The sequence below is a fragment of the Colletotrichum karsti genome (assembly GCF_011947395.1).
Source record: "Colletotrichum karsti strain CkLH20 chromosome Unknown Scaffold27, whole genome shotgun sequence".
Classification (NCBI taxonomy): Eukaryota; Fungi; Ascomycota; class Sordariomycetes; order Glomerellales; family Glomerellaceae; genus Colletotrichum; species Colletotrichum karsti.
Genome location: NW_024065927.1, coordinates 369925 through 504795, shown reverse-complemented (window position 1 = coordinate 504795; position 134871 = coordinate 369925). Strand labels below are relative to the sequence as shown.

Below are 134871 nucleotides of genomic sequence, written 5' to 3'. Positions count from 1 at the left end.
TTGACCCCAAGTGCTTCAACGTAGCATTAGGACGGCAGGGCATTGTCTCATGCTTGAACTTGAGCTTGTTCGGTGTTGCCACGGTCAACGTCGTCACCAAATAAGGTGTCTCTTCCACGACACCCATCTTTCCCTTGTAATTTTCCTTTGTTCAATGGTGTTGGGGAAACTGAAATTGTTCGAGGGGAAACACTACTACTCTCCCTGTTCTTCGTTCCGATACAAGCCGGCTCCTCTTGCGCCGATTAGCAGGACATTATTTTCACGGATACAAGACTTTTAATCATGTAATCATAATATCAATAACACCTTCACTTGTTCAACACATTTCAAGACTCTCTCGTGAAACGAACACTCATTCAAGCATAAGACAAAACTTGATAGACCGAATACTAAGACGACGATGACGACGACGGTGAGGATGACGACACTAACGCTACCAAAGACACCAGTAATACCAACAGTACCAGCAATACTATTGATACGGACGACACCATTATAAACAACGATGACACCGATCATACCAGCAGCACTGAGGGCAATGATTGATTCAGCCCGCCCTGAAAATAATTCCAAGCTTTCAACGAAAAGAAGGCTCTACCCTTTCGCCCTTCGCCTTGGTGTCAATTCCTTCCAGACGACATTGTCATCCCTGCACCACAAGCCGCTAGCTAGCCAAGTCCACGCTTGAAGCCAACGGCTAGCTCACTGTGGCTGCTTAGTCGACTGCCCCTTTCAGCAACATGCCGCGCGCCCCTGTCATCCTGCCATCCCACCCGCGCGCGACAAACTTTAGGTTTCAATGATGTTCGTCTGCAGGATGGCCGGGACGTTGCGCCGCCATGAAGACTTCAGATGAACGTGTAGGGCGGCTCAAATGATGAGATGAATGTTGGAAAGACTTTAGGCCTTTCTCCTCGATCGGAGTCTCACAAACGGGCACATAGAATAATACTTAAGCAATTAGTTGCCCTCAAGAGCTCATGTCCGAGCAAGCCGGCGAAGAAACAGGCAAAGGCGAAGGCCTGGCGCAAATCCGGGCTGGCTCCGCGGCGATGTTACCCCCAAAGCTACCGTTTCCAGGGCACCCTTGACCGCGCGAAAAGCAAGGCTCATTAATGAGGGGGAAGCTTGGCCGCCACGGGCAACGGCGCAGGGCTTCTGATTTGATTGTCAGAACGCTTGACAGAAGGAAATCCTCCTGAGCCGGATGCTTGGGGTTGATTGCGCCGCGCTGGCTTATCTTAAAGTTCGCGGCGCAGCTTTCTTCGGGGTGTTATTATGGCTGACGGCCGGACGGCTTAAGACAAATGTGCCCCTGATTAACGCATCTAGCGTGACGTCCAGATGTTTTCTCCTTTTTCTTCGCTTCAACATTGCGACTCGATGTGATGATTCCTCGTGAAGCCGATCTTTCTTTGCGACGATATTTGTCATCGGTCGCGTCCGCTCATTCATAGCTTGGCATACATGATATCTTCGTGCAAGTTTCGGTCTTCAATTCTTTCCGCTCGCCGCGAAGAGAGAGAGACCCGTCTGGACAGTGAGACACAGCGAACCATCGGCCTATTTTCGCCCGCTCGCCGTGCCTTACTCGAGAACACCTCGTCGCCATGATCTCGCTCGCGAATCAGCTGCAGCTCCGGCGCTCGCAAGACGACGCGGCCGAACCCGATCCCGAGACAAACCACCTCATTCCTGCTCCGCGGAAGCGCCAGCATCGTGTCCGAGTCCAAGGCCGATTGGCGGTCGTCCGCAGCGTTTCCACCGTGAATCTGCGGCCCGCCGCCTCGGTGCTGCCATCCCCGGTCCGCTCGAGCGGGACGACGACGACGACCCCGGCGACCCCAAGATTCGAGTCAGGCGTGGCAGGGAGCACGGTTCCGCCCGTGAGACGGAGGAGGAGTTTGGACGATGCGGATAGCGAAACCGAGGAGGAGCATGACGTGAAGGAGACGGCGGTGAGGGATCGTCAATTCAGGGGGTACGGGATCGGGGGCGCGGGGAACATCAGTAGGTTCATCTTAAATCCGACACGGCATCAAGGGCGCTGACGGTTACACTGCAGGACGGCCGACCGAAGTCTACGGCTCGACGAAATCGACATCTTCTTCCACATCATCGCGATTTTCGACGTTTCATTCAGGGCCGTCGGAGGGGTCCGACAGGAGAGCGTGGTTACGGGAACTCTTTGGACGGAGCGAAGCCCGAAAGGGCAAGGGAGTTGCGGCGTGACGGCGATCAACACGGCCACTGATGCACGTAAAATCTTGCTGTAACATCGGCCTTCCGGACATTAAGGACGGCCGGACTATCACGACCCAAAATCAACGACGCCGAGTTTTAAGGAGAGACACGACGTTTATCGCGCCTTCGCGGCTCAGCGAGACGCGAAAGAATGGCGCAACACGCAAGACATGCCAAGCTCAATTCATGACTGTGCACTCCACAGATTGATAAGCAGTGTTGTATCGTGAAGACGCTGCTGTCTCGGAGCAACCGCGCGGGAGCTTGTGAAATGCCCATGTGGAACGGTGCAACAGTACAGGTCGTTACGCTTGTCATACCCTACAGTCCTCTACAATTCAACAATCAACCGTCCTATCAGCTTTTGCGCGTCGTAATTGTCGCATATTCTGTCCGGTACTTGGATATGGGTCTCTCGATATTACATGGGTCTGGGCGGCTCTGCCCCCAGCTCTAGGTTAATGACAACTTTCTTCTGCCGCTGACAAGCGTCCAGTCATCATCTGCTTCTCTACGAATACACTACTTTTGTGCCTTCAAGGGGGCCAGTGAGATTCGGCCGTTTACGCGGTCGGAGAGATATCGTCAAGATACGGAGGATCATTTCAGCCGAAGAACTTTCACATGAGTACCCGCCAGCGCATGCCCACCTTGGTGTCAGCTTACGTGCATACAATCCACGCTCTTTAGGTTTGATTATTCGAGATGTCCAGCCAATTGGTTATGGCAAGAGGCGGCAGCCTTAGCCGGCTTCCCTTTCGCTGCTTTTTGCAGGGCTTCAAACATGCACATTGATAATACAACGGGTACACAACCCCCTAGGACAACCGCGCGGCATGTCTCTGACGAGAAGCTTGTCCAGACGTGGCCAGGTACCATTTCGACAAACCGGTAGACACGACTGCACAGGGATATTATCTGAGGTACAGCTAACGGCCTAGCGGATTCCACCTCGTCATTTTCCGAGCTACTCGCGCCAGGATACGGACTATCTCAGTAGCTCTTCCCGAGATTTGGGTCCTACTGTCGATCTTTTACCGCAGTCTCATCAGCGTACGTTGCAACCGAGCAGATCATCCGCAGCCCGGGATGTATTTGCCGTGAAACTAAGAAGGTAATCTCGCTGCCTTACATCCCCGAACATCGTGAGCACCTAGTGTACTAGCCCAATTTGCTATCAATCCAGAGCGGTTCGTTCTTTTGGGGCTCGCGCTTACGGGCTGAGGCTAACCTGGCAGGACCCTGATCCTGCGGTTCGTCGGCCTGGGTCGTCATCACCGGATTCAGACAGGACGGTTTCCAAGACCAATGAACATCCAAATCACTCACCGCGAAATAACAGAAACCTGTAAACAGCGAATCCTTCGACGTTCATGGTTTCTAGGGGGTGGAAAAGCAATTTGTATGGACGCCTTACAGTTCTCTGGGTGGGCAAAATACGGCAGGCCCTGCTTGAGGTTTAGCCGCGAGTGGTCCAAGTTCTCCAGTCAACAAGCTTACCATGGGCATTCTTTTTCTGCTTGGCTAGAATCTGCTGTCAGATTTCAAATGACAACGCGGCCCAGCTACAATGCCATGCGGTGCGTGACGCCGGTGGCTCTGGGTTCTGACGGCCCAGGTCCGGACAGATTCTCGCCGAGGAGCGGGACGTTTCTTTCTCGCACCAGAGCTCCACCAGGTCGGCCTTTACGATATAAAGGCTGGACATCTCCTCGAACGATATCTGCTTCGACCCAATTTTCACCCCTCATCCGGCTTCCATACTCCCTCTTTACATATCAGACTTATATCCTCTTCGACCATGACAATCTCAGGAGACTCCTTGGTCAACGCCATCCAAGACGTGGCCAACGATGGTGTTAGCGATGGCAACAAGAAGCGGCCCTACCTCCTCTTCGCCGCCGCTGCAGCGACTGGCCACACCTATCCCCTTCTCCTGATTGCAGCAGAGATGGTTCAGAGAGGCTTCGAAGCCACCTTCATCGCCGGAGAAGAGTTCCACGCCCAGGTCAAGCGGTTGGGTGCCGAACACGTCCCCACCCCTTCCATGATAAACGATGAGTTGATCGCGGTTCGCGATAAGATTCCAGTGGGAGTACCCCGTCTCATGTTCGATTTGAGCAACGTCTTCATCAAGCCAGTCCCCCGCTTGTTCGAGACGCTCATGGACACCCTCGAGAAGATCCGCGAGAGACGGCCGTCTCAGCAGATCATCATCGTCCACGAGACCATGTTCATGGGTCTCACTCCCATGATGTACGGAGCGCCCCTCCCGAAGGGCTTCACCACGAGGCCACCCGTCATCGACATCAACATCATTCCTGTGGTTGCCACCAGCATCGACACCGCGCCTTTCGGCCCCGGTCTTCCTCCGGACTCGACCTACTCCGGCCGCGCACGCAACAAGCTCCTCAACGAGATGTTCTTCAGCCCCATCGGGCCCTTTGGTCCGGCATCCCAAGAGTACAACGATGTGCTTCGATCCCTTGGAGCGACTAAGGAGGTCCCACCCACTTTGTTCGAGACATGGCAGACCAGCTACGACGTAACCCTGCAAATGTGTTCCCAGAGCCTCGAATACCCCAGGTCCGACCACCCTGAAATCATCAAGTACGCCGGCTGCCTGCCACCCAAGCCGGTCGACCCTAACTACAAGTACCCCGAATGGTGGGCAGATGTCACGGCCGGAAACAAGAAGGTCATCGGCGTCGCACAAGGAACCATCGCAACAGACTACAACGACCTTGTCATCCCCACCATCCAAGGCCTGGCAGACCGTGACGACGTTATTGTGGTCGCCATTCTCGGTGTCAAGGGCGCTACACTGCCCGAGGACGTCAAGATCCCCGCAAACACGAGGGTCGCCGACTTCCTTTCCTACGACGCCTTGTTGAAGCACGCCGACGTCTGGGTTATGAATGCCGGATACGGTGGCTTCCTGCACGGCATCGTGAACGGTGTGCCGATGGTTCTCGGTGGAGATACCGAAGACAAGCCTGAGATCGCGATGCGCGGCGAGTATGTGGGTGTGGCGTACAACCTCAAGACCGGAAAGCCAACGGCGGAGCAGGTCGCCGAGGGTGTTGCAGAGGTGTTGGCCAACGACAAGTACAAGAAGAGGGTGATGGAGATCAAGAAGGAGAACGAGGATTTGAAGTCGTTGGATACCATTGAGAAGTACATCTGGCAGTACGCGGAGTCTGCGTAGTCTGCGTAGGTAGAACAGTCAGATTTTGGGAGGATTTTGAATTTCATAGCGTTGCAATCCTACTCTACTTACGTTTATAATATCCTGGATTCCTGAACATTCACCGAGCCGATGTTGGGGATGTCTTGGGACATAATCTATGATCGCTTGCTTAGACTATTGCACTCCCGATCAAGTTCATTCTGGGCCACAATCAGCGTTGCCGTAAGTGCAATTAAGTCAATTTTGACCCCCAAAATTGCTATTAATAAGATTTTTCTTAGAGTTTTTAGTTATTTAGGTAACTTATAAATAGGTTAATTTAAGTTACTATATAAAAATATATAACCTATATAATAAAGCTATTTATAATATACCTAGTAATCTAAAGCTATTATTTAGTAGTATAACCCCCCTTTTTATCTAGTTTTTTAATAGCTAGAGCCTCTCTATAGTATCCAGCTTTATCCTCATCCTCTATAACGTAAGGGTTAACTTTATAGTACTAAAAGCCCTCTTGTAGTTGGCTGCTATTGCTAGTACGGCAAAGACGTCAATTGCAAGCTGGGAGAGCGCTGGGAAGGTCTCTAAATGGTCTAACTACTACTGGATGGGATTAGAGGTCTTCTCTAGAGGTTGATAGAGGTATAGATTGAGCTTATCCGTCTGGGGTGGGGTCTACTAGCGCTAGCTATTAACCTACTGCTAGAAGTGAGTATTATTATTATCCTGAGCCTTATGGTTAATAGCAGGGCTAGTGGGGCTAGGGATACCCTCTTCTACGCTATATTAATAATACTACTTATTAAAGTACTCTATAAGGGTGTTCTAAGCCTTCTCAACTTATCCCTCTTGGTGGTCACTACTCTATACGTCTTATAAATAGGAGATCCTAAATGTGGGATAGAGGATAATTACACTAGAAAGTAGTAGGGAGTCCCCTAACCTATTATAGTAGTAAAAGAGCTTTTATTATAACTACTTAATACTGCTATAGAGGAAGGTTTACTACTACTTATTGAGAGAGTTGAATTATAAGGCTGCCCAAGAGGCTAGAGATACTTAGTCTTTATGTATATAATTAGGGAGGGCTTATTAGTTATACTAACTACGTTAAGGTTATCCTAAATGGGTTTATAATAGCTATAACTCCTTAAAAGGATTGTTAGGAGAGATTGTGGAGTTATAGTAGGTCTTCTAGTTAATAAGGTATAAAAGGAGGTATTCTAAGCCTATTGTGACCTCCTAAAGTTAACTATACCCATTACCAACCCCCTAGCCCTCACACCTCTTCATCTAACAATAAAAAGGCTCCAGGATTATACCTATCTTGGTAAGAACCTTCTAGTTATCGGAAGATAGTAGATCCACTTCTGGGATATGCTTTTTAACGTTATTATTATTATTATTTAATAGTATAAAAGACTAGATCTTATTCTTCTTCTTTATAGCCCTCTTAATTATGAGGTATATACTATTCTAGTAAGTATTGTTGTTTAGGATAAGCTGGGCCTTATAAGACAACTTGGAGAAGATCTAGAAGTCGGTAGAGTTGCTATTAATCTTAGCTATAGCCTTCTAGTACTATTTAGTCCGTTATAGAGAGGCCTAGACGTACTTAATGATGTTCTAGAGCTAGCTAATAGGCCTAAGCCTCCGCTAGAGGTTAAGATTATTATTATAACGGTTAATAAGCTAGTAGTAGTTGGATTTAGCCTTAAGAGTCTCCTTATTAGCGCCAAATAAAAAGGCCTGGGCTGTAAGGTTGAGTATATAGCCGTAGCACCTCATACGCCGGGCCTCCACGTCCTCCTCCATTATTACGGGATATATATCCTAGTAGAAGACCTAGAGGTAGGTGTTGTTATTAGTTATATTATTAGAGATAGTTACTCTAATCTAGTCCTAGATCCTATATTGGTTAACAATATTGAGGAGGGTCTCTAAGAGGGTATTACTACTATAGTCTCTATAGTGTTAAGAGAAGCCTAGGAGGCGTGACTATAACGTGCTAGTAATATTAATAAAATGATATATAACCCCTATAAAGGTGTAAATATTAGGTGATAACTATAGATTAAATAAAAGGTATATTTTAGATGCTGCTAAGTAGAGCTCTAACTTTATAAGGGCCTCTCTATGCTGCTAGAAGTTGTGGAGATGGTCCCAAATAGACGTATAACTCTATGGGACCTCTCTAGCGACCTCTATACTATGGTATTATAGGATCTATTAGAGGAAGGTGTTCTTAAAGTGGGCAAAAGGGAGGTTAGTAGAGATAATGGAGGCGATGTAGAGATCCTATAGAGTTGCGATCTTACCCTTAGGGATATTGCTGTTATTAAGCTATACCCTCTTATATAGAGGAGGGTCTAATAGGGTTGTTAAGGAGTTAGCGTTAGAATCCTTATCTAAGAGGGTAGAGATCCTATAAACGTAATAGCTACTTTAGCCTTATTAGAGTGGACTTTATATTAGTAGGAAGCTTAGGATAATATACTGCGTTAAGTGCTCTAGGGCGGTAGAGGTAGTAGTAGCGCTAAATACCTTAGGGGTCCCTCTAGTATTACATTATTAGCAACTCTAATAGGAGGCTATAGCTTAGCCCTAAATAACCTTAATAAGGAAGTTGCTATACTCTTAAATCTAGCTAAATTAACTCTAGCCTCTCTACTATATTAAGTACTACTTAAGGATATACCTCTTACTATTAATAATAATAATAAGTAGGTTATTAATTATAGGATTTAGAGGGATAATAGTAGTAAGGGCTATCTCAATCTATATAGAGATCCACTAGCATAGGGCGCCTAAAATTATATATATATTAGTAGTAGAAGAGGAGGTAATAATAGTAGTAGATATTATAAAGTTTAGTAAGGTAATAGGGGTAAATAATAAGTAAGATATATAATAATATAAAACTTTTATAATTTATATTTAATTATAACGTTAAATATACTATTTAAATTGCTATAATTATATCTACCTATTACTAATGTTTTAGAAAAATAAGCCTTTATCTAGTATAGTGAGGGTGGTCTAAATAACCTCAATAGTATATATAATAATAGTGAGGTTAGTAATAGTAGTATATTTTAGTAGCTAGGTATACCTAAATAAATAGGGTAGGGGCTAATCTATAGCCTCCTATTAGCTAGATCTATATATATATAAGATATTAAAGTATTTAATAATTCTAAGGGAGGAGGGATTACTTAATTAGGAAGTAGTAATAGTATTACTTTAGTTAATTAACTTGTATTGTTTGTTGAATAGTTTGCACTTACGGCAATGCTGGCCACGATATCTGTGTTCTGGGTATCTGCCGGATGGAACAGTATTATGCGAGACTAGTAAGAGAAAGCAGAAGTTACGCGGAGTGACCTGATGTATAGATTTCATCTTGCCTTGGAGCAATCTGTCAGAAGCTCAGAAGTATACTGCCCATTCCCGAACTGAATACCTGCAGCTGTAGAACGTGTAAGTTACCTCTGGAAATGTCTCATCAACCTTGAGATTTACGTACATGGGTCTTTGATGAACTACATCGATACGAAGGTTGTAAACGATGTACGGTCGCCACCGGCTTTTAATCGGGAAAAGAGATAAGGTGTACTCATAACGCGCCGCATCAAGCCTCCGGGCGGGAAACTCAACATGTACTTATGCAGGGCGCACCTAGATAGCTACCTGGCGTTCATGTGAGCGGGGTCACATTCGGACGACTGTCGACCGATGTCTTGATGCACTCGGGCGGTGATGTCAACAACGGAACTTCTCCGTTCTGCATATCAAAAACCCTCGCCAGAAGTTTTCATCACATAATTCTAGATTCCAAGTCCAAGTTCACGATATTTTACAGAGTCTCCCTCGCCATGGCCACCGCAGAAATGCAGAACCCCTCATGGCTTCTTTACGGGCCGAAGTCAGCCAAGCTGCAAGATCGTCCCATTCCCACGATAAGCGATGATCACGAAGTGATCGTGCGAATCAAATACGTCGGTGTCTGCGGCAGTGATGTAGGCTTCCCCCTTCCGTATCAAGATATTGGCATTAGCTTACCAAGATTCAGGTCCACTTCTGGCAAGAAGGAGGCTTCATGCGCAAAGTCAGCGACGAAAAGCCCCTCGTAATGGGCCACGAGGCAGCAGGCATCATCGACTCGATCGGCACCGGCGTAACATCCGTCAAAGTCGGCGACAGGGTAGCCATCGAGCCCGGATTCCCCTGCCGCCGCTGCAAGAACTGCAAAGACGGCGTCTACAACCTGTGTCCCCGCATGCAGTTCGCCGCCGATCCGCCAGACAACCACGGCGCTCTTGCCAAGTACTTCGTCGTGCCGGAGGACTTTGTTTACAGAGTCCCTGATGAGGTCAGCCTCGAAGAAGCGGTGCTGGTCGAGCCGACCGCGGTGGCTGTCCACTCGGCCAGGCTGGCGGGCATCTCGTTCGGGCAGGATGTGGTCGTGACGGGGTCCGGGACGATCGGACTGCTTTCGGGCGCGGTCGCGAAGGCGTTTGGGGCGCGGAGAGTGATTCTCGTCGATATCCTGGAGAAGAAGTTGGAGTTTGCGAGGTCGTTCGTGGAGTGCGAGACGTTCCTTGCGGACACCAAGACGGATAGCGAAGACATCGCCGCCCAGATTCTGAAGAAATTCGGTCTGACAGAAGGGGTTGATGCCGTCATCGAGGCTTCCGGTGCTCAGTCGTCCATTCAGACAGGCATCTACCTCCTCAAGCGCGGCGGCAGCTATGTACAGGCAGGACTGGGGAAAGCAAGACCGGAAGTGCCCATGCTCGCGTTATCTGAAAAGGAGCTGAAAGTTCGAGGATGCTTTCGGTACGGGTCTGGAGACTACGAGTTGGCTCTTTCGCTCATTTCGCAGGGGCGCATCAACACGAAGGCTTTGCTGTCTAGCGTGACTTCTTTTGAGAATGCCACGGCAGCTTGGGACAAGACGGCAAATGGAGAAGGAATCAAGAATCTCATTGAGGGTGTCAAGGATTGAGTTGTGGAGGGATACTTTGTATTGCTTATTTTGAAAATTCTATCTGGAAGTCAATTCAAGACGGTGATACCGAATTCGGGGTGAACATCGCCCGAGGTCAACCCCTCACGACACATCATTGTGCCAAAGACCTGCATCGAACTGCACGGGGCTCTACCGGCCGACCAGCCAATCTTGTACTTCTGGTCCCAAGAGATCCAGAATGTTGAGGAGGGGTAGCATTTCCCGTCACAATCTGACCGATTCCCCGGCCTGATTGGCTTCTCCAACTCAAGCATGCACAAATGATCGACGGTGGCACCACACCAGCCAACCACGGCGGTCGTAGACCTTCGTATTGAAGGGCTGAAGTACAGAAACAGAAGTAGCAAGTCCACTTACTGCTTCATATATGTTTGCCCGAGCTCGGTAGTCGTACGGAGCAGCTTTAAAGGAGCAGAGAGCCTCTTCTCGATCTCGATCTCACCCGAATCAGACGAACAAGACCAGCAAAATGAACGACGCCAAACATACCATCCAGCTCCCCACGTTCCGTGAACCACCCTCACAGAGTCCAGAGGAAGCTCGCGCTATCGTGGCAGCATGGACAGACACATTCAACGAGGCATTGGCCAGCGGGAACATCGCCGGCTTCCCTGAGCTGTTCCGCAAAGACGCCTGGATCCGAGACTTCCTTACCTTATCCTGGGACTTCCGCACCATCCAGGGGTTTGAAAAGATGAACGAATACTTCCAGCAAAACCTGAAGGAAACAGGTCTCCGAAACGTCCGGCCAATCGAGAAAGGTACCTTCACGCCGGCATTCAGGACGGTCGCGCCCGGAGTTCACTGGGTCGACAGCATGCTCGACTTCGAGACCAATGTCGGCCGAGGCAAGGGCATGGTGAGGTTGACGTTGGAGGAGGATGATTCTTGGAAGGCCTACATGATCAACTTCCAGCTCCGGGACCTGAAGAATGTGCACGAGAGCCTGGGGATCAACAGGCCGATGGGTTACGTGGACCCCAAAGGAGGGAATTGGAAGGAGAGACGGGACAGGCAGAAGGAGTTTGTCGATGAGGATCCAGTTGCGCTGGTGATTGGGGCTGGTGAGTGAAGAGTCTCCGATGAGGCTTGTGCGTATACTAAGATGCTTCCTACAAGGCCATGCGGGAATCAACATCGGCGTTCGGCTGCGACATCTTGGTGTTCCGACTTTGATGATCGATCGCAACGAACGGGTGGGAGACAGCTGGCGTAAACGGTACCGGGTGAGCATCTTTTGACCAGCACCTTTTGCTCAAATCGAGCATACTTGACCTGATTTTCCACGCATCCATCCCTGGGAAAGTCGACACCTCGCGAGTATACAGCTGGATAGGGGCCGAATACTCCAAGAGTGACGACCGACAGCGACAGCGACAGCGACAGCGACAACGACGGCGACAGTGACACCAACAATGATAGCAATAACGACAACAACACCTCAACGATACTAATGACGTTATTGTCGACTTGCCTTGGGATGGGCGTGATTTAGTTCGCCCCTTTTCTAACCTTACTCTCATACAGACCCTTATGACCCACGATCCAATCCAATACTGCCACCTCCCCTTCATCCCCTTCCCCGCCGACTGGCCCATGTTCATGCCCAAAGACAAGCTGGCAGACTGGCTCGAATCCTACGCGACCATCATGGAACTCAACATCTGGACAAACACCACGATCGACGGGGCAGACTACGACGAAACCACAAAGACCTGGACCGCCACGATCCGCAGGGCAGACGGCAGCACCCGCGTCCTCCGCCCGCGCCACATCATCCTCGCGACAGGCCAGGCAGGCGACCCCATCGCCCCGACCTTCCCGGGCCAGGCGGACTTCAGGGGGACGGTATACCACGGGAGTCAGCACACGGATGCGTCCGAAATACCGAATGTTTCAAGCAAGAAGGTTCTCGTGATAGGCTCCGGCAACTCGAGCCACGACATCTGTCAGAACTTCTACGAAAACGGGGCCGAGAGGGTGACGATGGTGCAGCGCGGCGGGACGTACGTCATCACCGCCAATAAAGGGATCTTCGTGATGCACAAGGGGGGGTACGAAGAAGGCGGGCCGCCGACGGAGGACCTGGATATCGCGTCCCAGAGCATGCCGACGCCGGTCCAGTTCGCGTTGAATGTCCACGGGACGAAGGCGATTTCGGAGGCCGACCGCGAGATTCTGGACGGGCTGACCAAGGCGGGCTTCATGCTCGACTTCGGGGCCGATGGGAGCGGCATCTATCGCAAGTATATCAGTCGTGGCGGCGGATACTACATCGATATCGGGTGCAGTAAGCTCATCGCGGACGGCAAGGTCAAGGTACATCATAGTCCTGAAGGGATCGAGAAGTTCACTCCTACCGGACTAGCTTTGGCCGATGGCACGACGTTGGACGCGGATATCGTCGTTCTGGCTACCGGCTACGACGGGATGAAGTCGACGACGCGGCTCATCTTCGGCGACAAGGTTGCCGATCGTGTGAAGGAGGGATGGGGTTTGGACGAGCAGGGGGAGATCAACTCCGTGGGTTTCCCACCTTTCATGCCGAGATATTATTACTGACAAAGACAGATATGGAGAAACAGTGGCCATCCTGGTTTCTGGTTCATGGGCGGCAACCTCGCGCTGTGTCGGGTATACTCACGCATGCTCGCGTTGCAAATCAAGGCGCTGGAAGAAGGGCTCTATGCCCAGACGTAGGACGAGAAGGTTGCGAAGCATCACCAACAAGATGGAAGAAGACAATTAAGTGTTCATGATTATCCCCGTTGTTGGGGGCTGTCTGGTCCTATACCATATAGCAGTGCGAGCAGCCTACCCTGGCGCCCTATAACAGTACAACAAATGCGAAGACACAGCGTCTTCAACGTGCGCAATGACAGACCCAAGAGCAATGGTTTGCGAAAAGTCTGCAGAATGCGATGTTGGCCAGAGCAATGAAGCGCCAAAACTCGGGTTAAAACTTCAGACCACTTGCCTGCGGCAAGCTGAGGTCGAGAATCATCAAAGATTTCCTGCGAAACCCCCGTGAGCGGCAAAGCGCTGCTGGTAGTCACGAAGATGAGCCCAGTTTCGCATTTCCTCTTCCTCGTCCTGTGGTGTCATGTTCTCCCCAGCCATGTTGTTGCCGCTAGGCCCTGTGCCTTCCAGCTTGAGGAGGATGTCAATCAGACGCATCAGAGCTTCCTCGGACTTCATCGCTACTGGACCTTTACGCTCGGGGGCATCGTTGAGCAGTGTCGAAGCAACTTGCCGGACCTTGTTGATAAGGGAACCGCCATTCGGCTCGAGGTTACGCTGAGAGATGGAGCCAAGAACATGAAGCAGGTTCTGCACAATAAGCTCGCGCTCTGCTGTCATGAGCTCAAAAACTCGCGCTTCCTCTGAGTCTTCTGCCTCCTTTGCAGCCTTCTCCTCGGCGGACTCGCCTGCCGGGGCGTCCTTATTTGGGTCATTGAGGTGGACATCCCGTAGGTTGAAGTACAGCTCAACGTAGAATGATCTGGTGGCCAGTTGAGAAATGTAAATGTTGGCCTTCTGGATCTCATACTGGAGCTGGCGACGTCGCTGTGGCTGATTCTTAATGACGTTTCGAACATCGTTGGAGGGCTGGATGTTGGGGTGAGCCGGAGGCACGTATTGAAGGTCAGCATCGTCTAGCGCGCCAAAACCACTTGACTGCTCGTGGGATCCACTGAGCTGGAGTTCAGAAGGAAGGCGATCGATGATATCCTTGGCGGCAACCAGAGCGTCTCGCAACAGCGATCTCTGATCAGGCCATGGTAGTGTACTCATCCCATAAACAAGTTCCACACTGACAATGGCGTTCATGGTTGTGTAGATGTCAATCGCAAAGCGGTAGCCAGTGAGGAGGGTAACGGAGCTCTCTGAAGGGAATACAATCTCGTTGGCCATGATGTACAGATCGTCGACGTTCTCAGGCAGAGCAGGATACGGGAGGCCTGGTGTGGGCGGGGCAATGACCAAGTCCGCATGAGAGGCGCCCAGTTGCGAGAATGATCTAGCAAGGTCAGCAATAGAAGTTATCGGTGGTTTGTTCGCATCTTACCTGACGCCCAACAACAAGCACCAGAAGATTCGCTTGCCGATTTGGTCCTTGATGTGGTGGAACGGCAAAGGGTCTGGCGAGCAGTTGTCGTTTCCGAATGTGGGAAGCTCGTTGGGGTGCTTCGGCCGGTGGAAGCCGAGCTCTCGAATCAGGGCCAAGCACTCTGACGTGAAGTATCGGAAGCGATTAACCTCGAATGTGTAGCCGGCGGCCAACCCTAGAAAATAACTGGTGGCCGCGTCGTCCAAGGTCTTGGGCTGCTTGACAGACCACCGGGCGCCTCTTGTGTCCAGAGCAATATCTCGACACTTCTCAATCATGACTATCGCTCGGGGAAAGAGATGCGTGCTATGCTGTGTCTTGAGGTGTTGTCTGGCGCTTCTCGGGAAGGAGGCGACGAGAGCTCCAATCATGGAAGCCAACAGGCCGAGGAACTCTGGGTTCGAGCGATCTTCTCGGTTCGCGAAAGAGTGTCGGAAGGTCGGCTCGTGAGGAAAGGGCGCCAGCGGATGTATGTATGTGAAGAAGTCGTCGACCAGAAGCTCGAGGATGGGCATCGGCGCAATAGCTTCCGCGTCGAGGCGAGCTGGACCTTCTGCTATAGACACGAGGGCCTGCGCAGCATTATGAGGAGACGGTGTTGGAGTCGTAGGAGTGTAGGCGTGGAAGGAGATTCCGGGCTCTATTCTCTGTCTTCGGGCGGCTCTGGCAGCCTCGGCATGTTTATTCGGGGGTCCTCGTCGTTTGAGCTCGCGATTGAAGGTACAGTCGACGTTGAGCTCGCGGCATGGCCTACAAGGGGGGCCTGCCTCGTCGCACTTGACCTTGCGTTGCGAGCACATGTCGCAAGCTCGTCGGAGGCGCGTCAGCTTCGGGTTGACCGTGGGATCTCGAGATATAGGTGGTATCGAGCCGGGAAGAGGAGGCATCGAAGGGAATCCCGGAGGGAAGGCGCCGACCGGGGCATGTGGGACATGACCGAGAGAGCCATCGACGGCAACGGATACGGCTGGGGCCGGAGGAGGAGCCGGAGCCGAGGCTGGGATTGGAGCTGGAGCGGCGGAGGTCTGAGGAGGATGTGGTTGCGACGGCGTATGCGGTGGCTCTGGCTGTGGTTGCTGCTGCTGCTGATTCTGCGGAGGAGGAGGCGGAGACGGAAATGAATCATGCTGAGCTGGGTCCGAGGCATCGGGCATGGACAGCTGCTGGTCGATTGCTTGCTGTTCGTGTTGCTGAGCATCAGCCGCAACGGCAGAGGTCAGGTGTTGGACATTCTGGAGGGCGGCAGCCGCATCGGTGACGTCTTGGAGAGCTCGAAGGCCATTGCTGGCGTAGGCGTGAGCGGTCGCTTGTTGCGCGGCGGCGGCAGCAGAAGTTGGCGACACAGGCGGCTCGGCTTGAGGTTGTTGCGACGACAAATCGGTCTGTTGCTGGTCGGTCGACGACGACATGGCGAAGAGAAATGGAGGCCCACGATGGCCCTTTGATAGTTAGATACTGGCTGATTATCGGAGAAGCTCCGGCTGCTCGGAGCCTGGAGAGCGGAGCGGATATTTCGTGGATGGGCGGAGTCCGAGTCCAGCAACCAACCGAAGTGGCAGCCAAAAGTGGAAGCGAGGGATGAAGCCCGGACTTGAGCCGAGTTTTACAGGCGGTGAGCCAGCAGCTGCCGTCACGTGCAATCGTTTTTGCCGTCATGTGATCTGAGTAATCCACCTGCGACCTGGATGGTTATGCTACGTCGTGCATTATTGATACTTCTATTTATGCATATCCATTTATGAAATCTCTTCATGCTTCTCTGCCCTTATTTTTTCATCTTTCATCATTACCTCTATCATTGTCTTTCATTTGCAGTCACTTTCCGACCATTTGACCAGGAATAATAGTCCTGGAGTGGTGCATGCGTTTCATCCGTAACTCCAGGCTTATCGTGGAAGCCTATTTCTGAAGCAGCGTCTTGAATACTTCCGCCGTGTCCAACACCGACTTATCATACGGAACAAACTCCTGACCGACCGCGCGGAGTGCCTTGGACCCGTCGATGTCCCTCTCCCCAGGCGTCTTGAATCCTGGCAAATACCCCTCTCCCGGCCGGCCCTCCTGGATGGGCAAATCCGGATATGCTGGGCGAAGAATATCCGCAGCGGCCTGAGACGGGCCCCACGCCGTCGATGAGATGTATCTCTGTCCGTCTGCCTCATCGGCATGGTCCACGATGTAGGCGACCAACTTAGCGACGTCCCTGACATCCACAAACCATGCGAAGTTCACGACGCCCGATGGTCCGCTGAGTGCCCCGCCGGACATGATGCTCCAGATGTACTTGAGGGACCCCGGGATCTTATCCGCAGACTCCGGCGCCGTGAGAGGCGGCCCGCTCACCAAGCTACCCATCGGTCAAGTCAGTGGCTGTCATCGTATCAAAAGAACTTGCCGACTCACACAGGGTTGACGGCCGCCATTGCGAAAGAAGGCTTTTTCTCATCTCGGAACTTCCAGAACGCCCTCTCGCCAGCTGTCTTACTCGCCTGGTAAATGAGCAGCCCAGGTGCCTTCTCGCCCAGATGCGCCGCCGCCTCTATTGCCCCTTCGTTCCAATCTTCCTCGGTGAAGATGTATGGGCCCTCCTTCTGGGAGACCACAGCAACAATAGACGACAACAACACCACGCTCTTGATGGTTGACACCTTGCTTGCCGACTCCAGAATCCCTCTCGTAGCCCCTCTGACTAACTCCAGAACGGCGCCTGGATCGGGAAAGTTGAAAGTCACCGGCTGCGCCAAGTGAATGATGCCGCCAACACCCTCGACCGCCTTGTCGAACGCACCCGCAACGGCTATGTCAGGAACCTCGATGACCTCGAGGCGATCGCCATACTGGGCAAGTGCTTCGACGGTTGCTTGAGCCGATGCCTTAGATCGAACGGTGCCACGAACCGAGTGTCCGGCTTGCAGAAGGGCTTCGGTTGTCCGTCCAGCGATGAAACCATTCAGGCCGGTAATGAGAACCAACCCTCTGCCAGACATGACGATATCCAAATGTGTATGTGAAGAAGCTTTGGCTCCAATGCGGGAATACTTCGCCGCTCTTGTGTCTTCTATTCCTCGCTAGACGTTCGACGGTTGCTGAGCGGACCGTAGACACACGACTCTCGGCGTAGGTCCAAATAATCAACAGGCAGCAACACATTCAACGCGTCGTGTCCTCCGCAGTGATCTCCTTTCTTTCAGCTCGTGTGACTTGAGATCCATCTCCAAGGGCCCGCTGCAGGAACAGCACCAATCATGCCCTGTCTGATCCTCCGACCCGCATCGACGCTAGATAACGACCTCGGCTCATGTCTTGGCCGTGAAGCCCGGGGCAGAACATTTTCATTCAAAGTGATCTCCGCCCGGCCCCAACTCATCCCCGCCATCCACCGGGCCCGGGCCCGATTGACGGGGTCCGGAATCCTTACTCCCCGGGTCGGCCCCGGCGACATCATGCATCCATCGGTCACGGTAGGCAGGGACACGGCCTATCCCCTGACGCGCACCATTTTTGTCTAACTGGGTCACATCAGAAGGAGACGTTGTACGACAGCAATTCCGATTGAGGCAATTTCTACCGTCACATCCAGCGCCTACGAAAACAAATCACAGGTATCTCATGACCTGCGATTTTGGTCTCGCTTAGCAAGTAACTCTCGGCTATTATATTGTCGGCCCTCATCGCCGTGTCGCAAGGTCTCATTTTCGGCTCAATGCCGGATCGTGTTCTCATATACGGACGCCATCTTGATGAATCCCGATTGAGACGACCGACCTAACGAGTTAGACGCGTATTCGTCAAACTCTCCGAAGACTCTCATTGCAGCGCCTTATTAGGCTTCTCGAAATGATCAATTGAAATCGCGTCGATGGCTTCACGTGGATCTCGGAGTTGTTCTCGATGAGTTCGGTTCACCAGAATTCCGAACATGCCTTCCACTCGGTTCAGGAAGAGGATACGATAGACGGTATCTGACATTCCGGTAACAGCCCCAAAAGCCCATTTCACGTTGCAGTCGGGCATCCACCGACAACGTCTGCCGTCCATCCACGAGGAGCCATTCCGATACTGGCAAGTCGCAACCGGCTGTTCATTCCTCTCCTCACAGTTGGACGACCAGAGCGAAATCAATATCGGACTGCCAATGGGCAAGAGTGAGGTTGGATCAGGTTCATATATTCTCGAGCCGCCCCCGGTTACCCCACCTCGGCGGCGTCGACCTGACTGGTTCGCGTAGGCTTGCCTCTGGTCGAGCAAACGGCGTTGCCGGCCTTGTGTGGTGGAATCATTCCTGATCGGCCGAGACTAAATCAATTTGCCGGCCTCCTAGGGGAATTACCCCAGATCAGGGTACCATCCGCAACCACACCTAATAACGGCGTGAGCCACATGACAGCATTCCTGCCGCTCGGCTCTCCGACGCAGGCGATTCCAGTCTCAACCGAGTGAGAGCCTTGACTGAAGGCGAAGAAGACTGCGAAAGCTCGAGACCAGAGGAAATCGCCATCATGCAGGTACGATCTATCACGCCTTTGGGCTGGTGAAGTTACGCGATGGGGTTTCAAAGATCTAGAGTCAAGATCTTAGAGACGTATCCGGAAGAGATACGGTTGCCAACCAAAAACTTTGGGAGACGTTCTGTGCAATATTGAAGGTAGTATGGTGATCCAGCCTTGCACCGAGCATAATATCAAGCGATTCAATATCACCCCTGAACACTCTTCGCAAGGGTCCCTCCGAGATTCCCAGAACGATTCGGGCATTTCTTGGTCTCATTCTTGGTCGACCCTTACCAAGCCAACGTGGACAGCTCTAGCCCCAGCTCTACGTGGATGAGCGAACGTACATGCCCAGGCCCTTGGCAGCCGATGCTTGTTCGACATTGGCATCAAATTCTCCATTACTATCAAAGCTTGGCTCTTGAGGCTCTCCGAAGTGATGTTCGAGTGGAATAACATTGATCTTTAACTTCAGTCGTGAAGTCTTCGAGCGAACGATTCCTTTTTCTACGGAACCCATACAACATGTCTAGGAAACGGCACGTTGAAACGAATGAACTCAGTAATGACCCAAGTTTCAAGCTATGTGAGCGAACAGAAATGGCTAGGCTCCTGGCCGTGATGGAGGGCGCACCAGCTCTGACGGCCTATGATTCCGTCCAATCCCTCATCGTCAGTCAATACCACATCGTCCCTCACGGGTCTCGAGGCACACTTTGCCTCCCCCGCACCTGTTAGACTGCGCGAGCCAAATGATATTAGATTGTCAATATTGGATTGACGAGTCGCCTTTCGTTCCTCGACCGACCATCCCGGGTTTCGGACCCTCGGTGCCTGACTCCTTTCCCCTTGGGAACTAAGTTACATCAATGTTGTGTCTACTTGTCGGATCTGAACTGATTCTATCCGACGGATGTAGCCCTCCGAGCGACTGCTCTGAATTCTCCATGCCTCGTGATACCCTCACTTCCACGAAGAAGATCTGTCAGTGGCCCGTGAAGATCATCCATCTTCGGAATCTAGGCCTCCTTGGCTCACAATGTGCCAAGATCTACCTCGGAAAGCAAGGTATATAAGGAACAAAAGACGGCTGCCATCATGAAGCATCCCCCTCGACCTTGTTCCTCAGCCAGACATCCAAGCACAACACCTCAAGATGCGTTCTCTCTCCGTTCTCCTCGCGGCCATCACCGCCGTCACCGCCCAGCAGGCCGGCACCCAGCAGACCGAAACCCACCCCAAGCTGACATGGCAGAAGTGCACGGCCTCCAGCTGCTCCAACGTCAACGGTGAGGTCGTCGTCGACGCCAACTGGCGCTGGCTCCACGACAGCTCCGGCGCCAACTGCTACGACGGCAACAAGTGGACCGACAAGTGCAGCACCGCCACCGACTGCGCGACCAAGTGCGCCGTCGAGGGTGCCGACTACTCCGGCACCTACGGCGCCACCACCTCGGGCAACGCCCTCAGCCTCAAGTTCGTCACGCAGCACGCGTACGGCAAGAACATCGGCTCGCGTCTGTACCTCATGAACAGCGCCACCAAGTACGAGATGTTCACCCTCACTGGCAACGAGTTGGCCTTCGATGTCGACCTCGCCCAGCTCGAGTGTGGCCTGAACGGTAGGATCCCAAGGGTTCATGTGCAAGACCTCATCTAACACGCGAGTCTAGGTGCCCTCTACTTCGTCCAGATGGACGAGGACGGTGGCATGGCTAAGTACCCCTCCAACAAGGCCGGTGCCAAGTACGGTACTGGATACTGCGACGCGCAGTGCGCTCGCGACCTCAAGTTCGTCGGCGGCAAGGCCAACATCGAGGGTTGGGTCCCTTCCTCCAACGATGCCAACGCTGGTGTCGGTCCGTACGGTGCCTGCTGCGCCGAGATGGACGTCTGGGGTATGTTCCCTGCATGCTTGACTGCCAGTACTTTGATGTTAACCAAGCACAGAGTCTAACTCTCACTCTTTCGCCGTCACTCCCCACGCATGCAAGACCAACGCCTACCACGTCTGCGAGAAGTCCGGCTGCGGCGGTACCTACTCCGAGGACCGCTTCGCCGGCGACTGCGACGCCAACGGATGCGACTTCAACCCGTACCGCATGGGCCAGACCGGCTTCTACGGCAAGGGCAAGACCGTCAACACCTCGTCCAAGTTCACGTGAGTGCCTCTCCCAGCTCGTGCGTTGACGAACACCTCATAACCGTGGCCCAGCGTCGTCACCCAGTTCTCCGCCAACAAGGTGGCGCAGTACTTCGTCCAGAACGGCAAGAAGATCGAGATGCCGCAGTCCGCCATCAGCGGCGTCACCGGCAACGCCGTGACCCCGGCCTTCTGCTCGGCCCAGGTCAAGGCCTTCGGCGACCGCGACCGCTTCACCGAGGTCGGCGGCTTCAACCAGCTCAACTCCGCCCTCAGCGGCAAGTGGGTGCTCGTCATGTCCATCTGGGACGACCACTACGCCAATATGCTCTGGCTTGACAGCACGTACCCCCCTGAGAAGGCCGGCCAGCCCGGTGCGGCGCGCGGCGACTGCCCCGCGAGCTCCGGTGTGCCCTCCGAGGTCGAGTCCCAGTACGGCAGTGTAAGTTGCCCTCCGCTTTGCAGCAGTCCTGATAAGGAATTTGACCGAATTGATGCTAATAACACGTATGGTTAGGCCACCGTCACTTACTCCAACATCCGCTTCGGACCCATCGGCTCGACGGTCAAGTTGTAAATGTGAACAAGTCTCTGTTCGCGCGAGATCCTTAGGGGCTGCGATTGGGGAAAAGAATACAATTGATGCCACAGCTGATGACCAGCTTGTCTGTCATGAGAGGGGGGTTCTATTCGAGAGTTGCGTATATTTTGCTAAATTGATGTACATAAATCATAAACACTCGTTTTCTGAGGAACATTTTGACAACCGCACACGTTGCTGCAGAGTACGAACTGTTGGTGCAGGTATTTTTGGGCGATGCATTAAGCCACAGTACTTACTCCTAGCAAGTGTTTCTGCCCATGAGAAAGTATCTTCTGATAGAGACAGCAAATGTAAGATGAATAGAGCACTGATATCGCGGCACTTGTAGGGCTACATACAGAATAGCTGGCTTCTGGTCATGTACTTCTGGTGTTCAGAAAATGTTCAGCCAGCGCACTACTGAGGCCCCTAGGCCCCAATTCTGAGCAGCTAGCGACTTGCAAATAGCAATGAAGAAGACGGTTCGACTTGGGCGTCGGATGGTACATGCATTATCAATGCCTTGGGTCTTTATGACGATTCATTTGTACGTCTATCCATCATCCGCAGATCAAGCCCACTCGAGTCCGAACAACTTGACCCCCATTTGATCTACAGAGAAAACACTCATTCCCTTCATTACTGGCAATTATGTGGATTAAGGGAGAACGACTTGGTGATCCAATGAGAGTGGCAGCGCTACTTTTCCCGCCGACCACTTAGTCCCCTGACATAGTTAACTCAGGGCAAACATCAGACGCGCCAATGAGCTTCAGCGCTCACACCGGAGCCCCTCCGGTGACGTACTTCAGTTGTCAGAGACGGATGGAAATAGGAAAAGCCATCCCCCCAAACCGGGCTCTTCTGCTGTTGACGTAGGGGGCGATACCATCTTTGACGGAACGCATGTAGCCGATACCAGGAACAATTGCGCAACTGCTGGCCGTGAGACGTGTTCGGTGCAGCGGAGGTACGGCAGGGCAGGTTCTGAGATGCTTGGGTCTCTGGCGGTACTTGGGGAGCAGTTGGCAGGTCATACATCTTCCAGTCAAGATTGAAGGAAATCCAATCTGCCAGAACAACTAAAACCATCAAAGACCCAATAATACAGAGCGTCAGAGAAGGATCTGATGCCGGTCTGTCACACGTGTGCAACCAGCTGATCGGGGGGCCCAGAGCTGTCCAGAACCAGGGTCCAGGGCCAATGCTATGATGGATGCCCTTCCATTTTGCGCTACTCCGTCGAATAGAACGCCGGCCTTGTGTGTGACCCAAGAGTTACTTTGAGCCACACCATCTGGGGGTACTTTTCAAGGGTAAAAGGCAAAGGCCATCACCAATGGCGCCCAATCACCGCTGCTGAGACTGATGGAAGCCTCCGTTAATGAACGACGGAGTCCGTTCCGGAGGACTGCGTGTGAACATCCCGTAGGATGGAGGCGCGGATTGGGCTTGACATCATTCTCTTTGGTCATTGTATGCGTTTGAGGGCCGTTCAGCTCCCAGATTTTGAGGGGCTCCGATGTTGACAATCTATCCGGACGAGACAGCCCACTGCAGCGGCCTGGGGTCACTCTGCAGACCACGCCATTCTCTGCGGTCTGAGCAGAAAGATGCCCAACATGTTGTCGAATCCGGGCAGCAGGTCGTTGCCAAACCGTTACCGCATGTCATTGTCCCCGGGTCTTTGCTTCCCTACTTCCGTCAGCCTATCCGTATCGTGCGTTGGCTTCCCGTCGAGGATTGCCGCCGATACATGTATCCCCGAGGGACGGAATGGGGGTGATTTAGGATGAGCTAAATTCAAGACGTTTCCGAGGCAGCCTCACCCCAAAGTTTTCCAGCCAACAGGTGCCAACCGCTGTCCACATTGCCTTTTTAATAATTCAGTTGACCGAACCTCAACTCCATCTCGACCAGAACAACTGCCCACGACGGACGGCCTTCAGAACCCCCGTCGAGGGCTCTAGGTAATCCACGTCACAGAATTCCTGGGATGGACTCGATACCCGGCCCCGTGCACCCCGATGCAGAGGGTCAGGCCAATGCCCAATCGACGGCGGCGGGCTTGAGACGATTGTTACCGGCAGTCAGCTCCAGTTCTAGCGGAGAACAAACCAACGCGTACTCCGGGTTGGCGAGACAAACTCGCCATCAAGTCACAGCCGCATGTTTGCAGTGCCGGAAGCGAAAAGTCAAGGTAGTTCTTATCCAGCTGTTGTAAATATCAATAAGGCGTCCTCGTGGTCACATCAGCCGAGGAGATAATTCCTCGCGGGTGGGGAAAACAACACGACACATCTTCCTTTGCATCGACATTTATCTCCCTTCTAAGAAAAATAGAAAAATGCCGGATTCGACTTTGATTTTTTTTTTCCACGACGCCATCACCACGAAGCTGACCGAACGTGACGACAAAATAGTGTTCCGGAAACCGTCCATCATGTCACCGCTGTTCGCAGACCGATATCGAGTGCGAATGGGATTCCGAGCCCGACACATCGCGCATCGTCCAGATACGCAAACGCAAGGAGGAACTCGAACGCGAGAATGAAGACTTGCACGAGCTACTGCAGTTCCTGCAGACGCGGCCGGAAGAAGAAGCCGTCGAGATCCTCAAGCGTCTACGCGCGTCCGACGACGCGCTCCAGGTGCTTGACTTTGTGCGCACCGCCGACCTGCTGCTGCAGAGACGACAAACGGGTTTAGGTGCCAGCCCACGCGACCCCAACCCCTCCAATTCCGAAGTTGACGATATGCCTGCAAGCTTTCTCAAAGTACCTGCACGGCCGTGGACCGCTCTGGCGAACGATGGCGTCGTTTCCGAGTTGATCACTGGCTTCTTCCTGTGGGACGCGTCCTTCTTCCTCGCGTTCGTGGACCGCAAGGCTTTCCTCGACGACATGCGCGACCGCATGCCGAGCACGGCGAGATACTGCTCTCCCGTGCTCGTAAACGCGATTTGTGCGCTGAGATGCGTATGTTGCAAGCGTTGCGGATGATTCCTGCTGCCAGAAAACCCCCTTTTCGTGGATTGTAGTCTTTAGCTAACGGTTTCTCCTGCTTCCCAGCACACGTCGAGACGAGCAAAAGCCTTTGGACACGTAAACGGATGCGATATGCGATCTCTGTTCTTCGAGGAAGCAAAGCGACTGTTAGATTTTGAAAGCGGACGCCCATCGCTGACGACCGCGCAAGCGTTGTTTATCATGCATCTTTCGGCGGCAGCCACGGGGATGGATCGTGCTGCGAGAATGTATCAACTTGCGGCCATCGATATGCTGCAAGAGATACAAATTCTCGAAAATCCAATGGCGGACGGCGAGGACAAGCGACATGATCGGGTCATATCGAGGGCGATGTGGGGGCTGTACTGCTTCGAGAGGTTGGCAATGACGACTACGTCGCGAGACACCGCACCGTTTTTCATCGACTGACGAATTCGACGCCGCAGCATCTTTGCATTTTCCTACCTTCGACCGTCCTTAATACCGACACCCCTGATTCCACGAAGTTTCATCGATCAAGTCCCCCAAGACTCGTTAGACACGTTACAAGACGATCGCCGGGGGCTTCTGCTGTTGAACACCACATGCGATTTGTCAATCATATCCAACAAGGCGATGGAGTACAATGCCGGCTTGAAGACGGGTGGTCTTGACGACGAGCAGGACATACGGCGACGGATAGACCTCTTCGCAGAGTTACGAACATGGCGCGACACAATACCACACGGATTCGAAGAGGCAGAGGTGTTCTCCCCTTCAGCATATTACCTGAGGTTAGAAACCATCCTGGCCACGTTGATCAGCTGATTATTCTGGTCAAACGCTAACCGCACGGGAAGAGCCTACGAAGACCAAGTTATCCTCGCTATTTTTCGACCATTACAGCATGACCTGCAACTTCCGGACGACGGGCTCGTCAGCGATCTTCTCCTGGCGTACTGCGAGCGGAGCATCGCCGGAATCGAAGAACACGAGCGGGCGCTGTCCCTTAGGGAATGCTCGAGCATGATCCTGACCCCGTTGTTCAATGTGTCCATCACGCTGGCCCGGCTCCTGGGGCAACAAAAGACCCACGAGCTGTTCGCGCGGACGTGTCGGCTGATACGGGACCGCGTGGACGATTTCCCCTTTGCGGGGTTTCTGCTCAAGGGACTTTTGGCGATCGCGGCGGACGGCGGGGACGAAATACCAGCGGTGGCAAAACAGCACTTCGAAGGCCTCCAACTGGACGAGCATATGCTGAAAGATGTGCCAATCAGCTTTGTTCTTCCCTCGCGCGGAGATGGATGGGGTGCACGGGGTCAAGGTGAGGTTGGAGTTCAGCTGGGTACATTGATCTCGAGATGGAGTCGTCTGTCCATGTCCAACTGATCGAATGTTCCGTTGGTGGGCTTGAGTGCGAATGCCCGAGACACAAAGGCGGCTGTATACAAGAAGAGATGGCACAGGTCCTGTGGTCGGAGCAGTAATTGATAATGGTGGTAGCCTCTCCAAGTAGACTAAGACTCTGATCTGCTAGATGTGCTGCCAACGAAGAGGTGGAAATGCCCTCGGCACTCCATCTACAATGAGACATAATCTGATGATGTTGGAAATGAACAACGTCAGCCGAACCGGCTGTCCATCTTGCACGACATGTGCACGATCGGCACGAATGACTTGGGCGTAATGAAGGGTTCGCTTCACTTCCGACTGGATCCGAGCTGAGCGTCTTCGTGTGTAGACGATTCATCTGGGGGGTTGAGGCATACCTCTATGGACCCTCGTATGTCAAGGAGACTCTCCTCGGCTTCGCTGCTTTGGCCCCAGCAGAGGTCGACTTAAGGCGTCTAGATGCGTCAAGAATACGTCATTGTGTACGGAGCAGTTAAGGCGAGATGTACATGCATGACGGTGAGACGACCTGTTGGCCGCTGTATAGGCTATTGAGAAGAAGTATAAGACAATCGAATGTAAATTCGTATGTTCAAAGCAACGCGAAAGGTGAATACAGACACCTGTGAACGGTCTCACTCCGTGCCGTGTGAGGTTACCGGCGGCGACGTGGAAGGAGTGGGGCCGATCTGGATATCGAAGCGGAGTTCGGAAGTCGGAGGCCAGCCCAGGAGAACCTGCGACGAGAGGATCATCAAGTTCCTCACATTACATGGTAGCGAAAAAACCAACGCCACAGTATTTCGACTCGGTTAACACTCCCTTGAAATGTCTATGCGATTATGCTGTTCTGTAGAGGGACATGCGTGATGCCTTAGCAGACGGAAAACGTCTCTTCCCAGCCGCCTCGGCAGTCCACCTTCGGTCAAAGCACGCTTGTGCCCCGAAACACAGAAGCGTTTGTCACGAAAGAGGGCCAAAGTAAAATGATACAATTAGGAAATGATTGTGGATCCGGGAACGCAATTATGGTGAACAAGCTGTACATTGCAGCCAGGGCAAGTATTGATGTGGTTCTGTTAGGATGCTGTTTCTCGTCCAGCGCATGAGCACGAGACTTGGGTACTCATGGCTCCGAGTTTTAGCTCTGAGAGAGTGACGCCAAAGTCACGGTGCAGCAGGCAAGATCCAGCCACAGCTGCGCCAAAAGCTTAGCAGGGGAGAGCCCTCGAAAATACTTATCCCATTGGCCTACAAACCGGTCATGGAGTATCGATTATGACTGAGTAGGAAGAAACGTGTGAGAAAAGAACCCGAAGCCGAAGTGTTAGCGCGTAGATGGCGGTACCTCCTCGTAAATGTGAGATGGCTGGGAGAACGCATATCACCGGGTGACGCAGCAACAGCCAGCTTCTGGAAGGATGACCTCACCCTCCCAGCACCATTGAACTGCTTTATCTAATTGTAATCAGTCAGTAGTGACGATTGTCTGCAGCAATGTCAAGCAATGTAGGTTGAATGTGACGGACGGCGCTCGTGTTCGTCGTCAACAATAGTATGTAGACTTAGGGGTCGATCCAGCTGGCCAAAGTATGTGCTACGGAGAACCTCAGGGTAGACTGTTGTGGATACCTCACCTTCGAGACACGTCGATGACTTCGAAATCATCAAAGCTCGTTACTTCTTACCCCTTCAAAACATGAGCGTGCATTTTATTGCGCTACAATATGCATTTTCTCGCCTGTCGTGTGTTGTGTCGCCGTCACCTTGACGTAATAGCTGAGGTGCAAATCTGAGGGCAGTGTCGAGAGGAGCAATTCTTCCGCTTCCCCCTTCTCAAGGTTGTGACAAAAGGAGAAACCAAGATGTTTGAATTTTGGTTCTCTTCAAAGTACATCGTCGTCGCAGTTTCATAACTCGTATTTGTCAAACGCCTGAAGAGGTGATCAACACGTTGGGCTGGTGATCAGAGGGTAGATTCCAGTCCTCGTCCTGAAAAGAAGTCCTCGCGTGTTTCTTGAGAATCTCCGGCTAGTTGCTTGACCTGAGAAGACCCTTCTGAGCAACAGGGATGACGGCATGACGCCAGTCGATTGGGTAGCACGCCTGCAAGGCTCGGGGCTCCAGGTCCCAGAGGCAGACGCGCCCGGAACGGCGGTTATCGTTGGCCTACAGACTTCTTTCTCCGGTCATCAACGGCCAACAGATCCGAATTCAACATACGGCAATGCCTCAACTCGCTTCAACAGACCGAATCGCTGTTCCCAAGTCTTTGGTCTTCCGCCAATACCTTGTAACATGGACTCGAAGAAGGACATTAATGATCTAAGCGATCCGTCCACCGCGGCCTCTCAGTCTCAAACATCCACCAGCACAGTAAGCAAAATGCGGCCTTTGCTACCAGCTCCCGTTCCAACTAGCCCTCGAAACCCGACAGGGGCGGAGCGCCCCCTCAAGCCACCGAGGCAGCCTGTGCTTGCTGCGTGTTTGCAGTGCCGGAGGAGAAAGGTAAAGGTAATGCCAAAAACAATCTCCTAGCGTCAATGAATGTGATGTATCTATTACTACACGTTCTTGTCAGAGAAAAGTATCTTTCGCCACGGCGTTGTTTCCAAACCAGCGTTGGCATTGGTCTTCGGCATCGACTCCGGGGATGTGGGGCAAAGGGGGTTAGAAAAATATCAGATCAGTGATACAGACACAGACACGCACACCCCAGTGCCCATCCATCCTGTTTCTTCCTCCTTCCGTCGAGAACGACGAAGTCAAAGTCTCATCATCTCCGGAAATTTGCCAAAAAGACGCCAGACTAATCATTGAACCTCCTGCGTCACAGTGTACTGGCACTCGACCAACCTGCTTTCGTTGTTCGACCCAGGGGCAGGACTGCAAATGGGACACCGAACCGGATACAACGCACTCGGAATCCCTCCGGCGACGAAACGATGAGCTCAGGAGGGAGAATGAGGACCTCCGCGAGCTTCTGCAGTTTCTCAGCTTACGACCCGAGGAAGAGGCCCTAGAAATACTCAACCGACTTCGGACGACCGGCGACGCGCTTCAAGTCCTGGAACTGGTCCGCGTGGGCGATCTCCTGCTTGGAAAGGACCCCAAAGACATCTATAGCATCAGCAACTCGAGAAACACAAGCAGATCAAGAACAAAGTCCGAAGAAAGACTCCCGGATCGAAATAACCCGGAGGAGATGTCTGACGATGTCAACGCGATGATGTGATCCGAGGCGAAGATTAGAGAAGGACTCTCGTTTTCCAAAACAGCCACAGCTCCAATGGCCTCCCCGGATGGATGTTCTCAATTTAAGCGTCAATGGCGAACGCACATCCAGTCCCCGGGCATCTTTCCAGATGGCTTGATACCCAGGAAGCGCTTTGCGGCGATGGCGATGGCGTCGACTCGACGCGACCGAAAATCGCACTCCGAACCCCAACGAAGTCAACAACGGTACACGAACAGAAGACAGCTCCACAAACAAAATGCAACTTCACTCGTCATAGTTCCCGTCGTAATTCACCGAATCCACGAAAACGACGTTGACTATTGATGGGGCATGACAGCCGGATTGCAAACGACAGTCAACAACACGGGCGCGCCGATCACCGGATCTCCGGAAACACAGAGCGCCATCAAAACTGATGAGCAGCTCAGATGCGGGATAATATGGAAGTCACGTACTCGAACTGTCTACATCAGACGGATGCTGGAATTGCGGACGAGAAATCGAGGGGCAAAGCGTTGGCAACCAGACGTCTCCGTGCTTGGTATTCCAAAGCAGGCCTTCGACCCCAGCCGGTAAGCATTTCCTATCCAAAAGCATCCAAATATGTTTCATTGTTTCTCTTGCCCTTGCTTAGACCTTGGTTAGTTCGATCATATGCTAACTCTGTTGAAGGTCAATGTCGTACATGTAGTGTAGGCTTTCGCCATGTCCGACGGCTTCACGATACCGATTCGAATATCTTCCAAGCCGACCGAGGCCAACGCGGCTTTCCGCGTTGGGAAACGGAATTGTCGCTATGGCACGAAATGGCCCCATGATCAGAGCATCCCTCGAGACGCGAGATGAAGTCATCGGCATGCGCTACTCGAGTCCAACGATACGCGATATCATCCATGATCATCCCTCTCCACATCGTTACCAAGGCTTGCGAAGACGACCACGAGTTCTAGACATCGGCTCATCGAAAACCTGTATCCATGCCGGAGGTAAAGATGTATTGATATTGGAAACAACACCTGGCCCGAGTGGTTGGCGATATACTGTCTTGCGGGTATATTTGATGTCATCTCGGGCTGGCCGCACAATACAATCCATGGGAGTCACCACTACTCGTTCACGTCTTTGTGTGATTGATTCGTACGGTTTGTATGTCTATCTACATTTGTCTCGTGGTCGTTTCCTCCTATCCTCGCTGCTTCCTTCTATTTGTCATGCGATATCCTGATTCCGTGGTGCACGTCTTCCTTCCTTGGCGACGACTACGAAGAACACACTGCAATGCCCAAAATATCTCTGGAAGCCCTTCATTTCCCGGTTCTTCAATTTTTCTATGTCTGTCGTGGGTGCATCAAGTCCCCTGAAACAAGACTTCATCGCCAATATGCTTGGATTGCTGCCCACAACGTCTAGGGCGGTTGGCAGGCAAGAAAACACCATTTTCCCTCTTGGAATGTTGCGCGAACACCACCTCAAACCTATGTGAACTACTCCAACTTACTTGTCGATAGACAGACTGAAAACAATACATCTGTTAGTAGCGTGGCGCCGCCTAACCTATCTGTTAGATCAACCCTCTTCCAGCCAGTGCACGTGCGTTGGTTGCATGTCGCGCCGACTTACCGAGCCGGTGGACCACACGTAGATCCAGGCGTTCTTCTGCCGTTGAACAACCTAGAGACAATAGACTTGGAATATCCTGCCACTGTGTCCCTGCCTACGTGGGTAAAATTCTCGACAGGTTTCAATGGACTCTTCTTCACTTTATCAAGGCCCTTATTTCTCGTGACGTCTTATTCGCAGAGTAATATTTGCATTTTGGCTTTAAGGATTTCGTAGAGAGAATGATTTAGCTGAACACCGTAGCATAGTATCTTATGCTCTATGTTACTGGTGTCGTTGGCGTTTTTTCGGTGTTATCGTCATTATTAACATTGTTTTCGTTTTCGTCTTCGTCGTCCTCGTCCTCATCGTCTTTATCGCTGTCCTCATCCTCCTCGTCTTCGTTGTCCTTGCCCTCCACTTGCTAATCTCTTATTGAAACTCTTCTGAGTAGATCAAGTTTACTAGAAAGCTCATAGAACGTGGTCAGCACATCGAAACGGAGTCTCAAATTTGAGCATATGTTTCCATTATCTTTCGCATGCAAGCATTGACACTTGCAGAGAACACAGCAACACTCGACCCCGAGGTTTACATTTACAAAAGGCAAGTTTGGCAAATCATTCATGTATAGACAAGATATCACGGAACGATGCAAGTCACACCCATGATGAGTTCGGAGTACTCTAAGTCAGATCTGGAAGAGCCGATTGGTCTAAAAGATTATTTTATTGGTCTAGCTGTAAGTATACCTGTCGATGGTGACAATTCCAGTCATGCCGAGAGTCCCAAGGCTTGCGCCGAAAATGAACAATGGCAATCCTTTCTAGAGTCCCATGATTGTAGGCCGATGGTGACAATTCCCGTCATGCCGTCCCAAGGCTTGCGCCAAGAATGAACAATAGCAATCCTTTCTAGAGTCCCATGAATGAGGGCCGATGGTTGGCAATTATAGTCATGCTGAGAGTCCCCCGACCTGCACAGATATTGGATGATGGCACGTTCTGCCGAAAAGCCTGCGATGAGTAGGACGCCTGTCAGCATTGCTGCTAGCGCCTTGAAAAGATAAATCTGCAATCTGCGATAAATCGTTAGCGGAAGGTGCTTCGGGCATTTCTGATGCGTTCGGAACGGCGGGGAGGGGGTTTGAAGGCATTTCTGATGCGCTCTGAGCGCCTGAGAGACGGGGACTCGGGGGCAGATCTGATGCGTTTAGAGCGCCTGCGGACGAGAGATTCATCCTCGCTGTCTTCGGGGGCATCATGGACAGCCGAGGCTCCAGCGATTTGAGCCGCCGGGATGATGGCATTGTTGATACCAGTGGGAATTCTGGGAGGGTTGGGTGGATTGGCGGGGGCGTGAGCGATTCCGTCGTCTTCCAGCTTGATGATGGCCCTGGTGGCACCATTAGCGGGATTGGGCGAATTCGCAGGGGCGGGAGCGACTTCATCGTCGTTTTCGAGCTTGACGATGGCCCTGCTGGTACCGTTGGCGGGATTGGGGATGTTGGCACCAGCTTCTTTCTTGATGGGAGGGCCATCAAGAATGAGCAGGTCATCCTCGTCATCGTCGTTCTTGACCTTGGAGGGAGGGTTCTCTGCGAATTTCTTGATGGCAGGGAGGTACGGAGCTGAGCTTAGCTTGAGCCGTTCGCAGGCAGTAGTGACGGCCCTGGTCATTTCCTCGGGGGATCCGACGAGGTCCGGTGCGTTGGAGATCCAGGCGATAGGGCACTTGTTGGTCGTGATGGCATAAATGGCGAAGTTGATGCGCATAGCCTCGCGCCAGGACCAAACAGGCTCAGCCATGATGGAGGTCGTTGGAGGGGATAGCGAGAGAGGTTCCGAGCAGGGGCTTTTGATAGAGGAGAAAGAGCGAGAGAGAGAGAGAGAGAGAGAGAGAGAGAGAGAATGTGTGTGTGTGTGTGTGTGCAATCGGTTGAGAAGCTTTCTCAAGAGAGGTCGAAGATGGTCGTTGTTTACGATTTGTCCAATCTGACTTGATAGATAGAGAGGAGGGAGGTTGGGACGAAGATGTTGGGGGGAATGATGGGTAGATATAGGTTCTCGGGTCTGCTCTTGGCTGGGAAGTTTTGGGAAGACACGAGTGGCTCGTTGCCTTTCTCGGCATACGCAGAACGGAATGGGAAAGAAAAGATCGTAGCTGGAAGGGAAGGACCAAAATGCCCTAGGATAGGAAGGATACCAGCTATACAGACCTTCCTCATACTGACATTGGATACCACTACTGGCTCCTCGCTATCTAAGGTAGTTCCGCCATCCGACCATGCCCGTTATCTGCGAATGATTGCCCCATAACTTACTTTCGTAAGTTAGGTAAGGAAGTCATGATACAAGACGGATGAGCTCCTGCCATTCTCACTCTGCGGGTCAAGGATATGGTCAATACGGCTAAGTCCGTAGCGGTGATAGGCGCAAGTACGTGAAATGGGTTGATCAAGGCACGTTTCTGCCGTGACTGAGGAGGAAACTTTCGAGGGCATTAATCCTGTTGGCGAAGAGCGGAACTCGCCGCAAGACAGCCGTATCGAGCTTCATCTTCAGCGGCTATCACACCCAGCCGCAGAGGATCCTTCTCAAAGTCTGCTGCGTCCTGTCACTCCGAGGCGAACGAAGCGAGGTAGATTCATGCGCAGACTGTTCTGTGTAATTAGAAGACGTGGAAGGCGTGATAAGACGGCTAGTTCCCACATTTAGTATTCTCCAGCTTGACTTCGTGCACGCCAGAATGGAAGGATAACATCCGGGTAAGACTACCTCATGCGCATATCGAGAACCTCTTCTGTAAGGTAAGGAAAGTATCATATAACATAAACGGCTAGCTCCTTCACTTCTTTTTGCCGATCAACTCCAGACACACCAAAAGACAGCCTAGGTAGTCGAAGAGGGTTTCCAAGATATCATCATTCATGGCTTTCTATCACTCCTTCGCCACCATTCAAAGCAAGCTCCTGCCAGGAATATTACCTCAGCCAAGACCCGTCATCACTACTCTTCTTCTACTTGTCTAAGTATTGCCACTGAATTCATATCCGACATGATACGGCGTGACACTTTGCTACTATGTAAACGTTGCGGCTTGGATCTAATCACGAAACTTGTACTTAACCGTGGTTTTGAAAGTTGGCCATCATGAAGACGTACAGCCCGCGCTCTCTGAAGAGGCTATGGCCAGCTATCTCAGTCAGAAGACGTACGTCTGTATATGGTAATTCAGGATTCTTATTTGTCCATGTAAAGGAGCAGACAGTTAAGATTCGCCGCGCGATACAATGAAGCAACCCTTATTTAGATGCTCTATTCGACATCTCACCATAGCCAACGAGTACACATCAGGAGTCCAAAGTAGCTCCCCTCTCCCCAAAACAGAAAAGCCCTGTGCCGCCGTGCAAGTCCCCAATCCGCGACCGCCAAAGCCTCCAAGCTTCTGTAAGCATTTGACCTTAGTTGAAGAAATCGCCCTCTGGTTGGAAAAGTGAAGTTTGTCTGACAACGAGGGCGACGTTGTTGAAGCGGACTGACTGTTGGAGGCGTATGTTAGACATATGAGAGGGCTAAACGGGCGAATTGTGATAACTTACTGATAAACTTCTTAAACATCGAGCATGTCGACGTCATGTTGGTTGACGCCGCGATCTGGGCGAATTAGAGTGATGTGATCTTCGAGATCCACCTTGTGCGCGTCTTGGTGCCATTCAGCGGAAGGCCCAAAGAACGCATTTCCGCAGCAAATGGTAGGTTGACCGAACCGGTGACGTGCCTGCGAGACTTTGGTCCAGTTGTCAATGATGCCATCTGTGGGAATGTAGGCAACCGTGGCGTTGCGCTCTAGGTCCTGGGCAACGCAGCAGCCCGGAGGCTGTCGGCCGATAGGAGCATCGCCAGCATCGAAGACTGAGCCGCAGGACTTGCACCTGATTGCAGGTACAACGTAGGTCTCAGGGGCCTGCGCAAAATGCCCGATTCGGGTCTGGCACTCGCGGACATGAGAAAGCCAATGTGAGGATTCCTTCCGCTCACCACAGAAGGTGCAGAAGAGGAAAGCAGAACGCTGGTTGGGTCGATCGGGCTTGTGGCCGTGGGTGCGGCGCATGTGACTGAACTGCGTAGCAGGATCGTGGCGGTGGTGCTTGTTGGCGCATTGACATCCATCTCTGTAGTCAGATGGGTCAAATGCAAACTCGACGAGGCCTTGCTGAGGGCCAGCGCGAATGGTGATTTGGCGCGGATCGCAATGACCTCCCCGCTTGTGGTTGAGATAAGCTTGGGGGGTAAAGTACGAACCACGACTCGCAAAGGATAAGAGACATTGGATGAGCATCGACGAGATGCTCGATCCATGTGTCCAGGTCCTCGCGGTAATCAACGTCGCAGTGGCACGAGTTCACGCCGCGATGACCATCTTGGCCAATCGCCTCTTTGAGAATGAGCATCTGATCGGCATAGGTCTCGATCATGCCCTCATCGAAGTGGCCAGTGAGTTGCGATGTGGCCAGGGCGGTCGTGTAGGGAACGCCAATTGCTTTATTAGGGTAATTCGCTGAGATGGCAACGAGGCCGGCAAAATGCCGGGCCTTATTCTGTCGCTGTCGGTCGTTGTAAAACTGGATGTCTCGACGGGCAGCCGATTCGAGAGTGTGAGCGGGGTCTTGACGAGCCCGTCGGTTGTCAACCTCGTTGGCGAACGCAGAGAGGACAGGCGAGTCGTGGAACTTGACGGTGACGGGAACCTCTCTCAAATTGGCCTGCTGGATGTGGTCGTTCAGGTGGACGAGGAGATCCGGTTGAGGAACGTTCTCATGACAGCAAATGCAACGAATTGACGGAGTTGCTGGGACGCGGATGAAGAGGTCGCAGAGGATGAGTCGAGGAGGAGGCGGAGGGGCTTGGACAACCACGGGAACTTCAACTTCTTCAAGTCGGACCTCGACGCGAAGTGCGCGAATCGGGGCGCAGGGAAACATAGGCATGATGTCCTGATCACAAAGCTGGGAGACAGCGGGAAGGTTGAGCATACGAAGCTCGCCAGTGAGAGTATGCATCTTCAAGTGTGTTCGATGTCGTTCTTTGGGCTCCTGTGTCTCTGCAGCAGATGGTCCAACTGGGAGACCGGATCCAGTCGTGATAATTTATCTGGGGACTTGCAACCTCGCCTGTAATCCGCTTGATCAAAGTCGAATTCTCGTAAGCCGTGGCGGAGGCCACACTCGATGCTTATGCCGGCTGTTTCGCAAGCTCCTCGTCGCCTGTTGGCTTGATGCCTTTGTGCCTTGGAGGTCTTGACGCAGTTGTGAAATATGATCACCGCCGATAGGTAGGCATTGGCCACATGGGCATGGCAATCCACATATCTAAGTCGTCCCGGCAGTCGTCGTCACAGAAGCAGGCGTTGACTGCCCGTCGGCCTGGGGCTCTGATTCTTTCTGATAACATGAGAATCTGCGATGTCAGCCAATTGACCGATTCTGCGTCGTAGTGCCCATCAAGTTGGGCTCTTGCTATTGCTGCCGTCTTTGGGATACCAGCCGCGCCATTCGGGTATCTAGCTGCAATAGCTCGCTGAACTGCAAACTCCTTGGCAAACTCTCGCTTCTGGTTTTCGGTCAAGTATCTGATGCTGGCACAGACATCATTTGCTATTTCATTTGCTATTTCCTCGTTTCGTTCACCCTCGCCCCTGTTGTCGTGCATCTCTGCGAAGACCATGGAGACGGGTCCATGATACAGACTGACGTCAATTGGCTCCTCTTCGGCTTCGGCCAATTCGATGTGCGCGGCGAGGTGGCCCGGCAGTTTCTGCTCGGGTATATTTTCTTGGCAGCAACAGCACTCGATTGGCTGGGCTGGCGGCTGATTATCGTTAGGATCGCGCAGCACTCGCACTGGAGTAGGCGCCGGAAGCTGGACGTACACCGGCACATTTCTTACTTGCAGTGCTCGAATCGGCGCTGCCGGGAAGATGGGTTGGATTTGAGCGGCTTGTAAGCGGGCGTCTCGCGGGTTCCGGGCGTGGTCGCGCCGCCAGTGGGAGAAGGCGGCCTCTGGGGTGTAAAGCACCTCGTCGCAAGATGGGCAAAACGTTTGCTGTTGACATGCGCGCCATGCTAGGTATCTCCGTCTCGTTGCGGCGTGGTTGATTCTCGCCAGTATGTCGATTGAGGACCAACCGTGCGCCTCGACACGATGAAGATGGATTTGGTACCACTTGTCTCCATCTGCGTCGTTGTTTGGGCATCTAAGCACTCTGTCCCGCATCTGTCGATTTGCAAGCTGGTTGAACGGCGGGCGGTCGGCCCGGCCGCGCTGGACGCAGTCGTCTAATAGTCGTAGGATTTCTGTTGCTCTGTTGGGATGAGCCGCTAGGAGAGCCTGAACCGCCTGGATGTCTCCATCTGGCGCTGCGAACCGGACATGTCGGTCTTGTCTTGGCGAGTGTATCGTCGAGTACTTGAGGACATGGGCGTCCTTGAATCTAGCAATTCGGACGTAGCCACGAATGTGCAGATTGTCGAGATTGTCTTGCACCCATTCCTCTTTGCCCCAGACTGGCTGGTTCGGGCGAATGGCGGCGAGTTGTTGGCGCACGCCCTCGTTGACGCTTGGCGAGAATACTCCTGCTATCTTCTCTCCCATCCGAACCAGAGGGAAGATCCGGGGGGTCGTGGGTGAACATCTCCGCAGTGTGACGCAAATGACCGAATCATCTGCGGCATGTTTGATACATCGCCCACGGATGAAGCTGCAGTCCTCGATGACTGCTTCCTGGACGTGGGCCCGAGTTCTCTTGACGCGGGCTACCACGTATTCGATCATCAACTCCATCCGATTTTATCAATCCTGCTTGGATGGAAACCGGACTCTCCATACCTTAACGGGGCGGTATGTTCTGGGGGAAACGGAGTCGAAATGCCATGGTATAAAATGTGCGGAGTGAATGGGCTGGGTTGCGTGGCTGTGAAGAATGTTGAGTCGTATGGGGTTGGAGGGCCCGGGGGAGTAAAGTGAATCGGCTGGATCGTAGGGTTAGAGAGGATATTCCATTTGCTAGTTTCGATAAACAGAATAGCTTACCAAACGATATGGGCATGATGAAGGTGTTGGGTGTGAAGGATTTCAGCTGGACCGTAGCAATAGCAGTTCGCCGCGTAATAAAATACAGCAGCCCTTTTCAGCTGGACCGTAGGATTGAGAGGGATCTTCCATTTTCTCGTTTCGGTAAGGAGAGGAATTAAAGAAGTGATATGAGTGTGATGGAGTTGTGGTTTGCAGTTGGTGAAAGGGAATTGTGCGTGTAAAAAGGAAGGATAAGGGAGGGTGGTGGTAATAGCGAGGTAGAAAATTTCGAAAGGCCCAGACGGCTGATTTGGCCTAGTTGTGGAAGGTGCGAATTTTCAGGCCTGCTCCTTCCTTCTTTTTTTCTTCTTTTTTCTTCCCCTAAAAGAGATGAGAGTCTCTTTTTCCTCTTTGTTCCTTTTCCTTGTTTTCTGCAACACTCTGACGGTCCGCTCATTTTCATATACTAACTCGTTGAGATAGGTAATAAGGTAGTTAGTTTCCTGATGTTTTTGGCAGACCGGACGGCCAACATCAACATTTATGACAATAGCAGCCCAGATCAGAGGAGCGGACTACATTCCGCAACGTTTGCGTGGAATCAGTGGTGATGCTTTGTTTGTATTTGTCTTTCGTGTTATCCGATGCTCGTCTTCAGTGTTTATCATAAGTGTTTTGTTTATCTGCAGCTATCTTCCGGCATTCTCTGCCCACCAGGTTGTTTGTGTTCTGATTCGGCTGTGGGCCATAATGATGGGTTGTCGTCTATCAGTTTGCCCAACGTTTGGACCAAACTGCTTGAGATGAGGAGGTGTTGTCACCGGTCAAGGCTGCAGCAATACGACAAGACGTCTTTACTTGTCAGTTGTATACCGACCGCCTCTTGCTGAGGAAGCATTACCTGACTTCTCGGTGTCGTCGTTGATTATTGTGTTGCAAAGCAGCGCGATGTGTCGTTGGCTGAAAGTATGGATTTAGCTATCTGGGGATGTTGTTGTCATTTGAAAGGAGCTGGTCTCGGATTCAAAAGCACCAAGGGGTTGTTTTATTGCAAGTCTTTGTTGTTTTATTTGTGATGTTGAGAAGATCTGACAACCAAATAGATTAAAAGACATACACAAACATGACATGTGCTCTGAGATCAAGCGAGGAAAATCATGATTTCTACGCTATTTCGCAATTATTTTACAGAGACTGTTCTGCTTGTCTGGTTCCAGTGATCGCCTAATAATTTAGCCGCGGCAATCGTTCATCTCAAGGTGTCTTACACATCCAGCCTGCCGACCCCGCTCACCAGCTTCATGGACCGCTTCATACAACTTATATGCCCAAGAGCCTCATTTGTCAAAGCCAACTCAAGATGCAGACATTTGCACGTAGACTGCATACATCCATCATGACGAAACCACGCATTCTCTTCTTCAATCCCGTTCGCCATGCTCTTCCCGAGTACGAGGCCTTGAAAGCCGTCGCCAGCCCTGAAGTGGTCTCGAGCAAGACACGATCAGAGTTCTTTGATGATTTGCAAACCAAGTACCATGACATACAGGCTATCTGGAGGACCTCTGCTAGTGGAGCGGTGAGATCATGTTGTTGCCGCAGAACCCTTCAAAACCTTGTTACTGATTCCAAGACTCGAACAGGTTGCGGGAAAGTTTGACGAAGAATTCGTCAAAAAGCTCCCACCCTCTCTCAAGTACATCTGTCATACAGGGGCTGGGTATGACCAGATAGATGTAGACGCCTGCACGAAGCGCAACATCATCGTTACTTATGCTCCCGACCCGGTCACCAACGCCACCGCGGACTTGACTATCTTCCTCATCCTCGGCGCCATCCGTCAACTCAACCCTTCGCTGAACAGCCTGAGGAAAGGCAATTTCAAGATGGGGCTCGATTTTGGTCACGATCCTCAAGGCAAGACGCTGGGAATCCTCGGGATGGGTCGCATTGGCCGGGCTGTCAAACGTCGGGCTGAACCATTCGGCCTCAACGTCATCTATCACAACCGCACGCAACTATCAGATGAGCTCGCTGCCGGGTGTTCCTACGCATCCTTCGACCAGCTTCTGCGGACGAGCGACATCATATCTGTCCACGTTCCGCTTTCAGCTTCCACAACTCATTTGATCGGGGCCGCTGAAATCGCGAAGATGAAGCCGGGGGTAGTTCTCATCAACACCGCTCGAGGTGCCGTCATTGACGAGGGAGCCATGGCACAGGCGCTGGACGAAGGTCACATTGCTGCTGTTGGATTAGATGTTTACGAGAAAGAACCAATTGTCGATGAGCGTCTGGTCAACAATGAGCGAGCACTTCTTGTGCCGCACATGGGCACCCATACTCATGAGACGCTCAAGCAGATGGAGTCTCTGGGCATGGAGAATGCCAAGCGGGGCGTCTGCGGAGAGGAGCTGTTGACCATAGTTCCCGAGCAGCTCGGAAAGTTCGCTCGATAGACCTGTCTGCATCTCAATCCCACTGAATTAAACTTCACTGCATAAATCGCGTGAGATGACGTACAGAAGTTGCGCTTGGTGACCGGACGAACGAAAAACACGTCCTAGATCGGATGTAGAGGGTGGAGTTCCCCGCGGGGTTGTCTTTGTCCGCGGTTCAAATATTAAGCGCGGCGTTCTCCTGCCGCCGCCATGCTGCTTCTTGCCCCGGGACACAAACATTTGGTCCTGCATACTCTCATCTGAACGTCAGATACTTTCATATACAGCTCGGAATTGAATATCCGATATTGCGATGCCGGACCCAAGACCCAAGAAACATCAAGTTTCCAAGAGTTCCCGAAGTAGTGGGGCTTGCCTCGCCTGCAGAGCCCGGAAACATAAAGTAAGCCTCGATGGTGATACCATGAGTTGAATGAACGAGTTTAGAGAACTGACTCGAGTGCTCAGTGTAGTGGAGAAAGGTTTGTTGCGTAATATCTGAAGATAGCTTCACTATCTTGGGATTCGAGGTCATATGCTAAGTCCTAAGCGAAGACCGAAATGTGCGCAATGTGGAATCAACAACGTGGCATGCCAATGGCCGGAGCCGCGAAAGCGGTGAGTTCTTTTCCTTTGAATGTACAAGATTCAGACTGATCGTGGCAAACCTCTAGTGGTCCTCCTAAACACTACATCTCGACTATGGAGACGCGTCTGATCGAGACAGAGAACATGCTTTGGGCTCTTCTGTCTCAGGCCTCAGACGATCAAGTCCGCTCTGCCGTCAGTGAACTACAGAAACCCAACCAAATTAGCGAACGAGGTACGCACTTGTCCATTGCTGCAAGGAGAGGGAAGTTCGGCTCCGACTACTGGGCAAAGTTCCCACTTCGCTCGGCCGAAGATGCACGACGCTGGTGGGCAGACCAGTCATCAATAAAAATAAGTCATGCGTCACCCTTAGAAGAAGCAGACTCGATCAATGTGTCTGTTGCGGAAGGAGAAGTCTCTGGTAACAGTGGCGATGAGATGGCTGTGGAGTACATCGAGGAAACCATGCAGACAACCGAAACCGAGACGCCGAAACACCCATCCATGGGATCGACGCCTGCCATGGAGAGATCCCACCTGCAATCCGATGCTCTCCATTCATCGGAACGAGGAAGTTTTGAAGAAAACGAGATTTGCAGGGAGCTCTCCGACGTTCAGAAAGAACAAGTCACAACAGCAGAATTTACTGCGGATCACCATGTGTCGAGGACTCTCCGACGTCCATATGTCTCTTCTTCAGGGGGAAGCTCTGAAAACTACGAGAATGCTTTCCTTTGGTAGTAGTCAATTATTATGGTGCAGCCTGGCCTCAACTCAAGTATTCTGTGAAGAAGAATTCAAAAGGGGCGATCGGTTCGCTGAAGACAGCAACCCCAGAAAATGGATGATCGTATGTAGTGGAATCAAAAGAAAAAGAAGCTCGTATCATGCTACACAGCTTCTCCTCGAATAGGCAAAGACGTCGTGAGGCGCAAACCCCTAGATAAAGTACAAGGATGGTTTCAGTGATGGAAGCCTTGTAGCCAGGGGTTGTGAGTTGTGGGGTGCGACATGTATCGTTCCATCGCATATGCCATCCCATCAGTCTGGTCCCGCCTTCGCATTCAAGTCAAGCGACATGTCTATCGAATTAAGAATGTAAGACATGGCATTCGATCAAAACGAGGAGCAGTAGGTGAGAAATTTGTCGCCGTAGTGCCTCACCCAAGTGCTTCATGGATTTCAAAGATTGAAGCTGGCCCGCCTATTGCAACTCTTTCGGGTGCCTTGAAACTCCGGCGGAGGTGTACTGAAGCATTGTCCAGATCCATCGGGACTAGGCTCAGGATTGAGATGGTTTCAGACATCACGACCCCGGAATAACCCAAACCCTTCTGACGATCAAACCACTTCACACTCATGACGGCTCCCGTACGAACTGCTGCAATCCCAGAAGCCATCATGAGCCCCCGGCTTGGCCTAGCGATCAAAGTATATAGGGCTTGGTATCGCTACTTCATCTGATCTTGTACCGTTCCTATCAACCATCCAATTGTTCGTCATCCGATCTTTCGTTTCAATCTTTTATCATTCCATTCTTTCGTGAGCTCAGGAGCTTACTACTACTTTGGCTGGTTCACACATTTCGTTTATACCTTCCATTCTTTCGAAACTAGCCTCTTTCACGCACAAGTTAAGATGCATTTCACCAAATCCGCTGTTCTGCTACTTTCTACCGCCGTTTCCCTGGCTGTGGCGCTGCCTACTGCAACCCAACTCGAAAGGAGGGCCGTGGCTGAGCGTCCGTACGCCGACATCCAGATCTCAGATGGCGTAGCCGGCAACGCTGCCGCCGAGGCTGAGGCCAAATTCCCCGTAAGTTCATTCATACTTTGCTTGCCCTCTGATGACCCATGTTATGCTCATCTGCTAACTAACGGGTGTAGGTCGACCCAGCGACGGCCACCGCGGAGGACCTGCAAGTTGTCAAGAAGGCATCGCAGCTTGTAGGCGACGCTGAGAATCTGGCGTTCGTCCCGGCAAACGACAAGTCGCAGGAGGCTTCAAACGGTTTCATCAAGAACAAGGTTTTGAAGAACTACTTGGGCTTGTTGTCCTTGCAGATCCAAAAGGCCCAAGGCGCAAATGTGGCCAACATTGATACCCGCATCGCAGGGGAGCAGAAGAAGCTGACGACGAACACGAACACCGATAAGCAACACGCTGGCCAGAAGAGCAAGGGCGTTGCGTTCAATGGTTGATTCGGTATCCAGTCCTCGACTGACGAAAGACAACTACCTGCACTCGAAAGACTTTACTGAGCAGAGCTAGTGGGTGTAATGTCCCACTGAACCCGGTGGACGATGTACTTTTCATCCATACTCGCTTAACGTTAAAACCGTGAATGAAGTGATCTTAATAATACGAAGTTGAAGCATCATTGTCTTTTGGATGATTCAAACTGTTGTGAAGGGCTACATTGTGAGGCTGTAAAGGTTTGCCTACTCTGTATGCCTTGCCTTTCGCCAACGGTCACCTATCTCTGATACTATCTCTGATAGTTCGCCTTTGGATCTTTTGATCATCATGCACTGCTCGTCCGCTGGTCTTCCGGGCCCGATTATCCTACCCGAGCTTTACCTCCAGGCTTGAGTAGTTACAGATTTCGCCCTTCAGTGATACTTCTTATTCGCCTTAACCGTCTTCTTCAAATCAACTTCATCCATAGGCTGCAACTGCAGACTGTTTCCTTCACCGACCACCACGCAGTACCGCTTGCGCAAGGGCTCTATCTCCTCTAGCATACTCGTCGGCATCTCATTATTCTCAGGGACCGGGCTCCGTATTGCCAGTGCCAGCAGCTCAGGTGTCGACTCCCAGCTCGTGCTCGTGATGCCTGTTGAAAGGCTCCACGATATGAACGCAACTGCCATAACGCAATACACTAGCAGCCCAATTAAAGAGTACCGTACCGCGGGGTCCTTGTAGGTGTAGTAGTATGCGAAGACGTCGCCCACAAAGTCAAGCCCGGCGAGCCGGTCCTGGTCGGTTTCTGGTACGTCGAATACGGTATATGTCATGCTCTCGCCGACTTCAGGGCGATGCAGGAAGAAGTTACGCCACCACGTGCCATTCTTATTCTTGAGCTCCAAAATGGGTTTCGCGTCGGGTGCTACCCGCGCCATGCCGTTAGCAAGCATGGCATTGATGATGGTCTCGACATGTCCAACACTCCATTCCAAACGCCTCGCCGCAGTATTGCTGATGTCGGCAGAGTTGGCAAGCCGCTGAAAAACGGTGTTGTTGGTAGCGTTGTCAACCAGCGGATTGGTGAGATTGGCAAAAGACGTGTGGATGGTGACCTTACGGTTCCCAGACTCATCTCACCCCGCCAGCCATTTGTGCGGTGATGGGGCTTGATCCTTGAAGCCAATGTGGTGGTCGCCAGTCACCCTGATTTCATTGGAGGTCCACAGAGCGTTGGTCAAACAGCCGTACAGCGCCAGCTTTCCTTCTTCGAATGGAATGGCGATAACAGCCCCGACAGAAACGTTTTTGGCCAGTTCACCCGTTGAATCAGCATCTAAGAAGAGCAACTCAGGGACGGACCTGTCCAAGTTCTGGACGAAACGTTGTATACTCGGGTGTTCGATCGTGTAATTTTGGTCGATGGTGTCCTCATGCAGGACGTTAGGGAAGACAACGGCGTTGCTTGTTGTCCTATTCGGATCGAAGAAGCTTACTTGGCACCGCGTCTGGAGAGCCGCTACGTCGTGTGTAGAACGGACTATTTGATCTGAGCCCCTGACCCAGTTCTTGTCTTTCCTCTCCGATATTGTCACTGCGCTCGTCCAGATTGTTGCTGTCTCGGCGATGGCTGCACAGGTGGCGTGGTGCGGAAGCATCATTCGGGATGCACTGGCGTCATACCCGATATTGCTGTCGATGTCGTTCTTGAATGGCTCGCGGATGCGCAGGCTCATTTGTGGGAGCGATCCGGGCATGGGAACAGTGAAGAGTGTAGGCGGGCGTCGTATGGCCCAAGTATCGAAATCTACAACCGTGTGGGACGGCAAGTAGGTTGCCAGATGCTGCAGCATTTCCCACCCCGATGACGGACACCGATGGTTACCCGCGACGTCACAAACGTCCAATGTATTATTGGTGGTTATATTCAGAGGGAATATCTCTTCATGGGAAGCATCAAGGAAAATCTTTGTACCGCCTATTGTATACCAGTCGTTTGCTGGTAGGAGGATAGTCGCAGCTGATGGTGCAACTACTGCAGCTAGGACACAGCAAAGCACCGAGAGAGCCAAAAAGAAGGCCTTTTTCCAGATGGAGGAAAAGCAGCTTGTAAGGATGGCGAAAAACTCATCGGTCCAGATGAAGTTGAGTGACTTGAAGTCCATTGGGGCGAAGAATGCCGCCAACGGAAGACCGTGGCCTTTTGTGATTTCATACCGGATGAAGGTAAACATCATAGTTGATAGGGATGCGACGATGAGAGTCTCAAGAAACTTGGCTGCAAACTGAATCGCCAGTGTGACTTGGGAATCCCATCTGCCTTCCGAGCTTAATCTTGCCCCGATGAAGTGTTCTTTGAAAACAAATTGAGTGAGGACGGCCGCTCCGACGAGAGCCGGTACGTGGATTGTTGCGGCCAGGAGGGCTATGAAGCGGTTCTTGAAGATGATGATTTTGTCTTTTCCGGTGAATGTTTCAAAGATGAGTCGGTAAATTGGGTGCAAACCCAATGATCTCAGGGTGTTCTGGAGAATTTCTTCGAATCTGGTCTTGGTTTGCGTTGAAGCACCATCGGCTCCCTGTCTACTACCTGTCCGAACTCAACGGTCAGCCAAGTAAGCTCGAAAGATTGCCAATCGTGAAATTCACCAAGCGCGAGCCGGGTAACAGCAGAGACCGAAGGCTCACCTTTCGACATGTTCTTTTCCTGCATCATGACTTGGCAACTCTCCCAGCTTCTGGAGCAGAGGCTCGCTGGTGTTGGCGGGGTTATGGTGATCAGCCATTACATGAACATGAATACAAAACCACAAGGAGTCATTTCGACATGAGAAGAGATGAGAAAAGGGGGGTACGGCAACACGAGGAGAACTGGCGACTTGCAAGCTAATGACAAGGCTATTTTTATCAGCCCAAGGCCTTCGAATTGCTCACTAGACGGGGCATGTGCCTGAGATGTGACATGATTACTTGCAGACTGCCATTTGCCAGCCAGGCCCGCGCCTCTACTAGCCCCTCTTGGTTCGTCGTATCTGTACATCGCAACGCCCCTCGTATGACTCTGGGGCAGCTGCAGGCGCATCTATAAATATTGTCATAATCTGGCTGGGCATGCTGAACGTAGAGAATCCATGCTCGCTCGATCTTTTGTTCATGGTAGCTATAGACCATAACAGCAATTTTTGGTGATTGCAAAAACGCTTTTTCAATAGTGCCGAAGGACGCTACTCAAAACGTTCTCCTGATTGAAATTCAACTGGGATCAACAGCGCTCAGTATAGGCTGTACTGAATTGCCGACTGCTGTGAACCTCTCTTCAGTCTACATGTTACACATGACCAGACCTTTGGACTTATAGGGGCAAGAACTGCCATTTTGGTCATAGAAATATCAAATCTTTCATTTCCTTGATCCCCTCAACATAATATTGATGCGTTGACTCAGTCAGCGCACAGCCGGTTTCTGTATCAAAGTACATGTGAGCTTTGAGCGCCTGCGGAGTAATCTAAGTCCGCCGCTACCCCACCTATTTCACGTCCGCTGCGGTCATTTTCCAATGTCTCTCAACTGATAATTAGATCATTTCTCTTTCGTCCATGGTGGCTGTGAACTATGCCAGGAATCTACGATAACTCTTCCTGGTTCGCAAAAACATGCCGGAGATAGGAAGTCTCAGAGCCCTCGCAAACGGCGAAAGCCAGTTCGTCGGCAGTTCGTCCGGGGTCTACTTCATCAACACCGTGAGACGAGCGTTTTCGACAAACGCCCAAGCCACAACCGACAACAACCAATCTGCCAACACAAACGCTGCAGAGCTACCCGATGACCCATCACCAGAAGCTTGCGTTGTTGGAGACAGGGAAGTTGAGCCAGACAGTAACTCAGGAACAACAAATCACGTCGACCCGAACCCTCAGTCAAACGAGCACTTCTCGCCTTTTTCTACCGGCTCAGACGTCATCAACGATGTAACGAACCTGCCTGACTACGCCAGGGCAAGAAAGCTAGTCCTCACCTACTTCCGAATATGGCACCCGGTGGTTCCGTTTATGCAAGGACCGCAGTGTCTTGCCGAGTTGGACGCCCTCTACTCTTCAAATTCAAACATTCACGAGAAGCAAAGCATTACTTCAATTAGTCGCCTCGTTACTTTCAAATGCATATTCAACATAGCTGTCCTCGACAGCGACGATCAGCATGATCTGGGGTCTGCACGATTCCGATCTAGCTCAGATCTTTTACCAACACTGAGCCTCTTGGCTCTGAGAAGTGAAGCCTCCTGCATTCAGGCGCTTCTCAGTGCACAGGTCTATTTTGTATCAATCATGTCTCTCCGGCATGCATCGACTGTGGGGGGTCTCATCTCCAAGTCGATATATCAGTCTGGCATGCATCGATGTCCCGTAAGATACGGTCATCTATCATCAGAGGAACGATCCATGCGGAAACGAATATTCTGGAGCTTTTATGTCCTTGATCGGTTTGTCAGTCAATCTCTTGGACATCCGAGCGGGGTACAGGATTCCGATATCGACGTGTGTCCTCCTGGACACCGCGACTTACACGAGCCGGTTGCTGAATCCAGCCCTCGTTCTTCGAGTGCGACGGCAGACAATACAGTCTTACACCTCCCCGCAAACCACCCTGATCGGCTCGTAGGATCACAGGCTAGAGATGACTATGGGAGTGCTTCACCAACGGAAACTGAAGAAGATGAAGCAAACGAAGAAGGTCGCCCCGAGGCGACGGACCTGGTTCCCAACACTAGGTCAATCGCCATTGCTCGGCATCGTCGGGAAACCCAAGATGTTCTCCAGAACCATGTGCGCCATTCTCAGCTGGTGGGGAGGATCTTAGACGTCTTTCACAAGTCCATTCACGCTCGAGAAATGAATAGCCAAACGATTCTTCTTCTCAAGGCTGATATTGCTGCCTGGGGCAATGATATCACACAACCACGCTTTGGTGCGGCTGTCGTGGACATCCCCGAACTCAGCCCGGATCCCGCGGTCTTCCCGTTCGTCACGCATCACTACACCGTTCTGTTGCTGAACAGGCCCTCTCTTTCTTTAGACTCGAGAAGCGCTGAATTTCGTGCCGCTCTTCAGACTTGCATCAGTGCTGCAAGAGTTATTATACCCACTATCGAGAATTATTACCAGAACGGAGGGCCCCTGTTTTGGCCAGGCTACATGTCAGCTGTTTGGATGAGTGGACTCGTTCTCGCACTGGCAGCTCGTCTCAAGTCATACAACCTGTCGAGGGCCATATCGTAAGTCTAAAAATAGGCCATAGAGCTGATCAAACTCTAATCACTCAGCAGTGGCATCCACGTTACACTAAAGTTGTTGACTGCTATGGAAACACGATGGCAGATGGCTCGTGACTGCAAGGAGGTTCTCTCAATGCTTTTGAGCAACATCGAAAACACCACCAAAGGCCAGAAGAGAACTCGTTCGGATGATCAATTAGAGTCGAGAATACCAACAAGTCCAGCAGATGATACGCGGAACGGGGCCGCCGGACGAGAAGAAGCGAAACGACGGATGACAAGATTCTCAAAGAGAACCGAGCGGCCTAGATCGCCCCAAACTGTGCAAGCCGTGCCAACAAGCAGAACCAGAACTCCGTTGACCACCTCAAATCATTTCAATGGCACCGACGGGTTGAGAAACAATAGAGTCGAACAAGCTGGCAACTCCAGCTTTGCAACTCCGCTTCTCAGCAGTGTCAGCTTCAACAACCACGCAAACTACTACCAGTTTTCTCCCACTGCAGCTCAAACCGATCCAAATGGATTTACACCATCTCAAGATTGGGACTTTCAAAGCAGTCTCTCGAACATGAGTGGTTATTTTGCACCGATTCCAACCATATTTCCAGACCGCCAACGGAGCGCGACAAATCAATTCGGAAATGGCGACAATTTCTTTGATATCTTTGACGGAGCCACCTGGGGATCATTGGTGGACATAATCAATGATGCAGGAGGTGGTACATGAAAACGGCTCTCATAATAAGAACACCTTCTCCGCGTTTTATTTCAGAGTAGGTTGAGAAACTGCGTTCTATATTTCAGGTTCAATGGCGAAGTTCCTGTGGTCGAGTGAGGACTTGATGATAGAAAAGATTTCCATGACATAAAGTTCGTCCCTTCAAGTTTTCTCACGCCCTGGAGCGACAAAGTTCACGCCGGCTTTGATGTTGCTCCTCAACTCTTCGGTGGCAATCTTGAGGAGTCTAGCCTCATATTCAGACAGCGGTCCAAGCTCATGAGCAACCTCTGCACCATCTTTGCCGAAAGTGATAGGAACGGCGAAATAGTCAACACCAAGCTCACGAGATATGGATTCCCCTCCCTGAACGCCAGGCAAATAGACGTACGCAGGCTCAACAACCTCTGACCGGCCTTGGGCTGCCTTCATGATGGCCTGGGCAAATCTGTTCGCCGAGTAAGTTAATATACAAGCCCAATCAGGGTTAAAGTGGTAAGAAGTCTAACCTGAAACCAGCGTAAGCCATGCATGTGGTCGCTGAACCCGCACCGGCTTTGGCCTTGACGATCTCGTCCCCGCCGAACTGCACTCCTGAGCAACATCAGCCGTGAACCTGCTCCATGACATTGGACAATTGAAAACATACTGTTGGTGATAGCCTCGATCTGATCTTGGCTCAAATGAACCCGAGGCTCAGCTTGGCTGATCAATGGCAAGATCGTTGAACCAGAGTGGCCGCCGACGACAGGTACCTTGAGTTGCCGAGGGTCGTTTCCAAGAACATCGGCCACAAACTTGGACCCACGCACCACGTCGAGAGTAGTGACTCCAAACAGCCGCTTAGGATCGAACACGCCGTTCTTCTTGAGACACTCAGCCGCAATTGGGACGGTAATATTGACCGGGTTGGTGATGATGCCAACCAAGGCCTTCGAACAGTACTTGGCGACACCATTAGCGAGATCCGCAATGATACCGGCATTTGTCTTGAAGAGATCTGAATTTGGATTAGAGTCAGGAGGAGGCATGGTATGGATCCAAATGTAAATGGTACTGACCATCTCTTGTCATTCCGGGCTTCCTAGCAATGCCTGCTTTTTGTTAGGGCCTGGGAACTTTAGAGAAACAATGACAAAACCTACCCGCTGAGATGAGAACAACATCTGCGCCAGAAAGAGCATTCTGAAGCCCATCGTTCTCAGGGAGATAACCCTTGACAGGAGGTGGTGTATCAATGTGGTTCAAATCAGTGGCCACACCAACTGCATGGACGACATCGTAAAGCCTCAGCTCCGACACCAAGGGGCACTATCGTGTGATTTCGTCAGTGGAAGTCTCCAAGAAAACATATCCGATTACATTTGGTGGGGAACATACGGTTTTCAACAGAAGACTCAAGGGTTGACCAATCTGCCCTGAGGCACCCAAAACAGCTACCTTGGACATTTTGAGTAGGGGTTTTGTTGACTCTGCCAAAACAAAAGCTGTCGTCTGAACTATTGCTCAATCCAAAGCCGCATATGTATAAGTAGTCATCAAAGATGATCAACTACAGAGTCAAAGCCGATACTAGTGAATGTAAGACCTAGACCTGTCGGTGTAAGAGGGAGTGACGTCGCTGGTGCGGGACAAAGAATCCCGCGGCCAAACGTTTAAGCGAAAACATCCCCTCATCACTGGCGGGCGCCGGTAAGCTGACATCCCCAAGACCACAACATCCTCCGATATCGTCCGTAAATCGATTTTATTCGAGCTGTTAAATATCAGGCATCTTGTTTGGACTCATATCATTCTCATTTCAGGGACTTCTATTAGCCGTACCCAGCATCATCAAACACAACATTGAACAGCAAAAATGGCGCCTCAATCACTCAAAATCGCCGTTATTCCCGGAGACGGCATCGGCAAGGAAGTGATGCCATGGGGCGTTCGCGCTCTTGAAGCTGCTGCCAAAATCTTCGGCCTTTCTTTTCAATTCGAGACATTCGACTTCGCCAGCTGCGACTACTTCAAAGAACATGGCGAGATGATGCCGTCGGACTGGAAGGAGAAACTCCTCAAGTTCGATGCCATCTACTTCGGCGCAGTCGGCATGCCTAGCATGGTTGCCGACGATGTCTCACTTTGGGGAAGCTTGCTCAAATTCCGCCGCGAATTCGATCAATACATCAACCTTCGCCCATGTCGCTTGATGCCTGGTGTGAAGTCACCCTTGGCTAACCGCAAGCCGGGTGACATCGACTTCTGGATCGTCCGCGAGAACACAGAAGGCGAGTACAGCAGCGTCGGCGGCAAGATGTTCGAGGGAACGGACCGGGAAACGGTTATCCAGGAGACGATCATGACAAGAGTGGGTGTCGACAGGGTTCTACGCTACGCCTTCGACCTTGCTCAGAGCCGACCCCGCAAGCGGCTGACAAGTGCGACAAAGAGCAACGGCATCAGCATCACCATGCCTTACTGGGATTCTCGTGTTGAGGAAATGGCCAAGGGCTATCCTGAGGTCAATCTGGATAAGTACCACATCGACATCTTGACGGCACACTTCGTTCAGCGCCCGAACATCTTCGACGTGGTTGTGGGAAGCAATCTTTTCGGCGATATCCTTTCGGACTTGGGACCGGCTTGTACAGGTACTATCGGCATCGCCCCATCCGCCAATATCAACCCCGATGGAAAGTTCCCGAGTCTCTTTGAGCCAGTACACGGCAGTGCACCGGACATCTTTGGCAAGGGCATTGCCAACCCGGTCGGAATGATTTGGGCTGGGCAGATGCTCCTTCAGCACTACGGATACACCGAGGCTGCCGACTTGGTGCTCAAGGCAATCGAGAATGTCCTGGCACGTTCCGAGGTGTCTGTGACGACGCCTGATCTCGGAGGAAAGGGAACAACGGAAGGATTTGGCAAGGCGATTGAGGAGGAGATCATTGCTCTCGGTGGCCAGAGATGAGGACGGCTGGGAATACACCAACGTCAAAGAATATATCGAAATACACTAGCTCTTTAATTTGAAGACATAATCCATTCATCGACCGAAAATCGACGGGTTCTAACCTTGAAGGGTCAAGACGCATCATCGGTGGAATAACATCGAGACCACAACATCACCCAAATCGAAGAGGGGCCGTCTCGCTGTAATTCCCCAAGACAGCAAGGATCAGAGGAAATTACCATGCCTACTGCAGGGTTAATACAGGGACTCAGCGGAGTCTCATTCGGGGGCGGATGGCACGCTAGATCGGGACGCATTCCCCGGAACCCATGTTCCCGTGTGGGATCGGGGCATGGAGTTCAGAGAGTCAAGGATGGCTTTGACTGTGCTGGTTTCTCAATCAACAAGGCCGCAATGCGGACTTCTAGAATATGAAGATCAGATCTTGGTAGCACTTCTAGCCCGTTGAGCATGGCCTTTCTCTTAAGCATCGCAGAAAACATGAAAGATCTGCCGACGGGCAAGGAGTACGGATGTGTCTGGTCCGAACACCTCCAATCCACCAATTAATTACACGATGGAAACCTGCAGGCCAAGAATACCAGGGTGTGGCCCTCCAGGAAGAGCTGCCGCATTTGCCAACGTGCAGCTTCGAGATTATGCCACTGAAAGATAGCATGGCTCGCTTCAGTGCCGCGACGGCACAGCAGGGCAAATTCTTCATTAGACTCGCGTTTGAAGCGAGATCTCCTAGCGCAGGCAAAGTGTTGCTTTTTCTGATCAAAATGTCTGCTGTGCCAGTCGAAGTGATAAACAGCCTGGGCCCGACACGCTCGTAAGTCCGCCCGCGTCGTAAGCGTCAAATTCAGCAACTTTCTTTCTCCCACCGAATGGAACCTCCATGTGACGCCTGTGATGGCATCCTTAGACGCATTCAACGCGATCCCAGATGACCCGAGCAGCCTACCTCTCGCGGGGCCGTCGGCCTTTGTCGGCCAGCCGCCCGCGACTCAGCATGATTATTACATCGTCAAGGGCCTATTCCGTATGATCGGAATGAACAGTGCGAACCCCATGATGGGTTACTTCCTCTCGGCAAAGCCTCCTCCGGACTACGTACACGAGACGAGACTACCCAGTGTTCTCACCGGCCTGATCTTCGTTGTTTTGGCCATCGTCGTCCCCACAGTTGGACGTGTCATACTTAGGTTGCGGATAGGCTCAAGCATGCAGTTTGGGTGGGATGACTGGATTATCATCGTAGCGGCAGTGAGTAGACTATCCAGAAAGATCATATGAACATCGATAGCTATGCTCGGAGATGCCATGGCAAGCAGAAAGTATCGATGGGTATCTCTTGGAATCGGATCTAGACCTTTGCTAACAGTTTCCTTCTATCGCAGCTCCTCGCTCTTGTATATCCCGTCACTCAGATCACGTCTCTTGCAGTCGGCGCCGCCGCTGTGCACACATGGGAGGTCACGTACGAGAAATATAACTTTGGCATGGTCGTCGCTATGACATGCAAGACGACGTTCTATGTCGCCGTCGGGATGATCAAGCTTTCCATAGCCATTTTCATTCGCCGGATGGCAGACCGAATCAACAAGTGGTGGCAGATATTCTGCGACATCTTCATGGCCTCATTGGTTATGTTCGTGTTGTTGGCGATCTTCTACAACATCTTTGCTTGCAATCCGCCGGCTATTCAATGGGACTTGGCTATGCGCGGACGTCTTGAGCCAATTCCAACTTGCATAGATCTTGGCGTTCAGTCCAAAGTTCTCAGCGGTATTCATGTGGCACAAGGAATCACCCTTTTGTTGACTCCCATCATCATCCTATGGAAGGTTCGCATTCAAAGAGCGAAGAAGATTCGTCTCTTCGCAATCTGGATCGTTGGCGGCGTGACAGTTCTTGGGGGACTACTGCGACAGATCCGACCTACGATGACGAACGACTTCACTTGGGATTATGTTGAAGTGTTGGTGTGGACTTGCTTGGACTTATCGCTGGGCATTCTCACTGCTTCGCTACCAGTGCTCGATGGGTTGCTGGAAAAGTACTGGCTCAAGGCCAAGAGCAGCATGGCCAATTCCTACGACAACGGACAGTCTCATGGGGTGACCGACAACGGAACATGGCAGTACAGCAAAACTTCGGATACGGGAACACAGAAGAGCCACCAGCATGTCAAGAAATCTTCAATATCCATTATCACACAGATGATGGATCGGTCCGAGTCGAGCGAGAGTATCGTGCAGAAAGATCATCTGCGTGATACTAACAGCGAAGGTGGGGGGCTCGAAATGAATATCTTGCGCACCCAGGAAGTCGAAGTACACGTTTCTCGTGCCGACGAACATCCAGAAATCCGGAGACACGATCCTAGAGCACCCTCTCCACAGTGGCACAATCGCCCCGAGTGGCATCAACAGTCAAATGGGTACAAAATGAGAAGGGATCGCTGAACAAAGACTGACTTCCATATTATCGATTCATAAACATTATTACTCGACTCAATGTGTACACGTGAACTTAATCGACTGGTGACATGGATATTGTCAAAGGTGGAACGATCTTCCTGGTCTTGGTTTACCAGATCGTGTCCTCCTTCTCCTTGATCCAGTTCAGAACCAACTTAGCAATTTCGCCATTATTCTTTTCGATATGCATGAAGTGGCCGTTGCCTCGTATTCCACGGTCCGCAAGCTTGATCCATTCCGGCTTGGCACCAATCTGCTTCATATAATCGACGATGCAGTGGTCATAGGTGATGTGGACACTAGCCTCACCGGTGACCATGAGGTACGGTACACTAGCAATGTTGGGCAGCGTGTGAGCCGGCTCGGCCTGTCGAAAGCAACTGCGCCTAGCCACCGTGGAATTACCAACTTCAACTCTCTTGAGCTCTGAGGGATCTGAGATTGGCGGAGTGTAGTTCAGAGGAGTGTTGGCCAGACCCCACGCGTTGTTGAAGAAGCCCGCGGTGCCGTAGGTGTACCAGAAAAACGGAATGGTCGAGGATTCGAGGTTGATGTTGGCAGCGACCAGCTCGGGGCAGTCGTTTGAGAGCAGAATGCCGGCTGATCCTCCTGCCGAGTGACCGATTACGTATGACTTGCCAATGAGGCTCAGCAACTTGCAGCCTCCAGCTCTCATGGCGTTCTCAAACGTGATGTTGTTTGTCGTGTAAGGAACCATGGAGTTCTTGAAGTTCTCGAACGCTGGATCTCCAGCTCTGCCTGTTCCGGGGAACTGGGTATGCAGCTGAGACTGAGGATAGCCGTTGTAAGCTTCGGGAGCAGAGAATCCCATCTCAACGAGGGCTGAGGAGGAACCCGCAGTCAAAGGGAAACCCTCCAAATCCATGTTCGTGCTCCGGCCGTTACCGGCAGCATCGACAATGTAAACCACATAGCCCTTCTCGACGAAATAGTTTGCGAATCCCTTGCGATTGTCAGGCGTGTTGAGCCAAGTCGTACCACTACATCCTCCGCCATGGAATAGAACGATGGGCTTTTCGCGTAGGGGGACAATTGGGCTGATCTTCTCAACGTAGAGCTTGTCGGCGGTAAGCTCGCCAGAGGCGGTTTCGAGAGCCCGGCCGCCGACGTAAAAGAAGTCTCTGGTATACGGGATGGTGTCAGCGGTCGAACACCGCGGGTGGATGGCATTGACTCCGGTGCAGTCGCGGCCTAGCTCGGAGGCGAAGCAGCTGCCGGCCAGCAAGCTGACGCAAAGTAAAGTGAAATTGACCATTTCTTGAGAATAGAAAATGCCAGGTTGGGAAGGCAAAGGCGGACCAGTGCCATCTCACCCACGGAGCAGGATCCGCGGGACGCGTTAATTAAGTAGAGATGGCCATGCTGCAGAGTATCGACACGAGTGATACGAGGACCCAAATTATTGTTGGTGCTAAGAACATCAAATTCGCAAAATTCGTCACTAGCCAGGGGCCAAAGATGCAGCATCGCCTTGGCGAAGTGGCACAGCACAAGCGGAATCATTTAGCACGAATTCTGGCAACAAGTCCGGTCTGTATGCATGTGGCCCCGCGCAGATCCTTGTGCTTCCTGCAACTCACCAGAAATGGCGAAGTTCATCATAAAAATACTGGGACTTGGAGATGCTGCCCACTAACAGTTTCGAATGTTGACCAGAGGCAAGATGTGAGGTTTGGCTGATGTCAATTGAGTAAACCGCTAATGCCCCGGACAGATCTGCGATGGCTGATTCAAACATGAAAGTCACGTTAATAGAATGTATTATATGTAAGTATCTTAAGACTTTGTCTAAGACCTCTTGCTGAATCTTCTCAGTTGAAACGACAGTTATTCGGCTGCCATGCGACCGAATGCTCTTCGATCCGAAATGTGAATATCCCCTAAGTGATAAAAGGCTCCTTGAGGATGCTGAGTTCCCATCGTGATTCACACATTCCGCTCTACCAGAAATGGAGACGTATTTAGGTCACAAGGTCTGGAGCATTTGTTTTTAATTCCCAGCTGGTTCTCTAACTTCCCATTTCGAATGCTCTCCTCACAATCAACCGCAAATCAATGGTCATACACCCCAAAATTCATTCACACAACTATTTAGAAATGCCCTCTCCTGGAGAAGATATCTGTCGGTGCCGTTGCCTGACCTGTTTCTGCGAATTGGAAGTCACCGGTTCCGAAAAAATGTGCGACTGGTGCACTGCCATGGGGCATCTTCCGCCTCTGGTTCGTATTGTCATTCATCATAGGAATCACGTTTCGGTGTCACACGGCGCATCTGGTCTCATAACTGGAAAGAACAGTCATTCTCTTGGTGATAAGAAGTAGGGGATATCTAGGGAGGTAGAGCTCAACAGTCACAAGCAAGGGTGTGTCTCGGTTTAAAATTGAAAATGAAACACATGCATCGGTAAGGAGACCTGAATTGCAAGACACAACCATTCAACTTGGGAAACTGCAGAATACGTCGCATTACCACTTCTTGGAGATAGCAAATAACCTATTGACATTCAGCGAGTCTCGTTCATGAAAGCAATATCTTGACTAGAACATGGTCTACACATTGATGCTTCTCCCAAGGTGTCGCTCAAGCCTTGTGACCAAGCATGTTTCTTGAACAAGTTTTGACATTCCTTGAAAATGAAATATGACTGAAAAGATAAGTTCAACCCATTCAAGAGGAAGTAAATGGTGAAAATGTAGGGCAACACGACATTGTTCTCATGGCTTGCATCCATGGCCATCAAATCACTCGTTCACCCACCGCCAACCTGAACACCTCGCTCGACAACCGCCACCTCAGCCTCGACCACTTTTGAACACCTCAACACCGCTCAAACCAACTCAAATCTCTCAACCTCGCTCATACAACATTAGAATCCACCATTAGGGTGGATAAGAACCTTGGTGTAGCCATCGATTCTCTTGTCGAACTTCTCGTAAGCAACCTCTGCATCGTCGATGTTGATCTCGTGAGAAACGACAAAACTGGGCTTGGCCCTGCCTGAGATGATGAGGTCACGCAAGTATCGGTTGTAGGCCTTCACATTGCATTGACCGGTGCCAAGTGAGAGTCCCTGGAAAGGTCAGCTGTATTGTTCAATTTACGCGGCAACATGGACTCCTAGATCATACCTTCTCGAAGAGTTTACCGAAACTCAAGCTGATCATACCCTTCGCAGAGGCGTCGTCAGAAGCACCGGGGTCACTGTCAAATGATGTTAGCAAGTGCACAAAAGTCTCCGAAATCGAAACTCACCTTGGGACGTAAAGGCCTGGGATACCAAGTCCTCCACAAGCCCGGGTGACCTTGATCATGTTTTCCAACACAATGTTGGGCTGTTCGGTGCTGCCGCCAGCATTGACGGCCTGGTATCCGACCGCATCGACTGAGCGGTCAACTTCGCCTCCATTTGACTTCTTGATTTGCTCCACAGCATCTCCCTTGGTGAAATCAATGGCAATGCATCCAATCTTTTCCGCAGACTGCAACCGCTCGGGAACTCGGTCGACAACAAAGACTCTGGAAGCTCCGCGAAGAACCGCCGAGTAGGCCGCCATCAGGCCTACTGGTCCGGCACCAAAGACAGCAACGCTTTCGCCTGGCTTAAAGCCAGAGAGTTCGACACCGTGCCAGCCTTTTAATGTTAGATACATGTATCTTAGTCACAGGGCTAATGGACTTCGCCTTACCGGTGGGGAAAATATCAGCAAGAAGAATGAAATCAGCCTCGAATTCCTTTCCAGGAGGAAGCTTCAGAGCATTGAAATCAGCGTAAGGCACTCTGAGGTACTGAGCCTGGCCTACGGCAAGTCAGCTTCATTCCCACACTTATTGAGCAATTTCCTAGTCCATCAACACGTACCACCCGGGTAGGGGCCCATAGCGACGTAACCTGCACAATGTCAGTTCCCGTGACACCATTAGAAAGAGGAATTAACAAACCGTAAGCACCACCAGCGAATCCGGGGTTAACGCCTGTGCAGAATGCGGTGCGTCCTTCTTCGCAGTTCTGGCAGCGACCGTCTGCAACATTGAATGGCATAACAACGCGGTCTCCCTTCTTCAGGAGAGTGACACCACTTCCTAGTTCTTCGACGATACCCATGTTCTCATGGCCTGCGGCACAGTCAGTGCTTGCTCCATGTCTTGAATCAGCATGGACTTACCAAAGGTGATGCCGGCCTCAGCTGCGGTTCTTCCCTCGTACATACTACATGCAAGTTAGAACTCATAAGTCAATGAGCAGGTTGATTAGTAACATACTGCAAGTCTGAGCCGCAAATGGCAGCCTGTTTGAACAATCAGCATTGTGACTTTCATTCATGAGGTACTAGACCAGGGCGGGGTTCATCTTACTGTCGTGACTTTGACAATGACATCGTCAGGGTGAAGGATCTTTGGCAGTGATACTTCCGAAACCTTGACCTTGTAAGGTCCCTGGTAGTTCACTGCTTTCATTGTAGAGGTCATGGTGGTATGTATGCGCAGTTGAATTTCTGCTAACGATAAATGAGGAACCAAGTAGGACTGACGTTAGTCCCAGCAGCGCCGCCCGTCATATTTATCCCATCTCATGTACCAACCCCTCACGAGGACCAATCCCCAAAGAAATCTCACCAAGAATAGCTCCCATTGTATGACATCGACACCGGATGACCGGCGTCCACAGAATCCCCTCCTCACCCGCGGGATATCTTGCTGAAAGGAGCTGGTGGATTGCGCCGCTGCGGGGTAGACGCGGGAAACTTTCGCCAAGACGCGGGGATCCCGCCGCGATCCAGTTTGCGCCGGCATGTTTTGGGGGGAAAACGGGGATGGTCCGCGGAGTGATAAGGATTCCGAGTAAGAGTGGGATGAACGCCGAACCTCCGAGCCTTAAACTGGTCCTCATCGGCGAAGAACTGCCATTCGTAGATGGGGGCGGGGAAGAAGAAATGGCCAAATCTAGGTAGATTGTCCAAGTGCTTCCCCGCTTCGCAACGTCCATCCGAGGATAAGATGGCGGCAAGGTGATACAGTGAAATCCAAGCCGTACCCCAAGTTTCATTGCAGCATGACGTATTTGGAGAAGTGGGGGATGTGGTTGGAGACGAGGGGTCTACCTCACCTCAAACATAACGAACTACTGCGAAGATCCCAGACGAGTGGACGAAGGAGGTCCCCGCAGTGTTCGCCGAACATTGCTCTTCTTGTTGATCCGATTGTATCAGATAGGCAGATCGTCTCATAAATCTCCGGTGAGATCTCTCCCGTTCCAGTCTATCGGAAGAAGCGTCCAAAGCGGAACTTGTCTCGGTGACAAAGCAAGTAAGAGCCTCCAAGTTCGGATTCCGTGTGACGAATGAGGGTCGTCCGACTGATGATGTTTACGACATTCCAGATTCTAGTTCAAAGACAGAGGATAACTCTATGCACTCTTAACTGAGCAGCCAGCGTAGTGTGATTAACAATACTGAACTCTCAGTTCAGCACTTGATCCTGATACCAACTTGACAAATGGAGGAAGAAGAGGTATCCCACAACTACTATTAATTAGTATCGAGCTTTCATACAACTTGGAATCCGATCAGTTGAAAATAAGACTATACAGCCACCAATCTTAGGGACTTTTGCCCCAGTTGCGTCTTTAACCTTTTATTACAACTCAGTATTGACTGGAGTTTGGGCCAAAGTAGCAATTGTCCATTCTTAACAGATCCCTAATCTACATGTAGGTTTTAGAAGTTCCTGGTCAACAGAGCCCGCTTCAGTGAACGAGTCACAATAAGATCTTAGTAAACCATGTTGATTGGGTACATACTTGATGCAAATGTATTTGCAAAATCGTTTCTTTTACGAATGAAACGATGGAGCCGTGTCAGCGGTGAGTTTCATCACTGCCGTAACTGCTTTTAGACTAGACCTACGTGAAAAAGACTTCTAAGGCATATAATTATCCTTGAACCTTCTCTAGTTTGTTGCGTCACATAGTTGCAGAAGCCAACCGAGATACCCTTCACTCTACATAGGGGCGTCACGACGAAACGTGATACTCTTATAATCATCATTTCACGTTGATTTGAAATTCACTAACTCAAGATCAAGATACGTATTGAGTATTGAGGCCTGAGTTATGCTACGATAGACAAACTACAGGCCGACACAACATTTGTTACCCACCAAATGTGCCACAACGCGGTACGCCTTCGCCGAATCGGGAATAAAACTAAACCAAGCCTGTTATCTTGAAATCATAAGACGAGAGTCTTTTTGATCCACTCACAGGTGCTTCAAAGATGTCGTGCCCCGTCCTCAGACCTTCCACATACAGTTAAGACAAATGTGTCTTCCAGGCCGTCGACAGGGGTCTTGACCAGCCTTTACGTATAATCTCAAGTACACGAGAGGGACAGGACCCATTCTACGCGGGGAACATGGGCTTCCGCCCGTTCCCCGAGCACTAACCAACGGATCTGGCCGTGACACGAGTGGAGATCAATAGTCGACCGAGGCACAACAAGATCTCACTCGAAGAAGACTGCAGTGAGAAGTCTAATACGACGTAGCGTTCTGTTGGCGCTAAGAAATTACACATGCTCACGGGCGGATAGTGAGAAATCCCGTCTCCGATACCCAAAACGACATTCCTGTTGCATGGAGAGCGTTGAGTTCTTTCTTCTTTGGCCCAAACATAGCGTACTTCGTGGAGAAAGGCGTCTGATCCATCCCTTCTTACTGCATTGTTTATCATGGCGATCCACGCCGAGTCACCAGATGGTGTTCCCCATCGCACCGACTCTGTCCATAACATTGACAACAAAGTCGGAGGCACACCCCTTACCCATAACATCGAAGATACCTACAAAGTCTCAGAGCACATACTATGGGCTCCTCGAAAGATGCGGATCGCCTGCATTGGTGCCGGAGCTTCAGGCCTGATTTTGTGTTACAAGAAGGAAAAGGAGTTTGGGGACAGTCTGGATCTTGTAGTATACGACCGTAAGTTCCTTCTGGGTTCCCTTCAACTCTTCGATCAGGCTTTGCTAAGCTGGGTAGGCTATTCCGCCTGCGGTGGTGTCTGGCATGCCAACAGGTATCCGGGCTGCCGCTGTGACATCCCATCTCCTTCATATCAGCTTTCATTCCACCCCAAACCGGATTGGTCGAGATACTGCGCCCCGGCTTCGGAGATTCAGGAATATTACCATTCCTTTGCCAAAGATCAGGGATACCTTGAAAAATACATCAAGCTACGCCATGAGGTGACGAAAGCCACTTGGAATGCGGAAAGCAGTCAGTGGATTCTGGAAATCGACGAACTTTTGGGGAATGGAGAGAAGCGGCACTTCCAGGATAAAGTCGACTTTCTCGTTTCAAGCATCGGTGTGAATAACACCTGGAAATGGCCTGACATTCCAAACCGCGAGTCTTTTGGGGGCAAAATAATGCACTCGGCAGCATACGACCCGTCGGTTGTTCTTAAAGATAAGACAGTGATCGTCATTGGGTCTGGAGCATCTGCCGTACAAATAGTCCCGGCTATAAAAGGGGAAGCAAAAAAGGTGATCTCATTTTACCGCACGCCTCAATGGATCACCGGAGGCCTCATTCCGCTCGCTGGGTATACGGATGAGGACGGAGGAGACTTCTCTTGTGCTGAGCCACCTCTCCTAGCAAAGTCATTGAAAATGAGCTGACGTCTTTCAGACACAGAAGAGCAGATCGCCGCTTTCAAGAACAACCCCGAATTATACTTGAGTCACCGAAAATATGTGGAAGACACCATCAACAGGGGGTTTGCGCTGAATTTGCTCAGTCATCCTATCCAAGAAGCGGCACGCCAGGTATGACAGACACCACGTCTTTTTTATTCAACTTACTGAGTTAATGATTGTGCTAGCAAATTGAGTCCAAGATGACCGACGCTCTCAAGGGAAACAAAAGACTTGAGAAACGTCTAATCCCCTCGTTCCCTATAGGATGCCGACGAATTGGTCCAGCTGAGGGCTTCCTAGAGTCTTTTCATGAGGAGAATGTTGAGTTGGCTGATGGGGACATCTCAACCTTCACTAAGACTGGCCTGAGAACAAAGGAGGGCGTCGAGTATGAGGCGGATGTTATCATCTGTGCAACAGGCTTCGACGTCAGCTTCCGTCCCCATTTTCCGATCATCGGCCGCAATGGCGAGAGCCTCGCGGAGACTTGGAAAGATGAGCCTGAAGCTTACTTGGCTCTTGCTGCCCATGGCTTTCCAAATCTCATGTGTGAGTTCTCCCCTTTTCTCAACTTTTCCTCAATTAAAAAGACAAGCTGTTGGGAAGCTGATCTCGAATTCTTCAGTTGGGTCTCTTGGTCCAAACTGTCCAGCAGCCCATGGTTCTTTTACTACTGTACTCGAGGCGGCCCAGAACTACGTTTGTAGAGTGATTCGAAAAATGCAAATTGAAAATATCCGATCTATTGAGGTCAAAGCAGAAGTTATCAAAGAATACAATGAGCATGCCCATGAGTGGCTCAAGCGATCGTGGGTTCACCTTCCCGGGCCGATAATACTGAAAAGCCTGACATTTCGCCCAATCATTTGCTAAGCGGAATGTCTCGCAGTGTCTGGTCGGGAGGCTGCCGTTCGTGGTACAACCAGGGCAAGCCAGATGGGAAAATTACCGCGCAGTATCCCGGATCTCTTGTTCATTGGCTTTTTATGATGAATCGACCGAGGTTCGAGGATTATGATATCAAGTACCGAAGCAGAAACCGTTTCGAGTTCATGGGCAACGGGTTCACTGACATTGAAGTGGACGTAGGAGACGTGTCTTGGTATTTGAACCCGGAGGAGGTGGCAAAGCCATTATTCACTTCTTTGAATCCTGTTTAGCTACGAAAAATGCACTTGGAAATCACAAATACCATTTCTGTCGACTTTCTTCTGAGCTCAAATTTGTCTACCCAACAACTCGTTGTGATATACTCGTCACAGACGTGCCTTTCCTCCTCTTTGGGCCGCTTTCTTCTTCTCGGACTCTCTCAGTGCGCGTCTGAGAATCTTTCCCGAGGCACTCTTCGGGATCTCGTCTATGAACTCGATGCCACCACGAAGCCACATGTATCTAGCTTTCGCTTCTTCGACGTGCTTTTGTAACTCCTCGATCGTCTCTTGACTCTTGCTCACGTCCGGCTTCAGTACTACAAAGGCCTTGGGCACCTCTCCGGAATATTCATCCGGAATCCCGATGACCGCAACATCTGCAACCTTTGCATGGCCGTGTAAGGTATCCTCCAATTCCGCGGGGGCAACTCCATGACCCTTGACCTATGAGGACATCAGCTTTGAAAGTCTACCATTGATGCGGGTGCAGAGAACTGTTACTAACCTTGATCATCTCCTTGATTCGGTCATGAATAGTGATGAAGCCGTCCCGGCCCATCATTCCAAGGTCTCCTGTGTGGAGATAGCCGTCTTGGTCAAAGGTGTCTCTTGTGGCTTTCTCGTTGTTGAGATATCCCATGGTTACTTGCGGCCCACGAGCCCAAATCTAATAATCGAATCACACGCATGTCAGAATCACTGGGTAGAGAGCGGAGGCATCTGGGTATCATTGGAGCCCTTACCTCTCCTTCGACCTCTGGTCCTCTTTCCTCCCCAGAGACCGGGTCTACAACTTTTATTAACGTGCCAGGCACTGCAGTTCCTACTTTGTGTGCATTCTCGTAGGTTTGAAGGTCCTTGGGAGTAGTGGTTATGCAACTGCAACTCTCGGTCATACCCCATCCCTGTCTCAGCCTGACGTTCGGGAAGTCCTTTGACAACTTCTCAATGACCTGAGGAGAGAGTGGTGCAGCACCAGTGTTGAACTGCTTGACACAAGAAAGGTCGTACTTCTGAGCGACATTCTCGTTGACCATTCGAATGAGGATAGCTGATTCGGTGGTGAGTATTTAACTATTTTCACGATCGAGCGACTTACGAGGAACCAGCCATAGCTCTCCGCATTTGTAACGTGTGATGGCACTCATCATGGCCTCCATGTTGAACTTGCTCAAGAGAATGGTCTCTTGGTCAAACAGTATTGGAAGATGTAGAAACTGTGCCAAGCCGGTGACTGGAGTTTGATGAGTTTTGTCAGTTTCTGATTCTCGCTACAGGGTAGCTCTCCTCACTGTGATAAAACGGAAGTGGTGCAAGAAGTGGCACTCCTGTACCAAGTTCCATGATCTGCATCTGTAGACACTGAGAGATCACGTTTGCGTGGGATATCATGACCTGAGCCCTGTTATCAGTACCAAACCATGTGACCTACTGAGACTGCAGGGACAAAGAAGCCCCGGGCAGCGTTCAACGTGGTGGAAACTCACAGCCTTTGGCAGACCAGTTGTACCAGAGCTGAATGCTAGATACGCACAAGTCTTGTCATTCGTCTGAGTCGAGGATAGTTGCCAGTATGAGACCTCTTCTTGTCTACCAAGTGAACCGCCATCACCAATCAAGGTTTGAAGTGACTTCAATCCCTTGACGCTGCCATCAACAGACATGATGCTCTCTGGACCAAGGTTCAGCCTGGCGCAAGCAGGCCGCACAAGGTCTACCGTTGACTCGTCAACGAAGACAAGCTTTGCACCGCAGGTCTTGAGGAAGTACTCGTAATCCGGGGGTTTGGCTTCATGCGGTAACGGAACCACCACCGCACCCAAGCGAATAGCTGCGAACACAGCCACAGGGTACCATACTGAGGAACGGCAGACAATCGCCACCTTTTCTTTGGCCTTTAGAGCGTGATCAAGAGCCAGCGAAATGGAAGCACTCGTCGCGTATGTCTTCAGGGTTTCGAAAGTCACCCGCTCGGTTGACAAAGCGTCTGTGAATGCGTTGGTTCGGACATCTCGGCGATGGTCCTCAAACAACCATTCCCAAATAGTAAGGTGTTGAGGTACTTTGTATAAGTTATCAGCCAATGGCTACCTGAGCAAATAGCAATCGATGACTTACCGGGATCGAAGGGAGCTCCGGAAAAGGGCATTTTTGCGCGAGACGGTTCCTTTGCTTTGCGAGATCAGGTGAAAAGCTGATGAGATAATGAACAGTGAAGCTACTTTTACTCTACTCCAGCAATGATCGCTGACTCGATGAGCTGACGTTCGCCATATCGCCCTATTGGTTTGCTGTGATACGGATAAGCTTATCCGGCTAGATGGCGGTAAGACAACCTGGTGCGGGGAACGCGAGGAGATGTCATTCTTAGTAATTACATGTACACAAGTCGTGAAACCTTTTTCACTTCGGTTGTTTCTCCAAGACGGCATCAATGCCGATGTAAGACAAACATGCTGGTTTGGTTAGCGCTAGCTATGGCATGTATTCGGACAAAAACCTCATGTTCATACATATGCAGGTGCGACAATATGGTTTCCGCGAGAAGTCCCACAAGCATTCGCCCCCTCTGAATTGATCATTATTTGCGTGTGAGGAAATTATATGGTACGATCTGGACAAGCAACTGTGTACATGTAGAGTTCTCTGAAATAAATGAATATTGCAACCCGTCCACGCAGAAGCCCTTCGAGGTGACTGGCGCTTTCCTCTCTGTTCAGGCAGTCGAACCTCGTGATAACTAGCTGAACTAATGTCATTTCATCGAGGAACGGTCTGGCCCTCACTACTTGTTTATGTCAAACACAACAAAGTCCCAGTCACAAGCATTGAGGTAGGGAGCTAGCCTGGGGAAAAGCCGTATGCTATGTGGTATGGTTCATCTCATGATGTTGAGGCTGAGCATAGCTTATTCATTTCCTGTCAGCTATAAAAGACAAGCACGCAAGCTGAACAAACGTACCCCACAGCATCGAACACAGATCACATTCTGGCGGTTCACCAAGATAGGCTCAGCCTTTGAAGGGTCCGCGGCCCACGGGGGCTGAAATGCCAGTTCCTAAAGCAGAACTTCTAGCCAGCTGTGGAGTTCACTGGAAAGGGGTCAACCCAATTCAGATGTCAACTCCAACCTGAAGCCATATCCTTGTCCGGGGCTCTCGGCCATGCCGCGGGTCTAGAGTCTGGGTGAGTGCTCTTTGCTCGGTGAACGCATGTGTGACTGACCTTTTCACAAGTCAATGGAGGCGGTAGCTGCTACGCCATTGATGATTGCTGGTATCGAGAAAAATACCATTTCGGCACTTTTTCAAACATCTCTAGCCAAATCTCAAGAGCCTCCGGATACATCGCACTAGAGACGCGTCGAGACGAACGACGCGCTTGGACAATGCTTGGTATTCCATGACTGACTCGCGACGTCGGCACGAGCCCGAATGGAGGCTGTTCTCCGCGTGCCCCACGAGTCCCTGTTTACACGAAGATGGCCAGTTGGAGGCGAGTCCGAGTCCGAGGAGAACCTGGGGAAAGAATCCCAAGATTGTACTTCGTAGAGCTACAGATACTTCCTGCGCAACGCGCAAATTCTGAATCCCTTGCTAGATTGCTACGACAAGCAACAATCCTGTGAGACTCTAGCATCGTCCCATTGATGGCATCCTAGGCTCCCAGATGCTGAGTATTGACTAAGCCATGCATTCCATCGCTCAAGTGGGTATCGTCGTTACTGCCCATGAACGGTGATAACCGTACGATAGAGTAGGGCAGAGATATGGAGCCACAAGACTGGGGCGCAGATACCCAGTCGAAGACTCGACAGCTCCGGTACAGGCACAACGTGGAGTAGTTCTGACTCCTTGACTGGCCAGTACAACTTCAACACCCCGCTGAACAATCTGTAGTCAGCTCTCACTGTGCGGCGTCCTCAGCCCCAGTCCTCGAGCTGTTGAAGTGGACTCTGATCCTGTTTTTAGCCCCGATGAGATCTCGGCAAGGGGCTTGTTCCCCGTGCATTGGCGTTGAAGTGTCATATCGAGAAAGCTCATGATGACTTCATGTCAAGATATAAAGCCGTTGGAGTCTGCCACCAACATCACGTCTTTCTTCTTCATCCTCACAGTCATTAGTCAATCGCTGACAACTACACTCTTTCTTTGACTACACGGTCTTTTCCTATCTCAGTCACTCATTATCGTCTTGTGATCCTCCCACTCTTTCGGATATCAGACCAAGCCATCATGCAGTACACTCTTTCCGCTCTTTTGGCTGTTCAAGCCTTGGCTGGTACGGCACTGTCAGCCGTTCTTCCCCCGAGGGAAGTGATTCCTCCCAGCCCGGCTATGCTCCGCCCCGTCAGGCGCCAGGCCTCAGTCCCTGCGACACCTCTTGGCCCGGCCAAGTTCATTCCCAAGGTCAACGTCACTCTTGACTACGAGGGACTCAACGACACCAACGCTCTCGTCCTCGCAGAGATGAAGCAGCCCTCGGTTCTGCTCGAGCATATCGAGACTATCTCTGACATTACCTGCTCTGACAGCGGTGTCGTGCTCAAGTTCAGCGCGGCCGAAGACTACACCACTTGCTTGAAGTCGTGGCCCGCGAAGAATTTCACCATGATCACCAACCACAACGGCACTTGCGATGCTCCCCACGAGCGTGGTATCTACGTTGTGAACGGATACACCTTCGACAACGACACACTCACTCTGACTGCTTCCTCCACCAAGGTTGCCATTCGCGACCAGCTCAACGACGCTGTCATTGACTTCAAGCACACTGGCACTGCTGTTGCCAAGCGCGACCTCTCCGGCTCCATTAATGCCGATCTTTCTGGCTCCACGCTCATTTCCACGGACTCTCTGACCATCGTTGCCAACGAGGCCAAGCTCGAAAGCACTGTCACTCTTGCTGGTCACGTCCACTACAACTTCTGGAAGTTCAAGGTCGACGAGTTTTACATCGACGTTGACTACTCTTCCGCCCTGAACCTGAACATCTCCGCCGCCGCGAACATCAACTACTCCACCGATCTGTACAACTACAACCCCCTCTCCGTCTCTGTTTCCGCCTTCTCCATCCCCGGTATCATCGATGTCGGTCCCATGGTCGACTTCGGTCTCGGCATCGAGTTCGCCGCTTCCGGCTCCGTCAAGGCCTCCGTTGATGTCGTCAGCACGATCCCCGAGGCCACCGTCCATCTGGACTTCCTCGACCAGGCCAAGACCACCGCCACTGGATGGAAGCCTCAGACCAACGTCACCACCGACCTCAGCGCCCAGGTCGAGCTCCAGCTGAACCCTTACGCCGATCTCAAGGTTGCTCTGGGCGTCAAGCTCTTCAGCGGTCTGCTCGACATGTCTGCCGGAATTGAGGCCAAGCCCGAGATTGTCAACGCCTTCGCGGCAAGCGTTGACTTCACCTACACGAGCGCCAGTGGTGTCACCTTTACCAAGCCTACCGACACTTGCGTCAACGGTGCTTGGTTCGCCAGCACTTTCCACTTCAACCTCGACGCCTTTGTCACTCAGTTCTACACCAAGTCCTTGTACGAGGTCGAGGTGCCCATCTACGAGTCACAGTGCTGGACTTTTGCCAAGTAAAGACTTCAGATGAAGTCGGCGAAATATGAATTTCTTATGTGTTTGGATGGAGGGAATGGCATGGTTTTATGAACATAGACTTATAGACTTTGATGAAATTTAGAAGTTCGAGAAAACATTACTCAACATCTTCTCATAACTGCTCAAGACGGGACTCCAATAAGTCCCAATGTGAATACGGCTGACTTGAAGTACGGTTCACTTTCCTAACTCCTCAATTTTGGGGCTGCCTCAAATGAAGCGCTTCCTTCTTATCGCCGAAGGATTCGCGCTGTCCTTCGCTGAGGTGGCAGTGGTGGCCATTTGGAGAATAGGAGGAGTCTTCCAACACAAGTATAATGCCTAGGCCTATTGACGCAATATGACGCGATGCCCATCCGTGCAAGTAACCATACGTTGATTGATAAGCTGGTCGCAGGTCGAGTGAGATATAAATCGGGAAGACCCCAGCTTTGATATCAATCTCACTCGAATCAACAACAGACTGCACTCCTGAATCTAACTCTGGCTTGTTTACCGTCAAAAATGAGTCCGTCTTCCACAGTTGAGCTCAGCGATGGAGCCACCGTGAAAGTCCGCATGCTCGGTAACGGTGACAAGACCAAGCCTCTGCTTATTGCCCTCCATGGCGCACCGGGCTTATCAGATCACAGAGAGCCTGAATCGTCCTTTGAATTCCTCGTCTCTAGATTTCGCGTTCTGGTGTATGATGCCAGAGGAAGCGGCGACAGCAGTTTGAAACCTCCATACACTGATGCGCGCTGGGTCGCCGACGTTGATGAACTAAGGTGAGATTTTCCGATTGCCACTTGATTCATAAGAGATGCTGATCAAGCCTGCCCCCACAGAGAATGGGCCGGCGAAGAAAAGTTCGTTCTCGCTGGAGGCTCTTACGGCGGTTTTCTGGCCCTGCAATATGCCATCACGCATCCGAATCGCCTCCTCGCGCTTATTCTGCGAGACACGTGGGCAAATGGACTCCGCGGGACTCTTAATTGCCTGAAGACCGTCCTCACCAGCAATCGTATCAAACCAGACGGAGATCGACAGGTCCGGCTATTCAGCGGCACCGTGAGAGACAACAAAGACTTTGCAGCTGCGTTCGGGGAGATCGTCAAAATTTACACGCCCGAGAACGAGCGGGAGGAAGTTGCCCAGGAGCCCTCGACATTTGAGGGAAATACATGTACTATCGCGGAAACGTACAAGCTGCGATACGAAACCCACAACTTCGCTTTCTCGCACAATGTGCCGAGGTTTGATGTTCGGTCAAGATTAGGAGAGATAACGGCGCCGACTCTCATCGTGACTGGTAGACATGATCTTATCGCGATTTTTGAGTACAGCGAAGAGATCAATAGGGGAATTCCGGAAAGCGAGCTGGTCATTTTTGAGAATTCAGGACACAGCCCGCCTTCGGACGAGCCCGAGCTCTTTCAAAAGACTGTGTCTGAGTTCTTGTTGAAATGGGTTTGAGGATGCGGTCTCTACGCAACGACCAGGCAAACGCGTTTTGTTGGTTCAGTCCTAATATTGAATATGGTCCTACGCTGGAAGTGTATCTTTGACCACTCTGCCACGCACATACACGCGTGCAATGTTCCGATCATCGCCCGTCATCAGGAACTTCTCGAAGACAGTTCTCAGGCTATCCGACTCCTCCCTTACAGTCATGACACCAAACGACTCCAGCGGACATGTTACCCAAAGAGCATCAAACTCCTTGCCCACCGCGAAGTTGCCAATTCTGTCGTCCAGGCAGCAAACCCTGGCTCCTCCCAACGTCGACAGATAGAATACCTCGTTCAGCGACAGTGCTTTATCTTTACCCCCAGACATGACCTCTCGGGCGTTTGATGCAATGACAGCTTGGCGAATACTATCGAGCATGCTAGAGGAGAAACCACCACCGCTGTCGGTACCAAGGCCAACCTTGATGCCCCGGGTCAGAAATTGGCGGATGGATGCTGCCATGAAGCCACCACCAACTGTCATGTTTGAGATCGGACAGTGAGCGACGCCGCACTCCAGCTTCCGGATCTTATCCATCTCATAGTCCGTCATGAAGGTGCAGTGGGCAAGAATCGAACGCTGACTCAGGAGCCCAAAGTGTTCGTACAAGTCGGCCTCACTAGAAAAGTCCGGAAACAGCTCTCTTGTCGCCTTGATCTCCTGTTCCGCTTCGTTGAAGTGCGTCTGAATCGCCAGCTTCGGATCCTGGCTGGCCATCTTCCCCAAGCCAGCTAAGAGCTTTGGTGTGCAGGAGATGGCGAATCGTGGGGTGAGGACAGGTCGGACAAGTCCCCCAGCAGGGTCAATTTTGCGGATGTGCTTGACGCAATCCACTGTCTCTTGCAAGGAGGACTCCGCGGATTCATCGTGGAGATAGCTGGGAGCATTGCGATCCATGTTGCACTTTCCCACAAACGCTCTCTGGCCCTTGTCGAGGCAAATGTCGGCGAGGATTTGAGTCGCCTCCGCGTGTTTCGAGCCATAGTATGACGCCGTCGTGATGCCTTGCTTGAGGAATCCGTCCACACAGCTTTCGTACACCTTCCTAGCGTATGTCGTATCGGAGAATCGTGCTTCGTGAGGGAACGTGACTTGATTGAGCCAGTCCAGGATGTGAAGACCTTGGCCAAGCCCACGCATGGCCCATTGGGGAGCGTGGTTATGCGTATCAACGAATCCTGGCGAGAGAAACTGGCCCTTGGGAATAACACGAAGCTTTGTGTCCTCGGGGATTTTCCTCATTAGTTCTTCCACCGAGATGTCTAGGAAGAACTCTGATATCAGACCATCGCCATCGACGAAGATGCCGGCGTTCTCGAGGAGTTTTACCTCATCGGGGCCGAGGGAGTGGATGATGGCTCCTTGAAAAGCATATCCTGGCGCCATCTTCGTCTGGGCAGTGGATGAAGGAGACTCCCAATTGCAGACGTATGAGTCACTGGAAATAACTGGAAATAACTCGATGCGTGAAATCGATGAATGACAAGAAGTGACAAGACGTGACGAGGAAGTAAGACGGCGACAGCTTATTGAGGGGCGCAGGGATGCCTTATTGGATTCATTTTGTGGGTACGTAAGCGATTCGATCTCGCTTATCTTATCGATTGCGATCCTTCGGGTGAGCTCGGTTGAGATTTCTCGAGTCACGAACTTTCCCCCTTGACTTCACTTCTCCTCTCTTTCTTGGCTGGCTAGAACGCCTAGCAGCACTGCAGATTTATGTGGCCAGTCTTCAGATTATCCGATCAAGGCTTGGTTCTAGAAGGTGTTGTTGTCAGGTCCAGGGCCTTCGCTTTGATCTTGCATCTGTTCGCAGTTGGACGGCACATATTGCAGACCAAGTACTATTCACAACTGTGGATCTGCTGGTTGCAATTTGAGACAACAAGAGAAATACGGTCATGGCAGATAACACGGCAGGAACGTTTCGCACGACGCAGCGCGCGCCGAGGAGCTGTCAGTCATGTGGTTCACGGAAAGTCAAGTGCGACAAAAAGATCCCTTGCTCAACCTGCATCCGACGAGGAGATGCCGAAAGGTGCATACGGGAAACAGTAATTGTTCGTGGAGAAGTCACAAGGTTGTCCAGTCATATCAAGCAGCTCTATGAAAAAGTTGCACTGTAGCTGACGGCTTCATATCAAGAGCCAAAGATCCGGCAAACACTTCAACGTACGAAGATCTGGTTCGAGAAAACGAGCGGTTGAAGGCGATTCTGTCCTCTAGTGAAAAGGTCAACATTACGCAAATTTGGCCACTGTTAAGACCTCGAAAGCCACAGCAACTTCTAGAATGTCATGATGTCTTGGAGGAGATGGTATTCAACACGCCCACCCCACCAAGGTCGTCAAAACTCAAACTCAGTTGGGCCGAAGTCACCCTTCCAAACCGAGAAGCTAGTGAACGGCTTGTTGCATATGACAAGAAATGGAATTCTTGGGTGCACTACGCACTCGAGTATCCTGACTTTGAACACAGACACTCCGAGTTCATGTGCGCCATTGACGACGGGGTTGCCTTGACAGACTACGACCCAGCTTGGTTGTCCGTTTATTTCAGCGTGATTACGGTTCGTCTTGACTTATGGTGACTCATTGGGATCGTTGGAAACTGAGACAGATGCTGATCGATGTTTACTTGAAGGCGGCTTTCTTGATGATGGACGATGAAGAAGCACGCCAAATATTTCCCAAGGGTACAAACTACATGCCCTCATGGAAGATTGCAATAATCAACATGCTGACAAATAGATCAGGTAACCATCAAATGATTCTTAGAAAGTGGTACGAGTCCGCGTTATTCTTCCTAAACGAGTCGGAGTTTATGAGGAGAAACGACATTCGAGTTGTCCAAGCGATTGCGATACTTGGCATGTGCTTCTACAACTTCGGCGACTCCGAGTTGAGCTGCCATCTATGGAGTTGCGCGATACGTATTGCTCAAGCTCTCGGTCTCGATGGATCACACACTGAGAATGCTTGCACCGATATGAGTCTGGAAGCTAAACGAAGACTGTGGTGGACGTTGGTCATTTGCGAATGGTATTCTTCCTGCTGATCCATCGGTTCATCACTCATGCTTACGAGAACGACAGGCTGGCGGTCCCTTACCACGTCCCTCAAGTCGAAGAGGGAGACTTCAATGTACCTCTTCCCTCCATGGACCCGAACTCGGATCTTCCGGGCGGCATTCAGCCGGTTCAGTATCACATCTTCATGTCGCGAACCTCGATCGTTTATCATAGGTTCCGCTCAGCGCTGCGGGAGGGAACGCGGGCGATTGCAGAGATCGTTCGACTCGCGGATGACGAGCTCGCAGAAGTGATCAACACCTTGCCGGAGCATCTTCAACCCGACGGGGGGAAGAACCCAGAAATCCAAGACCTAGAAATTGCCCATCCTTGGATCAAATGGCAACGATTCGACATTAGTCTCGTTCTGCTTCATCATCGTATGCGCATCAACAGGGCACTGCAGAACCAGTGGCTCGAATCTCCAGGCCAGTACGACTGGGCGAGAGCGGTCTGCATCCGGTCGGCTATGGACATCATATGGATTACACATAACTGGGACCAACCCGCTGCGATGCGAAGGCAATGGTAGCATCTTCCCCGGACTCATGCTTCTTGTTGTATAACAACTAACCTGAGCTAAAAAGGGCACTATCTCTACACATATTCGTCGCAGCTATATTCCTTCTCAGGGAGTCTCGACGTGCCTCGCCAGGCGATGAGGTTGACTTCAGCGAAGAAGTTCAGCTAGCTATCGAGTACCTCGACGAGGTCAAATCTCGCAACGCCATTGCAGACCATGCATCAAATATCTTACGCGAACACATGGATCCCTCAAGACCCTTGGAGAATCGAAATATTGTACTTTGACGATCTTTAAGTCGTTAATTACAGGTCGAAACCGAACGCCTTCTTCGCCTCTTCACTCAGCCCGTCAAGTCCCACATACCCCTTCAATGTTGTCTCATCTAGACTGTTACCCGCAGCGTAATCCGGCGGTGGTCTTCCGGCGCGAGTCCCTTCGAGCTGCTTCTTCACGTACTCCTTGTTGTTTGGCGTTGACGGGCATGCGGCTATGTACACCACGGATGCATTTTCCGTTCCATGGTGCTCCGGATCCACGGCATGACATACCTGCGTAACTCTTGTCAGTGTCCAAAACGTTCGGGAATCGAGCAGGATACTTACATCCGTGTGCCACCAGACGGTATCTCCAGGCTCCATCTTCGGGACATGAACTAGGCATTCTTCGAGCCTTAGATGGGGGTGAGATGAGCGACTGAGTCGCTGACTCTCCGTCTTGAAGGTTCCAGGAAACCAGCTGGTAGAATCGTCCAAGGTCCATTTCGTTGCGTCCATGGTGTCCGTGGGATCACTTGGAGGCGCGAAGAAGGGTCGGAGCATGACGTACGACATCACAGTCGCAACATTCGGGTACACGAGAAGGGTCCCTTCGTTCGGAGCCGCCCTTGTCAATGCTGTCCAACCCTGGAACGAGCGGAACACGGAAGAGTGCGCAATGCCCGGGTACAACTCTTGGTTAGCGGCCTTCCGTAGACCAAGATCGTAACAGTCGTGCGAGTCTGGCTTTCCGGAGAAGATGTTGTCGTACACCTCCCGGTACGTCTTGTCAGCCCATCGGCACAGACTGCCTGCGTCGATATGCGGCCCCAAACCAAGGAAGTCTTGCCGCGGCGGTCTGTCCCTGATGCCGTCATAGTAGACCAAAGGGTCGGGTGATGTCTCGTGGGAGGCATCATGCCAAAGCTCGTTCAGCATACGTTGGAGTTTGAGCTGGTTTGGATGGGCTCTGAGGGCGTTCTGGGTTGGAGAGTCGTATAACATCAGCATCGATGGAGTTTCCGCAGGCCAGCCCTGAATCTTGCCCTTGTTATCGGCGACGTATTGTTTGAGATCGGCATAGTGCTGGGTAGCCTCCGATTTGGGGATTAGTCCGCGAACCACAAACGAGCCAACACGCTTCACTTCTGCCCGTTGCTCGTTTGTGAAACCCCGTTCCAGCAATTCCGCTGCGTCAAGTGTTGGGATGATGCCGTGACCTTTGCTGATGATTTCCTCCGTGACAGTTTCGAGCTTTTTGCAGACCTCTACCCAGCTCTTGCGTAAGGAAGCGGCGCCGTAGTGAGAGATGATGGTCTTCTTGGTGTTGAGAAAATCGGTGTCTTTCGATTCAGTTGCTCCCTGTTCGGCATATTCAGCCCACACGGGCCACTCTCGAACTTGACCAGGCATTTGGAAAGTTGCTGCTGTCAAAGAATGAGTGATTAGGCAGTATAGCGATAAGCAAGGTCACGAGAATCACCATGTCAGAAGAAGGCGTTAAATATCTGTCTGTCTGTTAGTTCCGGGGCCCCTGGTCCATCAGCCAGAATCGCACCCCAGCCTGTCGGGGTCAACTTCATCCTCCTCGGGTCGACACTGACCAATTAACGGATCGTATGCACCTCGCCCGAGCTCGGTCGAGTATTAGACTCCATTGAATCGTTGCATTTCCCCACGAACACCCCCCGAAGCGGCCGCACTAGCCATTCTTACTTCCCTCGGTGGACCTGCGATATGCTCACCCGAGCTCGCCCGAAGTCCGGGGAGAGCCAATCATCTCGCAGCAATCACAAATCACATCTTCTCATAATTGTCGAGATAAAAGGTAGAAAGCCATCATGTTGTCTGGATGTGGAAGTTCTCGGATGATTTGGTTCCAGTCTCGAACGATTTTGTCTAGAAGAGTTTGAAATGGGCTTTGAGCGGAAGTACGTCTCCAAGTTGGTTCCGGCCAACTTGAAGGTGTTGTCTCCGTTGCTGCTTGCGGTGGCCATTGTCAACTCGGCTGTAAGTTGAAACGGTTGCTCGTGATTTATATTCGATTGCTGACACACTCGCTCACAGACACTCGGATACGATGCCTCTGTCATGAATGGTCTCTTGATACTCCCTTCCTACACCGAGTATTTCCATCTCACGACAGCTACCGAGGGCCTCAATAATGCTGCGTCATGGATAGGAGGCATCATTGGAGCTTTCCTGATGCAGCCGGTCCCGGACTACTTCGGTCGCCGGCGAGCTATCCTTGTAGCCTCCGTCATCACAGTTATCGGAATCATCCTGCAAGCCGCTGCTCAGAACATCGCCATGTTCGTCATTGCCCGAATGATCGTCGGTATTGGCTCTGCTATCAGCAACGGTGCTGCTCCGACTCTCCTGGGAGAGCTGCTTCCTCCGCATAAGAGAGGGCGAATTCTCGGACTTTTCTTCTCCTGCTTCTACGTGGGAAGTCTCGCATCAGCCATCGTCAACTACGGCAGCCAGAACATTCAGAACACCTGGTCCTGGCGTCTTCCGTCTCTTCTGCAGTTCGTTCCGAGTCTCCTCGCTGTGGTACTTGTACCGTTCATTCCCGAATCTCCCCGATGGTTGATCGCGAACAACCGCAATGACGAAGCTTTGGAAGTGCTCGTCATCATGCAGGGCGAGGGAGTCGAGGACATGCAACAAGGTCGAGAAAGCCTGCACGAGATCAGGGCCATCATGAAGAAGGAAGAGGAGGAATACCCGCGGAATCCATGGCGAGAAATCGTGTCGACGCCTGCCAATCGGAGGCGTCTTGCTATTCTTTGCACCTTTGGTCCAATAATCAATATGTTTGGCAACTTCATCATCTCGTATGGGAATTCCTAGACACTTCAAATGATTGCATGGCTAACCAGAGTCACAGGTTCTATCTAACCAAGATTCTTGACCAAGCAGGCATCAAAGACACAGTCAAACAAACTCAGATCCAGGTCATCTTGAACTGCTGGTCATTTGCAGTGGCCATATTTGGAAGTTTTATGCTGGATGTTCTTGGTCGACGCATTCAGAGCTTCATTGGCATAGCCGGCATGTCCGCGACTCTCTACATCATTGGCGGGTTGATTAAGAGTGAGTCTGAGATATCCACTCGGAGGTCGTTCATCCGGAAGACTGACATATTAAGCAGCATACGGCGAGAGCACCAATCAATCGGGTATTTATGGCAACATTGCCGTCATCTTCCTGTTTCAGGGGTTTTACGCCTTCTCAATCACGCCGATGACCAGTCTGTACCCCACAGAGGTCTCCCAATACAAGCTTCGAGCCACTGGCATTGCCATCTTCCGAATGCTCGACGCCGGCTTTGGGTAAGTTGTGTCCGACTCGCCTACATATTTGAGCCGCTTTAGCTGATTTCATGCAGTCTACTTGCGTCTTTCTGCATGGCGTATGCAATGGCAGACCTTGGATGGAAGTTTTACTTCATCAACGCTTCATGGAACGCATTGTTCCTTGTCGTTGCTTACTTCACGTTCGTGGAAACAAAGGGACTGAAGTTGGAAGAGATTGCCGCCAAGTTCGAAGGACCCAGGATACTCGAAGCTATTGCCGAAGACTCGGTCTCACAGGACACAGGCCTCGACACAAAACATCCCATGAATGCCGATGCCAAGGCGGCAGCGTGATAGAAATCAATAATCCACGTAATAGAACGATGTAATGTCGTTTGAACTATCAACAAGTATCTGTTTGGTCCTCTCGATCGTAGTACTCTCGTATCTGGCTCTACTGTACCTCCAGGCTGGCTGCGACAGCATCCATCTCCTCCTGACTTGGGAGATTGACCACCATCAAGTACAGAGCATCCTGCTTCATCATCTTCTTGAGCGGTCGGTTCTTCTTCCTCTTCTTCCTCGCATCCCGACCAACACGGCGCTCGATGCCCATCATCTCGCGACGGTCATTTCGCCTCTGCTGAATGCGGCCAACGGGCCCAACAACCTTTCCACCAGTTGCCATTGACAAGAGCCCTCCGCTGCTGTTCGCCGAGACGTTGCTCTGTTCCTTGTGCGGCGGCTGCGGGATCTTGGAATTCGGGTTCTCGGCCTCAAACTTGGAAGCAGCGCGACGATCGAAGTACTTCGTGACGAACTGCCCAAACTCCTTGGCGGCATTTTGCTTCTTCCCATCATCCAAGGCGTCCAGGTCGGGGAACACCAACGGTGCCGGTTCCGGAATCTCGACCTCGTTCTTGGTCGTCGTAGAGGCCGAGCTAAATGCATTCTTCCACTTGCTCTGTCCATCCCTGCCTTCAACAGCTTTGGCAATATTGCTGTCGAGGTCGACGTCCTCCACGATCTCCTTGCCTGAGGGCTTGTATTTGACAACCAGACAAAACAATCCACGTGGCTTGAAGAACTTCTCGTTCATCTTGTCCAGATAGCCATTCTGCCTGGCGTGGATGTAGGTCCTGCGAGAAGCCTCCAATCCCGTGTGTACAGCCATCGTCACAAGCATTGAGATGGGGCTGAATCCGGAGACGGCGGTTTCGGCTACATGAGCGACCATGACGCCGGCGTTCAGGACGTTGAACCATGGATTGGCTTTGATGCTTTTCTCAAACCCGTCCAGAAACTCCAGCCAGGTCGCCTGGTCGATGCCGCAGTCTTCAAGCACAGGTGCATAGGCCCGGACGAAACCTCGGTGATGCGACTCGGGGCGGCGTTGAGGGAGAATCACCGGCATGGGCAATGGGCCGTGTTGGTGGTCAACTGCCTCATACGGAGGTGGAGGGTGCTGTTCAAGGAACCTCCGCAAGATCTCGTCGGCGTCGATGTTCTCGTCTCCTCTCTGGGCTTCATTCAAGTTGCGTTGACGTTGTTGAGCCTCGTCCAGTTCAACTGCCCAGTCTTCGCTGTCGCTCGAGTCATCCTCAGACGCACTGAGACCAGATTCAGTGGTGGAATTGTGCTGTGGGACGCCCAACTGGCTGTTTTGCTGCTGTGCTGACGCTTCGGCTGTTGCTTTCTCGCGCGCCTCTTTGCGTTCCTTTTGCTCCTTTTGATCCGCGCGGTATTCCTTGGTGAAGTCAACGGCGCCGCCGATGAGTTTTGAGATTGGTCCGCGAGGCATTATGATGAGAAACTGAGAAATGTCTTTGAAATATGCTTAATTGATGAGTAACATTCACCTCACTCTTGACACCATCTTGGCGGGAGCTTGGCCTTTATGTCTCCTGAAAAGCGATCAACAGGCTGCCGCATTCAGTGCTGATTTTGGGGCGCAGTCTCGCCCGACGCGCTGTTTACAAGCTTCGACGCCCCCAGAAGCGACTATTTCCGGCTTCATGCTGAGCGCAGCTGAAAGTTAGCGTGGGATTTCTGACTGGCAGTCAACTAAACTCATAATGGTAAGTCATTCGAACTTCTGGCTGGAGAAGATCAACCATTCGTCGCTATTTAGCAATTCAAGCTTATCTTAGCGCAGCTTTTATCTAAACGCTTGATGGCATTCCAGCTTCAGGCTCAGTCGGGCGTGAGATCGCCGTCTTATGGGTGAGAAAGGAAACGCAAAAGCTCAAGAGAATGAACGAAAATAAAGGCGACAACGACAGAAATATGATTAATAGTGAGTTAGACGAGCGATGAGCGAAAATCGATGCCTTAGGGGATGCATTTGATCTAACTGAGTGGATGAGCATCCACGGGTGTCTTCATCCGCAGCAAAGCCAGCTGTTTGGCGGTGCGTAGGGTAAGTGACTGTGAATGTGAATAGTATCAATCGCAGAGTCATATAAAATGAAATGGGCATGAACGATTGCTGTGTTATATTGAGCACAGAGACAATGAAGTGAGAATTACTTGAACATGAACGTCTCTCATGAACCAGCGTGAGTGACGCTGGTCAACGGCAATCCTGCTGTAGAGGCCAACATGCGGGGCTATTTTAGGCATCGCCAAAGACTGAAATACATACAATTGTCTTCATACCATTCCCACGCATTGCGATCTCGCAGGTAACCAATTTAAGAAATTTCCCCTCATTTCATACGTAACCGTTCTATCTGGGAGAAAGACTGCAGGCCAACACTAGTGTCTGGAGACGAGTCTGGTAGCACATCGACGTAGTGTTTCGTGACTTGTCTGCCGAGTATCCAGCCCTAGCCACTAGCTGTAGAACATCGTCATACTGCTGCCATCAAATTCATCTCCCAACCTCAAGCTCGTCCGGTTATCGCCGACTTGGAGAAGGAAGCGAGAGACACGGGACGCGTCAACCGATGTAATTGGCCGTTGCTGCTCCAGGAATGTTGGAGCTTCACCAGCCAAACGGCCTAGTTGATGTACTGCATCGTCAACACGGAGCTGATCACTCGTTACGCCACAATAGAAAGCCACCGTGCCACCAACCCTCTGCAAACCTGGCATTCCGGGGTAACGCAAACATGTGGCGAGTGGTTACACGGCTCACGGGCTGAATGACGACTGCCAATTGCTTGTTGCCTCACCAGTGGAGCGACCGTTTCCCTGTTTTCTTTGGCGAAGATCATCGGATCCGTGTGCCGGAGCGGCCCTGGGGGCCAAGACAAGCCTCCGCTACGGCGGGAGAGGATGCAGACTAGGATCATAGGCCCCCGCTAATTCACGTCATGAATCCCTCCCTCGCCGTCATTGCGTGCGTCTCGTTCTTTGCGATGGTCGATGGCCTTCTCGCTACGGTGCCTGAGTTGTCGACGTTGCTCAATTGGAACTTGTGATAGTCTGTGAATGACAGCCAACGAGGCCCACATGAGCTCATAGCAACACAATGGCAGAACCGAGACATGGACTGGTGACAATTTGTCTGGGCGGCGAGGCCTCACAGCTTGGTCTGGACCAGTCTGAAGGCTCTGACATCACATCAGATACTGGCTCGCAATGATGAATCTCGTGTCTGGCAGCGAGTATATGATGCCCAGAATCCCATGGCTTGTCAACAGACTTTTGGAAGATCAGATTCAATCACAACAAGATACCCTACACCAAGTAACTCAACCACGCATTATACGAATATTATCACATCAACAGACTTTCAGCTTCACATTTATACGAACAACATCACATAAATAATTAGCAATCATGGGTATCGGACAGAAGATCAAGGATGCGATCCATCATGACAGTCCTAGCAAGACGTCAACCTCCTACGAGAATGACAAGCCTCCCGGAAGCTTCCCCTCCGACACGACCGGCACCAAGCACAACAAGATGACTGACGGCCGCGACTACACAACAACCGGCACTACTGGTACTACCGGAACCACCACTGGCACAACCGGGACAACCGGCACCACCGGCAGCGGCCTGACCGGCAAGCACACAACCACAACCGGCACGGGACACCACAGCCCGACCACCAACACCCACGGTGGAGCCACCGGCGACCTCACCGGCACCGGCAGGACCGGCCACCACGCCACAGACTCCGGCATCGATGTCGGCCACGGCCCCAACCACACGCGCACTGGTGAGCACGGAACCTCCGATTCCCCGTACTGGGGCTCCATGGGCCGAGAGAGCCATGGGGTCACCGGTGGCTCGGGTACTTCTGGCCTGACCGGGTCTAACACTCGTACAGGCTATGATGATCCCGCCGGCACTCACGGCCCCCACGGCAACCGCGCCGAGAACCTCGCCGACCCCCGTGTCGACTCTGACCGTGATCACCGCGGTGCTCCCGGAACCGGCTTGACCGGTTCCAACGTTCACACCGGTCCTGGGGTTACTGGTTCCAACGTTCACTCTGGTTCCGGCCTGACGGGTTCTAACGCTCACACCGGCACCGGGTTGACCGGCTCTAACGTCCGCACTGGTTACGATGACCCGTCCGGCACCCATGGACCTCACGGCAACCGCGCTGGTAACCTTGCCGACCCTCGCGTTGACTCCGACCGTGACCACCGCGGTGCTCCCGGTGCCGGCTTGACTGGCTCTAACGTCCACACCGGCCCTGGTGTTACTGGTTCCAACACCCACACCGGTCCTGGCCTGACCGGCACCAACACTCACACCGGCTACGATGACCGCTCCAACATCCGCACTGGCTACGATGACCCCTCTGGCACTCACGGCCCTCACAACACCCGTGCTGCCAACGTTGCCGACCCTCGCGTCGACTCTGACCGCGACCACCGAGGTGCCCCCATCGGCGCCAACAAGGACCTTCCTCTGCGCCCCAACGAGCAGTACGGTGCCAGAGGCCAAGGTCCCGAGGCTGTTGGCGGAGGCACTTACAACCCCATGTCGACTGCTGGTCACCACGACCCTACTTCGAACGTCGACCGCTCCATCGAGGGCCGTGACTTCACTCACACCGGCCACGGCGGCAACGTCGGATCTGGTGTCGGCGGCAACCAGCCTCAGTACGGCGTCCACAACCCCGTCCAGAACCCTTCGCTCATCGGGGCCAACACCAACGACCCCTACGACACTAGAATGAGAGACCGCGACATGGGCCGCGACCGCACCGGCCATGGCATCGCTGGCGGCGTTGCCGGTGCCGGTCTCGGCGCTGCTGCCTCTCAGGCCGCTCACAGACACCACCACGACGACCTCCGCGACTCCGGCTACGTTGGTGGTAACACCGTTGGCAACCAGACCTCTCCCGTCAACACTCGCGGCGGTGTCGATGACTACCCTCGCTCCGGCTCCGGTGGTCTCACCGGCAACGAGCCCGGTGTTCCCAAGACCAGCATGCTGGACCCCTACAACGAGTCTCCCACCAACACGCACGGAGTCGGTGCCGGAAGTGGACTCGTCGGTGGACGCAATGTCTCTCCCCCTCTCAACCAAGGTTCGCTTGCTTCCAATTCTATGTCTACGTCTACCGGTATGGGTCCTGACCACTACGGACCAGGCCACGAAGGCGCCAAGGTTATGCACACCTGCAACCACTGCGGCAGAGACAACGACATCAGCCGCTACTTTAAGAAGGAGGCCGTCTACCGCATGAACTAATGAGGGAGGATTTGGGTTTATGAATAGCGTGTTTGATACCAAGATGTACTCATAGCTGGCCATAATGAACATGGCACATAATGAAACAATACTCATTACACTTCAATCACAGTATTTCGACGTGATCATGAATATTCCCGTTGAGATCACCGAAGCCGATTCTCGACAAGACATTTTCGCCTGAGTTTCGGCTGAGCTGACTTGTTATGAACAACAGTTATCAGCCCATTCTACGTTTCCAATAACCAAATCGACCTTCAGTAAATGGTTTGATCCCAGGGAAATGCGGCTGGCATGGAGAAAAGACCCTCGATTGATTCAATCCAGTCCAACGGCTGTAATCCGATGTCATCAAACGATGGAAGATGATTTGAATCAGCATCATCATCTTCACCCAGGAAGGGTTGCAGGGTATTGGCTTCCTGGGCTGCACTGGGCTCCGCACTATCATCCAAGTTCCGTTGTCTTCTGCTATTTGTTGTGTTTTCTGTCCGCTGGAACCACAATCTGTTCAGCAGCTTCGCGTACTTGGCAGCGATATGGTCTGCATCTGTAGCGGCGGTCTCGAGAACGTCGATGAAGCGTCTCATCAAGGCGGCCGTTTGGGCATGTGTAGCGGATGATATGGCACCTGAGGCGTGTGCTTTGTACAGGAATACTGCCGAGTGAATCTCGTATCTACGCGATATTGTCAGAAAACACCATCATACTATCGAATTGTACCACATACAGATAGAACCGAGCAGGCATATACCGCAAGTGCTTCTCGGCGTCGATGTCTTCGATGGCTATCTTCAGGAGCGCCTCGGCCGCATCTACCGCCTCGTAGACATGGCGTGCATCTGGACTCGCCATAGTCGAATGCGGGAAACATGTTGATTTAGACACCTCCTGTGTTCCCGACGCAGATGCTCTATACAAGACAGCCTGGAAGGCAAAGGCGTTGACGTACAACCGGAGATACTTCTCCATCATCCTCAAGCAGCATTTCAAGTGCGGGGAGCATATGAGCCCATTCCAGGTTAGATTCCAGGCAACGATTGCCCGGCTGGCGTCATCTATGTATTTCGTGTAGTCTCCGCGGATCATAAGTTCTCCGGTCCGCTGTTTGGATGCAAACAAGATGTCGTGCGCGTTTCCAAACAAAGTAGTCAACTCGACTTGTGCTTGTAGCAGTGATGCAAAGTCTTCTCCGGAGGTATACTGTGGTTGGAGTGACGGGAAGTCATCTGCCGTGAAACGTGCAGATAGCGCCGGTCCTCGACTCCAGAAAGCCTGTCCCATTCGGATCGATATTTGCCGATCTGAAAGGTAAGTGACTTTGCGGTTGAGTTAGCTCAGTATGCTCCGTGGTGCTGTTGATGTAGGGGTTGTCGATGGCTTACATGTCCACGCCAAGCGCCGTCGCAGCATTGATGGGTCAGCCTCTTTGTCGAGTCTGAATGAACTGTCTTCCAGACGTAAGAGATACGCAAGTCTGACAGCTAGCCCCAATATCGACCAAGCTGCTCCCTCGCCACCGTCATCATTCTGGCCCAAGGTCAGTGGAGTCCATTCGCCCAGGATCAAAAGCCCTTCAACACAGCCAACGCTCCGTATCGTTGACATGCCAAGGACAACATCAAGGATGAGACTACGCATATGTTGCCAAATAGATCGGTGTAAGCCAGTAAAGTCGACTTGATCTCTCGAGGCGACAACAAGGGCTGCTGTCAGAAGAAACGATTCGTGTCTGATCGTGTCGGGTAGGTGTTGTGGGAGTAGAACGTTGGCGGGGACGATCGGAAAAAAAGGATGATAATTATCGGTGTAACTAGGACAATCAGTACATCTCCCTGGATTAGAGGCGAAAGCTTACTGTTGTATAAGATGCCGTAACGTCGGGATATTCAGAGACCCTTGCTTGATTGGCGGATACTCCTCAATCGCTTGGTTGACTATTGCTTGGTTTATTGGCGATTCAAGGGATGACAGTTGATCAGGTCGTGTCTGCTGAGGAGATACAATCGAATCCAATACCGATGAGGCATTGCCTGGTGTCGATTGTGCAAATCCTCCTTCGCCTGCTGCAACTTCGTCCTCGTCTTCGGCAGCCCGGGCTAGGATCAACAGCGCATCGGACGGGTTTTGAAGTGATCGATGTAGCGGCTCTTCTCGTGCCTTCGGAGTCTCAATGACCGGGTCTGGGACAAACGAAGTTGTTGCAGTCGTCACTGAGGGGACAGTATGCACATCGCTTTCTCTCCGTCGTCTCTTGGAACTTCGGTATTGCGAGTAATCGCCTCCGCGCCGGGAGCCGGCTAGGGAGCACTCAGCCCCTTCGCGGACGCATTTGGCGCATGGCGGCTTGCCATGCTCTCCAATACTGTTTCTACTCAGACAGTTAGCCAAACTTCCACATTCCCATATTCCGGACAACAGCAGGCAAGTTTCTGGTGAAAACGCTTATACCGACGTCATCGACAGACGACGCGGAGAAGCCGACAAGGGTACCCACAGATCGCAGCGTGTCTTTCTCGCGCGACACCTGACGCATGCTCGGTATTGTCTTACACCGGTAGGTTTGGTCATGTTCAAGCCTCAAATCCGGGGAGCATGAGTGGTAAAGGCGAGATTCCGGGGTAGCTCGTACGAGCGATGCGGGGGTCTGGGGACGGTTATAGATGGTCAACCCCGGCTGTAGACGACTGTAGACGGCGGGGTAGGACGCGGGGTACGGTAGTAGACGGCCGAGGATCATCGATGCGTGCGTCTGTGGAACACGAAGTAGACGAGTTAAACGGTATTCGTCAGGTAGTTTGAAGGGCTGTGTTCGGAGACTGGTGGCGACGAAAGCATTGATCTTGTGTCAGAATTATTCAGATTTAAATATCACCGCGAATCCACAGCTTAAGGGTGCCCTGGTCGAAAGACTCCTGTTGATCCTCAAAGTTCAAATAACATTTCGCCAAAGAATTTGACTTACATTAAGACAGATCAAGGCTTTTTTTCGTTAAGAGTTCCTCAACAGCAAAATGGCGCCTGGAATCCTCCAGTCCGATGTTCCGGCCGCACTGCCGGCTCAGAAAGTCGCCAAGAACGACACCCACCACGCACCCTACAATCCCGACAATGATATCTACGGGAACTACTTTCCTGCAGACCCGAAAACGCTTAGTTTGGAGTCGAACTTCGGTCCGATGGATGCTTCATCGATTGGATACCTTCAACCAACTCACCGGGACACTCCCCTTGAGATCATGCGTGAGCGTTTCGAGCGAGACGGCTACCTCTTGGTACTATTTTCCTTCGTTCGATATCACCACGGAGTTCGCTGACCGCTTTGAACTTCAGATCAAGGATCTTCTCCCACACGAACCTGTGCTCAAGTGCCGTCGCGAATACTTCTCACACATGAGCCCTAGCGGCCTCCTCCGCCCCGGCACCGATCCCGTGGAAGGCACCTTTTCCGGGAAGGACACTCGTAAATATCTGCCTCCTGGTAACCTCCGTCGCCTTTTCGGCCTGAAAGACGACACCGAGAGCGACAAGTACGCGGAGCTCATGGTCTCTGCCCACGAAGCCGACTTCTACGTCAACTTCTGCAAGTTCCCGGAGCTGCGCGAATTCGTGAGCCGTTTTACGGATTGGAAGTCTCCTCACATGCTTCAACGTACCATGCTTCGCGCCTTCGTTCCCGATAGCGAGTTGACGCCGGTGCATTTCGATCAAATGTATCTTCGCGCCGGCCCGCCCACGAGCTTGACGGCCTGGGTCCCCATAGGTCCTGTATCGCTCGAGGGCGGCGGCCTGATGTATCTCGAGGGCTCGACTGATATCGGCATGAAGACTGAGGACGACTTTGCCAAGAACGCTCACAATCTCAGCGATGAGGAGAGAGTGAGCGCGTTCAACAAGAACATGAATGATGGAGGGTTTCTTAGTCGCGATACGGTTACATATGGCAAGGAGTCCAAAAGAAAGTGGCTGATCGCGGAGTATGAGGTAGGAGATGTCATCTTCCACAACCCATACATGGTCCACGCGAGCTGCAAGAATAAGGATTCCAACGCCAGGATTCGTCTTGCCACAGACCTGCGCTTCGTCGACCCCGAGAAACCCTACGACAGGGTAAGTTGACTCCCTGTCTAGAATTTTCCAGTCACTAACAAGTTCGCAGCGCTGGATGAAGGTCTACAAGCCCCTTGATGGCTTGTAAATAACCAACACATTCTCTGGAGTTCAGAGTTACATATCATCCAACTGCCCCTTGTTGTAAAACTTGTAGCCTAAGATAGTTATGCAGAAAAATGTACAAGAAATCAGACATACCAAGTCCACTCCACTGGAACCGCTAGGCCTTGAGATCCAGGCATCCTTGGGGGTGATTGTTCTCGCAAGAATCAGAAACAAGACCGCACGTAACATAGTTGAAAAACCACTTCTACATCATTCCAACTCTATCGACAGTCTTGTCGAAGACTACGACTTTCATGGCCATGATGCCTGATTAGCACAAGACTCACATTCGTCAGCCTAACTGAGCAAAACTACATGTACCGACTTCAAGCCCTTACGGATATCGATGACCAGACCATAATAAGCTGAGATTCAGACAGCGCGTCTTGTTTGCTGACTTCAACCATATTCGTGTGTAATCATTCGGTAACTGCAGACCAGGCACTGCCGAACCGTGAAGGTACATGTAACGTCCCGAAAGATCGGTGATTGAGACTACAGCAGGAGTAATCAGAAGCATCTCATTTGTGGGAAATATCAAATCCGCGAGTCTTATCTTGATGTCGGCATAGAAGACGTCAGAAATACGCGGTTGCCGTGTCTGATACATTGAATACTAGACACGTCTGTCAAGCTTCGGTCCCTTGATCTGGGGTTTGCAGGCGAGACTTGCCTCAAACGAACGAGCCAAGCGCCCGCGAACGACATGCTTTTGCCATCTATAACCGGCGCTACATCATCCCAAGCACCCAGCTAGTCTCTAACTCGCCCTCTCCTCCGTGGCTAATGCCGACATGTCTCCAGCTTGCCTGCTCCCCAGTCCCCCGGATTCGGGGTTGTGGGGTTAGATCTGGGGTAGGATGCGGGGTGCAGGAGCGACTGGTTCTGAACCAACCCCGAAGTTTGTAATACAGCTTCCCGTCTATTGCCGTGGAGGGATTCAGTACGTTGGGATATTAGGGACTGAGATAGATGGCCTTTATTGCTCGGTTTACTTATCTAGTCTATCCGAGCATCGAAAGAGCCAAGTTGGCACATCTTAGACTTGTTCTAACGTCCTCTTCGGCCCTGGACATCAGTTTGCTCCGATAGACACATTCAGAAAAAGTGTGGAAAGCAATTTGAGGGTATTGAACCATGGGCCTGTTGCAGAAGATCGTTCGCAATGAAGCGACTAAGTCAGACCCCCCCGAGATTTACAACGCCCGAGTAATTCTCGTCAGCTTCGTGGCATGCGGTGGTGCCTTGCTGTTCGGTATGGATATGGGCATCATCGGGGGTGTCTTGACGATGGACACATTCAAGAGGTAACGTTCATTTCTCTATTCGAAAGAAATCTCACTGACAATGTCTACTTTCAGACAATACGGCCTGATGGACCAACCAAAGACCGTCCTCGCCAACCTCGAATCGAACATCGTGTCCGTGATCCAAGCAGGAGCCTTCGCCGGTGCCCTGTTCTCGACCTGGCTCGCCAACCGAGTTGGTCGTCGTTTCTCGCTCATCATTGCCTCCATATTGGTGTTCATCGGCGTGGCCCTGCAGGCCGCTGCCAGTGGTCATATCGAGGCGATTTACGTTGGTCGGTACGTTGAAGGAGTCATTCGATGTCTCTTAATCCACAAGGACTGACCCGTTTCCAGGCTCATCGCAGGTATCGCCATCGGTATCGCATCCTCCGTGAACCCTTTGTACGTTTCGGAAAACGCGCCTCGCGGCATTCGAGGACTATTGACCGGTCTATACCAACTGAGCATTGTGACTGGTCTCACTGTACGCTCAACAACCGAACCCAGCAGACGCCCGATCTCAGCTAACAGGTTTCCAGCTCGCCTTCTGGATCAACTACGGCTCTCTGCTTCACATCAAAGGGCACACCCAGTACATGCTCCCTCTCTCCCTCCAAGCCTTCCCAGCCGTCATCCTCTTCGTGGGTATGCTCCTAGCCAACGAGTCGCCCCGTTTCCTCGCCCAGCGCAATCCCGACAAAGCACTCGCTGTTCTCGCCAAGCTGCGAGGTCTGCCCTCGGCTCACCCGTACATCCTGCAAGAGATGGACGGTATCTCCAGGCAACTTGAGGAGGAACGGGCGCTGGCGATCAACGCGTCGGCGTTTTCACTGTTGAAGGAGGCGTTCACCATCAAGTCGTACCGCCGGCGGAGTCTGCTCTGCATCACGCTCATGATGTGGAGTAACTTGACCGGGACGAATGCCATGACGTATTACAGTCCGCGCATCTTCGCCAGTGTCGGCTTGTCTGGGTCCTCGGCTGGGTTGTTCGCTACTGGCGTATACGGTATCGTCAAGATGGTCTCCTGTGCCATCTTCATAGTCTTCGTGACGGATACTCTAGGCCGAAGGAAGAGTTTGTTGTGGACGGGTATCGTCCAGGTAAGATCATGCCATAACTGGAGCGGGATGAGACGATATGCTGACGGAGTGCCGATGAAAGGGACTCGCGCTTTTCTATGTTGGCTTTTACATCAGATTCGACCCTCCTATCACAGGCGAGTCGGTCAGCGCCCCAGGCTACGTCGCTCTTGTTGCCATTTACATATTCGCCGCTGTAAGTGCATACCCCCGAGCAAGACCATACCCCCGGGCAAGACCATATTAAAGGACACGCTAATGCTAACTTGACTCTGTAGGTTTACCAAGTAAGTCAATCACCGCCCTCCTCGGATATGTCTTCAACATAATTTCACAATTCGGAAACGACCGATGAATCACTCACTAACCTTGACAGTTCGGATGGGGCCCCGTCGTCTGGACCTACTCCTCCGAAATCCCGCCCGCCCGCCTGCGCGCGTTGATGATGGGCATGGCCACGGCCAGCCAGTGGCTCTTCAACTTTGTCGTGGCCAAGGCGACGCCCAGCATGTTCGCGACCCTCGGCACGAACGGCTTCGGCACGTACTTCGTCTACGGAACGTTCTGCTTCGTCATGGTCGCCTTCGCGTGGTTCTTCGTGCCGGAGACCTCGGGGATTGCGCTGGAGCAGATGGATGAGTTGTTCGAGAAGGACTCTCTGCGAGATAAGCTGCTGTTCAGGAAGGGGCCACAACTGAGCTCGAGGGGAAGTGCCGCGGAGGATGGGGTGCTGGATAAGAAGGATGCTGAGCATGTGGAAGTTGCTTGATTGCATAGATCATGTTAGATGCGCTGATGTGATCATGGGCTATATCGCTAACCAGAATACAAGTTTTGAATACGGGAAAAAGCTTCATAGGTCGCTGTGTTAATCTTGTCGGACTTTACTATGTTGATGCCCAAGAACATGCCGGAGTAGGAAAGGGGGTCACCGAGTCTTACCGAGTCTCACCGACGCCAACTGGGTTAATCGCCGTAACATTATCTATGAACCAATGTCAGTCCCTCAACCACGGATGATCCACCTCTTCCAAGCGTATATCTGATACAGCGACATGCATCAAAGATTCGCGGAAAGCGGAAGTCCAGAAGGAGGCTCAAGGTCCGCATAGACTCACGGAACTCACAATCTCTTTGTTCCCTTTGTTCCCCCGTGGTGGTGGCTGTCATGGCTTCGTCGGCGCGGTCATCCGAAAGCCCTCACTTTTAGCTCGTGGGGGGTTCGGTCGGGACCACAGAAGAGCTGACGCGCCGCGGATGCAAGTCATCTCGGCCTAATCCAGCGGCGGGAGGGAGGGGGAGAGAACGACACATGGAGCGCGATGCAGTTCGTCGCGGCAGCAGCCACTGAAGAGGCGGGATTGGCGCCATGTGCCTCGTCAGATGGCCCGCGTTCGTTTTGGCCATCGTCTTCGTTCGGTCGGGCATCGAGATGAGACGGAAAGACGTGGGAAATTTCTCGGGCAGAGTCGGCGGGTTTTTGAGATGGATTGAGAGGAAAATGGCTCACTTGGTGAGGAGATCCCGTTCAGGCTGATGTTGGGCTGCGTGGTGCTGAGGAATGGCCGAGATGGTACCTTTTGATTGAGTGAGAAGTGAGATGAGATATGTAGGAGATGTATGGATTTCCTAGGGCCGTCGCTGAAGATGAAGATGGTGTTCTCGTTTGCGCTCGGAGAAAGCCATCCACAAATGCAATTGCAAATGCAGACCTTCAGATACTACTGGGATTGTCGATTCCTATCGATTGAAGAATAATGGAGGCATCAGACCAGTGAGAACTCCAACCGATGACGACGGGGAAAAACATGAGGGGGAGGGGCACATGTGTCGTTAACATTTCAACCGTCGCTGGCACCCGATGAGACGGCCAATTCGATGATAGGTAGTAATTTTGAGTTACCTAGAGTTGCTGGCGATTGAAACCGCTACTCCGATGAGACGGACGACACCACTGCCAGATGCTGAGATGATGACAAGGTCCACGACGGTTCCAGTCATGATCGCAGTTTTCTCAAAGCAGCATTCATTCCGATGCAAGTAGCGAAGGGAACGGCCGAGAGTGACAACTCAGCGTGTTTGTCGAGACCGTGTTGGTCTAGTCTGTCTGCGTCGTCTCATGCATGGAATGAGAAGCCAGTCACCATCACTCAATAGCATTCACCAAACGCCATCCAGTCATCCAACGAGCCCGTCAGTCGGTGTTTAAAAAGAGCGGTGGAACCCCAAACCCCCTCGCTCTGATCCCCCGGATTGGAGAACGATCCGTATATCCATCGCTTCTGTGTTTGCGGACCTCTGCGGTGTTCCGATTCGCTCACCGCGAGCATCAACTGATAATCATCGACGTGGCCTGAGAGCGATAAACGATAAATCGACGTAAAAAGGCACTCGCTTCGGTTGAAGCGCAGTCGCATTGCAGCAGCCGGCACCAACAAGGCCTTATTCGGGTTGAGAGACTAGGGGCTTTTGTTTCCCTGCTCACCGTCTTTTCAACCAGCCAGACGATTATCGGACGCCGGACGGCGCCACGACGGGAAGCCGAAGAGATCGGAACTTGGACGGAACGGAGCGGCTTGTGAGAGCCTCATTGTTCAGTTTTGCTGTGAGAGGTGGGCCGTCAAACATCGACCTGGGAATCATCCTCTGAAGGAGAGAGAAAAGGGGAGGTAATTGCCTCGAATTACGTCAGGTGGGTCATCAAACCCCTCTGATTGATTGTTTTCTGCTTCAAGTTTGCGGCTCTTTTGTTTTGGAGTCTGTTGATTGCGGTCGGGGATGGCCGGCCCTCTGGGTCCTTTGGATACGGGTGCTGCATGCTGCGGCTTGCGTACTTTTGAAGAAAGTCTTATCAGACAACACTATCAGACGGTGGCGGCAATGGCTTCAATGTTGGCGGACAGTTTCCGCTCAGCTCACCGGCTCGTCCGCTCGGCGCGTCTAGTCTTGGCCGGGCCATCTCAGCTCACTTTTGGGGCAAGTCACCGCAAGAGCGGCCGGACATGAGTGTGTTCTGGCTTCAAAGACACTCGTGTGTCCTTTGGTATCATGTTTCCTTTACGTATTCAGTCCCAGCCATCCCCCGGTTTCCCCCTATTTTCTGGAGATGAGAGGCTGTGATGCAGAACGGAAAGGGCGTTTGGATGCAAAAAAAGTCGAGGACAAAAAACAGCGCAAATTCCATGTGAAATGACAGCTTTTGCCGTTTGTTTCCCAACCCTCAGTTACATCACCACGACATCATCGAGGGGCACACAGACAACAACAGGCAGAGGCATCAACCCAGCTCAACACACAAGAACCATCCGCGCCGGTGCTCTACCTCCGGCGGCATGGCCAGGAACAGCGCGGTCGGCGGACCAGCTTGACAGCAAGCTGGAGAACGGCCGACCAGGGCTTCCCCCGAAGACAGCCAATCTGGCAGCGAGCAATTCGGTCCCGTCCGAACAAGGGGGGAATTCTTCTCTTCGTGCTTGTGCCAAGTTTTGGCCGAGTATCTCGCAGAGGGGAAATTACTGCGTCATATGTATCTCCACATACGAAGCTTGCGGGCAGATACGCCGAGAATACCTCCACGGCAAGGTCCGGATACTTTGAAGCTACACACATCCCGCCGTCTCTCGGTCGTTCCAGCAGCTTCCCCCCTTTCCTAGGTTCCCCTCCACACCACCACCGAAATAGCAGTTGCTGGTTTGGCCTGGACTGGGCCGCCGGCCGGGGCCTGGGCTGGTCTTTTGGCTGCCGCTGTCAGTTTCTGTGCCTCTGGCAGCCTGTCAGGGGCTGGGACTTGGTGAGGGAGTGAGGACATCGTGGGAAGCCGTCTTTGAAGCCACCTCCGAGACACGGACTCGAAGGCGGTGACGAGCTTGGGAGAAGAAAAAAAAAAGCTAGAGAGGGGAGACTCAAAGGGAGGCTGGAGGAGAGAGAATGTTGTCAACTTGCCATCCGCATCGTCAGACGAAAAAGAGAGGCATACGACGACGACGAAATCCCTGGAACTGCGGTGTACAAGCAACTACCAAGCAACACACCATCGCCGCCCAGCACCAATCTCCAAGCTCGTGTTCTTCGCGGCCCTGGTGGGCACGTCGCACTTGTCAGTCCTCATCCCGGCGGCGCTCTTCTGCAGCTCTCTGCGCCGGAGGTGATCCGCTGGAGACCTGCTCGCTGGAGTCTGGAGTTCTGGCCCCGGTCAGGACTGGAGACGGGATAGGAGCAAATCGTCCTGGCGGGAGGAAGTACCCTTTTGGTGGGAGAGCGGGCGCAGGGGTACATTCACGAGGTTATCTCGAGGAATAGCATCATTCTCGTGTCACAGGTCTTGGGAACGAGAGACGAGGAGAGCAAATCCTTTTGAGGGTTTGTGATATGTGAAGAAATCTGGCTTCTTCATCTCACTCTCACTTCACCTCAACGCAACTCTGAGCTCTCAACTCTCGACAGCATCGACACGAAAACCCCGGACTGAGCTCCCCCAGAACCCCGGCTTCTCAACCCCGTCGCTCACCGTTCATTGCCTGGTTTGCCTATTCCGATACGGCTTCAGGTGCCCTTGTCTGTCTCTGCTTGTTCGCCAGGTGCTCTGCTCACCGTCTCTCCTGAAGCGTTCATCTGGTGGTCAATATTGACCCGACTTCTGCCCCTTTTCTCATTCTTTGCATCGTTCTGAGGGCGTCCCCGAGGTCTTATCTCACTGGAGAATTGTCGATCTGGTGTAGAGAAATCTTTCGTTGAGATAGCCTCACCTGAGGTCTCACTCCATACCTTCATCTTCATTCACACTCTCATCATATTCCAATCATTTTATTCACTTCCCTAGTGTTCTTCATCATTCCCAAATACCCGGAGCCTCTTTTATTTCCATTAATTCATTTACCTTGCCTGAATTAAGCCGGCATTCCCTGCCCGCTAAACCCAAACTGAATCATGGACCAGAACCGGAACCTTGAGCGTGGGGGCTCCCAATTCAGCACAGGCGCAGGCACAGCTACAGCGTCGCCAGCGCCGCCAGCCGAGAACACTGCGGCGGTCAATCCTGCACCTGTCAACCCCGCCAACCCGGTGCTCAGAAGCATCGCTCTTTCTGACGCCGTCACGCCGGGAATTCACCAACACACATACACATCACCATTTCGCGATTCCGACTCCGACGCTGCCTCCTCGCGCCCTGCGTCTCCCTCGTATTTCTCCGTCTCCGATCGCCGAGTAAAGCCTCAGAATCACTCCCAGCCTTCGCCCTCGCAGCCGACGACCCCCTCGATCCCAAAACACAACCTCCCGACGTCGCCAGGGAGCATCACCGGCAAGGACATCTTGAAGCGCATGACCCTCGCCGCCATGGGTCGTCGTGAGTCTTTGTCGCAGATTCGCGCCTCGAATCCCGATCTCCAGCTGAGCGGCAACATCATCTCGGCCACCTTCAACATCCCTCACTCCTTGAAGTACCGCAAGGGCTCCGACTGGGTAAGTCTCCTGTCTTCCTCTGACTCCAACGGCTGGACGAGGTCATCGCCGTCACCACCGCGACTCCAATTTTTCCCCCAATCGTTCGCACTGCCAATTGAAATCTCCCCCGCTGACATCATCGTCGCAGGAACTCAAGCCTCGCCGCGGTCAATCCGCCCTCTTCGACTCCTTCGCCTACCTCTCCTCCGACGAGACGCCCTGGGACCACACAGTCGTCGCCTGGACCGGCGAAATTGATACCCCTCAAGATGTCATCTCTCCGCCCGGCACGCCGCCCGCGACGACTGTCCACTTCTCGAGCCTGAATACCCTCTCCGCGCCCGTCCCTATCGACGGCGACGCCCGCCTGCCCACGCCTCCCCCGACCGAGGGCCTCTGGCTGCCCAAGGACGACCAGCTCCGCCTCGAGAACCAGCTGGCCCATAACAAGACGATCAAGACCGTCCCCGTCTGGCTGTGCGACGACAACGAGCAGCAGGAAGATGGCCTCCTCCTCAAGGACCAGAGCCGCTGGCGCCGCTACGCCGAGCACGATCTCTACACCCTCTTCCACTACAAGCAGCACGAGCCGACCGACGGCCGGAAGGAGCGCCTCCAATGGGCCGACTACTACCGCATGAACCAAAAGTTCGCGAACCGCATCATCGAGCTCTACAAGCCCGGCGACGTCGTCGTCGTCCACGACTACTACCTCATGCTGCTCCCCAGCATGCTCCGCCAGCGCGTCCCCAACATGTACATCTCCTTCTTCCTGCACTCGCCCTTCCCCAGCTCCGAGTTCCTGAGATGCCTGCCCCGCCGGAAGGAGGTCCTCGAGGGCGTCCTCGGCTCCAACCTCGTCGGTTTCCAGTCCTACAGCTACTCCCGCCACTTCTCCAGCTGCTGCACGCGCGTGCTGGGCTTCCCCTCCGATCAGTACGGCGTCGACGCCTACGGTGCGCGCGTCCAGGTCGGAGTCTTCCCCATCGGCATCAACGCCGACAAGTGCGAGATGTACGCCTGGACCGATGCCGTTACCGCAAAGTACAACGCCCTGAAGAAGCTGTACGACGGAAAGAAGATCATCGTCGGCAGGGATCGCCTCGATAGTGTACGAGGAGTTGCCCAGAAGCTTCAGGCATTCGAGCGCTTCCTCGAGATGTACCCGGAGTGGCGCGAGAAGGTTGTCCTCATCCAGGTCACATCTCCCACCAGCATAGAAGAGGAGAAGGAGGACCCGGAGAACCGTATTGCGACCCGCGTCAACGAGCTCGTCATGAGAATCAATGGCTTGTACGGCAGTCTGGGCTTCTCCCCCGTCCAGCACTACCCCCAGTACCTCAGCCAGGACGAGTACTTTGCCCTCCTCCGCGCCGCCGACATTGGCCTCATCACCTCTGTCCGCGACGGCATGAACACCACCAGCATGGAGTACGTCATCTGCCAGCGCGAAGGCCACGGCCCTCTCATCCTCTCCGAGTTCAGCGGAACGGCCGGCAGCTTGAAGGATGCCATCCACATCAACCCGTGGGACCTCAGCGGCGTCGGCATCGAGATCAACAACGCCCTCACCATGTCCCCCGAGAAGCGCCTCGCCATGCAGGCCAGCTTGTACAACCACGTCACCACCCGCAATGTCCAGAGCTGGATCGACCACTTCATCCGCAAGCACGTCCACATCCTGGGCACCCAGAAGAACGTCGTCGCCACTCCCCTGCTCGACCGCGCGTTGATGCTCAAGACCTATCGCGAGGCCGGCAAGCGCCTCTTCATGTTCGACTACGATGGTACCCTCACACCGATTGTCAGGGAGCCCAGTGCCGCGGTACCTTCCGAGCGCGTGCTCCAGACCCTCAAGGCTCTGGCCAGCGACGAGAAGAATGCCGTCTGGATCATCTCCGGTCGCGACCAGGAGTTCCTCACCCAGCACCTCGGCCACATCGCCGGTCTGGGCTTCAGCGCCGAGCACGGCAGCTTCATGAAGAACCCCGGCTCTGACGAGTGGGTCAACCTCGCCGACAAGTTCGATATGGGCTGGCAATCCGAGGTCATGTCTGTGTTCCAGTCCTACACGGACCGCGTTCCTGGTAAGTTTCATCAAACATTCTTCCTACCGCTACAGCGACTAACATCAGTAGGCTCCTTCGTCGAGCGCAAGAGGTGCGCTCTCACGTGGCACTACCGCCTTGCGGATCCCGAGCAGGGTATGCACATGTCTCGGGAGTGCCACAAGGAGCTCGAGTCGACCGTGGGCCAGAAGTGGGACGTCGAGGTCATGGCAGGAAAGGCCAACCTGGAGGTCAGGCCGACGTTCATCAACAAGGGCGAGATCGCCAAGCGTCTCGTTCACACGTACAACTCTGCTCCCGCCACCGACAAGCACCCCGGACGCGTCGAGTTTGTCCTATGCCTGGGTGACGACTTCACCGACGAGGACATGTTCCGCGCCCTCAACGGCCTCTCCGGCAACGAAGTCGACAACGACCACGTCTTCACCGTCACTGTCGGTGCCAGCACCAAGGTCACCCTCGCAAGATGGCATCTCCTCGAGCCCGAGGACGTCATCGAGTGCGTGGCGCTCCTTGCCGGCGTCGGCCTCGGCGGAGAGGCTAAGGAGCACTTTGGCCAGGTGAACTTGGCCGCGCTGAGCACAGTCGAGGGACACATCCCCGAGTCGGAGAAATGAATCGAGAGCGAAAGCAGGAGTAAGCTGTGAACGGGATGGTATCATACAGCCGGGAGTAAGGATAGAGGGCATTGTTATTGATTTTGGGTCCCTTTTTTCATCAACAAGGTGCTTGATTTGATATTTTTGGACAGCCGATGGACGACAGTCATCGAGCGAAGAGGAGCGAGGCAAGGTGGTTCAGTTGGTCGACACGAGGCATGATGCATGAAGGTTCAACCAGCATCGAAGCGGGATGGCCCGACAGATACAGTGGCCAGAGATGCATATAGACTTTATTGACCCGTCGTATTACAGTACGCAGCAGTCCCTCGATGTCTAATCGCCAGTGACGCCTTCACATGTGTCCCGATCGCCGACTCGATGACATAGCGGCCCAGAAAAGAAGGTCGCATCAGCTGCGGCTGTGCCCTGGAGATCGTCGCCGGTCCCCTGGCAGACTCGGCCGAGACCGAAAGTCGATTCGGCGAATCACGTACCGTTGATTGTCAAGACTTTGGGCAAGCCGTTCGTGAAGGGGATGCAGGTGTCGAGAACGGGGTGCGCTCCGACCAAGAGCACATTTGCGCAGATTCAAGATCCTGGTCGCTTCTTGGTGTGGAGGTCTTGGCGATGTGACTGAGATGCCCCGCGTTCAACTGGTTCTTCGGCGTTGAGGTTTCTCTCGTAAGTCTTTTTTGCTTCCTACCGACTCTTGATTTGATAGGAATTTCATGATTTTATGGAGAGAATACAGCCAACGCGGCTTGAAAGTGAGATGTCCCGTTCAACTATAACCAACGCCTCGCCTCCGAATTCTTATCATGAGATGGAGACACTCGAGCCCCCGGTCCGCCGCCGCCCAAAACGGCAACCGGTCCCTTTCGACCTACCTCTCCGAGGTTGGACTGATGCAGGAACGAGCGCGTTTTCCCACATGATATGCGGGGAGCAATAGATTGCGACGGCGGGGCGGATCTCGCGCGATGAGAGGGTGCGATGTTGTGGTGGTTTATAATCACTGAGCCACTCTCTTAGGAAGTGCTCTGAATGGTGTTGATGGCACAGTCGACGTGTGAGGTGATCTAAAGTCACGATGCGCTTCAACTGGTTTCTTCCCGCCCTGGCTCTCGGCGCCAGGGTTCTCGCGCAGGAAGACTTAGATAGTCCGGATGAGATCGAATCCAAGCGCTTCATCGTCGAGTTCACGACTGTAACTACTCTACCCTCACTTCTTCTGGAGTGATTGACTGACTGACCGACTCAGGGAACCCAAACCAAAGCCAAACGCGACGAACTCTCCTCCCAAGAAGGCATCAAAGTCCTCAAAACATTCGACTCGTCCATCTTCTCCGGCGCCTCCCTCGAAACAGACACCCACAACCTCGACTCCCTCCTCTCCCTCCCCGCCGTCGCCCGCGTCTGGCCAAACAGCAAAGCCAACCTCGTCGCGCCCGTCAAGCGCCAGGTCGCGGCCGACCCCTCCGCCGCGGCCCAGCACGCCGTCCACTGGGCCACCGGCGTCGACGCGCTCCACGCCCAGGGCGTCCTCGGCTCCGGCGTCAAGGTCGGCGTCGTCGACACGGGGATCTGGTACGCCCACGGCGCCCTGGGCGGCGGTTTCGGCCCCGGGTTCAAGGTCGCGGGCGGCCGGGACCTCGTGGGCGACGAGTGGGTCGCCGGCGGCCCCAAGACGCCGGACGACGACCCGGTCGATCAGCAGGGCCACGGCACGCACGTCGCGGGGATCATTGCGGGCGAGTCCGCGGCCACGGGGTGGAAGGGCGTCGCGCCGGGGGCGAGTCTGTACGCGTATAAGGTCTTCGGCCCCGGCGACGGGACGGACACGGCGACGCTCATCGATGCGTTTCTGAAGGCGTACGAGGACGGGATGGACGTCATTCACGCCAGCGTCGGGGGCCGGGGCGGGTTCGCGGAGAACGCGTGGGCGGTGGTGGCGAGCAGGATCGCGGCGGAGGGGGTGGTGGTCACCATCTCCGCGGGCAACTCGGGCAACGGGGGCGCGTATTACGCGAGTTCCGGCAGCTCCGGGGAGAACGTGATTGCGGTGGCGAGCGCGGAGGTGAAGAGGAACGCGAGCGGCGAGGAGGTGATTCAGCCGTCGTACTTTACGAGCTGGGGCGGGCTGTATGATTTGTCCGTCAAGCCTGATATCTCTGCTCCCGGGACGGATGTGTTTAGTACGTGGCCCGGCGGGGATGATAATCAGTTCGTGTTGCTGAGCGGGACGAGTATGGCCGGGCCGTATGTTGCTGGTGTCGCGGCGTTGTACATCTCCAAGCACGGCGGGAAGAGCGTCCATGGGAAGGGCTTCGCGAAGGATTTCGCGATGCGGGTTATCTCGACTGGGTCGTCGCTGCCGTGGTTGCTGTACGGCGGGGGATCCGATCCGGCGTACCGGGCTCCGTCGCAGCAGGTCGGGGGCGGGTTGATCGATGCGAAGAGGGTGCTTGACTACCGCACGAGTCTCGAGCTGAAGAGGTTCGGGTTGAACGATACGGCGAACTTCCGGGCGAGCCAGGAGGTTGTGGTCCGGAATGGGGAGAATGCGACTGTGAGGTACGAGTTTGAGGTCGAGAGCTGGGCTGGGTTTGAGATGTTGAAGGCGTTTGATGCGAGGGATCCGGGGGAGACCCCGAGGATGAGGTATCGGCCGGAGATGGTCCCTTCTGACATCACCGTGAAGGCGGCTGCTCCAGAGGCGTTTGAACTGTTGCCTGGAGAGACGAGGAAGGCGGAGTGAGTTGGCCGTTGCTGATGATGGAGGAAGTTGCTGACTTGACAGATTCGTGTTTGAGGTTCCGCAGGACGTCAACCAGACTGCACTCCCTGCTTACGGTGGTAGAGTCGTCGTCAAGGGAAGCAACGGTGAGACGGTCGCCGTGCCGTTCCAGGGGCTTGCGTTCGATCTGCAGGAGCAGATGCAGAGTCCTTTCCACGGCACGTACCCCTGGTTGAGGTCGACCAGCGCCTACAGTAACAAGACGACGTGGGTCAATCTGACCGATTCTCGTGGAACGGAAGCTGACGATAGTTTGATAGCTTTAACCTTAGCCTCGCCAGCGGATCGCAGGACTTTCCCATGTTGTTTATGAAGCTTAAATGGGGCACGAGAGAAGTCCGGTGGGATGTAAGTTGTTACCTTCCTCATGTAAAATGGCTTCTAACGAAGGGTAGATCTACGAGTCCGGGTTCGATAACGAGCGAGATTGGGAGTACCCTCCCGTCCCTGGACAGAAGGGATACATCGGCTCCGCGACGTCGTGGTCCAGCGCTGGCAGCGTTTCGAGCTTCAACCCCGCGCGGCACGACGCGAATGATACTTTCTCGTTCCCTGTGACTGATCAGGGGAGGAACGCGTTGACGACGGGCGGGTTTACCACGACTTACTATTGGTTTGGGAAGATGGCAGACGGAAGCCAGATTGCGCCTGGCGAGTATAGGTAAGTGTTTCCCGTATTCTCTTGATGGAGCAGGATATGTGCTGATGTGAATTTTAGCATGAGATTCGCGGCATTGGTACCATTTGCCGACCCCTTGAAGGCGAGCAGTTGGAAGGGTTTGACGACTGATTTCACCATCCTACCCAGAAATTGGACTTTTGCTCAGAGAAGGTGGCACACTTGAACATGAGACTCAAAGTTGGAATCCTACCATTTCCTGGGTAAATCTAAAGAACCTAATCTAATGTAGGACCGTCCTTCTCTGGGACCGTCAAATCGTGTGATAATAAACGCAAACTAGCAAAATGGCCAAATTGAGACCCAATTGCGTCCCAGTCTCTGCTAATGAAAACTCCTAAACTCCAAGTATAGCCCAAAACGCCCAGATTCTAAGTACAAGAGAATAAGCAAATGATGCCGCCGGACTACCCTACTGAATCCTGGTAGTCCCATCCTCGACCAGCTTCAGCATGCAATCGTTGCCAAACTCGCTGTGAAGAAGACACATCGACTTGAACTCCAGCATGTTCAGCGCCTCCTTCCTGACGAAGAACTTGCCCAGCGTGATCTCGAGGAACGCGTCCTTGAGGGGGTGGTCGCCAGGGAATCTTCCGTAGATGCGGCGGCCGGCCTTGTGCCAGTCCGTGCCGTTCAGGCTGAAGTTCTGCGCTGCGGCGATGCGGGCGTTGCGAGGGATGATCTCACGAGATAGGTAATCCATTGCGGCCTCGCACATGGAGGGGACGAGGAAGTAGTCTCCCAGGATCCACAGCTGGACGCAGGTGTCCATGATGGTGCCGGCTCCCTCAAACGCGTCGAAATCGGCTTCTATATAGACATTAGCATGAATAAGCTGAGATCAAAGAAGATGAAGACAAAGAAAAATGAGGACTAAGAACAATAAAGGCAGAGAAACTTGCCTCCAGTGTAGATGAACTTGATGAGCCAATCAACCTGCTTCTTGCTGAACTCCGTGATGACAACTTGCTTCGTCTTTGACTCCTGGCTCAGACACAGAGGTGAGTATATAAAGAAGACAAGGAGATGAGGTATGTAAAATAAGCTCACCTGCCAATTGTGCAGAAGAAGGCCCTTGAAGTAGTTCGAGCGCGTGCACAGGATGTTTCTGTGGAGCTTCCAGGTCTGGTCCTCACAGACGACCTCACAGTCTGAGAAGATGTCGTCCACCAGAAGCCTGCCGAATGTAAGTCAGACAAGTCTTCGCTTCTTTCAGGGGCTCAAGGGTTCAGGGGTTCAAAGACAAAACAAGCCAACCTCAATCAGCCCGGACTTACTGGTGATCGCTGCTTCCAAAGCGGCTCATGGTGATGGATAAGTGCCCCTGACTAAAAGCTCGGGCAAGTCTCTGATGAGTATTGCTGATGAGAATAAGTCTGAGTGTAGGTGCCCAGAATTGACTTTCTGTGGGCTATTGCTTTTCCTTGAGTGGAACGCGCCTTCCCTTAAGCCAGCGACTAGACTGAATCAGACAATGAGAAACGTAAGTTGATGCTGACTTATGATTTGTGTGTTGCTTGTTATTGAGTTGGAGACCGCCTTGAGGTTGAAAGGTGGGAACTACTCTGCCTTTGTTGAAGCGATGGAGTTGTGTTCAGGAGAAGTTGCAAAGGCGAAGTTGTTCAGTCCCTAGTACTTGAGGCTGACTGGTGGCGCGTCGTTACTTCCTGCGCTTGGTTTTCTTGTGAACGCTCCTTCCTCTGTTATAACGCGCCTTATTTTCCCAGCGATGTGATGTTGTGGTATGTTTGTGAGATGTTTGTGAGATGTGAAGAGGTGAAGAAGTGAAGTTGTTCAACGAAGCGAGATGTATGGTGGCGGTGTAGGCTGGGGTGCTTTTTGAAGCTTCCACAGTAGCGTTGAGCCGAGCTGGTACGGAAGGAACGTTCTGTCAAGCTTGTCAACTGTTGAGTTTCATGAGAGACATATAGCTTGATTGGAATACTAGGATCGCATTGAGATTGGATCTAGGGAGACTTTGAGAAGAAGAGTCCAACGACTTGGATAAGTTGTTTGGGTCAACTTGAATTCAGATTTGCGATCCATGGGTTGCTTTTATAGGTTACAGTCCAAAGCGTATTCAGTACTGGATTATTCAGTCATGCCCGTTAGCAGAGAGGAGAGATGAAGTTTGATTCTCACACTTGGAAGAGGATAATCGTATGAGGTTGAGCCGGTGAGGGTCCAGTCACGGCGAAAGTAAGGAAGGACAATGACTACATCAAGTTGAAAACTGGCAAAACAACGCTTTTCTAAAATGCTGTTCTATCTAACGTCAGGAACATCAAGTCTAAGGTATCTATATGTCTGAAAACATGTACATATGAAAGAGAAGAAAGTCCATGCCAACCCCGGGTCAAGCCGTGAGTCAACCACCACTTAGATAGTGAGCTCAGCAGAGCCGCGGATATCACGCGAGCTGGCACCGACAGCGAAGGTGTACTTTCCCTTCGCAAGAGCCCACTGCTGAGCAGCGGTGTCCCAGTAGCTGAGATCACGACGGCGAACGCTGAAGGTGATATCGCCAGCCTGTCCAGGAGCGACGTTGACCTTCTCGAATCCGCGAAGGACACGAGCGGGCTGCGCAGCCTCCGAAGGGAAGGAGATGTACAGCTGAGCGACCTCGGCGCCCTCGATGGCACCGGTGTTCTGGATCTTGGTCTTGACGCTGACGACCTCGTCCCACAGATCGGCCTGGCCACCGGGGAACAGAGCACTGGTGGGGTACTTGGAGTCCAGGGCGGTCTTGTTGGTAGCGGTGACATCAACCTTGTCGTAGGCGAAGGTGGTGTAGCTGAGGCCGTGGCCGAAGGGGTAGCGGACGGAGGTGTTCTTGGAGTCGAAGTAGCGGTAGTCGATGAAGACGCCCTCGGAGAAGTCGCACTCGGCGGTGACGCAGATGGAGGTGGGGTAGTCGGCGGCCTTCTTGGCGATGGTATGGGTGACCTTGGCGCTGGGGTTGACGTCGCCGTAGAGGACGTCGGTGATGGCGTTGCCGCTCTCCTGGCCGAGGAGGCCGGAGTAGAGGACGGCGGTGACATTCTCGTTGTCGATCCAGGCGTCGAGGACGCGGGGGCCGGCGGTGTTCACGACCACGACGGTGTTGTTGCAGTTGGAGGCGACCGAGGTGACCATGGTGTCCTGGTCGTCGTCGGAGAGCGAGCTGCGGTCGCCGCCCTCGCCGGAGTAGGAGTTGATGAAGACCAGGCAGACCTCGGAGTTGGCGGCGTAGTTGCTGAAGGAAGGGGTGGTCGCGGTGCCCTGGCCGAGGTTGCCGAGGCCGCCGCCACCACCACCGCCGCCGCCCATGCCGCCTCCGGTGCTGTTACCTCCGGTAGGGAAGCCACCTCCGGTCGTCGCGTTGCCGGTCATTCCGCCAGGGGGGCTGCCGCCACCGCCACCCATACCGCCGGAGGAGGTCGAGGTGTAGGTGTTGTTCAGGAGCCACCAGATCATGCTGTTGTCCTCGATGGCGCGAGCGGTGATGGCCTGGAAGGGAGTGACGAGGTAAGGAAGGGACAGCTGACCGGAGCCAGTGCCGGATGCGAGATGTCCCTGGTAGACATCGCTGTCGGTACCCTGAACGCTGAACGGCTGGTTGGGTCCGGCAAGAGCAGGGCCGGCGTGAGCTCCGAAAAGGGAGATGGTACGGGGCTTGCGAAGAGGAAGACCAGCGCCGGAGGCGTTGGAGTTCTTGAGGAGGACGATGGACTCTCCGGCAACCTGGCGGATCAACTTGGAGTGGTTACCGCGAACGTCGCGGTACTCGGTGGAAGAGGAAACAGTAGCGGGCTGCTTGCCGCTGTCGAGACCGACGGAGTAGTAGCCAATGACGTTGCGGATGGCCATGTCGTCCAGGCGCTCCTGCGTGAAGCTGCCGTTGGTGATTCCGGCGTTGAGGATGTCCTCGGTCCAGAGGGAGCTGGAACCGTAGTCGAGACCAGCAATGGCGGAGCCGTACGAGGTGGTCTGAGAGTTGACATCGGGGAAGACAAGACCCAGGAAACCCATCTCCTTCTTCAAAAGCTTGCTCACAAGGGCGTTGTTCTCGCACGAGAGGGTGCCGTTGACGCGGGTCATGCCGCACATGACAGCCATCATGCCGGACTTGACACCGTCGGCAAAGGGCCAGGAGTAGACCTCGTGGATGGTCTTGTCGTCGGCGTTGGAGGTGTAGACTTCGGAGGTGGTGGCGGAAATGCCAGAAGATCGGTTCGTCTCCTGCTCGTTGAGGAGGAAGTGACGGCCACCGGCGATGACACCAGCGGAGTTCATGCCGGAGATGGCCTTGCCCATGGCGATACCGGTGAGATAGGGGTCGGCAGCGAAACTCTCGGGGGTTCTGCCGCCGTAGGGCACACGGCCGAGAGGACCGGGCTCGGGGCCGTTGATGAGGTTGTAACCCATGGCGTAGAACTCGTCGCCGACGGCTCGGAACTGCTGCTCGATGAGCTCGCGGTTCCAGCTCATGGTCAGGGCGTTGGCCATGGTGAAGCCGGAGACGTAGAAGGCGTAGTTGATGCCCGAGACACCATCCTTGTTGGCAAGGGCGGTCCACGAGCTGCCGCTGGTGCTGTTGCTGGCCACATCTTGACCGGTGATGATTGAAACCTTGGCGGCGTTGTCGAGGGTCGCAACGAAGGCCTTGGCTTTTTGGTAGGCTTCGTCGAAGGAACCTAGCTGGACTGAGAGGTTGTTAGAGTTGAGTTAAGAAGATCATCAGACAGGATGTGCTCTCGTACCATATCCACTGGAAAGAGTGGCAGAAACAGAGTCAGAAGAAGAGTTGGTAAGAGCAGAAGAGGTAGAAACGAAAGTAAGCGCCGCAAGCGCGCGGGCTGGGGTTGAAACTCTCATGGAGGGCAAACGAATGGCACAATGTCTAAAGAACGGATGATGGTTTGAAACTCTCTTCGTCCGATATTCATGGTTTCCAAGTTTCAGTCTTTTCAACTATCTTATGTATCTCTTGGCGGCCGAGTCGTCTCGCTGCGCCGACCCCGTTGCGCGGCCACTGGGGCGATAACACCGAGTTGTCGGCGAGTCTAGCTCACGATCGCAATGATCGAGCCCCGTCGTGGTGAGTTTCCACGTCCACGGCCCGCCACGAGGAGCGCCACAATAAATTAAGGCTCAGGGGCGGATCTCCATGTAGCCTCATCGTCGGCGGCTTTTCTGGGGCTCTGTCTTTAAAGCAGTCGGGAATTCCGGACGAGAGACGACGACATGTTCATGCCAGACCGGAATATCCGGTCTTTTTGTATGTACGGTTGCTCTGCTGCCCACATACCGCGGCGCACAGAGTTACGCGGCGACGCGTGGCGGCCCCGTAAACGCAGCTCGACGGGGTCACCTTATTATGCTGTTCCCTGCAAGCACTCAAAAAAGATGTCCATGTCCGGCCAAAAGCCATCGGATACAGGCCGCTGACAGATCAAGGGGTGTTTTTCAGAGAATTTTGAGGCTATAGCTTCACGGGGAAGTATATCTGAAAAGAACGGCGCAGTGGCATGAGGTGTGATGGCCATGTGAGAGGACGGAGGACATCGTGGTTGCGCGGCTTCCGCATCATTGGGTTCTGAAGATGTGCCGCAAAGCCGGTTTATGTTTTTCTTTCAAGAGGCTCTGAGGAATTGGACCATCAAGAAGTCTAGTTAGTTACCCCTGAGAATTGCCTGCTATCAAAGATCTTCTGAGATCAGACCAAGAACGCCGGAGAAGGCCCGTGGTATCGGGATGCACAATTTGATCAGATGAAATCACTGCGGAGTCCAACTCAGATAAGGCCCAAGTTAAACAAGCTCTCGGCAATCATGAGCAAACATCTTATATGCCGCCTTGGCGAACTGAAGAATCGTCCCGGAGCTGCGGTCCTTGGCCAAATATGTGGGTGCTTGCTGCCCACGTGTGCCACATCCTGGACCCTGTCAAGATGCCAACCGCAAAACTCAGTCGCGTAAAATTAGATCCCATGTGTAGATCGCCCTGAATTGTCCGAGAGGCTCTGGATGAGAACCTCCCTCTGCTATTTCTTACCAATAGGCATTGATCAAGTCGCTGAGGCATCAGGTTGAAGGTATGCCAGGAGCTCCTCCTGGACTTATGTCTTTCAGAAACAGGAATAATAATTTGAAAAGAAAGAGAAAAGATCATTCTGCGGTTCGTGTCGGAATACTTCCATGCAGAAGGCAAGCTGAGCTGTCATGGTTGACTTTCTAGGACGTCTCGGTGTCTAGAGACTCACCGAGACCGTGGTCGGTCAGCCTCGGTAAGGGGCGGGCACCCTTACGGTCACCTTCGGTCAGCGGAGTGGGGCCAATGGGACCGGCCGTCAAGGTGCCTTAGGCGCCGCCAATTGCATCATTCCGGCCGAGGAGCTTCGACTAAGCCGAGCCGCTGCTTGCGACAATTTCGCGTTTTGGTGCACAATTCGCTGCGAAAACACCTCCGACACTCCCGTATTGTCTTGATCCTCCTCCTTTTTCCCTCCGACATCTCATCGCATCTTCCTCACGGTTTGCTCGAGCCTTTGGTCGCGGTAAGTTGCGGCAATTTCCCCCGCCCTCCGACGATCGCAGGGCTTCCTCCGGCCTCTTATCGATAGCTCTCTCGGCTCGAAAACCCCCGCCATTGCTGACGTCCTCTCTCTACGCAGGATTGGAGACAAAGATGATTGTTTTGCGGCGAAGAGCACGACAACGATGATAATCCGAGCCGTCCAGAAGGCTCCCTTAGCCTGCCCTCGAGGCCTCAACCACACAAGCCTTCGCCGTCCACCATGGCTCCCCCAAAGCCCACGAGCTCCCATTCGCATCTTCCAGACGAGCGCCCCCTCGAGACGTGAACAACCGAAGAACCCCGCGACGACGAAGATCGCAGATGGCGTAGAGAAGGCGGCAGCGAAGCCTGCGCAGGCGAAGAAACCCGCCGCCGATCCTCTCGCTACACCAGAGAAGAATGCGCAGGAGCAGCGCAAGGCCGACTGGGCCATCATGAAGGAGATGTCGAGATACCTGTGGCCCAAGGACAGCCTGAGCACCAAGGTCAGAGTCGGACTTGCCGTCTCTCTACTGATTGGCGCCAAGGTGCTCAACGTCCAGGTGCCCTTCTACTTCAAGAGTATCGTCGACGCAATGAACATCGACTTCGGCGCCACCGGCGGTACCGCGGTGACCATTGCGGGGAGCATGATCCTGGCGTACGGAGCAACGAGGATAGGAGCCACCGTCTTTCAGGAACTGCGCAACGCGGTCTTTGCCTCGGTCGCCCAGAAGGCCATCCGCAAGGTTGCCTGCAACGTGTTCGACCATCTGCTGCGGCTGGACCTCAGCTTCCACCTGTCGAAGCAGACTGGTGGCTTGACGCGCGCGATCGACCGCGGAACCAAGGGCATCAGCTTCCTGCTCACGAGCATGGTCTTCCACATCATCCCGACGGCTCTGGAAATCTCAATGGTTTGCGGTATCCTGACATGGCAGTACGGCGCAAATTTCGCCGCCATCACGGTGCTCACAATGGTTGGATACACGGCTTTTACCATCTGGACGACGGCATGGAGAACCAAGTTCAGGAGACAGGCCAATGCCGCCGACAACAAGGCGTCTACGGTCGCCGTGGATTCTCTGATCAACTACGAGGCTGTCAAGTACTTCAACAACGAGAAATTCGAGGTCGCGAGATACGATCAGGCCCTTCAGGCATATGAGAAGAGCTCCATTAAGGTCGCCACGTCCTTGGCTCTCCTCAACAGCGGACAAAACATCATCTTCTCCTCGGCTCTGACTGCCATGATGTACCTTGCCGCAAACGGTGTCGCCCAGGGAAATCTGACCGTTGGTGACTTGGTCATGGTGAACCAGCTGGTCTTCCAGCTCTCAGTACCTCTCAACTTCCTTGGTTCCGTGTACCGTGAGCTGCGTCAGTCGCTTCTCGACATGGAGACGTTGTTCAACCTGCAGAAGGTCAACGTCTCTATCAAGGACGTCGCGGACGCCAAGCCCCTGGCCCTATCCAAGGGCGGCGAGATCAAATTCGAGAACGTCACGTTCGGCTACCACCCTGACCGACCTATCCTCCGCAACCTCTCCCTCACCATTCCTGCCGGAAAGAAGGTCGCCGTCGTCGGCCCTAGCGGCTGCGGCAAGTCTACCCTGCTCCGTCTTCTCTTCCGCTCCTACGATGTTCAATCGGGTCACATCTTCATCGACGACCAGGAAATTCGTCAGGTCCAAGTAGACTCTCTTCGCAGGTCCATCGGTGTCGTTCCCCAAGACACTCCCCTCTTCAACGACACCATCGAGCACAACATCCGATATGGCGACATGTCGGCGCCCCAAGAAAAGGTCATCGCCGCCGCCCAACGCGCGCGTATCCACGAGATCATCGAGCGCTTCCCCGACGGCTACCAGACAAAGGTCGGAGAGCGAGGCATGATGATCTCCGGCGGCGAGAAGCAGCGTCTGGCTGTGAGCAGGTTGCTGCTGAAGGATCCCCCCTTGCTCTTCTTCGACGAGGCGACGAGTGCTTTGGATACCCATACCGAGCAGGCGCTCATGCTCAACATCAACAGCATTCTCCGCGAGAAGTCGCGGACCAGCGTGTTTGTTGCGCACAGATTGCGTACCATCTTCGACGCGGACCTCATTATCGTGCTCAGGGAGGGCAGCGTGGCAGAGATGGGCACCCACAGGGAGCTGATTGACCGGGGCGGATTGTACGCTGAGCTTTGGAGTGGTAAGTGGCTCGCCAGTTCGGGATCGGCCGAGGTATTTGCTGACATTCTTCACAGCCCAGGAGACGTTGTTCAACGCGGACGGAGAACAAGTTGCGGAGGAGGATGCCACCAAGAAGCCACTCACGGGTCGCTGAGCATCTGGTGCTATGTTTTGTTAAATATCATTCACGGAAGGACATCTGAATGCGACTATTTCTTGTTTTCTGTCTGTCGAGCCATTAAACGGCTCTTGTCAGCCAATATGCGACGGCTCGCTTCGCATTACAGTTGATGAACCCAGATGCTCGTACGCGCACGTCTTGAATTGCTTGCCTTTTCTCCTAATTAAAGGAGTTCCTTATCAACTAACCATGACTGCCTGCCTGAGACGAGGGTGAGAGCGTATCCGATGGCAAGTCAGTCAGGCAAGAAACTTGTACTTAGACTCAAAGACTTGCCTTGAATCATTCGCAAAAGATCTTCCATACGACTGTCGAATCTGATCAAAAGCCCTCAGGGTTCGCCAAGCCCTTCCCTCGTCGAGGCGAAGCCAAGCCACGCTCCCGAGAAACCTTCTCAAACAGCCTCAATACCCCACCACGCGGTATCCAACGGCGACTATCTGCCCAGGCCTCTTATTTGCCCGCAGTTCAGGGCCGCATTGTCAAGGTAATACGGCATATGACAGTTGCCAGCTCATGTCGCTTGCGTTACCTCAAGTACGGTAGGCACAGGGCGGTCGCATTCAAAGCGGAAGGCTGGCTTCCCTCGCCAGCCAATGCCGGAAGGGCATATTGCTTATGAGCCCATAACATGCTCAAATTGCTCACTTTCTGTTTACAGGATACGGTACTAGGCTTGTTTTCTCTTCCTGGTTTCCGTGTCAATAGTGAGTGGGTTGCAAGTTACACGACTCTCAAGTAATGAGGTCCAAATGCTCAGAAGCATAAGAGCCATCCATACGGCCATGCACTCGCCAGACAACCGTCGTCCGGCACCAAGCCATCGCTTCGTCAACGGCCAGCCCAGCTCATTCCAATCTCTTCAACGACCGACTAGTTACTCGCGGTCGACAGTCAGAAGAAGCCCTCAAATACCGAGTCCTCGCCGAGTCTCCAAAACCCTTCCCGTTGACGCCCCGCACCCGAGCCGAGATGGACATGTCTCAACACCACACCGAGTCGATGGCCATGCCCATGGTCTTCCACACGGCAATGTCGACGAGTCTCTTCACCGAAGCCTGGACACCTCGTACTCCCGGCCAATACGCAGGAACCTGCCTCACCCTCATCTGCCTCACCATCCTCTTGCGTGCTCTCATCGCGTTCAAGCCTCGTCTCGAGTCGACTACATGGGGTGACGGGGAGGATATCGCGGAAAAGCTGATGGTTGGTGTCGATGACGAGGCTGGAAACGAAGGCCTAGGGGTGCAAGAGCCTTCTCCGAGACACCGACACCGCACGTCGCTGATGAGAGAAGGTCGAGTTAGGGTTGGAAGAGCGTTGTATGAGGTCGTGATTGCGTTGCTGGGCTATCTTCTGTAAGTGCCTATCTGCGCATGGCGAGATTCTCGTAGATTAATGCTAACGAATGCAGAATGCTGACGGTTATGAGCATGAATGTGGGATACTTTCTTTCTATTCTTCTGGGGGTTTTCCTCGGAACACTTGGTCTAGGTGGCATTGCGAGGGATACGACCTTTGACCATTGCTCATGACCAACTGCATACATAGTCAAACTACAGAATTGAAGTCATATGGGGACGTTGTATTCTTGGATTAAGATAATGCTTAATATCAATTGCATCTATGCTCTATGTAAGGGATAAAAGCCTTCGAAACGACGCTGTCCGAATGACGCCGAAACCCAAAGAAACAGCTCAGATCCATAACAATATTTCCTGCCGTCTCAGTAATCATACTCTATCATATTACGGGTGGCTTTGCCCATGCGCTTGAACTGACTCCTCAACGCCGAGTTATCAGCGCTGACGAGGGTGTTCACCCACTCCTCCTCCTTGGTCTCCTCGTTGTCGCACTTGACGCTCGCAGCCCCGAGCAGCGTAGGCTTCATATTATCGTAAATGGTCTCATACTGCTGCGCGCCCGAGACGAACCCCTCGTGGAAGATACCAATGTGCGTGAACTCGGCCCGGATGCCGTTGAACCAGTCCCAGGTCCTGCGGTGGAGGGGGTCGTGTGCGAACCTGTTCAGCCCCGCGACGTCGCGGAAGTAGTAGATGAACATGAGGGTGTTGTTGCGCTCGGCCTCGAGCGAGGACCACGAGGACATGTGGTACAGGCCGTACTCGTCGGCGCGGCGGTCGAGGTCGTCGTTCATCGTGGTGAAGTACTCGCCCAGCTGGCGGCCGCCGGGGGAGAGCATGCCGAGCGGGTGGTTGAAGCGGACGCCGAGGTGGAAGACGAGGACGGGGCGGCCGGCCGGGGTGGCGGGGATCGTGCCGGTGGCCGGGTCCGGGAATTGGGCTGATGTGCGGCCCCGGACGACGCCGTTCAGGTACGGGTTTGAGGATTTCGAGCGGGTGCCGGTTATTGTGGAGATGATTGAGTTGAGGGCGAGAGCGGAGCACGGGATGATGGCGTATTTTGTTGGTAGGACTAGGAAGAGGAGCGTCTGCATGATGGCGCCGATTGTGAAGAGGGTTGTGAGGGTGAAACCATCCTTGATGAGAAGCTGGTCGCGAAATCAGAAAAGTTCCAAGTAGATTCACCACGAAAAAGCTTACAGGAACGCTATTGATCTTTGGTAGGGTATATGGACTCGAGGTCGGCTTCAAGATGCCGCGGAATGTGTCCATTGGCGAAGACATCGTGTAAGTGGATTGTGTGATGCTGATGCTAGTAGATTATTCAAGTTGGTTGACGGGCGAAGTTTGTGTGTACCAGTGTTTGGATGTTTGACTTGTGCGTTCTGGTATGATAAACGTCGAAAAGGAAATGATGAACTGCCCAAAGCCTTTTATGCGATTCACTTGAAGCCACAATTAACCAAAGTCCCAGTTCATCGCCCGTCCGCAACAAGAGACAGCCCGCGGGCTTCGGACGGTCGGACGATCGGCTGGTTGACGCCCCGCGGCGCGGCGGGTGGACATGAACCTCTCAGCGTCCGGACAAATCGATGCGTAATCATCACTATTATCTAGCTGAACGCGTCGGTCCGAGTAAGCGAAAGCGCAAACGAGCTAGGCAGATACGAGTCTAGCTCATGGCATTCGTCAGTGATCCCACCACAACGGCTTCGAACTCTGGCATGACCAATGGCGACTACGGGAAAGTCTCATGATCCTTTGCGGGGCATTAGACGCGTGTGAAGGGAAACTAACGAGGCAGGCTGGGACAGATTGATGAACATTTCCTCCGAGGCGGCCTAATTCACCCTTGAAACCATGCGTGCCAGCCACGTATGCGCCTCACGAGTTGCCCATATTGGCCATTGACTCTCGCTCTCGTTTTCATTTGACCCGGTGCCGCGTTGACGAAAGGCTGGGCATGCACCCCTGTGAGCGTCAACGAGAGCAAAAAAAGTTGAGTGTTCACCTTCAGCAGCGAATAGAGGTAAACGATACGCATAGCAGTTATTTCTCACATATCACAAAGAACATCATGTGGCATTCAAATTCAATGGCAACACTCATTCATTTGGGCTCCATGTCCATCGGTTCATAGTGACGGTGTCGGACCCGCAAGATGGGCACATTACTCGGTGTCAATTCAACACCACAAAACCCAACATAGGTTCAACACATGAACAGCCGACATGTTCAGTGAATGCCTTTCTTACACGAATAGAGAGGTCTCTGATTCTCAATTGTTTAAGCGAGCGACCAAGCTAAGTTACATCCAATTCACCAAACGACAGAATTCCAGCGCAAAAACAAGCCACAGCCCCCAACCGGCGGCTGGTCTCGGTGTGGCATAGGGTATCATGAAGCCCCCCAACTGACAGACTCCAGACGCCCGCTTCCGAGTAGCTATACATATAAGAGAAGAAAACCACCAAATGACAGACCGCACCCACTTATCGGATCCAGCGTACCGATCCTTTCAACCACATCAAGCCGACTCATCGTCTCCCTTGGTAGCGTTGGCAACCTTGATCTGCTCGACATCCTCAGTTTGGCCGTCGAGAACCTGCATGCTCTTCTTCTCCTTGTTGTGGAGAACCATGATGACGAGAACCAATCCGAACTGGAGGATGTTGTTCACCATAACCCAGTACCAACCGAACTTGAACCTAGGTGCCTACGATCGTGTTAGAAAAAAGGTCACCGCTTCGTTATGGAGACTTGAACTCACCTGCGGAGTGGGGAAGGTCACAATGTTGAGACCAGCCAGCAGTGCCTGGCCGACAGCGTTCATAGAAGACACAACCACGGCACGTTCTTCAGCCGAACGGAAAGTCACTTCCGACGCCCAGGACATGAACAGGGGGTTGAGAGCACCGCCCAGTCCGGCGATGTAGAAAGCGAAGAACTTGAGACCCTCGGGGATATTCCAAGCCGCCATGCAAACAGCCCCGATAGTCATGAACCCGCAGATCCAGATCGACGGCAGCCACCTCTTCCCCGTAGCATCAGCCCAGTAACAACCCACGAGAGCGGCGACGATGGAGATGGCGGACTGGCCTGTGGGTAAGTTGTTGATCTGGCTGATGGAGTACTTGTCGTCGTGCGCCTTGAGATAGAGGTTGAACGGCTGGCCGTTCGTGATCATGGCCTGGTTGAAGACGTAGTACAAGGCCACGAATGCGTACCAGTGCCAGCTCTTGAAGACGTCGGTGATGGCCTTGCGGTCGAACTTGACCTTGGGCGCTTCCGATCCGCCTTCGGAGACGCGACGTCTGGCGAGGGCGATTTGGTCCTGTGTCAACAGCCACGAGGGATGCTTGGAGTCGGGGCGGGCGGGGAAGACCGTGAGACCGAGGATGGCGACGGGGAGAGTGATGCAACCGCAGACGATGAAGAGCCAACGCCAGCCGGCCAGTCCGTTCACGCCGTTGAGATTGGTGTAGCAGGCGGTTTGGAAGTATCCGGCAAACATGGTGCCCAACGGTCCCGCGATGTAGAACAAGCTGACGGTGGTGTTAGTATGGCATCGTTCACAGATGCTAGTGTGCTCGAGCCCACGACATACCTGAGTCGCCGAGAGATTTCAGTACTCTTGTACCAACATCCGATGCAGTAGATGACACTATGCAGACAGTAAGCCATGAGTTCGACGCGAGAAAAGTGTTACTGGTGCTTACCCTGGGTACGCAACGCACTCAAACACACCAGAGAAGAATCGAATGATGTAAACGTGCTTGACATCTTTGACGAATGCGGTGAGCAAGGTCAAGACGCCCCAGAGAACTTCGAAAGCCGGGATCAAGAGGTTCGGGCGGACTCGTGTGAGGATGATGTTGGACGGGATCATGGCGGCGCAGTAACCGGCCTGGAAGACACCCGTGGTGTATTGCAAGTCGTTGCCCTCCATGCCGATGTCTTCCTTCATCCCGCTGACGTACGCATTTTGGAAAGCTTGAAGGTCGAGAAACTATGAAGCAATAACGTCAGTAAATCTCATAGCAACTTCAGATTCAAGTCATTCAGATGGAAAGACTTACCTTGGTGAAGAATGTGAGGCAACCGAATGTCAGAATCCTGTTACCTGTTAGTCACTTGATCATAAACTGACTATCAGTACTTGCATAAAATCGAGCTTGAACAACAACGCCTTCTCTTCCTTTGACGTGCTCAGCTCATACCACCTCCAACTGTCGTACCATCGAGGGCTTCGAGCCGGCGGCTCGTTGTTGCTGGAAGCCAATGTCGTGCCAGCCATGATGTCTCGGTCTCCTACTAGGTATGTTCAAACAAGGGGTGAAACGAGGGACCTCTTCCAACTAACTCCGAAGTTGCTAGCGGTTGTGTCCTTTCCTTTGCAGTTGACGCAACTCCAATGCAGGTGGAGCTGATGGTTGAACAGGGAGGTTTCGACGTTGAGGAGGGCGGAGCAGAGAGTTGGGTGCTGCTGCTGCACTTCATGGAACGGGGGCAGAATGAGGAGTGGTGGCGTGATTTAATATTATACTTGTGCTCCTCTTCCCCAAGAAGCAGTCCCTCGGCTATTCACAGCCGGATTGACGTCGAGATGCCCAGGTCTACGTGTCGGGGCATGGTGTTGCGACGCTGAGAGGCGAGAACGAGATAGGCATCGCCGGGCGACGGTCGTTGCACAGAACAACTCACGAGGGCTTTCGTCCTTGGCCTGCTCCACCCAGTAGTCCAGTCCACCCCAGGGGTTTGCCGGCTGAGATACTAGAGATAAGAGGGGTATTATGCAGTGACGGGATGATTGGGGTAAGCGTTGGGAGCCGGCAAGGATCAGACGAAGCTAAAAGGTGGAGCTCCAAGTGTCAATAACATGCCGTATCTCTGAATCCCTTCATTATCCGTCCTCGCCTCCACCCAAGTCGAGATCCGCTGGGTTTGCGGGGTACAGCGGAGATCTCGCCGCAGCCCTTGTTGAGACCCTGTTTGTGACGGCCGGGTGAGGTTTACGAATGCGGCAAAGCTGATCTGCTTTCCGTAGATTTGCCTTGTTTTACGGCTGTCGTGTGTCAACTACTCCGCGTGGAGCATTGTCCTCTTTGTGTGATCATCCTCAGTTACTCCAGTAATTTTGACAGTCCACGTCGAGAATGCGGCAGCACCACTGTTAGATACGAAAATGATGCGCAAGTCATGTATGCTCAGAGAAAGGGAGCAGTTGGTTTGAAGCCTTCGGGTGGAAGATGGCATTGATGTTGGTCTCATGCAGAAGCTGGAAATTGTCATTAATCGCTCTGATAACTGTGTAAGCTATTAAGGTAATTATCCAATTTCATTACTTCAGTATCTCTACCGTAGCATAAGTTGTGTTACAAGCGCTCTTGACAAACACGACCGAGATGGACCATGCCATACCAAAGTTTACCCAACACTCACCAACGACCGAGGCCTTGGACTACGTCGACCTCGTAGAACTCGATCTTGCCAGCTTTGATAATTCCGCAACCCGAGAAAAGCTCGCTGAGCAACTTCTCGATGCCGTAATCAATGATGGCTTCTTCGCGCTTTCCAATCATGGTATCCCGGAAGACGTCTACTCCTCACAAGTCGACCTTGCTCATGCAGTCCTGTCAATCCCAGACGAGGAAAAGAAGCAATACGAAACACCACCACACGAAGATGCTCGCGGCCGATATGTGGGGTTCAAACCTGCCGGTGGCTCAAGCAGCAAAGCCTGCTCCCACAAAACCCTCGACCACTACAATGTTCCAGCCTGGGATCTAGAGATTCGAAAGCACCCGCCGCTTTTGCAACCGTATCTCAACCAAGTTTCAACATTCATGGAACTCATTCGACAGAAAGTACTCAGTAAGCTACTGACGCTGGTCTCACTGGTTCTCGAAGTCCCGGAAGAGCGCATCATCTCCACACATGCACCGGAATTGGAGACTACCGATTACCTTCGATACGTTCTTTACAACCCTCGACCAGCCAACGATAGCCAACAATATCGGGACCTGTATCTTGCAGGACACACCGACTTGGGATCGTTCACGTTTCTGTTCTCCCAGCCCGTCTCGTCGCTGCAAATTCGAACACTGGCCGGCGATTGGAAATGGGTGCCGTACCTCCCAGGCCGCCTCATCGTTAACGTGGGCGAAGCTTTGGAGTTGATGATGGGTGGTCTTTTCAGAGCGACTGTTCACCGTGCTGTTAAGCCGCCGGCCGATCAGGAGAGGGCGAAGAGGATCGGTGTGATGTATTTCGCCCGGCCGAGTAACGGGCAGAGATTGGAGCCGATTGATAGCCCCCTGCTCCGCAGAATGGGCATTGACAAACCGTTGGATGTCAAGGTCTATACAATGGCTGACTATCCTTATGCGAGAAAACATGGGTGTAAGAGACTAGACTTTGACCAAGGCAAGCCCAGGAGGCAGAGGCTTCAAGACATGCAGACCGACTATGTAGATAAACAACCTGCTCAAGAGCCAGGCATCACAACTTAAAAGAAAGTTCCCAAGTCCTAAGTTTCAACATGTTTAATGGCACGTACAGTTTCGGGACTGTTTGTTTGTGTCATCGTTGCTTTCCTCCACCTCGATCCACTACAATTGCTAGTCAATCTTGAGACCAACCTCGCCGTACCCACTCACGATCCACCACAGGATCGTCGTCAACATCAAGCAATGCGCCGATGGTTTAGTGGTAAAATTCTCCGTTGCCATCAAGCAGTGTCGGGGAGCCGGGGGTTCGATTCCCCCTCGGCGCAATCTTTTCTTTTTAGTCGCTGAATATATGCGAAGCGTCGCATGACTTCAAGGATGGGCTGGCTGGCCTGGCTTTTAAGAGTGATCTATTGAACATGATGAGGAACCTTTATTAGAAGTGTTTGTCCTACTAATAGTTCTACTAATAAGTTGTTATATGGTTTTGCTGTTATTATCTCTTTAAGGAAAAGAGACGTGTGCGCATTATAAATATGGATAACGGAAACATGATAAAGAGATTGGCGCTATCACTTCTTATTATTGCAGTGGGCAACCCTTACGTTTCATTAATCATATGGGACACGCTGAAGTATCAGATACTAATTCTTGGCGTCTCTCTTCTTGCAAGCATCCGAGAAGAAGTCAAGACCGGCCTCCTTCCGAACGGCTCCGTACATGGAGCTACTATCGAGCGGCCTCTCTGGCTCAATTTGCCTCGCCGCTTCCATATGCCTAAGAGCAGCCTCACTAGTCTCCAGTCGCGTGCCCGCGTCCTTAGCACAGGTAAGCGCGTGCCTCAGATCCTTCATCGCAAGCGCAACATCAAACCCGGCCTTCCCGTCCGGAGGCGGCGCGTAGGCTCCCGATGTGATCCGCTTGCTGTAGCTTTCCAGCACGGGACCAAACATGTCGGTGATCATGTTTTCTAGTATGTCCGAGCCCAGACCTGTCTTCTCGGCGAAGACGTGGGCCTCTGACAACACCTCCATGAAAGAGACGACGACGATGTTTCCGGCGATCTTGAGTAAACTCGACTTTGTTACATCGGTTCCCATGGGAATGATGGAGCGACCCATGACGCCGGTGAGATACGGGGCGATGGCTGATGTTGCGGATTCGGGGCCAGCTGTGACGAAGATGAGCTTTCCGGCTGCTGCCATGGCAGCGGCGCCGAATACGGGGGCTGTTCGAATCTCAGTCCATGTTCGCCATATTATGTCGGTAATATTCTGCGAGCTCACCTGCAACAAACTGGCCGCCAGCGTCCGTGATTTGTTTCGAGACCGCGGCGGAGGTCTCTGGGTGGACTGTTGAGCAGTCGACATAGATCTTGTTCGTGATGTCGCCCGACTTGATGATCTCGCTCGCAGTCTCCTGGAGAACAGCATCATTGCTGACCTAGAGAGGGCATCAGAAATCGGCAGATTGAGTATCACGATCACGCCTACTTACACAAGAGAAGATGATGTTTGACTTCTTGGCCACTTCACAAACCGTCTCGGCGGGAATGGCACCAAGCTCTTTCAACGCTTCACCCCGGGACAGTGTCCGGTTCGTGTACACCAGAGCAGGAGCTCCGGATGACGCAAGGAACTGCTGCAAGTTCTTGGACATGCCAATGCCCATCGAGCCGAGGCCGACCCAGCCGACTTGTGTTGCCGCCATGATGTTGCTGGAATAGCGACGAACTAGGTATGGGTGAGAGGATTTGACCGCGATGAAGTGGTGAAGTCTGAAAGAGAGTCGCATTTCCCTCAGAATCAGCGCCGAAGGCGTGCGAGACACCACCCATTCATACCTGGACATTTGTTGCCGATTCCGGCGTTGGACCCCGAAATCACCGGAGGACGCCTCCGAAGGAGCCGGGGGCTGGTCCCTGCAGATCTTGCCGGCAGACGGCTCGCCGCTTGTGGATGCCACCGTCAACCCCAAAGTGTGCTCCACGTGGGGAAGAACACCATCTTTTGAGCTCCACGTCGCGACGATATCCGCGGGCGATGATCGAGTCGTGAATGAGTGAATGACATGATAACGATGGGGCTCAAGCGCGGACAGCTTACCGCGTTCTGGTTTCGCAGAGTTTATTAACCTGCCAGTCTACCTACCAGCTTGAAACTCTGCCCCGGACATCAAAGCCGTACCTTGTTGCATACGTCATTCGCCATCCATTATTCCCATTATTCACCCATTGACATAAGCTGCCCAAAATGAGCTTCGGAAAGCTGTACTGGTACCCCAAGGCGCCTCGCGCTACGCAGTGCCTCTACATTGCCGAGTACAACAAGTGAGTTGGCCCCAGGATAGCAAAACCGTCACGAAAAATCTAACAAGAAACCTTGATAGGCTTGACATCGAGTTCGTCGAGGCATGGCCGATTAAGGTCGACCCGAGCAAGGGTGGAGTTGGCGAAGAATATCTCTCGAAGTTCCCTCCCGGAAAGGTGCCCGCTCTGGAGCGTCCGAATGGCTTCACCTTGTTCGAGTGCATCCCGGTTGCCATCTATCGTGAGTCTCGAAGCGCATGAGATTCAACAAGATCACCGTCTAATTGTGGGACAGTCGCGAAGCAAGATGCCAACACCAAGCTCCTGGGCTCAACACTTGAAGAGGAGGCGACGATTCTGAAGTTTGTCACCAGTGTCTCCCGACATCCCGACCACTCGTGCTAACGCATCATCCCTAGGTGGGCATCTTTTGCCAACAGCGAGCTTCTGCCCCCCATCATGGCGTGGATCAACCCAGTCAAGAGCAAAGAGCCAGCGTCACCCGAGGTGCTTGCCGCGGCCGAGAAGAACAGCGAGGGCATGGTCAGCGTGGTGGAGAAGGCATTGACAGGAAAGAAGTTCCTCGTCGGCGACCAGCTGACGATAGCTGATCTTTTCGTCGTGGCCGCAATCGCAAGAGGATACCAATTCGTGAGTCCTGTCCTCCAAGTCTTGCCTCGGCTTCCAGCTTCCACCGGGAAAGCAAGGGACCGATGTCGGTGCTCGACAGTTCTTGCTAACGATTTCTTTCCACAGGTGTTTGCCAAGAAGTGGACGGAAGCACACCCCGCCATCCACGACTGGTACTGGCGAATCAAGAGCGACGATATCTGGAAGAAGATTGATGGAGAGCCGTATGTATTGGACGTTGTGGGAGGAAAGCCGATCTGAAGGTGGACAAAATCGGGAAACACTGAAATTGGGCGCCGGCGGCAGCGGGGTCTTCTCCGCGATAAGAGCGGGGCCGGTTATCGAGCCCCGAAATCTTATTTATGAAGCATCTCATTGGTTCAAATTGACGGGAGCATCCGTGCGTGACTTATCTAATCATTTTTGTCCACTCACGTGGGTGGACAAGCTTAGCCCGATTGGGACTCGCCTATCTTATCGGTCTCCACCGTCCACTCGGTACGTACCGCGAGCCCGGTCTTGTCCCGGAGGACACCCCTGATCTTCCTCCTCCTCCCCCAGACTTTGGCGACATGGTGATGCATCTTTCCTCATTCTTCGTCCTGGCCGTGGTGCTGTTTTCTCGCTTTCATCATGGATGAGACCTTGCCTCGACCGTTCAAGTGCGTGACGTGCAAGAAGGGCTTCACGCGTCAGGTAAGGATGCCAAGCCCCCCATTGACGCGTCAACTGTCCATTACCGTACGACTTACACCAGCACGTGCGTCATCTGTAGGAGAATCTCAAGCGGCATGTCAACACACGTATGCTGAAGTCTCAAATGTTGGCCCATATTCAGTTACTGATTCTTCACAAGATCACAAAGGAAGAAATGCCCCCGTCTTTCCCTGCTCACAGTGCAACGCCAAGTTCGCGCGAAGGTCAGCATGTGCCCCAGGAGATGGAACCGGCGCTCCATCCGATTTGGCTGGAGAAGCCATTTGTGTACGATATTGATCTGATTATAGCGACTTGAGGAAACGACATGTTGAGAACTGCCACATCTCAACAGCCTCTTCACCACCCAAAGCAGCTCCTCCACCCTCCATGACACCGGCCGTCGGAGACTCTCCCAGCACAGCAGCATGGCTCGATGTCTTATTGACACATCCAACACAACCCCAAACCGACATGCTTGAGCCAATGCACCAGATAAGCCAGACCTATGATCACACATCCCCAGCGTAAGTTCAGACACCGCCGGCCCCCACAGCGCATCAGGGTATGGCTTAGTTGTTGACGTTCGGCCCGCAGGATGTCAAGCGAGATTCGATGTGTCGAGAGCTTTTTCGAAGGATTTCATCGGAACTTTCCCGTTATCCATGAGGGCTCTTTCCATATCGTATCGACCCAAGTGCCACTCCTGAACGTCATCACTTGCATAGGCAGTCTGTACTGCGAATCAACCATAGACGAAGCAGCCCGCAAAGCTGTCTTTGAGTCAACACTGTCTTCGTTGCAGCAATATGTCAGTCATCAGATCCTTGTTTTGGGTGACAGTCTAACACGGAAAGGAGCACAGGTCGAGCAAAATCGTTCACGGTATCAGGAAACATGGGTCCTGCAGACATTCCTACTCCTCGAGTTCCTCGGTATCTACGGCGGCAATGACACCAGCTTTCTTAAAGCCCAGAGGGTACACCGCGATCTCATCGATGCCATACGACTCCTACAAATGTCCCAGGACAGCTCCATCGAATCCCTTTCGATGAACTCCGGCGAGGACAGCGGCTACGGCGAAGAAGGCGACGAGGACGATCTCCAAGAGCCTGTCAGCGCCGAAGCTCTTAATGAACAATGGCAGGACTTCATACGAAAGGAGAGTCGGAAGCGATGCGTCTATATGCTTTACCTGCTGGACTCTCAGCTTGCGATACTCTGTAACCTGCGGCCGATGTTGTCTTCCCTTGAAATCAAGTACGACCTTCCATGCTGCGAAGATATATGGCTAGCGCGTTCGGATCGAGAATGGTTTGAAAAGAAACGACAGCGTTTCAAGTCTTTCGACGAGCCCGACGATCAGGCTTACGCGCATGAGACTCCGCCTAGTCAGGGTTTCTTCTACGAAGCATCTCAGACTCTGCTGCACGCCAACCGCAACGATGATGGTGGGAGGGGCTCGGGCGACGGCAAACAGAAGCCCAAGAAATTGAGGCTACTATGGGCGTCGCCGTTTGCGGCTGTCATTCTGGTGACGCAGCTACAGATGATGGCGAGAGAACTGACGCATGCCAGTTGCTTGCTCGAGAGACCCAAGGCGCAACGCCGTGCGCTTTCCATATTGACAGACAAACAGCATGCGCAAATCTCTCAAGCACTCAATGGTATTGCAGAGTTGGTGCCGCGAAACCAGAAACCCGTGTTCAGCTTCTTCGACTTTGGTCGGATGGATGTTCTGCCAGACAGCCACGAGGACCAGACACCGCTTTGGCACACGTTCTGGATTCTTTGGTACTACACCTCTATCACGCTTTCACACCCGGACTCTTTGCTTGTTAGCGGAGTTGTCGAGTCGAATCTTCCGTTGGCAATTGCAAGTAAGTACCGGAAGTCCGCAACACGTCAAACTCAGTGCACTGCTGACGCATCGACAGCGGCTGGTCACTTGGCAACGCCAAGAAGCAAGGACAAGCGAGACATCTATGAAGATCGCGACGTGTTCCGAATAGTAGGTTCCCTCTTCTTGCTCCATCCCTCGGCGTTTCTTCAAATATCCACAAGAGTCCTGACAATACCACAGCTGAACGACTTGGAATCGGCCCTCGACCTCCTGAACCCGATCAAATCAACCGCTCCCCCCGCTCTCGAAAACCCCTTCATAACTCTCCTCGGTTTCAAGATCTGCCTCGTAGGATGGCGCCTAGTCCGACTGACAATGCCGGCCGCTCAGCGTGGGAACGGCTGCAACGGCAGCGGAGGCATGGGATTGGGCAACAGCGGCCGTTCCAACCCGAGTCGATTTGTTTTGGACGCCATCATGGCCTGCGTTGGCACAGGCGGCGACGACGATGCGGAGAACGCGGCGGCGGCGCTGGCCATGTTGGATAGGCCGGTCGATCTCGCGCGGAGTGAGGTCCGGTTTCTCGAGTGGATCGTCGCCAATTTCAATAAGCGGACGACTTGGCCTGTTGGGAGCTGGGTTGCGGCTGTCATGCATGAGAGTTTAGCTAAGGCGAGGGATGCTTATGTGGCGCCTATGAGTGAATGATTAAGATTGATGTTTGATGAAGTCATACGCATCTGGTTTACTGAGTGAGGGCACCCGCTCGACGTCAGCTCAAATTGTTGTGCGGATGAAAACACCAGATTGACAGCGGGCAGTTATGTTTGAGGCGAGCTGATTGACACTGCTGTGCTGACACCTTCGTTGTATACTGTCTGAATCCACTCCATCGAGAGAAATTATCCTATTTTCTGTATGTTTTGCTTGTTGAACAAACGACCTGAAGATTGAGTCCGGGAGGAAATGACGGCTATGGTCAAATAAACGAAAGGGTGAACATTGATCGCTATGGGGAGAGATTGCCATCTTTGAAACATTGTAATGGAAGCAATTGTTCTCATCTAACATGATCATGCGTCAGAGACATCTCACGTTCAACCAGACGAGTTTAACTGTGGCGTGGGTTAAATTTCAACAAAAGATGGTTCATTGTGACTATGAAAAACGCCAATTCCAAAAGTGTACAAGAGATTCTGCCCAGGGGGCAACGAAACAATTCGATCTAAGTCGACTTGACAGTGGGAAGACTGTACTGAAGACGAGGCACGTTGTCAAACTTTCCAAGACTCTTGTGGCCCTCAGGATCGGGGTACTCTCCCTATGAGACTCGTTAGCACACGTCATACTTGAGGTTTCTGCACGGCTTGAGACTTACATCAAAGGGGTCCTGGTGCTTGCCCTCCTCGCGAGGACGGTCCATGTCGAAGTCATATCGCTTCCAACCTGCTCAAGTTAGTTACTTGCTCCAAGGCACAAGAAAGGCTATCCACGACAACGGTTCGTCAAGGACAACACGGGCCAGACTCACCATGCTTGCGAGCGTCGAGGTAGTCGGCCATGCAAAAGACCCGATCATCCATCGGCTTGTCGGTGCCCATCTTCTTCAGAAGAGGAGAGTTCTCGATGGGTACAAGCTCACGGTCGTCGGCTGGACGGGCGAAGTAAATGACGCCGATGCGGCGAAGGTGGCGCTGGTCCTCGGGCGGCGTGCTCACGCGGTGGATGGTGGCCTTGAAAAGTCCGCCTGTCAGACGCTCGAGAGCCTCGCCGAAGTTGACGACGATGCCATGGGGTTGGTCTGCACCTCGTGGTTAGAACGAAAATATAAGGTTCGGAATGGTGGGCATTTACGCTTGACGTATCTGTAGCGACCGGTGTGGTGGCAGAGAACTTGCAGGGCGGCAACGGGCTGGGAGAAGAGGAAGGTCCAGGTTCCCCCTATTCAAATCAGTCAGTTATTGGGATAGCATATCGTTAAGAGGGGGGTTCTTACAATCAGTGTGTCCGGCTAGGAAGATTTGACGGTATTTCTCGCTCTCCTCCTTTGTACGAGGCTCGCACATCATCTGTGTCCAGTCAGTTGTCAAAGCTCGTCACAGCAGGAGCGTTATGATACGTACGTATCGGAGGTATTCCGTCTTAGATCCACCAGGGGCATGGGTGGACAGCACGGCTTCCTCCAGGACCTCGAGGATATCGGCCACGATCTTCAACAACTTAACCAGGATATTCGTTCGGATGTAGCTCATGACCTCGTATGACTCCTCCATAAAGGGACGGATGATCTCGGGATGGTCGCGCTTCTTGGGGTCGTGGACCAGCATGTTGTAGTGGTCAAGAGCTTTGGGGAAGCCACCCTTGTGTCCGAGAGGGCCAGCAGGCTTGTAGCCGGCGTAGAGACCGCGGGCATCCTCTTCAGGCGTGACTATGGCACTCGTAAGCATGAATGTCGACGCATATCTTTGCAGCTTGTTCTTCTCACCTTCATAAGGGGCCTTTTCTTCAGGCTTCAACGTCATAGCCGCATTGGCAATGCGCATCTGGCGATAGTAGGTCTCGTCGGAGATGCCATGGTTGGTGAGAGTGAGGAAACCATAGCCGGTGGCAGCTTCGTACAGGTCCTTGGCGAGTTGCTTGCGGCCCTCGGGGTCGTCGAACTTGGCAAGATCGATGTTGACGAGATCGACGTAGTCCACTGCCGGTGCATCCTGTTGTCAGTTCCACTCGTGCATATGTTGGCGGGTAAGATGCACTCACAGTCTTCCTTGGTTGGGGGAGGCGGTGTGTAAGGGGGAAGCTGGTTGATGTCGGCCACCATCTTGGGCAAAGCGTATGAAGTGAGTCTGGGCTGGGTATTAAAAGCAAAGTATGCTTTTTTTGACGTGAATCCAAGGTCGTTTTGTTGCTTTTGGAAACTGGTTGATTGATTGATGTGGTATTCAATCGTTCTGAAGTTTTGAATCGGTCGATAAAACTCAGGTTGATATATGGTGAAGTCTGTCCTATGATTGTCTGCAACTAGGGATCTTTTGACAAAGAGTTTCATCAACAGTCGTTGGAGCACAATGAGCGAAGTGGCACGCTGCTCCGCGAAAACGTCCACAACCACCCTCCAAGTCCTCAATGCATAGACTCACGTGGAGCTTGTGGCGGTTTCTGTTACCCTTGCTCCTCGACTATCTTGCTCTCAAACATGTGGATTCCGTGTGCCGTGACGATGTGGAATTGTCGCGGTAGCTCCGCGCAGCGTGAGGTGGAGTGTGTGGACGTGGAGCTCCTCTTCCCCGCGCTCAACTAGAGGAGCTCCTCCTGGGGTAAAGTACACCAATGCGAAGCTTATCCACGCGATTCATTGGCGAGGGGAGAATCGGGAGTCGTCCGGCAAACTGCTATCGGAAAATAGACTGGAGCTAATATTTGCTTAGCCGTCAGCGAATCGGCGAGTTGGCCGCTGCGGCACCTGCTTCTACGGCCTGTCTCCTGTCCACACGTCGTTGTTGGAAGACGTTGGCAATGTACTACAACGATTGTGTCGGGCACGTTCTTGAGAAGAGATGGGTATTACTTTGCGCATCTGACGCTTGGCTCCGTCTGATGAAAACACCTATGTTCATCATCTGACTCGACACCGTGTTTCTCCTTGTCACCCTGCAAACGTGAGGACTGTCGGTAGTGCTGAGTTCCAAAGCTATCCTTCCTTAGCAATTGGAATGTGTACTAGAGCATGAAAGATGCGTTACGCATTGTTACGCTGCCAGATTGCCCAAGATTGGGGGCTTAGATGATGAGTGATGGGAACCCAACTTCACAAATGGTGTTACGAGGACCGAGATAACTAGATTTTGGCAAAGACAAGCAATCCTAAAACATACAGCAATCGAAAGTCTTATCTAAATCTTTCTCTTCAACTGAAAACATTCGACGGCAATAGATCACTGGCCTACTTGAGATGCTCAGTGTTCGACGCGATACTGTCCTCCAAAGAAATCCAACCAGGCCTTCCAATTCTCCGCAGCAACGACTCAGCCCGGGCGATGGGCTTGACCGTGACAGGGTATTCCTCTCCGTAGAATTTATCGGCAAACTTTCTATCCGGATTCTGTTTTCTCATAATGTCGAGGATCAGATCCCAGTTCATCGGAAACGCAAACGCAAAGATGCGCTCGCCCTTGACGTCGGGAAGAATAGCGGCTGCAAGATGCAAAGCGGCGTCATCTTGAACATCGACGAAGTAGTCTATGGAGTATTGTGAGCACCTGGCTTTAGAGTTGAGCCTATCCACAGCATGAAAGATGGCTTACGCGGCAAATGCCAAAGCTCTCCCAAGCTCTTGCCCTCGAAGAGATCAGTGACCAGTCCAAAAGAAGAAGTTCCTCCGGCGTTGACGGGGTCGATGCTCCTGCCGAAGTTGAAGTCGGGGACGACTGAGCGCAGTCCTTGATTAGTCGTGTGGCATGTAAAATAAAGGACAATGATTTACGGCCTTACTCGAGTTCACCACAATATCAGGACGTCGCGAGGCGTTGTCCTTGTAGTACTTCCAGATAGCCTGCTCTTGCTCCATCTTGCTGGCGCCATAAATGGCTCCACCGTGCTCGATGCCCCAAGGAGGAGGAGCCCACGCAAGCTCCTTGGCGTCGTGGCCGTATGTGTTCTCATCGACAGTTTGGCCCTTGAGAGCGAAGAAGTTCTCTTTCTTCAATGGCATGAGTGTTGATGCTGACGAGGTGAGGATGAATCGCCTCATATTGGGCTCCTTGTAAGCGGCCTCAATGGCAACCATGCCGCATTTGACAGCTCCACCAATGACCTCGGCCGGGTCACCATTGAAGTCAATGACGGTGGCGGTGTGAACAAATGCTGCGGCATCTGAGGCATGTGAGAAATCAATACACCTCTTTGGGAGAGCTACAGACCAGTTCGCCTCTACGAAAGACCCGGCACTCACCTTTGATAGCTTCGTCGTAGGCGCCATCAGCTTGCATATCAGGGACAATATGCAGCTCGAATTTTCCCTTCCCATAAGCCTTCTCGAAGTGAGGTACTAGCCAAGCACTCTTTTTCGGATTACGGACCGTGCCGCGAACGACATAACCGGCTTGGATGAACTGGTCGGCAATGTGAGAAGCGATGTATCCGTTGGCCCCAGTGATGACGACAATCGAACCCTCTGGAATCGCAGGGTTCTCTATAAGTGCCATTTTTGCGTGTTATTGACAAGATTTGCGACGTTATGGGTGTGTCTGTGTGGTTGATGCGAGATCGGATGGCAAGTCGACACCACTAAACGGCTGATCAGCGAGATTGCAATAGTGTTGGAAGTCAATTGAAGACTATTAGCTCACAATCTCACGGGACTTTCAATCTGTTTTATATTTTCATCCGAACCACAAAAGCTGTCTAGAAACTCGACATCTGAGTGTGTGGAGGCTACCGGCCTACAGCCGTTCACGATGTCCGTGTTGTGGGTCGGCGACTCGGAGTCGACGGGATGCCGCCGAAACTCAAAGCGGAGACAGGTGGGTTTTGCCCGTCCCTGAAATGGGGCCGCTGCCGGGAAGCGATAGACCTAAAGCCATGATTCACCACGAATCGCGCAGATCATTTGAGGAGTGTTTCTTAGAATGCGGTCAGACTCCGGCTGGGACGGCTCGTCAGTCTGCCCGGTCTGTTCACCCCGGCAGAAAAACACGGGAATTGAGGGTTTCATATGCATGTTTATGTGCTTGCCCGCGCCTGATTTCCACGAGTTTGCGCGGAGACGATAGGTGTCTTAGTAAGAAACCGTGAACCTTCCGATCCTTATGGAGCTAATATGTCATTGAATTGCGAAAGTTACGCCGAGTCCGACTGGACTCCTTGTTCGTGCGCCTTGAACAGCTCGCTGATCTAGCCCAAGACCGTTACACATTAGAACGGCACATCATGGCAATGGAAATTTGTCTGTCTTCGCAGACCTGAGTCGAAGGAGACAGGCCTTCCCATCTTTCATGATTCTCGAGGCCTTTTACGTAGTTATCCATGTTAGGGTCTATAGATATTAATGCAGAAGTCGGGTTTCATTTTCTATGCCAGCTAATGTTAACGAGTTGGCGTGCTTCCTTCTTCTTTCCTAAAGAATACCTTCAATCACGACAACCTCGTACAAGTCCAAAGTTGGAAGCATGATCTCCCCATCCTTCACCTCGAGAGTCTCGTCCTTTTTAAGCGCCTGCGCCGCGATATTGTGTCCAGAAGCGGTGATCTGGATCTTCCCGCCGACAATGGGTAGATGCGAACCGAAGTTCTGCTTCCGTGCACCGGACATGTTAACAAGATGCACTACCATCTTGTTCCCATTTCGATTCAGAGTAACCTCCACTTGTTCGGCGACGTGGATAGAAAGTGGTTCTTGAACGCCGCCCTCGTCCCTTAGAATTCCAGAGTAGAAGTCCCTGAAGACACCAAGACCGAGTTCACGATACCCTCGACCCACAGTGAATGGAATGGCGATGCCCTTGCCGCTGCCGAATGTTGCTGTTCCGTAGCCACGTTGTTCTACTTGAACGTTCCCGTACGCTTTCTCAGGGGGCGAGAACGGTGCGTGGGCGAGCATGTTATAGCCACCCTGTGAGTCATTCTTCCAATCGAATGAGTGATAAACGCCGTAAAGAGGGACGATAGGTCCGTTATAAACGTGCGAATCTTTGCTTGTCTGCGGGGGCGCGAAATAAGTCGACCACAGACGTTCTCTGTTGCCGTCCTTTTCGACTTGGCGTTCGAAGGGGAGAGACTTGAGCTGAGCTGAGCCGGTCTCGTCAATTCCTGTTGATGCAGTTGTAATCAGGTGACCGCCTGCAAATACCCAGTCATCCAAAGCCTTTGCCTCAGCCGATGTAAGCTTGCCGAGATTAGGAGCGACGATGGCCTTATATCGAGTCAACTCTCCACTTTCAGCCATCGCTAAAAGATGCTCCTGTGAGACGACATCGAAGGGAACATGAAGCTCTTGCATGGCTGAGTAGAGACCCCGGTATTCTGATAAAGCCTCTTCGAACTGGGTGCCAGTCATCTGAGCTCGATCAGGCTTCACAAGACTTGTCTTCGCGCAGGGTCGCAGGCCGTCGTAAATGTCGCTCCATTTTTTGTGAAATCTTGTGATCTCTCCCGCAATGTCGAGGCACAGGTACGGAATCTTGCCCGGAGTACCCATCATGTAGGTCGAAGGGTAACCTCCACGAGAGATACACTGAAGCAAGTATTGAGCAAAATGAGCCGGCTCTTCACTTGCTATCCGGTATGGCATGTCCATGAAGCATGTCGAGTTCACCAGGACGGGAACGTTCGGTCGGTACGACATCCAAGAGCTCACCATTTCCGTCGTCGCATGGTGCCAAAGCTCTCGGCCAACGGCATTATTGGCCTCATGAAACATGATATCTGCTGTCTTTCCAAGAATGAGACAGGCATCTGGAAGTCTGTTGGAGATAAAGACGCGGATCCGAGCAGTGAGCTCGTCGATAACTTCTCGGCTGAATCTGAGCCACTCAGCGTAGTTCGGATCTTTCGGTCCCTTAGGAAGCTCGAGTCCTCCAGAGAAGGCGAGCCAGCCTTTTTGACAGCTGTCACAATGGCAGACTCCGTGATAGCGTTTGTAATAGTCTTCCTCGTTCATCGAAGTCCAGTTGATGAAGAAGCCGTCCACCGGATACCGCTTGATCACTTCCTCCAAAATGTCGAAGATTCGCTCTTGGTAGTAGCCACCCGAGGGGCAAACTGAGAAGAGGTCCCCGGTATGCCCTTGTCGATTGCCCGTCGGAGAGATGAAGCACCATTCTGGATGCTCTGCTGCAACTTCCGCTGAGACCTTTGAAAAGTCCATTCGGGCCAGGAGCCGGAGGCCCCTCGAGCGAGCGGCTGTCAGGGCGTCTTGGATGAGATCTCCGCTTTCTCGTTGAGACAATAACACATTCTTGGAGTGAAATGCCAACTCCGTGGGATACTGCGCCTGAATTCCTCCTATTCCAATCAACCAGGCGTTTGCTCCATGATCCTGAATGTAGTTCGCCACGTCATCCACACTCATGTCCGCATCGATCTCGCGGAGATTCGTCTGGAGCATGCTGAAGGGCTTGCGCCACCATTGTGCGGAGCTGGAAGACGCCAAAACACTTGGATCACCCATCTTTGAGTCTTTAGATACGAAACAAAAAAGGTTTATGAGGAGTATCAATGGATATATTTGCTTGATGTTGTGTGAAGATTGCTTCATAGCAACCCAGCCCTTCTCAGTGAAGCATTCTGCTCTATATAAGCAATCGCCCGCGTATTGTCATTCAAGGGCGATCAAAGAGGTCAGATATGGCGATGTCAGCAGCTTGCATTTCACGATATTGCCTTAGCCCAATTGGGTCATCGCTTGGCGTTTGGTTGTTGACAGTTGGCTCACATTGTGGTAGCCGAGGGGCCGAGTGAGCCCGAGATCTAGTAGCCGGTCGTCGCTGTTCCGATCTAAGGTCAGAAAGGGGCGGGCCCCATGAACAAGGCCTTCGCTTCGTAAGTTTCCTAAAAAAAAAAAAGGGGGGGGGGAGGCAGAAAGTATCACAAAATACATGGCAATGGATCTCGAAGGCGACAAGTTCCTTTCCGTCAACCCGGTACACGTATGGATGCAGCATGCTTGAGAGTCTTTTCATCGAGAATCTCTCAAACTAACTAACTAGAACACTTCTTTTTTATATGGAGACATATGTAGAATTCGGCACATGTGCAGGTTCAAGGCTCATACAACGGCAGGCAGAACAGCCTTTCACTTGCGAGATGCGCATGTTTATGTCCAATGTCAACTATATCTCGTCGGACCGACTAAACCCCCCAGTATTATGCAATTCTTCTGTTGGGAAAGAGTGATCATTGTGCTAAAGCCAACATTCCAGGCAATCCGTTTCCTATTTAAATGATAGTAGATCGGGATCGAAGCAAATAACAGAAACAGACTTCAAGATTACAATCTCCCAACGTTCACACGCATTCAAAAGGCCAAGTTCCCCATACCCCTTCTCCTGTGCATCTACTTGGTCATATGGAGAAGATCAGACTCTTTGTTGCCATCTCACTCTCCACCATCAGGCAGCAAACTTTCAGACCCTGCGAAAGGGTATGATAAGCACGTTGTAACTAGCCAGTTTGGCAGCTAGACTTACAGCTTGTGTTGTTCCATGAGTAAGCCATTGACTTCATTCACGGCTTTGTCAAATCCGTTACGCTTCTCAAAGTCCCGATACTCTTGCGTTCCTTTCCGGAGGTAGATGCTGTCAACTGCGGTTTCATCCAGTCCCTTGGCTTTGGCAGCGGCAATCATCCTCTCAAGCTCAGCTGCAGCTTTCTCGCGTTTGAAGCCTGCGTTACGAGGATACCAAAACTTCCGTTCTCGTGTTGGCTTGTACTCAGGCAGGGATTCTCTGCCAAGGTTTCGAAGGATGACTTGTTCAAGTAGGCTCTTCATTGTGGTTCGTCAGTTTTAAGCTATTGCGGTTTGCAGTCAAGCATTCAACTTACATAGTCCCCGTCCGGACGGTTTAAGTTGTAGGGGCTGTGCAAAGATACGTGAGGGTTACTGATGACACGAGCGTAGTGGAGGTAGTTTGGACTAGCCGTGTGCGGTAGAAGCCCATGAAGCAAGATCACATCACCCTTCTTTGCGACAACCGTTGAGAACTCGTTGCAGCCCCCGACGTGAGCACAGTTCTGACCATTAATGGGCGGGTCCAAGCCCTCGGGGTGTTCATAGAGACATTTCATAACACCTGATAAGCGTCAGATAACTGCCAGTGCAAGAGGTGGGATCCCAAATCTCATATTACCTTTAAGGCCATCTTCGCAGACGCAAGTACCTCCACCTCGTTCAGGAATATCAGTGAAGACGTGGATGACTGTTAAAGCGTTTCCTGATGAGTCTAGAAACATCCGATACCAGTCATCATCCGTGTGCCAACCCCTCTGCTCCCGTGGATCAAACGAGCCCTTTTGCTTCGCCTTCTCCTCTGAGCCAAAGTTGATGATGAAAGCGTCGCCATAGTAACGCTCGCGGACAGGATCGATGCGATCCTCACCACCACAGATTTCGACAATCTTATTCCACGCTTCTGGTGCGAACTCTTCGGCTGGAACTTCGCGATGCCTCGGAAGGTGCAAGTAGTCGGTGTGCCAGGTTGACTTGTCATGTTCATCATAATCAACTCTGGCCCAGAGGTCTTGCATCCACTTGTCGATGTATTCTTGTTTGATTGCCCCTGGAACGCGAAGCCATCCCTTCGTCAGGAAATGTTCTTGCTCCTCGGGGGTGAGATGTTGGTACTTCATGATGATGAGAATCTTCAGAATAATGGTGCCGATTTTGACTGCTAGACAATGGGTGGCACAATATTGTGATCCGCCAGGGGTATTTTGGCGAGTTCAAGTGCTTCTTATGGGCCGTTATGGCGAGTGGTATCTCTCCCGTCGGCTACTTGGCCCAGTTCGACCGCAAAGAGCACAGCAAAATACTACATCTCAGTGATTTTCTTCTCATCAGTCTGAATAAACGTCATTGGCTCTCGTTGATGTTATTGAGTGTTGAAAAGCCGGCCAGTCATCAGGTTTGCCGTGCTGAGATCACTTGCCTTAGTGATGACCGAGGGTAATCCCTCTCCAGTGCCGCGCTGTCAAAATTGGAAAGCGGGACTGAGGAATCCTTCGTGGAGAACAATCGCAACAAGTTGCCGACAAACCTGGTGATTTCTATGGGTATGACGCGTTACTTGAACCGCAGATGAGGGGAAATTCGCGGAAAAGACTCCCGCACGCCAAGATCCCGGCTATCAAAAAGCTGCCGGTTACCAGAATGGAAAACAGAAAACTCCCGTTGTCTCACCCCGGCCCGAAAGCCTTTGGTCTCTTTCTATTACCACAGAAAGCCAAGCTCAACTTGTTTCCTATCACATCTTTCTACTTACCGGCGCATAAACATGA

General features: G+C 52.4%; 44 protein-coding genes across 44 annotated transcripts in view; 24 read left to right on the top strand and 20 right to left on the bottom strand.

Annotated features, from left to right (window-relative positions):
* The window catches only part of CkaCkLH20_08300 (uncharacterized protein), a gene marked incomplete at both ends in the record, with an annotated part of 23307 nt that extends 23203 nt beyond the window's left edge, over positions 1-104 (top strand). Inside the window, one exon of the mRNA XM_038891015.1 lies at positions 1-104. This exon is cut by the window's left edge and continues 11385 nt beyond it. Coding sequence (XP_038743778.1) covers positions 1-104 — 104 coding nt within the window.
* A 1509-nt stretch (positions 105-1613) lies between these two features.
* On the top strand, positions 1614-2279 carry CkaCkLH20_08299 (uncharacterized protein; the record flags this gene model as incomplete). Its single annotated transcript, XM_038891014.1, has 2 exons — positions 1614-1984; positions 2069-2279. The coding sequence occupies 2 exons, from the start codon at positions 1614-1616 to the stop codon at positions 2277-2279; spliced, it is 582 nt and encodes a 193-aa protein (XP_038743777.1).
* Positions 2280-4048: 1769 nt separating this feature from the next.
* On the top strand, positions 4049-5455 carry CkaCkLH20_08298 (uncharacterized protein; the record flags this gene model as incomplete). The annotated part of the gene is made up of 1 exon (XM_038891013.1): positions 4049-5455. The coding sequence occupies one exon, from the start codon at positions 4049-4051 to the stop codon at positions 5453-5455; it is 1407 nt and encodes a 468-aa protein (XP_038743776.1).
* Positions 5456-9312: 3857 nt separating this feature from the next.
* CkaCkLH20_08297 (alcohol dehydrogenase GroES-like domain-containing protein) lies at positions 9313-10445 on the top strand (the record flags this gene model as incomplete). The annotated part of the gene is made up of 2 exons (XM_038891012.1): positions 9313-9456; positions 9510-10445. The coding sequence occupies 2 exons, from the start codon at positions 9313-9315 to the stop codon at positions 10443-10445; spliced, it is 1080 nt and encodes a 359-aa protein (XP_038743775.1).
* A 493-nt stretch (positions 10446-10938) lies between these two features.
* CkaCkLH20_08296 (uncharacterized protein) lies at positions 10939-13169 on the top strand (the record flags this gene model as incomplete). Its single annotated transcript, XM_038891011.1, has 4 exons — positions 10939-11533; positions 11589-11695; positions 11997-12992; positions 13041-13169. 4 exons carry the CDS (start codon positions 10939-10941, stop codon positions 13167-13169), a joined length of 1827 nt encoding a protein of 608 aa, XP_038743774.1.
* A 303-nt stretch (positions 13170-13472) lies between these two features.
* CkaCkLH20_08295 (uncharacterized protein) lies at positions 13473-15989 on the bottom strand (the record flags this gene model as incomplete). Its single annotated transcript, XM_038891010.1, has 2 exons — positions 13473-14490; positions 14539-15989. The coding sequence occupies 2 exons, from the start codon at positions 15987-15989 to the stop codon at positions 13473-13475; spliced, it is 2469 nt and encodes an 822-aa protein (XP_038743773.1).
* A 490-nt stretch (positions 15990-16479) lies between these two features.
* Positions 16480-17567, bottom strand: CkaCkLH20_08294 (nad dependent epimerase; the record flags this gene model as incomplete). The annotated part of the gene is made up of 2 exons (XM_038891009.1): positions 16480-16927; positions 16984-17567. 2 exons carry the CDS (start codon positions 17565-17567, stop codon positions 16480-16482), a joined length of 1032 nt encoding a protein of 343 aa, XP_038743772.1.
* Positions 17568-20226: 2659 nt separating this feature from the next.
* Positions 20227-26175, top strand: CkaCkLH20_08293 (glycosyl hydrolase family 7; the record flags this gene model as incomplete). Its single annotated transcript, XM_038891008.1, has 9 exons — positions 20227-20692; positions 20744-20968; positions 21021-21231; positions 21286-21655; positions 21731-21778; positions 24259-24774; positions 24868-25181; positions 25251-25577; positions 25644-26175. The coding sequence occupies 9 exons, from the start codon at positions 20227-20229 to the stop codon at positions 26173-26175; spliced, it is 3009 nt and encodes a 1002-aa protein (XP_038743771.1).
* A 5931-nt stretch (positions 26176-32106) lies between these two features.
* On the bottom strand, positions 32107-32823 carry CkaCkLH20_08292 (uncharacterized protein; the record flags this gene model as incomplete). Its single annotated transcript, XM_038891007.1, has 1 exon — positions 32107-32823. The coding sequence occupies one exon, from the start codon at positions 32821-32823 to the stop codon at positions 32107-32109; it is 717 nt and encodes a 238-aa protein (XP_038743770.1).
* Positions 32824-39484: 6661 nt separating this feature from the next.
* On the top strand, positions 39485-40547 carry CkaCkLH20_08291 (uncharacterized protein; the record flags this gene model as incomplete). Its single annotated transcript, XM_038891006.1, has 2 exons — positions 39485-39667; positions 39732-40547. 2 exons carry the CDS (start codon positions 39485-39487, stop codon positions 40545-40547), a joined length of 999 nt encoding a protein of 332 aa, XP_038743769.1.
* A 2211-nt stretch (positions 40548-42758) lies between these two features.
* On the top strand, positions 42759-43321 carry CkaCkLH20_08290 (uncharacterized protein; the record flags this gene model as incomplete). The annotated part of the gene is made up of 2 exons (XM_038891005.1): positions 42759-42935; positions 43007-43321. 2 exons carry the CDS (start codon positions 42759-42761, stop codon positions 43319-43321), a joined length of 492 nt encoding a protein of 163 aa, XP_038743768.1.
* Positions 43322-43732: 411 nt separating this feature from the next.
* On the bottom strand, positions 43733-44383 carry CkaCkLH20_08289 (uncharacterized protein; the record flags this gene model as incomplete). Its single annotated transcript, XM_038891004.1, has 1 exon — positions 43733-44383. One exon carries the CDS (start codon positions 44381-44383, stop codon positions 43733-43735), a length of 651 nt encoding a protein of 216 aa, XP_038743767.1.
* A 60-nt stretch (positions 44384-44443) lies between these two features.
* CkaCkLH20_08288 (uncharacterized protein) lies at positions 44444-45064 on the bottom strand (the record flags this gene model as incomplete). The annotated part of the gene is made up of 1 exon (XM_038891003.1): positions 44444-45064. The coding sequence occupies one exon, from the start codon at positions 45062-45064 to the stop codon at positions 44444-44446; it is 621 nt and encodes a 206-aa protein (XP_038743766.1).
* Positions 45065-49462: 4398 nt separating this feature from the next.
* On the bottom strand, positions 49463-50749 carry CkaCkLH20_08287 (malate dehydrogenase; the record flags this gene model as incomplete). The annotated part of the gene is made up of 6 exons (XM_038891002.1): positions 49463-49748; positions 49810-49894; positions 49950-50300; positions 50362-50394; positions 50446-50611; positions 50681-50749. The coding sequence occupies 6 exons, from the start codon at positions 50747-50749 to the stop codon at positions 49463-49465; spliced, it is 990 nt and encodes a 329-aa protein (XP_038743765.1).
* A 409-nt stretch (positions 50750-51158) lies between these two features.
* On the top strand, positions 51159-52256 carry CkaCkLH20_08286 (uncharacterized protein; the record flags this gene model as incomplete). Its single annotated transcript, XM_038891001.1, has 1 exon — positions 51159-52256. One exon carries the CDS (start codon positions 51159-51161, stop codon positions 52254-52256), a length of 1098 nt encoding a protein of 365 aa, XP_038743764.1.
* Positions 52257-53153: 897 nt separating this feature from the next.
* CkaCkLH20_08285 (uncharacterized protein) lies at positions 53154-54720 on the top strand (the record flags this gene model as incomplete). Its single annotated transcript, XM_038891000.1, has 3 exons — positions 53154-53507; positions 53642-54577; positions 54631-54720. 3 exons carry the CDS (start codon positions 53154-53156, stop codon positions 54718-54720), a joined length of 1380 nt encoding a protein of 459 aa, XP_038743763.1.
* A 113-nt stretch (positions 54721-54833) lies between these two features.
* Positions 54834-56000, bottom strand: CkaCkLH20_08284 (uncharacterized protein; the record flags this gene model as incomplete). Its single annotated transcript, XM_038890999.1, has 1 exon — positions 54834-56000. One exon carries the CDS (start codon positions 55998-56000, stop codon positions 54834-54836), a length of 1167 nt encoding a protein of 388 aa, XP_038743762.1.
* A 1612-nt stretch (positions 56001-57612) lies between these two features.
* Positions 57613-59213, bottom strand: CkaCkLH20_08283 (putative alcohol dehydrogenase; the record flags this gene model as incomplete). The annotated part of the gene is made up of 9 exons (XM_038890998.1): positions 57613-57816; positions 57875-57947; positions 57999-58377; positions 58433-58543; positions 58606-58635; positions 58686-58859; positions 58910-58953; positions 59007-59032; positions 59100-59213. 9 exons carry the CDS (start codon positions 59211-59213, stop codon positions 57613-57615), a joined length of 1155 nt encoding a protein of 384 aa, XP_038743761.1.
* A 2258-nt stretch (positions 59214-61471) lies between these two features.
* Positions 61472-63597, top strand: CkaCkLH20_08282 (flavin-binding monooxygenase; the record flags this gene model as incomplete). Its single annotated transcript, XM_038890997.1, has 6 exons — positions 61472-61721; positions 61779-62375; positions 62430-62566; positions 62623-62986; positions 63063-63246; positions 63327-63597. The coding sequence occupies 6 exons, from the start codon at positions 61472-61474 to the stop codon at positions 63595-63597; spliced, it is 1803 nt and encodes a 600-aa protein (XP_038743760.1).
* A 96-nt stretch (positions 63598-63693) lies between these two features.
* CkaCkLH20_08281 (4-coumarate- ligase) lies at positions 63694-65737 on the bottom strand (the record flags this gene model as incomplete). The annotated part of the gene is made up of 7 exons (XM_038890996.1): positions 63694-64032; positions 64094-64255; positions 64416-64639; positions 64688-64822; positions 64881-64983; positions 65076-65650; positions 65707-65737. 7 exons carry the CDS (start codon positions 65735-65737, stop codon positions 63694-63696), a joined length of 1569 nt encoding a protein of 522 aa, XP_038743759.1.
* Positions 65738-67823: 2086 nt separating this feature from the next.
* CkaCkLH20_08280 (isoamyl alcohol) lies at positions 67824-69185 on the top strand (the record flags this gene model as incomplete). The annotated part of the gene is made up of 1 exon (XM_038890995.1): positions 67824-69185. The coding sequence occupies one exon, from the start codon at positions 67824-67826 to the stop codon at positions 69183-69185; it is 1362 nt and encodes a 453-aa protein (XP_038743758.1).
* A 525-nt stretch (positions 69186-69710) lies between these two features.
* Positions 69711-70661, top strand: CkaCkLH20_08279 (uncharacterized protein; the record flags this gene model as incomplete). Its single annotated transcript, XM_038890994.1, has 2 exons — positions 69711-69973; positions 70034-70661. The coding sequence occupies 2 exons, from the start codon at positions 69711-69713 to the stop codon at positions 70659-70661; spliced, it is 891 nt and encodes a 296-aa protein (XP_038743757.1).
* A 69-nt stretch (positions 70662-70730) lies between these two features.
* Positions 70731-72083, bottom strand: CkaCkLH20_08278 (guanine deaminase; the record flags this gene model as incomplete). Its single annotated transcript, XM_038890993.1, has 1 exon — positions 70731-72083. The coding sequence occupies one exon, from the start codon at positions 72081-72083 to the stop codon at positions 70731-70733; it is 1353 nt and encodes a 450-aa protein (XP_038743756.1).
* Positions 72084-73433: 1350 nt separating this feature from the next.
* CkaCkLH20_08277 (nucleus protein) lies at positions 73434-74299 on the top strand (the record flags this gene model as incomplete). Its single annotated transcript, XM_038890992.1, has 2 exons — positions 73434-73738; positions 73792-74299. The coding sequence occupies 2 exons, from the start codon at positions 73434-73436 to the stop codon at positions 74297-74299; spliced, it is 813 nt and encodes a 270-aa protein (XP_038743755.1).
* Positions 74300-74595: 296 nt separating this feature from the next.
* On the bottom strand, positions 74596-75960 carry CkaCkLH20_08276 (uncharacterized protein; the record flags this gene model as incomplete). Its single annotated transcript, XM_038890991.1, has 2 exons — positions 74596-74841; positions 74896-75960. The coding sequence occupies 2 exons, from the start codon at positions 75958-75960 to the stop codon at positions 74596-74598; spliced, it is 1311 nt and encodes a 436-aa protein (XP_038743754.1).
* A 501-nt stretch (positions 75961-76461) lies between these two features.
* On the top strand, positions 76462-78203 carry CkaCkLH20_08275 (uncharacterized protein; the record flags this gene model as incomplete). The annotated part of the gene is made up of 5 exons (XM_038890990.1): positions 76462-76557; positions 76615-77387; positions 77441-77646; positions 77705-77885; positions 77942-78203. The coding sequence occupies 5 exons, from the start codon at positions 76462-76464 to the stop codon at positions 78201-78203; spliced, it is 1518 nt and encodes a 505-aa protein (XP_038743753.1).
* Positions 78204-78303: 100 nt separating this feature from the next.
* On the bottom strand, positions 78304-79650 carry CkaCkLH20_08274 (uncharacterized protein; the record flags this gene model as incomplete). The annotated part of the gene is made up of 1 exon (XM_038890989.1): positions 78304-79650. The coding sequence occupies one exon, from the start codon at positions 79648-79650 to the stop codon at positions 78304-78306; it is 1347 nt and encodes a 448-aa protein (XP_038743752.1).
* Positions 79651-81635: 1985 nt separating this feature from the next.
* Positions 81636-83513, top strand: CkaCkLH20_08273 (uncharacterized protein; the record flags this gene model as incomplete). The annotated part of the gene is made up of 1 exon (XM_038890988.1): positions 81636-83513. The coding sequence occupies one exon, from the start codon at positions 81636-81638 to the stop codon at positions 83511-83513; it is 1878 nt and encodes a 625-aa protein (XP_038743751.1).
* A 257-nt stretch (positions 83514-83770) lies between these two features.
* On the bottom strand, positions 83771-84368 carry CkaCkLH20_08272 (C6 transcription factor; the record flags this gene model as incomplete). Its single annotated transcript, XM_038890987.1, has 2 exons — positions 83771-84191; positions 84244-84368. 2 exons carry the CDS (start codon positions 84366-84368, stop codon positions 83771-83773), a joined length of 546 nt encoding a protein of 181 aa, XP_038743750.1.
* Positions 84369-86527: 2159 nt separating this feature from the next.
* On the top strand, positions 86528-87711 carry CkaCkLH20_08271 (uncharacterized protein; the record flags this gene model as incomplete). Its single annotated transcript, XM_038890986.1, has 3 exons — positions 86528-86788; positions 86847-87623; positions 87673-87711. 3 exons carry the CDS (start codon positions 86528-86530, stop codon positions 87709-87711), a joined length of 1077 nt encoding a protein of 358 aa, XP_038743749.1.
* Positions 87712-88868: 1157 nt separating this feature from the next.
* Positions 88869-90871, top strand: CkaCkLH20_08270 (MFS quinate transporter; the record flags this gene model as incomplete). Its single annotated transcript, XM_038890985.1, has 7 exons — positions 88869-89038; positions 89093-89317; positions 89375-89504; positions 89560-90123; positions 90185-90298; positions 90381-90389; positions 90479-90871. The coding sequence occupies 7 exons, from the start codon at positions 88869-88871 to the stop codon at positions 90869-90871; spliced, it is 1605 nt and encodes a 534-aa protein (XP_038743748.1).
* A 4157-nt stretch (positions 90872-95028) lies between these two features.
* Positions 95029-98233, top strand: CkaCkLH20_08269 (glycosyltransferase family 20; the record flags this gene model as incomplete). Its single annotated transcript, XM_038890984.1, has 3 exons — positions 95029-95565; positions 95696-97634; positions 97686-98233. The coding sequence occupies 3 exons, from the start codon at positions 95029-95031 to the stop codon at positions 98231-98233; spliced, it is 3024 nt and encodes a 1007-aa protein (XP_038743747.1).
* Positions 98234-99308: 1075 nt separating this feature from the next.
* On the top strand, positions 99309-101860 carry CkaCkLH20_08268 (subtilase; the record flags this gene model as incomplete). Its single annotated transcript, XM_038890983.1, has 6 exons — positions 99309-99425; positions 99480-100972; positions 101019-101222; positions 101276-101363; positions 101411-101676; positions 101734-101860. 6 exons carry the CDS (start codon positions 99309-99311, stop codon positions 101858-101860), a joined length of 2295 nt encoding a protein of 764 aa, XP_038743746.1.
* A 2213-nt stretch (positions 101861-104073) lies between these two features.
* Positions 104074-106551, bottom strand: CkaCkLH20_08267 (periplasmic beta-glucosidase; the record flags this gene model as incomplete). The annotated part of the gene is made up of 2 exons (XM_038890982.1): positions 104074-106379; positions 106437-106551. 2 exons carry the CDS (start codon positions 106549-106551, stop codon positions 104074-104076), a joined length of 2421 nt encoding a protein of 806 aa, XP_038743745.1.
* A 1844-nt stretch (positions 106552-108395) lies between these two features.
* On the top strand, positions 108396-110562 carry CkaCkLH20_08266 (uncharacterized protein; the record flags this gene model as incomplete). The annotated part of the gene is made up of 2 exons (XM_038890981.1): positions 108396-110427; positions 110483-110562. 2 exons carry the CDS (start codon positions 108396-108398, stop codon positions 110560-110562), a joined length of 2112 nt encoding a protein of 703 aa, XP_038743744.1.
* Positions 110563-111561: 999 nt separating this feature from the next.
* CkaCkLH20_08265 (copper transporter) lies at positions 111562-112124 on the top strand (the record flags this gene model as incomplete). Its single annotated transcript, XM_038890980.1, has 2 exons — positions 111562-111947; positions 112004-112124. 2 exons carry the CDS (start codon positions 111562-111564, stop codon positions 112122-112124), a joined length of 507 nt encoding a protein of 168 aa, XP_038743743.1.
* A 191-nt stretch (positions 112125-112315) lies between these two features.
* Positions 112316-113237, bottom strand: CkaCkLH20_08264 (uncharacterized protein; the record flags this gene model as incomplete). Its single annotated transcript, XM_038890979.1, has 2 exons — positions 112316-113101; positions 113154-113237. The coding sequence occupies 2 exons, from the start codon at positions 113235-113237 to the stop codon at positions 112316-112318; spliced, it is 870 nt and encodes a 289-aa protein (XP_038743742.1).
* A 1243-nt stretch (positions 113238-114480) lies between these two features.
* Positions 114481-116250, bottom strand: CkaCkLH20_08263 (uncharacterized protein; the record flags this gene model as incomplete). The annotated part of the gene is made up of 6 exons (XM_038890978.1): positions 114481-114669; positions 114724-115498; positions 115561-115617; positions 115673-115962; positions 116033-116069; positions 116192-116250. 6 exons carry the CDS (start codon positions 116248-116250, stop codon positions 114481-114483), a joined length of 1407 nt encoding a protein of 468 aa, XP_038743741.1.
* Positions 116251-117358: 1108 nt separating this feature from the next.
* Positions 117359-118465, top strand: CkaCkLH20_08262 (uncharacterized protein; the record flags this gene model as incomplete). Its single annotated transcript, XM_038890977.1, has 1 exon — positions 117359-118465. The coding sequence occupies one exon, from the start codon at positions 117359-117361 to the stop codon at positions 118463-118465; it is 1107 nt and encodes a 368-aa protein (XP_038743740.1).
* Positions 118466-119046: 581 nt separating this feature from the next.
* Positions 119047-120112, bottom strand: CkaCkLH20_08261 (uncharacterized protein; the record flags this gene model as incomplete). The annotated part of the gene is made up of 3 exons (XM_038890976.1): positions 119047-119630; positions 119689-119845; positions 119900-120112. The coding sequence occupies 3 exons, from the start codon at positions 120110-120112 to the stop codon at positions 119047-119049; spliced, it is 954 nt and encodes a 317-aa protein (XP_038743739.1).
* Positions 120113-120654: 542 nt separating this feature from the next.
* On the top strand, positions 120655-124587 carry CkaCkLH20_08260 (early growth response protein 1 (egr-1); the record flags this gene model as incomplete). The annotated part of the gene is made up of 9 exons (XM_038890975.1): positions 120655-120731; positions 120791-120951; positions 121006-121072; positions 121130-121361; positions 121467-121564; positions 122769-122847; positions 122902-123916; positions 123974-124047; positions 124120-124587. The coding sequence occupies 9 exons, from the start codon at positions 120655-120657 to the stop codon at positions 124585-124587; spliced, it is 2271 nt and encodes a 756-aa protein (XP_038743738.1).
* A 517-nt stretch (positions 124588-125104) lies between these two features.
* CkaCkLH20_08259 (uncharacterized protein) lies at positions 125105-126700 on the bottom strand (the record flags this gene model as incomplete). The annotated part of the gene is made up of 8 exons (XM_038890974.1): positions 125105-125200; positions 125258-125325; positions 125411-125680; positions 125734-125820; positions 125876-125948; positions 126003-126307; positions 126365-126577; positions 126640-126700. The coding sequence occupies 8 exons, from the start codon at positions 126698-126700 to the stop codon at positions 125105-125107; spliced, it is 1173 nt and encodes a 390-aa protein (XP_038743737.1).
* Positions 126701-127822: 1122 nt separating this feature from the next.
* Positions 127823-129083, bottom strand: CkaCkLH20_08258 (uncharacterized protein; the record flags this gene model as incomplete). Its single annotated transcript, XM_038890973.1, has 4 exons — positions 127823-128118; positions 128184-128306; positions 128371-128751; positions 128831-129083. The coding sequence occupies 4 exons, from the start codon at positions 129081-129083 to the stop codon at positions 127823-127825; spliced, it is 1053 nt and encodes a 350-aa protein (XP_038743736.1).
* A 911-nt stretch (positions 129084-129994) lies between these two features.
* On the bottom strand, positions 129995-134223 carry CkaCkLH20_08257 (uncharacterized protein; the record flags this gene model as incomplete). Its single annotated transcript, XM_038890972.1, has 4 exons — positions 129995-132014; positions 133065-133360; positions 133420-133667; positions 133725-134223. The coding sequence occupies 4 exons, from the start codon at positions 134221-134223 to the stop codon at positions 129995-129997; spliced, it is 3063 nt and encodes a 1020-aa protein (XP_038743735.1).
* Positions 134224-134871: the final 648 nt, after the last annotated feature.